Source organism: Dermochelys coriacea, chromosome 7 (assembly GCF_009764565.3).
Source record: "Dermochelys coriacea isolate rDerCor1 chromosome 7, rDerCor1.pri.v4, whole genome shotgun sequence".
NCBI lineage: Eukaryota > Metazoa > Chordata > Testudines > Dermochelyidae > Dermochelys > Dermochelys coriacea.
The window spans coordinates 116,273,069-116,417,247 of record NC_050074.1 but is presented as its reverse complement, the minus strand read 5'-3'; the positions used below and the strand labels follow the sequence as shown (position 1 = coordinate 116,417,247).

Genomic DNA, 144,179 nt, shown 5'->3' with positions numbered 1-144,179 from the left:
ATACAGAATCAGATCCAATGTCTCCCTTTTGGTCCCTGCTGGAGCTCGTTTGTGATTCTGGGGGGACTGCATGGTAACCTGTGCTGCTGAGTTTGCCATGCTGACCAAACAGGAAATGAAATTCAAAAGTTCCCGGGGCTTTTCCTGTGTACCTGGCTAGTGCATCTGAGTTCAAAGTGCTGTCCAGAGCGGTCACAATGGAGCACTCTGGGATAGCTCCCAGAGGCCAAGACCGTCAATCTGCATCCGCACTATTCCAAATTCAACCCAGCAAGGTCGATTTTAGCTCTACTCCCCTCACCAGGGAGGAGTACAGAAGTTGATTTTAAGAGCCCTTTAAGTTGACGGAACAGGTTGGTTGTGCGGACGCAGTCATTTTAAAATTGACCTAACGTGGCTAAATTCAATCTAACCCCAGTATAGACCAGGCCTCAGTCTACACTATGGACTTCTGCCAGCATAGCTATGGTGGTTAGGCAGTGAAGAGGTGTAAGCCTTGACCAACATGTCTGTGCCAGCAGAAGCCCATACTGAAGAGGCAGTTACATTGGCAAAACTGAGCTTTTAGGGGTATAGCTTGTTTTGTTCATGGGGCAAGGGGTGGCTTTACTATACTGGTAGAAATCACAGCTTTGCTGCTATAGGTGTGTACACATTAGGAGTGCTTTGCTGGTATAGTATACTGGTATAGCATTCCTAGTGTAGACATAGCCAAAGGATCAGTGATATTAGGCAAGTTTGTGTTGGAATCTTTATTTAATATTTCCTGACATTCTGATGGTTGGGTTTTGAGTTACATCTGTTAACTGAACTGTTTGTTGCACTAAGGTTTTACCTGAGTAGGTTGAAAACCTACCTGAAGAACCCTCCTCTTTTATCCAGGTTTGGGACCTGCACTGTTGCTAGCATTGGTAGAATATCCTTAGACATTATTAGTTTAAAGCAACATTATTAGCACATGGTAGCAATAGTTCAAAAAACTTAAGTCTGACATATCTCATTGAAAGCTGAAAGGAAGCTAAGATCTCAAGACATCAAATCCTAATGACCAAACCTGTAACAAGCATCAGCAGGAGGAATGTACATACGGGAAAGCTGGCACAAGTTACATGAGAAATTTTTTTAAAAATCCATCTGAACATACTTGGCATCAGTGAGATGAGATGAGAAGGGAGTGGCAAAATGTTGTCTGATGGTGCTACAATCTGATAAACAAGAGGAAGAATGCATGAAAGAGGTGTTAGAATTAGGTTGCATAACATTACAGCAAAGACCCTGCTGGCTCAGGAGCTGGTGAACAACAGCAGCCAGGCTGCAAACAAGACATGTCAAATGGACAATAATCCGCACCAACAAACACAGCAGGTGACAGTGAAAAGGATACATTCTATGAGCAGGTGCAACAAATATTAAGGGGCCTCAATTCCTGTGAAAATTAAGGGGAACTTTGAGTCTGGTCCTGGTCCACTCTACCTCCTAAAAGGTTACTTTTTTTTTCTCCTGGGTCTTGGACCTGCACCACTAATATCAACAGGAGTTTAAAAAACTGACTTCTGGGAGAGCAGGATCAAGTCTCTAGACCAGGGGCGGGCAAACTTTTTGGCCTGAGGGCCACATCGGGGAATACAAATTGTATGGCGGGCCATGAATGCTCACAAAAGTGGGGTTGGGATGTGGGAAGGAGTGAGGGCTCTGGCTGGGGGTATGGGCTCTGGGATGGGGCTGAGGATGAGGAGCTTAGGGTGTAGGAGGGTGCTCTGGGCAGGAACCAAGGGGTTTGGAGGGCGGAAGGGGATCATGGCTGGGGCCGGGGGTTGGGGCATGGGGAGAGGCTCAGGGATGCAGGCTCCAAGCGGCGCTTACCTCAAGCATCTCCCGGAAGCAGTAGCACGTCCCTTCTCTGGCTCCTACGCAGAGGCACGGCCAGGGGGCTCTGCACACTGCCCCTTCTGGAGGCACTGCCCCTGCAGCTCCCATTGGAGTGCCAGAGGGGGCCATTGGATCACAGAGGAGCTGGAGCAGGGCCATGCCACGGCTTCCATGTGGTGCAGCCCTCAACCCTGTGCCCCGGCTGGAGTGCTGGAGCAGCACCGAGCTGTGTGGTGTGGCCCCCCGCCCAGTGCCTCAGCTGGAGTGCCAAAACAGGGCAAGCTCCAGACCCCTCCCCCTAGTGGGAGCTTGGGGGCCAGCTTAAAATGGCTCGCAGGCCGGATCTGGCCTACGGGCCATAGTTTGCTCACCCCTGCTCTAGGCCCTTCATGTGTGTATGGGCCTTGGTACAGCAGAGATGCCACAGTGATGGTCGTGGTAGCTGCCATAGTAATGGGTGAAGATCAGGTGTCCACGATGATATTCAGATCAAAAGTACTATTGAATTGCCTGTAGACTGTAGCCAGAGTGAATGAGGCTGGTCGTGGTTGGTATTACTCTTAACTTGTGAGAATTATTGTGGGTAAATTGCACATGATCTCTAATGAGTTCCTCAGTGTTCCATCTCATGCTGAACATGTATATGATGCCACAGGAAGAATGAGTGAGAAGGCAGGGTTGCAGTGCCTTCAATACATCAGTTATAGGTAGCTGTGTACTAATAGACAGTCCTATGTGACTAGATTTTAATTCATGGGAAAGGTGTGGAAAGCACTAGATGGGCACCTATATCGCTGTATTTTAGCAACGTGAAGAAATAAATGTATGCATGTCTCATCAGATCCAGCTAATGCTATTGAATGCCTGATCCAGGCTCTGGGCAAGATTAGTGCATGGATAAGAGATAACTGGCTGAAGCTCAATCCATATAAAACAAAGGTGATGTTAGTGTTCGGGGAAAGAAACCTGAAGATGTGGCATGGATTTTCTCTGCCCGTCTTAGTCTATGTAAGGTATTTTTATGGCCTCCATTACCTCAGTATCTGAGGACCTCACAATCTTTAGTGTATTTTTGCTCACAACACTCAAGGAAGGTAGGGCAATGCTATTATCTCCATTTTACAGATGTGAATGGAGGCACCACAAGACTAATGGTATGTCTCCATTGTGGAACCTATGTCGGCATAGCTACGTTGGCATAACCCCTTCGTGTAGACGCAGCATACACTGACAAGGAGTTTTTTCCTGTCAAGACAGGAACACCACTGTCCCAAATAATATTAGCTACATCAACTGAAGCCCTCTTCCATCAACACAGTTGCGTCCACACTGGGGGTAGCGTTGGCATAGCTATGTCAGTCAGCGGAATGGTTTCTTAACATCCCTAGCTGACATAGCTATGTCACCATAACTTTTAAGTATAGACTTAAAGCTACCAAGGGAGATCATGGGGCCTCTATTTTGACCTGCTGGACGTCCTTGCCAGTGAAATGTAACTGTTTGAAGAAAACTACATTTGCAATGCTTTCAGCATTTGGATCCACATACCTGTGTGAACAGGTATTTTCACACATGAAATCTGTCTTCTGTCCCTCTCAGAGCCAGTTAACAACTGATCACTCAGGAGCCTCCGTGCAGCTTAAAGTATCCAAATACTTGCCAGACATTGGAAAACTCAACAAGGAAAAGGATCACACTAAACAGATAAGATCTGCATTTTAATTTAGTTTTAAGTGAAGCTTCTTAAACATTTTAAAAACCTTATTTGCTTTACATACAACAATAGTTTAGTTATATATTATAGACTTATAGAAAGAGACCTTCTAAAAATATTAAAATGTATTACTGGCATGCGAAACCTTAAATTAGAGTGAATAAATGAAGACTTGGCACACCACTTCTGAAAGGTTGCCAACCCCTGCTTTAGTGCATTCCAAACAGTTTACTGATGCCAACATGTGTTCATTACTTCATGGATACAGTAGGCTATAATTTGGTTTAGTTTTGGACAAAATTTTAAAAAACCACACACACACCCGCTCTCTTCTATAGCCTTTTAATGAGAAAGCCAGCACTAGTTTTGGGATTCATAACCTATAACAATGGCTATTGATACCCAGACATTTTCCTTTCACAGGACACATTACCAGTAAAGATACTGAAGGAAAAAGGAAATATGCTGTATGTAAACTCTAATGCTAAAGGCATTGTAAAAAGAATGAACATACCAGCTCCAAGTCCATTATTACCAAGGACTTTTCTGCCTTTATCTGTTTGATTTAATTAAGCATGGCAATATCACACTGCGTTTTGCTGTTCTATGCCAAATAGCCTGTCCTCTCTGCATATCCCCCTGACCTGGCGTTCTGTTGTTTTCTTTGTTGGGCCTGTCCTGTAGTAGGTGACTTCTGGGTACTCTTCTGGCTCTGTCAATCTGTTTCTTCACTTCAGCAGGTGGGTATTGTAGTTGTAGGAATGCATGATAGAGATCTTGTAGGTGTTTGTCTCTGTCTGAGGGGTTGGAGCAAATGCGGTTATATCGTAGCGCTTGGCTGTAGACAATGGATCGAGTGTTATGATCTGGATGAAAGCTAGAGGCATGTAGGTAGGAATAGCGGTCAGTAGGTTTCCGATATAGGGTGGTGTTTATGTGACCATCGCTTATTAGCACCGTAGTGTCCAGGAAGTGGATCTCTTGTGTGGACTGGTCCAGGCTGAGGTTGATGGTGGGATGGAAATTGTTGAAATCATGGTGGAACAGAACGCCACTAGCCATCACCTTCAGCCCCCAACTAAAATCTCTCCAACGCATCATCAAGGATCTACAACCTATCCTGAAGGACGACCCATCACTCTCACAGATCTTGGGAGACAGACCAGTCCTTGCTTACAGACAGCCCCCCAATCTGAAGCAAATACTCACCAGCAACCACACACCACACAACAGAACCACTAACCCAGGAACCTATCCTTGCAACAAAGCCCATTGCCAACTCTGCCCACATATCTATTCAGGGGACACCATCATAGGGCCTAATCACATCAGCCACACTATCAGAGGCTTGTTCACCTGCGCATCTACCAATGTGATATATGCCATCATGTGCCAGCAATGCCCCTCTGCCATGTACATTGGCCAAACTGGACAGTCTCTACGTAAAAGAATGAATGGACACAAATCAGACGTCAAGAATTATAACATTCAAAAACCAGTTGGAGAACACTTCAATCTCTCTGGTCACTCGATCACAGACCTAAGAGTGGCTATCCTTCAACAAAAAAGCTTCAAAAACAGACTCCAACGAGAGACTGCTGAATTGGAATTAATTTGCAAACTGGATACAATTAACTTAGGCTTGAATAGAGACTGGGAATGGATGAGTCATTACACAAAGTAAAACTATTTCCCCATGGTATTTCTCCACCCCACCCCACCCCGCATTGTTCCTCTTATATTCTTGTTAACTGCTGGAATTAGCCTACCTTGCTTGTCACCATGAAAGGTTTTCCTCCTTTCCCCCCCCTGCTGCTGGTGATGGCTTATCTTAAGTGATCACTCTCCTTACAGTGTGTATGATAAACCCATTGTTTCATGTTCTCTGTGTGTGTGTATATAAATCTCTCCTCTGTTTTTTCCACCAAATGCATCCGATGAAGTGAGCTGTAGCTCACGAAAGCTTATGCTCTAATAAATTTGTTAGTCTCTAAGGTGCCACAAGTACTCCTTTTCTTTTTGCGAATACAGACTAACACGGCTGCTACTCTGAAACATAACTAAGGTTGTCTCACTGTGTCGAAGATACTATTTGAAGTGATTTAGACTTTCCAGTGTACATAAGGTCACAAGATTTGGACTGGCGCTGACTGAAAACATTTTTAGAAAAGTTCACACAGAATTGTTGACCAATGGGGACCTCAGAGTCTAATGATTTTTTCCAGCATTCAAAATTTCACACTGAAATACCACAGCAGCCATTACCACACTGGTGAATTCTGAAACATCATCATATCACCATCACAGTCTAATCGGGACTGAGGCTATGTCTAAACCTGGAGCTGGAGGTGTAATGGCATATGCTAGCTCTCATCAATATAGTGTGATAAAATAGTGTAGCTGTGGTAGCAGTGAGCAGCAGCACAGAGCATCTGACCTGAGTATGTACTCATGGGGTCTGGATGAGTTTGTGCTCGAGGTAGCTAGCCTATACGGCTGCTCACCACTGCCCATGCTACCTCAGCGACACTACTATTTTTATCACACTAGCTCTCATCTAGCTAGTGTGAGGACCTCACTCAAGCTGGGAGTCAGACTCTGAGCACCAGGTGTAGACATAGCCTAAGTGTCAAGCAGTCCCAGGCTGTATGCCCATAACATTACTGCTTTGGTTCAGTTTTCTTAATACTTTTCCTGGCCCGTTTATAGGGAAGAACATTGTCTGCCAACTTATTTCTGTCACTTATGAGGAACACACTTCTTCATAGCTATGTATGATTTATGACTCATCAGGGTCACATATTACGTGAACAATAAATGATAGCGTCTTTCCTAAACGTGCTACACATATGAGGTTGTTTAAAGTGAAGGGGTTGTTTACTAAAATATCTGGGTGTAACCCAGAAGGAACTGCAATGCTCTTGCAAGCAAATGATATGAATCTGGTTCCTTTGGAAAACAGCAGACCAGCTGTATGAATTCCGTGCCTCTCCGGCCTGGTGATGGCCCATAGACCTGTAGGGATATCTCATGGACCACAAAGCATCTGCCGAAGATTGAGGCCGAAGACCAGGAAGGCCGAACCCTCTAACATACCGTGGGTAGAGCGTCCCACCTGAAAACATGGCTTCCTCAAGTCCACACTACCAGTGCATCCTTGTCTGCAGCTTACTCCAAACTCTCCTCCGAGGCAGTGTGAATGCATAGAAATGAATGCCAAAAACTACTGATTTGCCCACTTCTCTTCTACAGTTCTGCACCCTTTACACCAACTATATCTCCATGCCCTGAGGAGCTCCAGCCATGCATAGTTTATATGGGAGATTTTCCAAGGGGTTGGAGAAAAGATGGATATAACTCTGCTTAAGAAGGCCTCTTTTTCCATGGATAGATTTGTGAACTGTAGGTTTTCCTACTCATGCTATAAGCCTTTGGCAAAAAAAGTCAGCATTTCACATGTGCAGTACAATATTTCCACTAAATTCAGTTACTGTGCAGGACTGCTTACTGCAGAATAATATAATTTACTCAGAGTAGTGAGAGAAGTCTCACTGCCACTAAAAGGACTTGCTGCATGAGAAGAATTATTCATGTAAGCAATGGTGCAGGACTGGGAATTAGTTACATAAGTGTAGTTTCACAATGCTGGAGTTTTAATACTGGAGCTAAGTAACTATGTCTGTTTTGACTACACAGCTGTAGAAGTAGAGTGTTCAAGCATTTATAACTTTTTAATTTGTAAATGTTAATTTTCCAAACTTAGAGCACACAAAAAAACAAAGAAATAAAAACCCAGCGCTCATTAAGGCTTACTTACATACTGTAGTGAATAGGATACCCTTTTAAATAATTTGGGAGTCCACAGTTGGCCTCCTGGTTTTTTGTATGTTTACAAACAGATAATAAACATGGTTATTTGGAAGCCAGCTGTGTCCATGAGGTTTCCTCACTCAATGTTGTGTAGAGAGCAAAGACCAAACACAACCATTTTTAAAGTTATCAGAGTTAAAGTTAACCCAACAGAACCTAAATATTATTCATATGATGATGTAATTTCTACTAACCAATGGAAATCTAACTCTATAACCTCAAAAGCCAAGCTACAAACAATCTATGGCCTCAATTTAGGCAGGCAGAGCACTTAAGCATATTACCATGGGTAAGTGCTTAGCTGAATAAGGATGGATTTAAGCACATGCCTGAAAGTAAATGTATGCTTATATTCATTGCTGAATTGGGGCCTAGAAGGGGGATAGTATCTTGCTACACTGACACATTTTATAGGACATACAACCAGGACACACTGAGTAAGCAGAAAATGAAACAACAAATGGGCCCCAACAATACTCTCTGCAGTACTCATCTAAGCATAATTGTGCTTTCCCTTGTTTTACAATTTTTAGTCTGTTATAATATTATCACTGGGAGGTACTTGTTATTTGGGACAGTTACTGGCTGGTGCAGCAGGAGAGGAAAAAGTTAATGGATTTTCAAGGAGAACTAGTAGAGCAATTGATAACTGCCTGGATACCAGGCTATGGGCACAGACACGACGGTAGTTCTGTTCAGTTCAACAAATGATGGACTTACGATGAACTGTGAATTCATAATGATCGATGAGTTAGGAGGTGGTGTTAGAAATATACCTGTGGAATTCCATAGTGTGGAGTTCTATAAAAGGTTTTAAATAACATGAGACTGGGATGGACTCCTGGCTCCAAAACAAGTTTCGTTAAAACCTTTACACTGTATCACAGCATATTCCAACATGCCTCATATATAATAGAGATAGTCCAACAAGTACTGAGAGATCAAGTAAAAGCTGAACTGAACTGATTGGTAAATTGGATATTATTGGGTGAATTCAGGTATCATCATGGAATAGCTACCACAATAAAAGCAAATGAGTTAAGGGTTTGTATAGACCCAAGAGATTTGAATGAAGTCCTCAAATATTTGCCTACCCCATGAGAACAGCTGAGGAGATGATGTCTAAACCTCGAGATACCAAAGTATTTGCACCTCTGGATTCAAGCCAAGGATTGTGTCAGCTCTGACTCAATACAGAGAGTGTGAAGCTCTACAGGAGAAATCCTGGCCTTATTGAAATCAGTGGCAGAACTCCCATTGACTTCAAGCAGGCCAGGTCTCCACCCTACCCAACCCCCCTTTTGTCATTTTAGACTTAAGTATCTTCCTTTCAGGATGGCCTCAGCACTTGAAGTGGACCTAAGCATCAAATCCTGGATCTTTGGAGACTTGGCTGGGGTGGATATAATTATAGATGATCTGCTGATTTGTGATGAAAATGATCAACAAACAGCACAATTAGGAGTTGCATTGTGTTCTGTAAAAAGAAAAGGAGTACTTGTGGCACCTTAGAGACTAACAAATTTATTTGAGCATAAGCTTACAGCTCACGAAAGCTTATGCTCAAATAAATTTGTTAGTCTCTAAGGTGCCACAAGTACTCCTTTTCTTTTTGCGAATACAGACTAACACGGCTGCTACTCTGAAACCTGTCACTGTGTTCTGTGACACCAAATGAAAGGACCTGACACTGAATGGAATCAAAATACCAGATGGACCTGAATGAAATCATTTATGTGGGGACACACTTAGAGTATGTCTACACTTAGCGTGAGGATTGACGCTGCTGCGACTGATCCACCAGGGGTCAATTTAGCGGGTCTCGTGAAGACCCACTAAATCGACCGCAGATCGCTCTCCCGTCAATTCCAGTTCTCCACCAGAACGAGAAGCATAACACTGTTAGGATATAAATATTCAGGCCTGTCTGTAAAGGCCTATCATTTAGCTAGCTATAGAGGTGTAAAAGAAAGAATCAAAATCATCGTCTGCCTGTGTAAGGGCCTTCTCTCACTGTGACAGTCTGAGGACCTGTTCCTAAGCTAAGGCCTTTGGCTGAGCAGAGGGAGCAGCAATAAGCTGGGAAGCAACCGGTCACAACCTCACATTCCAAACTAGTCACATTGAAATAAGGGGCTGTTAGAAAGGTGATCCGATCTATCACCTCCAGAGAAAGGGAAGAGCCTAGAAGATGTAAAAGGAAACTTAGTTTGATGTTTGGTAAGATCTCACTTATCAATAGACACAGCTGGGAAACCCTTATGTCTTTACAGATGTGGTTGTGAAATCCTCACTTCTGTATTGTTTTGTCATTATAGTTCTCACTTTGCTATTGTTTATTTGCATGGTCTCTGTCTGGTTCTGTGGTTGTTTCTGTCTGCTGTACAATTAATTTTGCTGAGTGTAAACTAAGGTGGCGGGATATAATTGGTTAGCTAATCATGTTACATATGTTAGGATTGGTTAGGTAAATTTCAGTAGAATGATTGGTTAAGGTATAACTGAGAATATTACTATATAAATTAGGGGAAAACAAGAAGTAAGTTGGGATTCAAAAATAAGGAAAAGGGAACTGGGATTTAAGCTTGCTGGAAGTCCACCCAAATAAACATCAAATTGTTTGCACCTTTGGACTTTGGGTATTGTTGCTCTCCGTTCATGCGAGAAGGAATAGGGAAGTGAGAGGGTGAAGGAATAAGCCATCTAACAAAGATAAATTGACGGGAGATTTTCTCCCATTGACCCTGCGCAGCGTAGACACCGCAATAAGCAAATAACGTAAGCTATGTCAACTCCAGCTACGTGAATAATGTAGCTGGAAGTGCGTAACTTAGGTCGACTTAACTCCGTAGCGTAGACCTGTCCTCAGTGATAACAGAGTTCAAGTGAACACACCAAGAAACAAAAACAAAACAAGCTCATAAGCAAATGTACAAATGGAAAAGCCTTGAAATAAGGAAGCTTTACTAACACATCTCAGCCAATTCATTCCTAATTTATCCCAAGTGCACCACTTTGAGTATTATTTATTGTTTTATTACAGTAATGCCTAAGGACTCAACTGAGCTCAAGTCTCATAGTGTTAGGAGCTGCACAAATACGTAGTAAAGACCTCCCAATCTAAACAGGCAAGACAGACACAGGGTGAGAAAGAAAATTGAGGCTCAGAATGCTGAAGTGACTTTTCTGTGGTTGCACAGCTGGTGATCAGCACAGCTAGGAATAAAACCTGAATCTCATTACTCCCAGGCCAGGGCTATCACTCATTACCCTATGCTCCCTGTCCTAGAAGAGGGAAAAGAAAAGTCTTGGAGACTTAAAAAAAAGTTTTGTTACAGCACCACCTCTACTAAAACATTTTTAAGATCTCAGCTGATGCAAGATCACAGGAGTTGCTGGCTGCCCTTCTGCAAAATGATCTGATGGTGGCATAAGATTCTACTTCACTGACTGAATCACAGCAGAACAGGATGATAAAGAAAAGCTAGTAATGGGATCTGATTGAAAATGGTTTCATAAATGATTTTATGGGCAGAAAACACTAGAAGCAGAGTTCATAAAACTTTGGAAGCTACATTAATAGAAACCTTTATGCAAATCACTGGGTAAATTTCATAAAACAACATTGACATTGCAAAAGCACTTGTTAAACACAATCAACAGGCCTGGAAATAAGTTAATTATAGCAGGGATGCTTTCAAAGGTGCCTATAAATAGCGAATGCAAGATGCTGCAAGAACAGGAGGATGCTGTCAGTTGGTACACCTGGCCTACAGCGCCCCTTCTGCCTTAGTGTTGCTTTATAGCACTCTGCTTCGGTTCCCTTCTTTGTGCTCCTTTAATAAACTCCAGGCAGGCTTTATTTTTGTCCAATAATGCCCCTCCACTTTCTCCCAGAGTCTATTTTCCTGGAATAAAACACAAAAAAACCCTCAGTCTTCTCCCACCTCAAGTCTGCTCTCTGCAGCTCTTCTCGCCACCCTCAGGAAGTTTTTCCTACTTCCCTGGAGTCTACTCTTCCTGGCCCTCAGCCTTCTTCAGCCCTCTCTCTTTCACACCCAAACACCTTCCCTTACCTGGCTGAGCTGAGAGAGAAGTCCACAGGTAGCAACTTTTTGCTGCCTGCAGGGATCTTTCTCAGTGTCTGCACCTTTCTGCCATATTCCCTCTTTCATAAGGCCCAGGTGCCTCCCCTTAAGCCTCAATTGGACAGCATGTAATCAGTCTGGTATATTCTTCTTCTTAAAGGAGCTAGTCATCCTGTGATAGATGCATATACAACACAAAGATTACCCAATTCCCAAAACAATGTTGGCCCAAACTCAGAATGACAATCTTACAAGAGCTTGAGAGAGCAGCTCAAGATGAAATTAATGTAAAAGCACAAATACCTCCACAAATACCTCTAACCACCAAATCCTGTTAAGATTAGCAAGATGAAATTGCTGCATGTGATGGAATTATGTCATATTACCTACCACACAGCCTGAGCTCAGAAATGCAACGCATAATCCATTGTGGGTGTTGGGATGTGTAAAAACAGATCCCAAGATGTCCTGTTCTACCCAGTTTTCAATGTTGTCATCAAATATAATGCAGCCAAGGGTGATAATCTGCAATAAATACTGGAAACAGAATGTTCGAGAACCAGTGAAATCATGTGAGATTCCTGATCACCCTTGGAAGGAATGAGGGGCTCCAGGAGCAGGATGACTTTCTACCCTGTAACACATTGCCCTGCAGACCCACTATGTTCTCATCCTGCAGAGAGTTAATGCAATTTAGCATTACTAAACAGCTGTAGGGGAAACCCAACTATGGCAGCATGACTCTGGAAGCAATGGAATTATGGAGCAATGCTACTACGGTAAGGGGTCTAGGCAAGCAGCCTGTTTCAGCAAAGAGTGGAAAGCCTCCCTGCTTCCCCCCTACCGAATGCTACAGAGCAGATAAGCTGGTAAGCAGAACACTCAGAGAAGGGAATCAGCGTGGGTAAAACTGAGACTACACACTTGTCGGTAGATGCATTGTGCAGCTGTGTACAACTCTGAAATGACACCCAGTTAAATGGTGTGGATCAAATGGAGGTGTTGCCTTTCATGTTTTGTTTGGTTTTGAATTGCCTGTAACAATATTATAATTACACTGTTAGTTTTGTAAGTGATTATAAAATGAGTTTCATAGAAATGACTTACACTTCAAACTTGAAACAAGGGCACCGGTACCTCCTAATGAGGACACATCACTGGGTAAGTTTGTAAACAAGAAGAAAAAAAAAGAGGACGGGGGATAATAACCAATTAAATATTTCATTTATAGTATGCACAGTATTAAATGTCTATTACTTGTTGAGGTGCCTAGTCTCTGATGGGGACCTACGGTGATATATTTGTGATGGTTCTTGGGGTACCCAGCACTGTGAGTCACCTTCTAACCCCTGCCTTCACTGTGAGGGAGAATTGTTTGCTTAGTTGGGTTTGCTAGCCTGGTTAGCCACTCAAGCACTCCCCTCTGGGCAATGGGCTTACTTTGCTTTGCAGGTTAACCATAGGTGCACCCCAGTCGCTTTCCCTGTGATATCCACTCCTGACACTGACTACTCACAGAACTACTAGGTCTGCTGTTCTCAAAGGAACAGTATACACACCAGCTTGTACAATTCATCTCAGGACCAGCACTTTGCTTAGCAACAGCACAGCTATATTTATAGTGAAAGCAAGAACAAGTTTATTATCAAAGGCTAGAGATTCAGGAGACAGTGAGTAAGGATATTGAAAACAAATGGTTACCCACGAAACAAGTATAATACGCTTTCTAGAGACTAACTTTAACTATCAGGTTAGCCCCCTGTCTAAATAAGTTTATCTCACCCGAAATCCTCTGAAGCATTTTCAGCCAAGGTTGGCTGAGAACCTGTTTCAATACTCAGGTTTCAGAGTAACAGCCGTGTTACTCTGTATTCGCAAAAAGAAAAGGAGGACTTGTGGCACCTTAGAGACTAACAAATTTATTTGAGCATAAGCTTTTTTGAGCTACAGCTCACTTCATCGGATGCATTCAGTGGAAAATACAGTGGGGAGATTTATATACACAGAGAACACGAAACAATGGGTGTTATCATGCACACTGTAAGGAGAGTGATCACTTAAGATGAGCTATTACCAGCAGAAGGGGCGGGGGGGGAGGAAGAAAACCTTTAGTCGTGATAATCAAGGTGGGCTATTTCCAGCAGCTGACAAGAACGTCTGAGGAACATTGGGGGGTGGGGAGGGGGAAAATAACATGGGGAAATAGTTTTACTTTGTGTAATGACCCATCCACTCCCAGTCTCTATTCAAGCAGAAGTTAATTGTATCCAGTTTGTAAATTAATTCCAATTCAGCAGTCTCTCGCTGGAGTCTGTTTTTGAAGTTTTTTTGTTGAAGAACAGCCACTCTTAGGTTTGTAATCGAGTGACCAGAGAGATTGAAGTGTTCTCCGACTGGTTTTTGAATGTTATAATTCTTGACGTCTGATTTGTGTCCATTTATTCTTTTACTTAGGGACTGTCCAGTTTGACCAATGTACATGGCAGAGGGGCATTGCTGGCACATGGCGGCATATATCACATTGGTAGATGAGTAGGTGAACGAGCCTCTGATAGTGTGACTGATGTGATTAGGCCCTTTGATGATGTCCCCTGAATAGATATGTGGACACAGTTGGCAATGGGCTTTGTTGCAAGGTTAGGTTCCTGGGTTAGTAGTTCCTAGGTTCCTAGGTTCTGTTGTGGGGTGTGTGGTTGCTGGTGAGTATTTGCTTCAGGTTGGGGGGCTGTCTGTAAGCAAGGACTGGCCTGACTCCCAAGATCTGTGAGAGTGATGGGTCATCCTTCAGGATAGGTTGTAGATCCTTGATGATGCGTTGGAGAGGTTTTAGTTGTGGGCTGAAGGTGATGGCTAGTGGTGTTCTGTTATTTTCTTTGTTGGGCCTGTCCTGTAGTAGGTGACTTCTGGGTACTCTTCTGGCTCTGTCAGTTTGTTTCTTCACTTCAGCAGGTGGGTATTGTAGTTGTAGGAATGCTTGATAGAGATCTTGTAGTGTTTGTCTCTGTCTGAGGGGTTGGAGCAAATGTGGTTATATCGTAGAGCTTGGCTGTAGACAATGGATCGTGTGGTGTGATCTGGGTGAAAGCTGGAGGCATGTAGGTAGGAACAGTGGTCAGTAGGTTTCTGGTATAGGGTGGTGTTTATGTGACCATCGCTTATTAGCACCATAGTGTCCAGGAAGTGGATCTCTTGTGTGGATTGGTCCAGGCTGAGGTTGATGGTGGGATGGAAATTGTTGAAATCATGGTGGAATTCCTCAAGGGCTTCTTTTTCATGGGTCCAGATGATGAAGATGCCATCAATGTAGCGCAAGTAGAGTAGGGGCGTTAGGGGACGAGAGCTGAGGAAACGTTCTAAGTCAGCCATAAAAATGTTGGTATACTGTGGAGCCATGCGGGTACCCATCGCAGTGCCGCTGATTTGAAGGTATACATTGTCCCCAAATGTGAAATAGTTATGGGTGAGGACAAAGTCACAAAGTTTAGCCACCAGGTTTAGCCGTGACATTATCGGGGATACTGTTCCTGACGGCTTGTAGTCCATGTTTGTGTGGAATGTTGGTGTAGAGGCTTCTACATCCATAGTGGCCAGGATGGTGTTTTCAGGAAGATCACCGATGGATTTCCTCAGGAAGTCAGTGGTGTCTCGAAGATAGCTGGGAGTGCTGGTAGAGTAGGGCCTGAGGAGGGAGTCCACATAGCCAGACAATCCTGCTGTCAGGGTGCCAATGCCTGAGATGATGGGGCGTCCAGGATTTCCAGGTTTATGGATCTGTGCATCTCTGTAGAAATGCAACATGATTAGACCATCCCCAGAGATAGAGTTCATGCATAAATACCCCCTCACTAACATTGCAATGTTAATTCACCCGCTCTATTACTAGAAGCTCAAATAAGAGATGTTCTCATATCGAAATACAAACTACACGCACACGTTTATTCTCGTTTGTACATGCACGCATACAAGACTTTTAATGAGGGCCCACATCCCTATATAATTTGTTCTTTGGGCCCAATTTTACCACTCTTTCAAATGAAACAACTCCACTGACGTTTGACAGCAGTCAGTTGGGCTTCCCATATTATTTCTTTTTTTCCTATTCGTATGTACCCTTTCATTTCCTTCTCCTTTCACATTTCTGAAAAATGGAGAAAACTCCATGCAAAGAACTATATCAATTATCTCAAAGTTAAGGTTGCCCTTGTCAACAAGTCAGGAAGATGACAGAAAGATTTCTGTCATACAAGACTAGCAGAGTAGTGACATTTGATGCAGCCAGCACCTGATGGTTGTAGAATTGCTGCATAGCAAAATATATGGCAAAAACTCCCCAAACAGAGAAAATTAGTCAGAAGTGCTTGTACTGCCTCTCCTCATCACACTGGTTAGGTGCTGCCAAACAGGAAACCAGTGTGTGACTTGTGCAACTTGCGACTTATTACTGTGAGACTTGTGTGACCAATCTCAAGTTTGAAAAATTTCCTTCTAGATTCTGAAAAATTTTGCAACATTGAAAACAAACCTTTTCTTCTAGAAATTTTTTGCCCAGCTCTGATAAGGATACCCATCATGGTGGGAGAGTAAGTTAAAGCAGGGAGCTGAGGCTGCTTTATTTTTCACTCCCCCATTAGTCACTTAGTGACTATTTATGCCACCACTAGATTGCTTTAGCAGATTTTACCCTTTGACAAGCTCCAGGATTGGCCACCCTGCCTTTTCCAGCTATGCCTCCCCCCTTTCTTACCAACCCTGCAGAGTGATTATAGGACATAGACTCCTGCTCAAGTTTCAGATTGGCACATCTTGAACTACTTTGGCACAGAGGTATTTTTTCTAACTCACACTCAAAATGCACTTGACACAATGATTTGTATCACCAATCAATTTAGGTTAGAGACCTTGTGCCATCTTCTGCTCTGAATTTCACTGCTGCACTGCAGATTTACATAAGCAGAATTTGGTTCCCTAATTCTACATTTCCTGCATTTGGACTGCTTGATTTCTCAATTCTAAGCTTTTATGAAAGCTCGCTTTTTTGCATGCAATAGAAATAAATAATATGTCAGGTAAGAATTAAACAGGAAATATTTTAGAAACCTCACCTCACAACTCAAACCAAATCTGAACTAAATTTGGCTTTGAGATTAAACAAAGTTTTTTTAAAAAGTTTGATTAACTCCTTTTTTTCCCTTCCTCTTCCCACCCCTCCCTCACACACTTTTTTTTCAAAAAGAAAAGGAGTACTTGTGGCACCTTAGAGACTAACAAATTTATTAGAGCATAAGCTTTCGTGAGCTACAGCTCACTTCATCGATGAAGTGAGCTGTAGCTCACGAAAGCTTATGCTCTAATAAATTTGTTAGTCTCTAAGGTGCCACAAGTACTCCTTTTCTTTTTGCGAATACAGACTAACACGGCTGCTACTCTGAAACTTTTTTTTCACTGTAACATAATTTTGATCCTATGATTCCAGCTGAAATGCTGCAAGAAGAGCTTGTCTTGTGGATTTCTGGCCAAGACCAGAAGCAGGAAGAACCAGAAAAACTCACAAGAAAGCTTGTTTTCAGAAGATTTCCAGCTCCTTTCTGTAGATCCAAGAAGTTCAGATAGTTCAGCTAACCATCTGGGCTAATTAATTCCTAGTATATCTTCAACATCAATGGGTTACAGAAGGAATGAATCTTGGCAAATAAAGTTCTTGAGTGCTTTTCTGAATGAAGTTCCAAATCTTTATCCAGTTTCACACATCATTAATTACAAGCCTTCCAAACAACAGAACCACCAGCATTTTTTGTGATTAAAGCACCAACAACACTTCTAATGTAATGTTAAGTCCAATCTTGCATATCTTGTGCATCTAAAACATTCATTAATTTTAGCTGGAGTTTTGAATGAGCATAGAATTGGGCTAATTGTTTATTAAAAAATTCAACATATGTACATATAACACATACACACACAATGACAAGAAGAAAAAGCAAAAACACAATGGAAAAATTTCCTACAAATCAAATGAACTCCTTGCAATCCAAAGAATTGGAGTCTGGAATCTATAGTCTTACTTCTGCAATTACACGTTAATTTAAATATCTCCCTTTTTAAATTGTTCTTTATTTCTAGCATTTTCTTCCATTTCTCTCAAACATATATTATTCAATCTACCAAAAGAAACTAATTCTCCCATGCACTGAAAGTGATCTTTCCAAAGAGGTGGATTTGGATTCCACCATGTACACAGCTGCAAATGCATATTCATACGTAGAACAGCTCATGCAATTCACTTTTCGTTTGATTGGGATCATTCTTTTCCCCAGTTGAAATCAAGCGAGATATTTTCATTGCACATGTAATACCAAAGTATTACATCTCTGGACGTAAATAATACTATTACTTCAATACCTTTATAATTATAATGACTGAAAATAATTCCTATACACCTGATACTACCATGGCTATGCACCAAAACCAGCCACTGACACTACGGGAAGGTTGGATGATAATTATATAATTAGCCTGGATTTTTTTTTCTAAAACATTTCCATGCACATGCACTCTCCAGAGTTCCCCTCCCACCTATCCTCCACCATCACCCTATCACACACCAGCTCATCCCGGTCCTGCCCTCCACTTTCCCCTCCATGCACATATGCAGTTTCCCCCACCTTCCTGCTCTCCCTGTTGAGCTGATGATGAAAGAGAGAATTTTTGAAAGGAAACATTTAGGATTAATGAAACTGAAAGTTTATCTGTCAGCACTGGCCAAGAAAACACTTTTGTTCCAGAGAATTCCATGAAAAAATGCATTTTTAAAATTCAGATATTTTTAAATTTGTTTCCATCCTGAAATGGACTTCTGCCTGCATTATCTTTTATTCCTGAAGCTTGTTCCTTTGTTGAGGATTTGTTTTTATCAGGGGTTTTTTTGGCTTTAAGTTTAAAGAAGTTTAAGGAATGGTAAATACACTCCCCCTGTAAACACCCTTGCAAAACTCCTCTGTTAGCCTTTCCTGTTTGTTAACTCCTCTGGTTGCTTAGGAGCAGGATTTTTAAAGCCCTGGTCTTCCTGACAGGTTTCAGAGTAGCAGCCGTGTTAGTCTGTATTCGCAAAAAGAAAAGGAGTACCCGTGGCACCTTAGAGACTAACAAATTTATTAGAGCATAAGTGAGCTGTAGCTCACGAAAGCTTATGCTCTAATAAATTTGTTAGTCTCTAAGGTGCCACGGGTACTCCTTTTCTTTCTGGTCTTCCTGAGTAGCCCTGCCCCCTGGTTAAGGGTTGATGAGTGCTAAAGAGTTTAGTGATCAAAGCCTCATTAAGAAGCTCTCAGCCTTGCCTACCAGGCCTCTAGGCTTAGCACCCATATGGTCAGCACATGGTCCTTCAAATAAACAGACCACATGGTCTATTTCAGTCCAGCAGTAACCACACCACAAGAAACGCAAACACACACACAACAGAGAACAAACTTACCCCAAGGGGTCACGTAATCGCTCCTCCTTCACCTGGAAGGGCTTCCTCAACGAGGGGAAGTATGTAACCCACACACCTCCTGGGTGTGGTGTTCTGTCCCATCTACTGGCACCAAGACCACTTAGAGAGAGAGAGAGATTAATGAGTCTGCTCTACAGCCTTAGCTAATAGCCATATGCCATTTAGCTCCAGAGATCCCAGGTTCGATCCTGCCTGCCAACAACTGAGGTCTGTTGGTGTTACACAAGCACTGTAGTTCCCAAAATCTCCAGTTGTTTTTTTCCAGGCAGCTTTAAGTAGGAGGCATTAGAAAGCTGAAACTGTCTTAAATTCTCAAAACTGATTAGTGATTTTCGATGCCTCTATTTTTTGGGTGGTCAGACTGAGACAACTTAATGGGCCTGAGCACTTCTGAAAATCAGACCCCTTTACTGATTTCTCAAGTTGGGCACCCTAAATCACTAATCACTTTTGAAAATTTAGCTCAATTGATTTTACTCACCTAACACTATCACTTGCTGCAATCAAAGGATCATGTGGAAAATGCAGTGGTGGTACTGTATTCAAAAGTATATGCCACTCTCACAGCCCCAGAAATCCCCCATCACCCCCACAATTTAAAACTCATGCTCCCTGCTCCTTCTACAGTTACAGTCTTTGCCCTTGGGCCTTGAGACTAATCAGAGACAGAAGGAGAAGTAAAGCACTCCTTGGATGGTTGCCTCACTCCATTCCTTTTCTTTGCTGAAATTAAAAAGCAAGCATCTGGAATCAGCAGTTTGCAGTGTTGCTGTAGCCTTGTTGGTCCCAGGATATTGGAGAGACAAGATGGGTGAAGTAATATCTTTTATTGGACCAACTTCTGTCGGTAAAAGAGACTATCTTTCAAGCTTACATAGACAAAGAGCTGTTCTGCAAACTAAACTTGGTTTCTCCTCCATACAACTCAATTGGAATGGGGTGTTTGCCGGGAAAGTGTTCTACATAGCAAGGGTCTTAGAAAATGTAGTATTGACAAATCTCACTTTTCCCTCCGAAGCTGAAATATTAAGCTGCAAGTGTTAAGGCTGGAAATTATTTTCCCATCCCAAAATATTTTTTGGGGAGGAGTTTTAACTTCAGCTCCCAGTTCCTGCAGACTGCCATTTTAGCTGTAGCAGGTGAAGCTCTTCTGTGAGGCTCTCCCAGTCACCAGACACAGTGAGAGTATCTGGTCTTAGAGGAATCGACTCCTTGCAGGAGAGGCACCTCTTGGAGCAGGGAGAGCCAGGTATGCCCCTGGGTGGGGGGCTATCATCCTCCAGCAGTGAGGAATGCAGAAAAAGGTCTTCTTTACTCCTCTTCTTCTCCCCCCCCCTTTATTAAACTGAAAAAACTTTGAGCAGGGGTGGCCAACCAGTGACTCCGGAGCCACATGCGGCTCTTCAGAGGTTAATATGCTGCTCCTTGTATAGGCACCGACTCCAGGGCTGGAGCTACTGGTGCCAACTTTCCAGTGTGCCGGGGGGTGCTCACCGCTCAACCCCTCGCTCCCCGCCAGGCCCTGCCCCTACTCCACTCCTTCCTGCCCCCTCCCCTGAACTTGCCATGCCCTTGCTCCCTCATCCCCTGAGCCTCCTGCACCACACGAAACAACTGATCAGGAGGTGCGGGGAGGGATGGGGAGGTGCTGATCAGCGGGGCAGCCAGTGGGTGGGAAGCGCTGGGAGCCGGAGGTGGGGGCGGCGTGCGGGAGTGGATGCGGGGCTGCTGACGTATTATTGTGGCTCTTTGGAAATGTACATTGATAAATTCTGGCTCCTTCTCAAGTTCAGGTTGGCCACCCCTGACTTAGAGTCTACTAAATGCTTACATAGACAAAGAGCTGTTCTGCAAACTAAACTTGGTTTCTCCTCCATACAACTCAATTGGAATGGGGTGTTTGCCGGGAAAGTGTTCTACATAGCAAGGGTCTTAGAAAATGTAGTATTGACAAATCTCACTTTTCCCTCCGAAGCTGAAATATTAAGCTGCAAGTGTTAAGGCTGGAAATTATTTTCCCATCCCAAAATATTTTTTGGGGAGGAGTTTTAACTTCAGCTCCCAGTTCCTGCAGACTGCCATTTTAGCTGTAGCAGGTGAAGCTCTTCTGTGAGGCTCTCCCAGTCACCAGACACAGTGAGAGTATCTGGTCTTAGAGGAATCGACTCCTTGCAGGAGAGGCACCTCTTGGAGCAGGGAGAGCCAGGTATGCCCCTGGGTGGGGGGCTATCATCCTCCAGCAGTGAGGAATGCAGAAAAAGGTCTTCTTTACTCCTCTTCTTCTCCCCCCCCCTTTATTAAACTGAAAAAACTTTGAGCAGGGGTGGCCAACCAGTGACTCCGGAGCCACATGCGGCTCTTCAGAGGTTAATATGCTGCTCCTTGTATAGGCACCGACTCCAGGGCTGGAGCTACTGGTGCCAACTTTCCAGTGTGCCGGGGGGTGCTCACCGCTCAACCCCTCGCTCCCCGCCAGGCCCTGCCCCTACTCCACTCCTTCCTGCCCCCTCCCCTGAACTTGCCATGCCCTTGCTCCCTCATCCCCTGAGCCTCCTGCACCACACGAAACAACTGATCAGGAGGTGCGGGGAGGGATGGGGAGGTGCTGATCAGCGGGGCAGCCAGTGGGTGGGAAGCGCTGGGAGCCGGAGGTGGGGGCGGCGTGCGGGAGTGGATGCGGGGCTGCTGACGTATTATTGTGGCTCTTTGGAAATGTACATTGATAAATTCTGGCTCCTTCTCAAGTTCAGGTTGGCCACCCCTGACTTAGAGTCTACTAAATGCCCAGGGGAAGGGAGGGAATGCCCCCAGACATGACAGGAAACTAACATTCTTTTTCTCTTCTTTTTTATTTCTTTAATCCCAACAGAGTAAAAAAAAGGAAACACTACCTACTAAGGAGAACAAAAGAAACAAAACCAACTACTACTTATGTAACTGACCGCAGGTAAGGAAAGGATGACTGCTCACTCCATGAGGCCAAAGGCAGTTGAGAAGGAAGAGAGGGGGGTTCACCCCCCCATTGTTAGATAGCTTCAGGCAGACCACAATGGAGGGAGAGCACATGTGGGGACTCAGCGGACACTGCTGCCGAAACTCTCCAATTAGAAGTGCAGAGGAGCACAGACACCTACAGTGAAGCACCCACAGGGACACTCTCAAAGAAGCAGCCAGGGCTCCATGCTGAGAGGCCTATGTTTTTCATGTTGCAGGCTGTCTCCGCATCATAGGCACAAGGATTAGGTGTGCAGGGGGTGCTGCAGCACCCCCTGGTTTTGTGTCTGGGGTCCCGGCCCCTGACCCCACGCCCAGGCACTCCGCTGCCAGCCTGGTCCCAGCCGCCAGCCCCACACCCGGGGGCTCCGCTGCTGGCCTGGGGTCCCAGCTGCTGGGCCCAAATCCCGGCCACTGGCCCTGCATCCAGGGCTCCGCTTCTGGCCCCGATCTGGAGCTCTGCACCCTCCCCCAGCTGTGGCCCCAGCCTCGTCCGCTTTACTCCTGTCCGCATTCCCCCCCCCCCCGGCTCCCGGAGCCACAGCCCTGCTGGTGGTGAGTGCCACAGACAGGGGTAAGGGAGGGCACAACTCAGCACCCCCATGCTAAAAAATGTTCTAGAGCCACTGGCCCACATTTGTATTCCTGAGCCCCTGGTTTCTCACCTGACTACATCCTCTCTTGACACCTGAACCTCTCTTACTCCAGCACTACTCGTCATTCTACACAGGGCTCTCAGGCCATTGCAGTTGTGCTCTCTGCCTTCCACAGAGGCAGGAGCCAGCAGTAAAACCAGGCGGCTAGTGAGTGGAACTTTTTTTCCTTAGGGACAGGCACAGATCTGAGAGAACAAGAGGGAGAGCTCTGAGCTTGGCCTAGATCTTCTCCCTGCCCACACCAGCATTCCTCACAATGACATGACTTTTGTTCACGCTCCTGTGCCATTAGTGTGGTGAATGACAGTCATCCACTCACAACCCTCTGCAGCACAGAAAAGCCCGGGAAGAGGAATCTCTTCTGCACAGAGCAGCAGTTCGTTAGGCTGGTTTTTGCACTAGAGAGGATGATGTCCATTAGGAGTAACTCTTCACCTTACTTCTCCCCGGATTCCCAAGCCATGCAGAGTTCAGCTCCAACACAGCCGCAGCAGCCCTAGAGGGCTTGTCTGCAGTCACCTGGCAGACTTAGACATGGGCAGTAGACATGGCAGAAGCTGTAGTGCAGACAGGGCTCATGCTTCTTCACATCAAAACCTCAGCTCTGCCTACAATACAGCTTCAGCTGTTACCACCATTAATGCAGCTGCATGAGCTGTGAGTTACGACTATGAAGTTTGCCGGCATAGAAGCTGGCAGAGGGGGGAAAGGTGGCTTTGCAGGTGGGTGGGGGATGTTTTGCGTGTCACCACCACTTGTCTCCATATGGTATGCAGTCTGTAAACCTTCATACCAGGCAATAGAGGGCATCATGGACTCTTTAAGAAACTGAGATGTTTTAGTCATAGATTGCAGTAGCTCAAGCACAGAGTCCAATTAACTGTAATAATGAAACATTTCTAAAGTTTGCTTCGGGGCAGATTTTAACAGGAACCCTGGGGCAAAAATAAGAGTGTCTAATCCCCTGAATTGACGCAGTGCTCAAATCCATCACTACAAGCATTTCAGATTCAGTTAAGCTTTATAATGTTCCTACACTGTTCAAATCTTCACTGCTGACTCAATTCAAAGATACATGTCTAGCTTTCCCTTTAGCTATTATTTTTCACAGTGCTACCAGCTACACTGAATTCTATGTTCCTGTGTTAATTATTTCAGATACCTGGGTCCAGATTCTAAACTGATGGCAGTGGAGTTACTCTGGATCTACAACAATGTAATTGAGGTTAGAATCTGATCTGTTACACTCTGTTACACTCTGTTACACACCTTAAACTCCATGTATCCCTTGGAAATTGATCAGATTCTGTACCACTTAAAGAAAAGGAGTACTTGTGGCACCTTAGAGACTAACAAATTTATTAGAGCATAAGCTTTCGTGAGCTACAGCTCACTTCATCGGATGCATTTGGTGGAAAAAACAGAGGAGAGATTTATATACACACACAGAGAACATGAAACAATGGGTTTATCATACACACTGTAAGGAGAGTGATCACTTAAGATAAGCCATCACCAGCAGCAGGGGGGGGAAAGGAGGAAAACCTTTCATGGTGACAAGCAAGGTAGGCTAATTCCAGCAGTTAACAAGAATATCAGAGGAACAGTGGGGGGTGGGGTGGGAGGGAGAAATACCATGGGGAAATAGTTTTACTTTGTGTAATGACTCATCCATTCCCAGTCTCTAGTCAAGCCTAAGTTAATTGTATCCAGTTTGCAAATTAATTCCAATTCAGCAGTCTCTCATTGGAGTCTGTTTTTGAAGCTTTTTTGTTGAAGGATAGCCACTCTTAGGTCTGTAATCGAGTGACCAGAGAGATTGAAGTGTTCTCCGACTGGTTTTTGAATGTTATAATTCTTGACATCTGATTTGTGTCCATTCATTCTTTTACGTAGAGACTGTCCAGTTTGGCCAATGTACATGGCAGAGGGGCATTGCTGGCACATGATGGCATATATCACATCGGTAGATGCGCAGGTGAACGAGCCTCTGATAGTGTGGCTGATGTGATTAGGCCCCTAATGCCCCTACTCTACTTGCGCTACATTGATGACATCTTCTTCATCTGGACCCATGGAAAAGAAGCTTTTAAGGAATTCCACCATGATTTCAACAATTTCCATCCCACCATCAACCTCAGCCTGGACCAGTCCACACAAGAGATCCACTTCCTGGACATTACGGTGCTAATAAGCGATGGTCACATAAACACCACCCTATATCGGAAACCTACTGACCGCTATTCCTACCTACATGCTCTAGCTTTCATCCAGATCATACCACTCGATCCATTGTCTACAGCCAAACTCTACGCTATAACCGCATTTGCTCCAACCCCTCAGACAGAGACAAACACCTACAAGATCTCTATCATGCGTTCCTACAACTACAATACCCACCTGCTGAAGTGAAGAAACAGATTGACAGAGCCAGAAGAGTACCCAGAAGTCACCTACTACAGGACAGGCCCAACAAAGAAAATAACAGAACGCCACTAGCCATCATCTTCAGCCCCCAACTAAAACCTCTCCAACGCTTCATCAAGGATCTACAACCTATCCTGAAGGATGACCCATCACTCTCACAGATCTTGGGAGACAGGCCAGTCCTTGCTTACAGACAGCCCCCCAATCTGAAGCAAATACTCACCAGCAACCACACACCACACAACAGAACCACTAACCCAGGAACCTATCCTTGCAACAAAGCCCGTTGCCAACTCTGTCCACATATCTATTCAGGGGATACCATCATAGGGCCTAATCACATCAGCCACACTATCAGAGGCTCGTTCACCTGCGCATCTACCAATGTGATATATGCCATCATGTGCCAGCAATGCCCCTCCGCCATGTACATTGGCCAAACTGGACAGTCTCTACGTAAAAGAATGAATGGACACAAATCAGACGTCAAGAATTATAACATTCAAAAACCAGTTGGAGAACACTTCAATCTCTCTGGTCACTCGATTACAGACCTAAGAGTGGCTATCCTTCAACAAAAAAGCTTCAAAAACAGACTCCAACGAGAGACTGCTGAATTGGAATTAATTTGCAAACTGGATACAATTAACTTAGGCTTGAATAGAGACTGGGAATGGATGAGTCATTACACAAAGTAAAACTATTTCCCCATGGTATTTCTCCCCCCCACCCCCACCCCCCCCACTGTTCCTCTGATATTCTTGTTAACTGCTGGAATTAGCCTACCTTGCTTGTCACCATGAAAGGTTTTCCTCCTTTCCCCCCCCTGCTGCTGGTGATGGCTTATCTTAAGTGATCACTCTCCTTACAGTGTGTATGATAAACCCATTGTTTCATGTTCTCTGTGTGTGTGTATATAAATCTCTCCTCTGTTTTTTCCACCAAATGCATCCGATGAAGTGAGCTGTAGCTCACGAAAGCTTATGATCTAATAAATTTGTTAGTCTCTAAGGTGCCACAAGTACTCCTTTTCTTTTTGCGAATACAGACTAACACGGCTGCTACTCTGAAACCTGTACCACTTAGGAATTCTAATTGAAGAAAAGAACTTTGATAAATGTCAGAGACGGTAAAACATTAGCTCCTTGAGGCAGGGAGCGATAAGGAATGGCTTTGATGTGCAATAATTGAAAAAAAAAATACCGCTTAGATGACCACAGTGTTCCCTTGCTCACTTGGATTAAAATTACATTTTTTCTGCCACTAAAATGCCAGATCACATACTCTCTGCAGTTACATCTCTGCCACTGTGAAACAAAGCAAAAAGAGAGTAAGTTCTTACCTTCAAATATAATACATATACATTTTTTTTAATATAACCTGGCTATACACGTGGGGTGACATTCTGTGCTGGTCTTGCAGGAGGAAGAGCACTAATTGCAGTTGAGATGAGGAAGGGGCAAAGGAGGCTATAAACTAAACTTAGGTCCCTCAAGGAGTGGGGGGAAAAACCAACACATGCCTGAGCGACGTAAGTTTCACAAGTGTAAGTGGTAGTGTAAGCAGCACTATACTGGTGGGAGAGCTTTGCTGAGATGACAGAGATGGTCATTGTCAATTCAAGATTCTTTCAGGGCAGATCCAGGGGAAATCCCTGGGGATCTCTGCCTCACTTTATTTCAGGTTTCAGAGTAGCAGCCGTGTTAGTCTGTATTCGCAAAAAGAAAAGGAGTACTTGTGGCACCTTAGAGACTAACAAATTTATTAGAGCATAAGCTTTCATGAGCTACAGCTCACTTCATCGGATGCATTTGGTGGAAAAAACAGAGGAGAGATTTATATACACACGCACAGAGAACATGAAACAATGGGTTTATCATACATACTGTAAGGAGAGTGATCACTTAAGATAAGCCATCACCAACAGCAGGGGGGGGAAGGAGGAAAACCTTTCATGGTGACAAGCAGGTAGGCTAATTCCAGCAGTTAACAAGAATATCAGAGGAACAGTGGGGGGTGGGGTGGGAGGGAGAAATACCATGGGGAAATAGTTTTACTTTGTGTAATGACTCATCCATTCCCAGTCTCTATTCAAGCCTAAGTTAATTGTATCCAGTTTGCAAATTAATTCCAATTCAGCAGTCTCTCGTTGGAGTCTGTTTTTGAAGCTTTTTTGTTGAAGTATAGCCACTCTAAGATCTGTGATCGAGTGACCAGAGAGATTGAAGTGTTCTCCAACTGGTTTTTGAATGTTATAATTCTTGACGTCTGATTTGTGTCCATTCATTCTTTTACGTAGAGACTGTCCAGTTTGGCCAATGTACATGGCAGAGGGGCATTGCTGGCACATGATGGCATATATCACATTGGTAGATGCGCAGGTGAACGAGCCTCTGATAGTGTGGCTGATGTGATTAGGCCCTATGATGGTATCCCCTGAATAGATATGTGGACAGAGTTGGCAACGGGCTTTGTTGCAAGGATAGGTTCCTGGGTTAGTGGTTCTGTTGTGTGGTGTGTGGTTGCTGGTGAGTATTTGCTTCAGATTGGGGGGCTGTCTGTAAGCAAGGACTGGTCTGTCTCCCAAGATCTGAGAGAGCGATGGCTCGTCCTTCAGGATAGGTTGTAGATCCTTGATGATGCGTTGGAGAGGTTTTAGTTGGGGGCTGAAGGTGATGGCTAGTGGCGTTCTGTTGTTTTCTTTGTTGGGCCTGTCCTGTAGTAGGTGACTTCTGGGTACTCTTCTGGCTCTGTCAATCTGTTTCTTCACTTCAGCAGGTGGGTATTGTAGTTGTAGGAATGCATGATAGAGATCTTGTAGGTGTTTGTCTCTGTCTGAGGGGTTGGAGCAAATGCGGTTATATCGTAGCGCTTGGCTGTAGACAATGGATAGAGTGGTATGATCTGGATGAAAGCTAGAGGCATGTAGGTAGGAATAGCGGTCAGTAGGTTTCCGATATAGGGTGGTGTTTATGTGACCATTGCTTATTAGCACCGTAGTGTCCAGAAAGTGGATCTCTTGTGTGGACTGGTCCAGGCTGAGGTTGATGGTGGGATGGAAATTGTTGAAATCATGGTGGAATTCCTCAAGAGCTTCTTTTCCATGGGTCCAGATGATGAAGATGTCATCAATGTAGCGCAAGTAGAGTACGGGCATTAGGGGACGAGAGCTGAGGAAGCGTTGTTCTAAGTCAGCCATAAAAATGTTGGCATACTGTGGGGCCATGCGGGTACCCATCGCAGTGCCGCTGATTTGAAGGTATACATTGTCACCAAATGTGAAATAGTTATGGGTCAGGACAAAGTGACAAAGTTCTGCCACCAGGTTAGCCGTGACAGTATCGGGGATACTGTTCCTGACGGCTTGTAGTCCATCTTTGTGTGGAATGTTGGTGTAGAGGGCTTCTACATCCATAGTGGCGAGGATGGTGTTTTTAGGAAGATCACCAATGGACTGTAGTTTCCTCAGGAAATCGGTGGTGTCTCGAAGATAGCTGGGAGTGCTGGTAACGAAGGGCCTGAGGAGGGAGTCTACATAGCCAGACAATCCTGCTGTCAGGGTGCCAATGCCTGAGATGATGGGGCGTCCAGGATTTCCAGGTTTATGGATCTTGGGTAGTAGATAGAATACCCCAGGTCGGGGATCCAGGGGTGTGTCTGTGCGGATTTGTTCTTGTGCTTTTTCAGGGAGTTTCTTGAGCAAATGCTCTACGTAAAAGAATGAATGGACACAAATCAGACGTCAAGAATTATAACATTCAAAAGCCAGTTGGAGAACACTTCAATCTCTCTGGTCACTCGATCACAGACCTAAGAGTGGCTATACTTCAACAAAAAAGCTTCAAAAACAGACTCCAATGAGAGACTGCTGAATTGGAATTAATTTGCAAACTGGATACAATTAACTTAGGCTTGACTAGAGACTGGGAATGGATGAGTCATTACACAAAGTAAAACTATTTCCCCATGGTATTTCTCCCTCCCACCCCACCCCCCCACTGTTCCTCTGATATTCTTGTTAACTGCTGGAATTAGCCTACCTGCTTGTCACCATGAAAGGTTTTCCTCCTTTCCCCCCCCTGCTGTTGGTGATGGCTTATCTTAAGTGATCACTCTCCTTACAGTGTGTATGATAAACCCATTGTTTCATGTTCTCTGTGTGTGTGTATATAAATCTCTCCTCTGTTTTTTCCACCAAATGCATCCGATGAAGTGAGCTGTAGCTCACGAAAGCTTATGCTCTAATAAATTTGTTAGTCTCTAAGGTGCCACAAGTACTCCTTTTCTTTTTGCCTCACTTTAGAATCTCTAGCCCTGTGAGAATTCAAACAGCAAAGATTTGTGACCTGGACCACAGCCCCTGCACACAAAAAAAGAGCCTGAATTACCTTTTGCAAGTTTAGAGCCAATCCAGTGCCAACTGAAGTCGATAGGAGTTCATTGACCATTGGATCAGTCCCAACATGATCTCAACTCAATTTCATACAAAGCCATTTCTTGTTTGCATTGGTGTTGAACAAACATATACTGGAGAAAGACAGTCCTTGCCCCCCACAAGAGCATACAGTCTAAAGGAGAAGCAAGGGATACAGCATACAAGCAAAGCAAAAGCTATTTATATTTCTAATTACCACCATTAAGTATGATGCATGATCTCAAAAGAAAGGGCACCAGCACTCAAAAGCCATTTAACAACTCTTCATAATGCATTTATCAGACCCTTGACAATAAGAGACTGTATCCATTTGGGATGTTATCGACCTGCTGGAAATCACAAACGTTTAAAAATTAGGACACTCGAAGGCTAACGGTTACAGTGTATTAACAAAAGTAGGTCTAAGAATGAACTGGTGGGATTATGTGGCTTGGAAAACAAGAACACTGATTCTAATCAGCAATGGCTATTGATAAGAGTGCAAAGGTTCGAGTTTACATTTTATACGAGCGGTGATTTGAGAGGATAGCACTATAGATACTGATAGAAGATTGTTTGATAACAGTGAGTAACTGGATTTTAATTGGAGGTATTAGAGAGAGTAAACTAAGGTCTGAGTGTAATAGGGAGACTTTACACTTCTATAGCACAGCATGGCCAAACCCAAACTTTCAAAAAATCATGATTTTTGGAGCCTAACTTGTGAGTGGCTAAAAATCATGAGATTTTTAAAAGAATGCATTTGGAGTCCTGTTATTTACCTTCCAGCTTTTGAATCTTTAGGGTTCGTGTTTTCATGCGCAAGGGCTAGAAACTTACTTTTTAGAAACAAAAATTAAAGCTGAGATTCTGTTGTAGTCACAGGATGCTGAGGCCTACAGGCTATAAGGAAAAACATCAAATTTTGCAAAACTCAAATAAATTGGTGAGAGTTTGCAACATTGGCTAGTAGAGACTTTCACTGAATCATCTTAGAGCAGGGGTAGCCAACATGTGGCTCTGGAGCCCCACGCAGCTCTTCAGAAGTTAATATGTGGCTCCTTGTATAGGCACCGACTCCGGGGCTGGAGCTACAGGAGCCAACTTTCCAATGTGCTGGGGGGTGCTCACTGCTCAATCCCTGGCTTTGCCACAGGCCCTGCCCCACTCCACCCCTTCGTGCCCCCTCCACTGAGCCTACCGTGCCCTCGCTCCTCCCCTTCCCCCCTCTCCCCCGAAGTCTCCTGCACTCCATGAAACAGCTGATCAGGAGACGCAGGAAGGGAGAGGGAGGTGCTGATTGGCGGGGCTGCCGGTGGGTGGGAGGCGCTGGGAGTGGGGTGGGGGGAGCTGATACGGGGCTTCTGATGTATTACTGTGGCTCTTTGGCAATGTACATTGGTAAATTCTGACTCCTTCTCTGGCTCAGATTGGCCACCCCTGTTTTAGAGCACTGTGCATTAACTGGATTAGGCCTTGAGTTACCTCTTCAGCAGCAAGGCTCAACTACTGAAAGACAACTTTGTTTAATCCTGGAATTCAGACTGTTTTGTGAGAGTCTCCTTCAGCACCCAGCGACGAGTCCAAGTTCTCAAACAGCAGCACATACTGGTCAAAGGCTCCTGTGAGGGCCCATTCCAAGCACCCCCACACTACTTTGAAACAGGCAGCTCCCAGCTAACATAGTTTACATAGCTAATCACACACACACACACATACAGAGCAATAAAATATTCAAACAAACTCAGTACTAAGAATCAGCAATATGGAACCATTTCTAAGACTCTCGCAAGGGCCCTCAGGCTTGCGGTTCAACCTCCAGCTCCACACACGTACAGAGCAGGTGTGCATGGTTATACCCACAGCATCATACCAGAGGGTCAACCTGAGGCACAAAAAGCTCAAAGGCGACATTTTCATACTTGGGTGGCAAAAGTTCAGCATCTAAATCTAGATAGAGGCACTGAAATAGATGTGCCCTGGCTGTCAGAGATGCTAAATAGGCATAGCTCTCACTCAAGTCACCAAGTCCAGTTCTATATCACCATATCCAAGATCGGAGGCTAGCCATCACTGGATAACATATGGGAGTGGGGAAGGTGGCTGTCTCCAGAGTGCCCCCCTTGCAGCAGGGTTGGCCGTGCCAGCATTCCTGCCTCAGTTTCCCTTTAGTCAGTCTTCAGCCTATTCTTGTTTTAGTGGCAATTTGCTGCCATAGACATGACTTGGCCTTCCTGCCAAGCTGCTAACAAAAGACCACCCATTCCAGGGGTCCAAGTCCAAACCATACCCAGTGCAAAGTCTTCGCTCTACTCTCCAACTGGGCCTAGCGCCACCTTCCCAAGGAGTCTGTCTTTTCTGTTCTTGGGGCTCAGCTTTCACCATTCCCAGGCTCCTTTTCACCTCTCCCCTCAGTCCTGCCTGGGCTCCTTTGGGTTGCCCCCGCTCTTTCCTGAACAGCCACTCCTCAGCCTTCCTGCCTGGAATCTTCTACAGGCCTCTGTCTGCCTTGTACTCTCCTCTGGCTCCTCAGAGTCTTCTGCGCTCCTCTCCAGCCAGCTCCCCACTACTGGGCTTCTTTCCTTTTAAGTCTGACCCTGTCCAAGTGTAGCCAGCAGAGCTAATTGAATAGAGCTGACTGGCCCCAAGGCCTCCTGGCCCTTAATGGCACAGGCCACCCTGTTACAGCATCCAAAGGAACAGCATGCACTGTGGTTTTCTCCTCTCTGCCCACTCAGATCAAAGCAGCGCTGTTGTATGCCCATATTCCCAACATCAATAGTCCTGCTGACAGCTGCCTGCCTACATTATACCTGCTAGGAGAACAAAATCTTCAGGAGAGAAAGCATAATTCTCCGCCAGATCAGGGTGTACATCCCCAAAAGCACAGATCAAGCCCAGCTATATTCTACCCCAGAATGTTCCTCCCTATATTCCCTCATGGGCTTTTCTGGGAGCCTGAATCAGAGCAGACATATCTGTGCCTTGCCCCCCTTACACCTGCGAGTTTTTGAGCCTGCGTCAAGCAGAACATGGCAACCAGGGTTCATCCACTTATCTGTTAGGCTCCACTTGCTTTACAAATCTAATACAATCTCTGAGTTATGGAATATTCAAAGATAATCTATGGCTTACACAAGTGCCTCCAGGAAACTGGTGAGGGAGCAGGACAGCAGAAGGAGAGTGAGGTTTCTATTATGTATTCATATTTCAATAGCACCCAGAGGCCCTGGCTGAGATCAGGGCTCAGTTGTGCTAGGGCGCTGTACACACAGAGAGAGTCTCTGCCCTGAAATGAAGACACAGGGTGGGAGGGGAAACGGAGGCAATGAGGTAAAGTGACTTGCCCAAATTCACAAAGCAATTTAGGATCAGAGCAGACAATAGAACCAAGTTCTCCGAATACATACACTCCAGTATCCCATCCACTAGATCACACCCCTTTCCTGGTATCTGTAGTAAGAGGGAAGAATGGGGCAGGGGAATGGACACAAATTACAGCTATAGTGAGCCAAAGGGGAAGTCAGTAAGAGTTTTTGGTGCAGAAGGGATTCAAGCTCACAGCATTGACATGACTATAACAAACTGATAAATCTAGCTTTAACAAAATCACACTAATTTGCTACAGTTCCAGCACCGATATGCTCTTGTCATGATAAAAAAAAGTAGGGCTGTCGATTAATCGCAATTAACTCACACGATTAACTCAAAAAAATTAATCACAATTAAGAAAATTAATCGCACTGTTAAACAATAGAATACTACTTGAAATGTAGTAAATATTTTTGGATGTTTTTCCACATTTTCAAATGTATTGATTTCTATTACAACACAGAATACAACGTGTACAGTGCTCACTTTATATTATTATTTTGGATTATGACTATTTGCACTGTAAAAACAATAAACAAACAAAATTGTATTTTTCAATTCACATCATATAAGTACCATAATGCAATCTCCTTATCGTGAAAGTGTAACTTACAAATGTAGACTTTTTTTTGTTACATAACTGCACTCAAAAACAAAACAATGTACAACTTTAGAGCCTACAAGTCCACTCAGTCCTACTTCTTGTTCAGCCAATTGCTAAGACAAACAGGTTTGTTTAGATTTATAGGACATAATGTTGCCCGCTTCTTATTTATGCAGTCACCTGAAAGTGAGAACATGGCACTTTTGTAGCCAGCATTGCAAGGTATTTATGTGCATATATGCTAAACATTCATATGCCCCTTCATGCTTCGGCCACCGTTCCAGAGGACATGCTTCCATGCTGATGATGCTCGTTAAAAAAAGAATGTATTAATTAAATTTGTGACTGAACTCCTTCGGGGAGAACTGTATGCCTCCTCTTCGGTTTTACCTGCATTCTACCATATATGCCATGTTATAGCAGTCTTGGATGAAGACCCAGCACACATTCATTTTAAGAACACTTTCACAGCAGATTTGACAAAATGCAAAGAAGATACCAATGTGAGATTTTTAAAAATAATAGCTACGGTATTCGACCCAAGGTTTAAGAATCTGGAGTGCCTTCTAAAATCTGAGAGAGACTAGGTGTGGAGCATGCTTTCAGACATCTTGAAAGAGCAACACTCAGATGCAGAAACTACAGAACCCAAACCACCGAAAAAGAAAATCAACCTTCTGCTGGTGACATCTGCCTCAGATGATGAAAACGAACATACGTCGGCCTCCACTGCTTTGGATCGTTATTGAGCAGAACCCATCATTAGCATGGAGGAATATCCTTTGGAATGGTGGTTGAAGCATGAAGGTACATATGAATCTTTAGCACATCTGGCACATAAATATCTTGTGATGCCGGCTACAACAGTCGCCATGTGAACGTCTGTTCTCACTTTCAGGTGACATTGTAAACAAGAAGTTGGCAGCAGTATCTCCTGCAAATTGTAACCAAACTTGTTTGTCTGAGCAATTGGCTGAAGTAGGACTGAGAGGACTTGTAGGCTCTAAAGTTTAAATTGTTTTATTTTTGAATGCAGTTTTTTTGTACCTAATTCTACATTTGTAAGTTCAATTTTCATGATAAAGAGATTGCACTACATTCTACATTCTACTACATCCATGTCTAGTTGGCAGCCGGTGTCAAGTGGAGTGCCCCAGGGGTCGGTCCTGGGGCCCGTTTTGTTCAATATCTTCATAAATGATCTGGAGGATGGTGTGGATTGCACTCTCAGCAAATTTGCGGATGATACTAAACTGGGAGGAGTGGTAGATACGCTGGAGGGGAGGGATAGGATACAGAAGGACCTAGACAAATTGGAAGATTGGGCCAAAAGAAATCTAATGAGGTTCAATAAGGATAAGTGCAGGGTCCTGCACTTAGGATGGAAGAATCCAATGCACCGCTACAGACTAGGGACCGAATGGCTCGGCAGCAGTTCTGCGGAAAAGGACCTAGGGGTGACAGTGGACGAGAAGCTGGATATGAGTCAGCAGTGTGCCCTTGTTGCCAAGAAGGCCAATGGCATTTTGGGATGTATAAGTAGGGGCATAGCGAGCAGATCGAGGGACGTGATCGTTCCCCTCTATTCGACACTGGTGAGGCCTCATCTGGAGTACTGTGTCCAGTTTTGAGCCCCACACTACAAGAAGGATGTGGATAAATTGGAAAGAGTACAGCGAAGGGCAACAAAAATGATTAGGGGTCTAGAGCACATGACTTACGAGGAGAGGCTGAGGGAGCTGGGATTGTTTAGTCTGCAGAAGAGAAGAATGAGGGGGGATTTGATAGCTGCTTTCAACTACCTGAAAGGGGGTTTCAAAGAGGATGGCTCTAGACTGTTCTCAATGGTAGCAGATGACAGAACGAGGAGTAATGGTCTCAAGTTGCAATGGGGGAGGTTTAGATTGGATATTAGGAAAAACTTTTTCACTAAGAGGGTGGTGAAACACTGGAATGCGTTACCTAGGGAGGTGGTAGAATCTCCTTCCTTAGAGGTTTTTAAGGTCAGGCTTGACAAAGCCCTGGCTAGGATGATTTAACTGGGACTTGGTCCTGCTTTGAGCAGGGGGTTGGACTAGATGACCTTCTGGGGTCCCTTCCAACCCTGATATTCTATGATTCTATGATTATCTGAATTAGGTGAATTGAAAAATACTATTTCTTTCATTTTTTAAAGTGCAAATATTTGTAATAAAAAATAAATATAAAGTGAGCACTGTACACTTTGTATTCTGTGTTGTAATTGAAATCAATGTATTTGAAAATGTAGAAAACATCCAAAAATATTTAAATAAATGGTATTCTATTATTGTTTAACAGCGCGATTAATTGCAACTAATTTTTTTAGTTGCTTGACAGCCCTAAAAAATGGAAGTAAACAAGAAGTCCTGAAATAATTTAATAACAGCCATATACCTATTTTTCACAGCAAGATAAAATAATAGCTGTGGAAAGACTGATTTCTAAACCCCAAATCAATATCTGGATCATGATAATTTATTTAAGAACAGTTTGTGTTCCATGCTCCATCTGTTTCCTGTCATGATCAGTGGCTAGTGTAGCTACCTCCTGTTCTATTTCTTATTCTATAACATGGGTATTTTGGTAGATTAGGATGATGTACAGATTGTATAATAAACTAGGATGTTGTCTTCAGCAGCTCTAAAAATAAATTCAGCTCATAAACTGGGAATACATGCAAGAGTTCTTGTTTAGACCTGCTGGAAGATGTATGTTCACATGCGTTAGCCCACGCCCTGTGAAAGCTTTAGTTCCACATTGGTTGGTGGTTTTGACATGAAGCCCTGCATGTCTGGAAAACCTGACTCTCCAGATACTAAAGAATTAAAAATATAGGCCAAGACCTTCAAGAGAGAATAGATATTTTAACCACTTCAATTTTTGGGGTGACAGACTTGTGACATTAAAAAGGGGCTTGAATTTCAGTCAGTGCTGAGCATTTGTGCTCTGAAGGTCAGCTTCCTTTTCACACTCAGGTTAGGCACTCACAATCACTAGTCACATTTTTGGATCTATACATTTTTTGCACATGTAAAACACATTTCTGAAATAGCTAAGCATATGCTGGTTTCTTTTTTTGAAGACCTGGAGTTGTCTTTGTTCATTGTCTTCAGCCGTATATCAAATCAAATGCCATGTTTTAAGTCAGCTGGAATGATCAGACATTACAGTAAGGCCAAATGCTGTATTTCAGCACCTTTCCAAAAGAACTAAGCAGAATCAGCTACAAAGTTACACTAGTTGGTACATTTGGTTTTTCCATTGGTGCGAACAGAAAAGAACTGTAGATTGGATGCTTTTGCAGCCCCCTCCCCCACCCCGATGACTCTCATAGTGCTAATTTAGGCCACCAAATATGGGACACTATGGGGAGTGGGTTCTGTGGAAAATGTGTCTGTCTCATGTTTCTATCCTCCACAATTAATCAAGGATGTGGCCACTTTAAGAAGCATCCTCTTTCACTAGGCTGAAAATTCCCCAGCCCGTACACCTGACTCTGAGCTACTCTGAGTTTTTACTGGGTACCCAGTTCTCTGTATTAGAATGGTGGATTTGGCATGCAGGCATTTTAAGCAATGGGGCACGAGGTAACAGCACTTTCATGTAAGCCTTTTAGTTTCTTTTATTGCTACCACAGGTCTTGATCTTTTTGCAATGCAGAAGAATTTTTAGTAGAAGGGGAGGAAGGAGAGAGAATGGGTCATTTGTGTCGTTCATTACTTTAACTGATTTTCTCAGGTTGGCAGCCAGCACTGGCACCATAGCTATTGCTCCAGTAATGTTCTTTTTCTGGACAGTGTCCCAGTAGCACTGGAATGTTGCAGCAGATATGGCAACAACACTGTAATGCCCCTAACTCGGCATGTGATAGTATAAGACAATCCATCAAGCCTTTCAGAGGGAAATCTGTAGCAGTTGTCTTAGCCCATCTCTGTTCATTACATTTCGGAAGAGAATGAGGCTGCATTCCCCAACTTCTTGCTCTACAGCAACACAGCTGGAGAAACAGTGAGATTGCAGTACAGCAAATTAAAAAAAATATGAAAAGCCAGGTCCTTACCTGGTGTAACTCAATGATAGCTTCCCTGGCATCAGAGGATCTGGACCTAAATGTGCCTTTTAAAAAAAATTAATGGGAAACTTGCATTGAAACTTATAGTTTAATGAAATGAAATCACTACCCAATGTGACAAGTTAGTAGAGCTGAGCAAATACTGGATTTTTCAGTTCAGGGACCAAGTCAACAAAAAATTCAGTTCAGTTTGAACCAAAACCAATTTTTTCCAATATTTGTCATTGAGTCAAAACCTTTTTTTGAATCAACCAAAATAGTTTCAGTCAACTCAAAATGAGGAGTTGGGTTTTTTTAGTTTTTCATTTCAATTTAGTCATTTGGGGTGTGTGTTTGTGTGTGTGTGTGTTTTTAAACTGGACAAATTTGGACATGAAATGACGTTTCAAAATGAAGGGTCAAAATGAAGCATTTCAAAACAAAAAAACCCAAAACATTTCCAAATGGTCCAAACAAAACATTTTGTCTATTTTGAGAAAATATTTTTAGGGGTTTTTTTCTTTTTGGCCAAAACTGATTTGCAAATATGGGTTGAATTTGACAAATATTTTGAAGTCCCCAAAAATGCATATTTTGACAAAAATTCTATTCGCTGAAAAAAATATCACCCAGCTCTACCTGTTAGAATTGAAAGGGTATGTCTACAGTGTAACTAAAAACCCACGACTGGCCTGTACCACCTGACTTGGCCCTCAGGACTCGGCCTGAGGGACTTTTAATTGTGGTGCAGACATTTGGGCTCAGGCTGGAGCCTAGGCTCTACGACCCTGTGAGATGGGAGAATCCCAGAACTCAGGCTGCAGCCCGAACCTGAATATCTCCACCACAATTAAACAGCCCCATATCTCAAGCCTGCAAGCCTGAGTCAGCTGGCATGGGCCAGCTCCAGGTGTCCAATTGCAGTGTAGACATATCTGAAGAGTCCCAATGGAAACAAATTCCCAGGCAAAAACTTTGTAAGAGAAATTTTAAAAGAATATTCATTTAAATTAGATGATAAAACTGGATATATACTACAAAAAAATCACATTTGTGAGCAGTCATTCTTGTTACCAATAGATGTTTATTTCTAGCATGTTCACACCACTTTTAATGGGCCATCATGAACATTCAGGTGAATGCCTGGTTGATATAAATGTCTGGGTATTGTTATTCTTCTCCTGTATTCACACACACGAAACATCAAGGAATACCTGCATGAATTAGAGTAAATGCTTTCCATTATCCACCTGTTTAATTAGCTCAGCCATCCAATCAGGAAACAGAAACACCATCATGAGCTCAGGTGATCGACCAATCACTCACCATGACTAACATTATGAAGAGCTGAAGCACTCAGTTCCCAAATACTCCATGAACTGAAATGTATTTATAGTACCTGTTACTGAACAATCACTAATAACAAATACATTCATACAAATCAGGGCTTGTCGCTGGATAATTCACAAGAAAAGAAAAGGTCTAACTTTCTGGGTAAACTAATGCATAATTGGATCGTTGCTTTTAGAGGTTAATATACTTTGTACTTATGTAGATCTCCTGTCATCCAAGATCTCAAAGCAACATACAAAGTATGAAAATAAGCCTCACAACATCTCTACAGACTAACTACTCTCCTAAATAAGGACTACTAGGGTGAATAAAGATGGCATGATCAGGCTGTCAGGCCCAGAACCTGCAAGGAATTAGCTCCCAACTCCTGTTGAAATCAATGGAAGTTAGGAGCTTAGATACCTTTGAGAATCTGGGCCTTAGTTTTTAATCAGTCATCTCTCTCGTAGGCAAAACCCCATGGAAATGAATAAGTACTTCAGTATTTGGCCCAATTTCTATAATGTGCTTCGAAACATAGTGCTCAAAACAACATCAATATGAAGTGGAATCTAAGGTTCAGGGTTATAGGCCAGATCTAATTCCCACTGAAATCAGATAGACCCTTTCCATTGACTCCAGTTAGAGTTAAATTAGGCCCCATAAGATCATTGCTTATAGATCTGAGCACCCATCAGCTTTATTCTCTTATCCAGTATAATAAAAATCAGATGTCATAATATTCATCCCAGCATAGACTAGTTTCCATCATGTAACAGCTGGACAGTAAATGTTTGCTCAGCTCTCTGTCGAAGGAGGGGACCAAAGCAAAAGAGACAAGCTGCCCTTTTAGGTTAGGTTCACAACAAAGCTTTCATTTACTCTTTGTTGAGATTTTTACTGATACGTACACTGTTAAAATGTTGCTTAAATTAAGGGGAGGGGCTGGGCAATGAGTCTCAGTGGTGTACTTTGCTATTTAATGAGCTTTTATTTTTTTTTAAATTACTCGGAGAAATACAAACCTCCCCCAGGTCTTAACCTTTTATCAGCCCAGGTATCAAACACCGGTTGGCCTAAGTACATTTTGTGCAGTTCTTGTTTCTTATGCAAATGGAAACATCTATAGACCAGTCTGCACTGTAGTCGAATTTGTTTCATGGACTTCATTCTGTTTTGTACTTTTCACCTAAAAGGAGTGTCAGGTAGCTGGAGGCTTCCCCCCCCCGCCCCCCCCGCATGAGGAGATTGTGGGAGATTTATTTTCTTCCTAAAATTATTGAGATAAATCCATCTGAGAGCAATTCCATTGAAGTCAGTTGGGTTACCCAAGGGGTGAATATTTTTCATCTCCCTGCTTCAAAGAAAAAGCACTACTATGTAGGCAATCTTCATGTATTTTAAGTGTTTCTACTAATGCTATAGGATGATCAACCAAAAATATAGATGCTACTGTCTTTGTCAGTCAGGGTGTTTGTATTATGTCCATACTTACATAGCTCTTGATCAAATCTCAGTTAAACCCCTTGAGCCCAAATCCAACTCTACTGAAGTCAATGGAGTCGCACTTTGTCTACCACAGGGCTGAATTTGGTTCCTTGAGTCTGAAGAATTGGGATGGGCAAACTTGCAAGGACAAGCTTTCTCATGAGATCCTTCCTCTTGTGTTTGCGCTGCACTTATCCTGTCTCATGATGTTTTGACACTTATGTTTCCAGTCCCAGGCAAAACTAGGAAGTAGAGAATCACAAAAGCAATGACAACAATAAGTTAACCACTCTATCTCAATCTCTCTCTCTCTCTCTCTTTTTTTTTTGTGTGTTAAAACACACACCACAAATGTTCCATTTAATTTTGGATCAAGAAATCAGTAAATGTTTGAATTTGGGCTTTATAAAGTGACATATAGATCTGGATTTTCAATATCACTAATTCCAGGATTTCTGGTCAGGGCCCAGGCTCATCTGTAGTTGGATTAAACCAGCTGACTCATGCTCTCTAGTTCTTGTATAATGAACTATTCTTTAACTCAGTTGCAATCACAGTGGACTAGGGTCAAGTGGCCTGATCTTGCATGTCAATACATGTGTAAGTAATTTCATTTAAATCAATGGATAATTATTTACAGAATTGGGCCCATGAGAGCAAAAGGAACAGCCAATATACTGTGGTCTAGTCTTGCAATTGTTATGTGACTAAAGGTTGCAGAGTCAGGCTTGTGGCTTATTGTTTGAAATAGGGAATTGTTAGGTCCAGTATTCCACTATTTTTACTTGAAATATCATGGGCTATATTGTACCATCACATTGTACTGAAATCAATGGGGAGTTCTGCTTAAAAATTCATAGCCTGAGATGACCCCAACATTTTTACTATTAAGAAAATAGTGTTTATATTGCTATAATTCCACATTAGAGAGACAAGGTGGGTGAGGTAGTATCTTTTATTGGACCTATTTCTGTTGACAAGGGAGACAATGTTTCGAGGTTACACAGAGCTGAAAATTAGGACTCAAACTCATCTCTCTCATCAACAGAAGTTGAGCCAATAAAAGATATTACCTCATCCAACTTGTTCCTCTAATATCCTGGAACCAACACAGCTACAATGCTGCATACTAGACTTCCACATAACTTATTGCTTATTTTTAGACCAAGTTCCTCTCCAGTACACCCCAAGGACAAACTGTTTGTGATATTGGTGACTAACTCATCTCCTTAGGAATGAGAAGGAGAAAAAAATGGCAGGAATAAAGAGTATTTATCAAAAAGAGAAGAGGCAGTTGCACATCGCATTAGAAATGTTAATACACATTAAAAACTTCCCTAATACTAACTCACCATGTAAGGAATCACTTTAGTTGTATACATTTTATTGGGAAAATCTAGTCTGGGTTTTTGTGGGTTTTTTTTGGTAAGTTTTATGAAAAATTCAAAATGTGGAAGTTGTTTACATTTTGCAGAATTCAAAACAGAGCAATTTTTCCCCATTTTTACAAAATTGTTAATTGACTTTTTTATTGATACCATTATCAAAACATGTAGCTTGCTGAAAATTAGATTTTCAGACAGCTTAAATATTTCAATCAACGTTTTGATAGCAGTTTCCAGTGGTTTCTGATACAAATCCTTGACAAAAATTTGTAATTAAAAAAAGGCAGCAAGAGTTTTGCAAACAAATAAAAGGGATGGGGGTTATTTTTTGAATAATTTTCATTTTGAATGAAAGGCTGTTTTTTTTATTTAGCTATTTTGCTTTTGCAAACTGTCAACCTGCTCTAGGCAAATCCTCACTGGACATCTGCACCCTCTGAAGTCCCCAAACACAATGAAAATGCCAACTTCCTACTGTTTATCAAGCTAAGTTCCCTGTAAGCTGCGCGACTACGCAGCAGGCTATCAAGGACTGTGCAGGTGGGGAGAGGTGCCAATCCCCAGGCCCAATCCAGCCCCACAGGAGCTGCTGGGGAGAGGAGCCTCTCCCCTGACCCAAGCCCAGCCCTATTGGAGCTGCCACAGCCTGGGAGAGGCACCTCTCTGTCGGAACTGCCACAGCCCAGCCAGTCCAGCCTAGCCCCACCAGAGCTGCCATGGCCGTGGAGAGGCACCTCTCACCTGGCCCCAAGCTGCTGCAGTGAGAGAGGGCTGGGGGGAGTCCTCTCTCCACATCGCAGCCCCGGGGCAGCCTGGACCCCAAACCCCTCATCCCCAGCCCCACCCCCACCCCCAGCGCACGCACCCAACCGCACCCCAACCCACTGCCCCAGCTCTGAGCTCCTTCCACACTCTGAACCCCTAGGCCCCACCCCTACCACACATCACCTCCATATTGGTTCACATAACAAAATTAATTCCGCATACAGACATAAGAAATTAGAAGGAACACTGGTAGCAGGGATAGGTGGTGGGCTCTGCACCTCCTAGCATACAGCCTGGTGAAGGACAGAATGTGGATGAGCTACAATCATGATTTTTGGGTCTCTGTATGATCTACTGTCTCAAAACACCGTGTCGTGGGGAAGCCATGGGTTACATGTACCGCTACCCACATACATTTGCAACCACAGCTGGCCATAATGCATGGTGAATATAGCCCTTTTGATCTGGCTCTCCACACAAGGGTGACTTTACCCATTATGGATGCTTTTCTGGGATTAGGTGCAAAAGGCAAGTCCCACCTAAGGAAATATATTCCATCTTAGATTCATGTGAGCCTCTGCAAAAGGATAATAAAATCTACTGAAATATGAAAGAGCCCCAATGCTGGAAAATAATCTATTGAATACTATCTCCTGTGTCTATCCGAGTGACATCAGAGGGTGGGATTTTCAAAAACACCCAAGCGAGCTTGGCCCTAACTCCTATAGATATTCAATGAGAGTTGGGCACACAGTGTCCGTGACGGGGATGTAGGCAGTCAGGCCTATTGGTCAGAGCAGAGAGGTGCCCAAGCCAAGGATCACAGACAGAGGCAAAGCCAGGGTCAGAACTGAATTCAGCAACCAGATGTGAGAGCCAAGGGTTAGACCCAAAGTCACAGGTCAGCAATCAGAGCCAAGGGTTAGGCCTGGTCTACACTGCGGCGGGGGAGGAGAATAGATCTAAGTTATGCAACTTCAGCTACGTGAATAACGTAGCTGAAGTCAACGTACTTATATCTACTCACCACGGTGTCTTCACTGCGGTAAGTCAACAGCTGACACTCCCCCATCGACTCTGCCTGCACCCTCTTCGTTCCGGTGGAGTACCAGAGTCAACGGGAGAGCGCTTGGTGGTTGATTTATCGCATCTTCACTAGACGTGATAAATCGACCCCTGCTGGATCGATCATTCCGGAGGTAAGTGTAGACATGCCCTTAGACTGGGTTACCTGGAGTGAGGTAAGGCAAGAGCAGGGCTGGACCAAGCAGGCACAGGACCTATCATAACTGTGGGCAAATGCTTTGAGCAGCTAGTGAACTGCTGCTGCAACTGGTCTTAAGAGCCAGTCTGCTGATCCTTCCAGGTGATGGAGCGAATCATGCAGCCTGCTAAACACTAGCTGCACTTATTAGATTGTCTGGAGAGTAGGTCTGCTGCAGGCCCTGCTTCCTGACACATAGTACCCTTGTGCTTGTTTGAAATTCCCACCTAATGGGCATTCAGTGACTTTTAAGCAAGCAGATTTCAGCCAGCAGGCAACTAGCTTCGTGCCAATAAAAAAATCCACATGCTATCTTCCAAGTTAAGATGTAAAACAAATTTGGTGCAACTTTCATGCTGTTAGCAGAATTCTGTTTGAAGACCATAATAAATAGGTCTAAACCTCATTCAGATAGCATGAATAATGTCTACTTTAGAGCAGGGGAACTGAACTTTCCATTCAGTTACTTTGTACAATTCTTTTTGGCCATCCTACCCTATTGGATACTACTGGTTGATTGAGATTTAACCAAAGATGGGTCCCTTTCACAAGATGGCCTATATAAAGTGACGATAACTCCAGCTGGATTCATTTGAAAGAAGCACATCTTGGGAAGAGCAGATACACAGCTAACAGAATAAAACAGGGAGAATGAACACCTGAATCCTTTACCTGTTCTTGTCTTGTAGGTATTATATTCTTTAAACTTCTTATGGGTGCATGTGATTTTTTTAAAGGAATTGTCACTTAGATATACGGTATAAACATTTAATATATTATTAGAAAAACAGGCTGATTGATTGAAAATGTTTTTGTGTTGAAAATACTAATTCCAAGGAAAAAATTGTTTTTCTATCTGGGCATATTACTGGCTAAATTATACTTGTTATTTCTGTCAGCTGAGTGATCTGTGTAAGCTAGAGGAATTACCTAAAAAGTATCTAGTATAGAAAAATACAAGTATTATGGCCCTGCAAACTGTTCTGTGTTGGGACCATGCCTGCATCGGTGCAGAGCAGCTTGAAGGTTTGAGGTCTGTGACTGAACTCTTAATATTATTCATTCATATTGCTATTTTGCAAACTCAAAGGCTAATATTAAAGGAGAAATCACATCATTCCACTCAACAGCTTTGCATGAGAGAGTGAGATATATATTGCAGGATAACAACCATCTGGAATGAAAATTGGAATAGTTTCTCTGTTTGGCTAATAAGTAAAGTGTATTTTTACTCACCTCTACACTTCTTCCTCTTTCCAATTAACTCTTCTCTCTCTTCTTCTGATTTTCTTTCTTGATTTTGTTTTTCCTGCTTCTCTTTTTTTCTTCACATTCATTGTCTAATTTTGATTCATTCATGTTTGTAGCTCTTTTGTTCTGTGACTTTTATAGGAACAAAAAAGAAATCCTTAGCAGTGATACAGATCCATTACTAGACTCAGATGCTGAAATTATCAATAATGATGCCAAAGAGGCAGAAGTGCTCAGTAAATATTTCCGAGCGGCAATTGCAATCAAGCTGGATGACGTATCAATATCACAGAATGATTTTTCCAGGAGTGACTAAGGAACATGTTAAACCACATCTACAATTCTATAATTGCACTTAATGGAATTTCATAGACATTTTCTCTTTTTTAAAAAAATTAACATTTTAAAAAAATGCGTTAAGACCCAACAGCATTTTAAAAGGCAAACTCTGCTTTTGTTATCAGTGTATTCTTGGCCCTTTGGAAGACATGGTGATTGTTGCTATTTATCTGCTGGACATCTTGGTTCAAGCCTTTGCAGTCCCCTGCAATCCAAATAAAGCAGGTAAAATCACTTCAATTTATTTTTCTAAATAAAATCTTCTCTCACAGTTAAAGGAAGCCAAAGGGTTTCTGGTTAGGTAGCAATGAAACATCTATCTTGAGGGATTTAAACTATAGGCTTTAAAGTTTTTAATTCTGGCACAGTTTTTATTGGTCTGACTTTAGTCTCAGCTAACATAGAAAACAAACAAAGGCCAAACTAAGGAGCGGTCACAGTGCATAAAGTTAAACATGTGTGAATCTCTGCAGGATCAGGGCCTAAAACAGCCCTGAAAATAGAAATGAATCTAAAGCATTCTAATATATCAAGGGCTACATCCTGCAAATCCTTGCCACATGAGCAGGCATTACTCATGTGAGTAGTTCCATTGACTCCAGTTGGACTACTGATGTGCATAAGGGTTTGTAGGGCTGAAACCTAACATATATAACCAGGGTACTGTATTAGGGGGGTGAAAATAACTTTCTGATCCTCCACTGAATTCTGCCTGGGAGCCCAATTTATTTAGTGCAGGACTGGGACCTTGGCTTGCAACTTTCAAAAATTAGAGAACATGTATTAGAAATTTATCCAGGATCCCTTAAAATATGAAGTATCACTTTATCTGCATATCCATTGTGCTTGTGTCAACAAAATGGATCAGCAGGAATCATTTCCATGAGCTATTGATGAATTTTAACAGTTGCTCATGAGTAAGGTGCTTTACTCATGTGAGTAGTCTGACTGAATTCAGTAGGCATACTAATGCATGCAAAGTTTCTTGTGGGTGGTTGCAGGATCAGAGCGCAGTTACAAGGAGGATCAGGCTGGGAGTTTTGAAAGTTCATTGATTTTAAAAAAGTGGAAATTATTAATGTCTCCACAACTATATTCTCAATCCTGTCTTCCTTGAGCACCCACAACTCAAAGCAAAGCCTGTGGATATGCCGTGAATTCAAGATCAAGCCCTATGTATCCCATAAGCAGCAGTGTGCTTTGGGTTTGGGGGGATTTTTTTAAACAATATTTTGTTTCTGTAGCTAGTAGTCTAATTTCAATTTTCAGCCCACTAATGTTTAGGCTGCTTTTATTTTTTATATATTCAAATTCATGCAACCTGCTTCCATGTAAATAAGAAGCACTATCCCTGCAAGACCAAGTAAGCAATCCTATGCTGTGTTGTGTAATATCTGTACTTCATGTCTGGGTCCAGCCTCTGTACTGACCATTATTAAAAATTTTGGTCTGTTTGTTTCATCTTTTGCAAGCTGCATTTTGGCTTGTAAATTGTGACAATTATGTTTACATTGGCCCTGTATCAACAGCAATGGATATTAATATAAGAACCCTTAGTAATAGTATGGCCTGGATATAAAGCTGCTATGAATAGATGTAGGTCTACTGAAGACAACAAACCCACTTGCCCAGGTTATTTTCAATGAAGTCAATAGTGGTATGCTAATTGACACCAGCTAAGGATCTGGGCCCATAATATTAACGTACGGTAATACGACAATTTTCCTTGTAGTACGATTTCACTTCATTTTTTCTTTGTTCTTTGATCAGCTGTTCTAATTTTAATAAAATGTACACAAAGGGTGAAATTCTGGCCCCTCTGAAGTCAAAGGAAAAACTCCCCCAGACTCCAATGGGGACAGACTTTCATGAAAAGAATTTTGATTATTATGGTTTGCTCTATAGATTTAGGCTGGTGGATTGGATTTTCAAAGAGACCTAAAGGGGTTTAGTCAGGCAAATCCCAATAGATATCAAATTTAAATCCAATGGAATTCAAATGCCAAACTCCCATAGTCCCCAAACCTGCTTTCTTTAAAGTTAGTAGATAAACTTCCACTGACATCAGATCCTTAATCCAGTTTGAGGTAAAGGTAGATCCAAATGTAAACTCCAGATGCAAACACTACTCACAAAATTCAGATCTAGATCAGTCTTAGCAGGAGAATGCAACTAAAAATACCTGTATTTTTTCCTTTTAGACATCATTTTGGTGTATTGCTATCCTAAAACCATCATTACAAAAATTCCCGAATGTCCCTATGGATGGGAGGTTAATCAATTGGCTCTTGGAGGCGTTTGCTACAATGGGGTTCATGATTCAGGATACTACCAATTCACGATTCCAGATTTATCGCCCCAAAACAAGTCCTACTGTGGAACTCAATCAGAAGTAAGTACATCATGGGCAAAAATTCATTTCCCAAGCATTGGCAGCTACTTTGTACAGCATGGGCCCGTTCCAAAGCCCGTTCCAAAATCAGTGGAAAGATTCCCATGACCATTAATGTTCTTTGGGTCAGGCTATACCTGCTGTAACTGAGGCAGGCAGGATGTAAACTCTGATGATTTGTCAAAGGCTCTAGGGCTTTTCAATATCATGGATCACTGACACTTATGTTGGAAGTCAGATGGTCCTGCATCCCTGGCGCAGCCAAAACATGGGATTAGGTCCACATTGAATTCATCTACATGTGCATGTACTAACATTACCGTCTTTTCATTACTTGTGTGCCCAGCTCTCGGCAACTGGGGCCTCAAAGCTCTACTGTAACAGAAATGCATAAAGAACCAGAACAGATTGTTTTGCTGATCATTTATGTCACAAGAACGACCTTTTCCTGTTTCAAACGTCAGGCAGAGATCCCTGTTTGCATCCAATTTTCACTGCCGGCATTTCTCTCATTGTCCCCCCCAACTGCAGTTTAAAAACCCTATCTATCACTTCTACAACTCCATCGTCTCCAACGACAGCTCGGTAATTGTGAAGAGCCAGCCTGTGAATTACTCATTCACCTGTACTTACCATGCAAACTACTTGGTCAACCAGGCTGCCTTCGACCAAAGGTAACTCCCCCAGGAGGAACAGACTCCCCCGTTTTCAGCACAGGGCTGGCTCCATTATCAATAACATACGTTTCAGTCATACAAAATGTTCTCAATTTTCTAGAGTGGCGACAGTCCATGTGAAGAATGGGAGCTCCGGTTCATTTGAGAGTCAATTATCCCTCAACTTCTACTCTGTAAGTACTCCTTCTCAGCCGGTATTTAGTCTGTCAGAGCTTGCACAATGGGGTGAGTCCACTCACTTCATGGGAGCCGTTCCATATTTCCACCAGCGTCCATGAGAAGGGAATCCAGCCATAAGAGTGCCTCTGTTTTGTATGATTCTGAGCACACTGTCACCACGCAGCAGATAATGAACATGGGATTTATGGGGGGGGGGTCCTTATATCTAACAAATTAATAAGGATCAATCTAGATGGAACAGAGTAGCTCATATACCATTTTTAAAACACATAATGTCCCTTTGTGGCACAGATTTCGCTGACTAGAGGTGTGTTTCTCTCTTGTGCATGGTTACAGATTTGATTGGTGTCAGAAGAAACAGCCAAACTTTGCTTCTAGCCTAAACAAAGAACTGTGTGAATCCACAGACACTGCTTCTATCCTCCAGTCTCACAAAATATAGAAGCCCCTTTCATTCCTCCTGAAATTTGCTTAGCTGTTCTCTGATGAGCTGGCTGCTTAGTGTTCCCCTGAGATCTTTAGTTCACACTGGATTTGATTTCCAATGTTTTCCCCATGCCAGCAAGATTTCCTTTTAAAGTTCTACCACCTTTTCGGGGGGGGGGGGGGGGTTGGGGGGGGTGTCTGTCTGCATTGGCAGAGCAGCAAACCAACCCCTGAATCTATTTCCATCAAATCACAGGGTAAGTGGAGGGTAGCCCAGTAGCCTAGATTTTACATGAATAAAACACAACACTAGTAATGATATGGAGCCAAATCCTGAGGCCAGGCTATGGGGAGGCTTTGCATATGGATCCTCTACAGGGCTTGGATGGATGGAATCTTCCCCTATACCTACTGGATTTAGGGTACTAGTGGAATCTTCCCCATCCCCGCTGGTTTTAGGGAACCAACAACCAAAGGCTTTGGTCCCTGCTTATGTTTGTTATTTGTGATGTGTTACTGATCTGTTAAATACCACAATACTGTTGGCTGAATGATGGGAGAATAACAAATGATGGAGAATGAACAAGCTATTTCCAGTCTGTTCTTTAGCCAAGTTAATTATTTGAACTAAAATTCTTGAGGCTCCAAGGAGTCACAAACAGCCAATAGTACTCCTTGAGTACTCACAGACTACAAATAATGACCACTATGAATAAGTGTGGCGCTAACTCATGTCATGTATGGGCAAAACATGAGTGAATCACTACTTTGTTAGGGCTGCTCAAAATGTTCTGAACAAAACATTTGCTCTTTAGAAAATGGGAAAAAGCTCAGTTTTGGTGGAATTTTCCATCAGCAAAATAGCTGCCATGGTGCCTCAGGGAATTATAGTTCTGGGTCGCTCATGCCCCCATTTGCCCAAGTGGGCCCAGCTTCCAAGCCAGACTCACTCTCTCATGAGACAGTGCAGTTTCTTTTCTCCCCATTGCTGAGCTACTGTCACAAGCAGAGTGGTCAGACTTAGTGGTCAAAGCGGGAGTCAGGCCAGGTTGGGTCCCAGAAAGCCAGAGTCCAAGACAGGCCAGAGGGCAAACCAAGAGTCAGGTACCAGGAGACAGGCAGAGTCAGAAGCCGGAGTCTCGGGTCTCTTACATGCAGGGTCTGAAGCTTCCTGGCTTAAGTACAGGTGCCAGCCAATCAATGGGCTGTGAGGAGCTGCCACTCAAGCCCTTCTGGGCAGTACCTCCTACAGAGCCCAGCATCACAGGATCCTCCCACAGTCACCTAGCCTCAGCCTCCTGTGGTGATGTGATGGCATCAGTGACCCAAAACCCCCAGGGTCTAGCATGGCAGGTTCTTACAGCTATTGTAGTGCATCATAGAGCAGGGTTAGACCAGATTGTAGTTTGAGGGGGGGTGGACATACTCTGTAGGGAGCACGAGGGCCCATAGGGAAGAACAATGGAATGAGGGACCCAGAACTACAATCGCCATGGGGGCACTGGAGCAGTTTATTGATTAACATTGAGCAGAAAGGAAATGAAACATTATGTTTTGATTGAAACAGAACATTTCCAAATATATATATATATATATATATATATAAATGAAAAGCTTTGATATTTCATTTTCACCCCAATTCAAGATGAAAAGAAAAGGTCAAAATATCAAAATTTCCTGCAGGATGAAAATTGTTTTGCAATCAGCTCCATTCTTTGTACTATTCAAACAGCTCTGGTTTGGGGCGTAATATTGCTTTGTCACTAAATGGATCCTTCCACCTCGGCTAATCGCTCTCATGGTGACGCCAAATGGCTCAGAATGAAACTAAAAAGCATAAGGGGCTTGGGCTTTATAGCCATTTGCATGCAGCTACTTTGATTGCCCAAATGGCCATTTGTGCGCCCAGACTCAGTAACCACAAGTCCACATAAACATTTTCACCTGCACAGTTTGGTATCATAATGAAATAAACAAACTGGGGGGAAGAAACTAATAGAAAAATCAATGTCAAGTGGTACAGGTCAGGAAAACCAGCTTCAAAAGCGCAGCTCATTGCAGGGTAAGGATTAATGACGCTCAAACCACTTATGGCTTCAGCATGACTTAGAGGTTCCTTTGGTTTCTTGACAGAGAGTGTCATAGTATCTATTGTGGCATCTTAAAAAAACATGTTGAGTTAGGCTTGTGGCTGTCTCATGCCTTCAAATATGTTAATCACCTCAGGCCAAAGATAACAAATACCTTCCCAATGTTTTCAGGATGGTTAACATTACCTTGTGTTGTAAAAAAGGCTGTAGAAAATTCTGCTTTCTCCCATCAGAGGGCAGCATGGAGCCTTACCTTTTCCCTTCCAAGTCTTAAACCCGGAGGTTTCAGAGTAGCAGCCGTGTTAGTCTGTATTCGCAAAAAGAAAAGGAGTACCCGTGGCACCTTAGAGACTAACAAATTTATTAGAGCATAAGCTTTCGTGAGCTACAGCTCACTTCATCGGATGAAGTGAGCTGTAGCTCACGAAAGCTTATGCTCTAATAAATTTGTTAGTCTCTAAGGTGCCACGGGTACTCCTTTTCTTTAAACCCGGAGGAATGTGCCAGGGCCCTCCAAACCGAAGGCACCTGCTGTTTTACAAAAAAAACATGTCAATAGGTTGCTACTGGGACGAGGCCAATGCAGCAGATGTGGAGCAAGTGTACTTGACACGAGGGGCAGTGGTGCGCACTTCAGCAGTTCACTGCAGGAGGGATTTTGCCTGACTCAGAATTCTTTCGGACGCTCCTGGGCCGCTCACACTGGAGTAGGAGTTCCCCCGTCCTTTCAACGGATGCAAAGTACATGTCTGCTTCCACCAAGACGCTATGAGCACTTTCAAGGGACTAGGTAGCAGCAGGAACTTTGTACCATGATGCGTTTCCTCAGCCACAGAGTCAGGCAGGATTAATTCCATCCCAGCCATAAGTATGGTGCTCTTATCCTTCGTCCCTCGCCTCCTTCTCTTGGCCATCTCTGCAGGTAGTGAATGTTATAGACCCTGTGAGGATTGGTACATCCAGTTTCTGCATTCCCCGTCATCCATTCTTCCTTCTGCAACAAGGCTAAGCAATTATAAACCAGTGTAAAGTTCTTAATGTCACAGACATCCCATGGTTGTTAGCCTAGGTACAGTCTTTAGGTTTAAGTTCAATACAGGCAGCCTATTGGATATTTCAAAGCTATGGCTACAAGAGACTGCAGTAATGTCTCTAGGCTTTTGTTGTCCAGAGGAATGTGAGAAAAACAGTGCTAGAGAATGAGAAAGTTAGGAAAGAAAGCAAGGGAAGAAACAGATGAAAGATGGTTCTATGGAGCTTTGGGGCTGTGTATCTTTCTATCTAGATAGATAACGCTTTGAACTGTACACCACACTTTCGTTTACACAGTTTCAGTCTCTTACTAGCTTTGTTTTGCTATAGTGCAATGAGAAACTGCAAGGCTCAGGGTCCCATGGAGACGTGCTTTGTCTGGACATCAGCACGCAATCCTTGTCAGTTCAGCAAAACACATTTTGCAACTCAGACTGTCTTTTGCAGAAGCCTCTTCTTTCTTGCTGGACATAAACATAAGGTAGCCGGCTAGCCCCTTTCCTGACAAAAGGAAGATGGTTTCTTGAGCCCTCCTGCAACTCGACTTCACAATTTAAGCCTTAATCATGTCAGTGACTGTTGAGATCTGACATTATGGGGGAAATGCTGTTAGCAAAGATGGATGGATATAGTGATATGTAAAGCTAATCGTGTCTGACCCCATATCAGAGCAACCTGATCAAGGGAATCCAGACTTCTGAACTCCATTTTTCTGTGCTTGGCTTTATTAAGTAATCACATGTCTTTGCTTTGGTGGTGTTATTAATGCATGCTGCCTCTTTCTCTCAAAGAATGCCAAGTTTTCAAGTAAAAAAGAAGCCCCCTTTGTCATTGAAACCTCAGAAATTGGTTCAGATGTATTTGCTGGAGTAGAAGCCAAGGGGTTAAGTAACAGGTATGAAAGGTATTGATTTACAACTGGGAACTGTCGCTGACAGATAGTTTGTTGCTGATGTCAGTGTATTGGTTGGTTTCCTCACAGGTTTAAAGTAGTTCTGAACAACTGCTGGGCAACACCTTCATCCGAGTATTTCTACCAAATTCAGTGGCCACTGATCACAAAAGGGTAGGTAATTATATGAGTGAGGCCAAACGATGCATTACATGGATGGGTTACGTGAATATCAAGTTGGGTGTTTTTAGGTCATGTTTGTACTGGTTGGCAAAGCATGATATTAGTGTCTACAGTCATACAAAGTGTGCACAAGAGGGATTGGTCTTGCGGTTTGTGTAGCAGCCTAGGAGTTATGGTACTGAGGCACACAGTCCAGGACAGATTAACAGGTAATAGTTTGTTACCTAGAGGACTCTCTTGTGCCTCCAATGTTTGTAAAATCATCCAAGGATGCCAAAAGTAAGAGAGTTGCATGAAGAAGCTGTATCACATTCTGCTTTCACTGACACCCAAGCAGACTGACACTGTATTCGGTGCAGCTGAAAGCAAAATGACTATCAAGATGGCCTCAAGAAGAGCATTATGAATGCCTGTCTCACTTCAGTCTCAGTCAAAGGGATGCTGCTTTTCGGAGGAGGCTAAAGAAAGCAGAGCATCAGAAATCTAGGGCCATTAGGCCTTGAAGCTGTGTCTGTTCTCATGACACTTTTCAATGTGCAATTTAGGTGCGCAACGGACAACTCTATCTTAGTGCACGAAAATGGGAAAAACAGCCGGGCCACCTTCCAGTTCAATGCTTTCCGGTTCCAAAACATCCCCAAACTGTCCAAAGTCTGGCTGCACTGTGAGACACATGTCTGTGACAGTGAAAAGTTTTCCTGCCCTGTGGTAAGTCCTTCCGCTAAGGATAAGAGATGGGCCCAAACTACAAAATTCAGATCCAGGGTCATCAGCCCCCAGTCAAGTGTTTGAAATCTGGGGGTCTGGTCTGTTTCTTTGCTCTCAAGAGAAGTTTCTTCATTGTGTAGTTATGTTCTGTCCTCTAGAGGGAGCCAAAGCAATGCACTTGTAAGAGGGAGTCAGCACATACTGTCCCTATATTCGCAAAAAGAAAAGGAGTACTTGTGGCACCTTAGAGACTAACAAATTTATTAGAGCATAAGCTTTCGTGAGCTACAGCTCACTTCATCGGATGCATTTGGTGGAAAAAACAGAGGGGAGATTGATATACACACACAGAGAACATGAAACTCTGTATGTTCTCCGTGTGTGTATATCAATCTCCTCTCTGTTTTTTCCACCAAATGCATCCAATGAAGTGAGCTGTAGCTCACGAAAGCTTATGCTCTATTAAATTTGTCCGTCTCTAAGGTGCCACAAGTACTCCTTTTCTTTTTGTGAATACAGACTAACATGGCTGCTACTCTGAAACCTGTCCCTATATTGAGTAGGCTGATGTCTGCATTTCAAGTTTGATTAAATGTTTTGGGGCAAATTCAGTTTTGTTTTGTTTTTTTAAATGGAAAAAGTTCAGTGAAAGATTTGTATAGAATTTTTTTCAGTATTTTCCACCAGCAATAGAGCTGAGTGAAAAAATTATCACAATTTTGAAAGAAACGGTAAAAGAAAACAAAAATCACAAGTGTTTTTCAAAAAATGTTCACTGTTTTTTCCAGCCAGCTCTATGAAACTTTTGTCCCCCTGACCCATGACACGCAACTAAGGCCAGGAAACAGTCTCCTACCAGTCCTCCTGGATGTCCCAGTTATCATCACATGGAGCCAGGAGTGAACAAAATTATTTATAAAAATAAAGCAAACAAAGCCCCCTGAAGCCCTGGGCCTGGAATGGAACCTGACAGAGAGCCAAGCTGGCGGTTGCAGTACTTCCAAGTATTCCCATTATCACGGTTCAGCTGCCACAAATCTTCTGCAGCCAGCCTGAGGGTATAGGATGGGGATTGTCTCATTGGCATGCACAAAGAGCTCCAGGAGTCTAACAGCCAGTGGAGCCCATTCTGACCAGGAAGGCCCGCAGCCTGTCTGTTGCAGATAAGCTTGAACCAAGGTGGTGGCTCTGGGGTTACAAGCAATGTATTTTTCTGGAAACCAAAGTTACCATGTGCAGCTTGTGTAAAAATAAACAAGTTATGTGATCTTGAAGGGCCAAGGAACAGGCAAGATCACTCAGGCTGTAGTGCACTGGTTCCAAGACCAATAGTGACAGAAGGCATTATGCTATGTATCTGGCAATCTATGAGGAACGAATTTGGTGGTCTCAGGCCACACCCCAGTGGACAGGAATTTCAGCTGGCAATAACCATAGCAGTATCCTCAGTGACTACCTTGTAGAGCAGCCAAGGATTGAACAAATGGGGATCAATCCTGCTTTCCCCTCTAGAGGGGGTTTCTCCAAGCTATTGTAGAGAGGACAGGTTGGCCAAGTCTGTGATTAGATACAAGACATGGGTTTTGATGGCAGCTGTCATTTCAGCACCTTAAAGTAGCAGCAAATTAATTTGAAGGTCATTTTTTAAGGACTGCTGCCTATGGCCCATTTGAATCCACTCTGTGATTCTCAGAAAATAGGTAACAGGGATAGTCTTTGAAACAGGTTTCAGAGTAGCAGCCGTGTTAGTCTGTATTCGCAAAAAGAAAAGGAGTACTTGTGGCACCTTAGAGACTAACAAATTTATTAGAGCATAAGCTTTCGTGAGCTACAGCTCACTTCATTGGATGCATCCAATGAAGTGAGCTGTAGCTCACGAAAGCTTATGCTCTAATAAATTTGTTAGTCTCTAAGGTGCCACAAGTACTCCTAGTCTTTGAAACGTGAGAGTTGGTCCTGATCTACCCCTCCCAGGAGTGACGCAAGGAGCTAGTAATTGGAGTCTATCAGGTTTCATTTTAAAATGCAAAATACAGGGACTGACCGAGATTTCATTTTCTAACAAAGGAAAACTTCAGGGTTTCTTTTTTTTTAAATAAATGACTCTGTCTGTTCTTTTGAGCCATGTGAAAAACAAAAACGACGCACCGAACAAACCGGAGGCGTTCTAGCAGCGGAATTTGCACTACACAGTAAGTGTTGAATGTTTTCTATTTGGAAAAGAGTTTCTCTCTCTTACCAAGTGTCACATAGGGGAATAGTCAGTCATTCTCCGAGCAGGGATGACTGTAAGAAGGAGAGGTACTGCTTCCATAGACATTTGTCCCTAGTCAGAGAATGGAGAAGATTAGCAGCAATTAAATAACATCTTTAGACTTTGGTGGTTACTTGGAAGGGTTGAATTTTGCTACAAATGCTGTAGAAGGACCAATTCCAAAGTCCCTCCATAGATAAAGCGACCATGGAGTTCAACGACTATAATCCTGGAATACCCATGCAGCCTGGGTTAAGTGGCTGCAAGCAGGGATGTTCCACTGTGTGGGGGAGAGGGGTTGGGGGGGGGGGAGAATCTCCCCTAAGTATGCTGTATGCCAGTGAATCTGTGCTGCAGGTGTTTCTATGGATAAGCTTCTTTGGCCGGTGGATCTGCACAACTGTGGATCCACTTGCCACTCCGTCTAGCGATATCCCCCCTCCCCAACACACACACACACACACACACACACACACACACACACACACACATACACACAGAGAAATGTAGCTCAAACCCATCATGTCCACCTATGCCTACTTCTCCCCAGAGGAGGGTCCAGAAGTTAGCACTCTTAGGACTGTAGGATCCAGCCCTCACGTGCAAGTCTTTTCCTGTGGATTCTTTGAACACTATGGGCCTAATTCTCATTTACACTAGGGACCCTTTACACCAGGGTGACAATTAAATCAACACCAACTTTACAGCCCCTTTATGCTACCTAAGCAGTATAAAGAAGCCTTTAGTGTAAATGAGAATTCTCCTCTCACTTACCCTGGTGTAACTTCACTGACTTCAGTGCTCTTGTTCCTATATGCACACTTACATCAATGTAAGCAAGGGGAGAATTAGGCCCTGGAGATGGGAGGAGGATTAGTCCTGTTCAGCATGAAGTTCACAGAGATGTTAAAGCCATGAGAGAAAATACTTAGCAAAATGTGACATACATACCTGCATGTTATCTGTTCTGTTCCCCTAATCACACTGCTGGATTTTGCCTTCCTTTAATCAATGCCATCCAATTGTTCTCTTTTTTAATATTATACAGATGGAGGTTTATCCGGTTACTACAACTTCTCAGGTAAAGAGCAAAATAAGATGCCAAAAATGCCCATCCCAGAAAGCAACTGTCCATATCAATCCCATATGCTTTTTTAAAAACTTGTAAATCTACTCAGAGCAAATGGAGTTCCTACAGAAGAAAGAATTTTCAATATTGATTTTTATTTTGCAACATTTATGTGGTTTGTTTCTTTTTTTGGCACTTGGGGTATCTTGGACAGTGAAACTAGACCTGTCAATTGCACTTTCTTCTAGTGTCAGTTTCACTCTTATTTTCATGCACTAGCCCTGTGCTGCTGTGTATGGGGATTTCCATCACTGCAGAAGAATGTTCAAATGCAGAAACAAACCCACATTTTCATTAACTTAGAAAAAATGCCATGAAAACATTTCTATTCCTGTTCGAATGTTTCAGCTGAGAACTTACCTTACTCTCTGTGATTTCCTTGCAGCTATTCTCAGTCATGTAATCATCATGCTTGGAATTTGTGCTGTTTTACTGTGAGACACTACCCAGCTGCAGTTCTTAAATCATTCCCTTGCTCGCCCGCCAGCCCAAACACACTTTGTAACTGTACTTTACTACTTAAAACAATGTTTATTTTACTCACGGGGAGTGGCGGGGGAACTGTATTGATTTACAGGAAAAATAAATAAAACATGGCTGGATTTTTGTTTCTATAATAATGGGAAATAATGACACTGATCTGTCTTTTCCCAACCTCTGCAGTTATTTTATAAAAGTGAACAGCAAGGACTTACATGTGCTGTTCACTTCTCCCCTTTGAACTGGTGTGGTGTGAAACAGTGCTTGTTTCTAGTATGTAAGAAACACAGGGACATGCTAACTCAGCACTTTCCAAAGCTGAGCCCCCTTCAGAAAAAAACGAACAAACAAAAAGCCCACCAGTTGTAGCCCCCTTCCACTGGGTCTTGCTAAAGACTTCCCCAGCTCAGTTAAGGACTCGATCCTGCAAGGTGCTGAGCTGTCAGCCATGATCCAGTGAAGCACTTGAAGCACAAGAGCTGTCCCATTAAAGTCAATAGGATTATTCATGTGCATAAGTCTTAGGATCAGGCCCAAATGCCCAGCACCATACAGGACTGAGCTCTCACACATCTCGTGCACCTCACCTCTCCCTACCCCTGTGTGTCCAGCAGGGGTCTGAGCACCACACAACGGGAAATGTTGCATTAACTTTTACCTAGACCTATGTTAGCTGTAAAAACTGACTCGGTGGAGAAGCAGATCCATATAATCTAGCATGGCTCCATACGAACAGACAGCACTGTTGTCAGCAAGGGTCACATGCGTGATCAGCAGCATAAAAGGCACAAATCCTCACCCCTTGAACTAGAGAAGTATTTAAAGTGCAGGCCTCTTGGGGCAGGGACTCTCTTTCACTATGGATAGACAATCAGAAGGCAGCACGTGTAGGCATACCCAAGTTAGACATGATCAAGCTAGCTCACTAGAAATATCAGTGGAGGGGCAGCATGGGACCAGCCACTCCTACATATGAAGGGTTCCAGTTAGACTTATAACTGGGGGGCTATACTGCTATGTTGCTTTTTTTGAGTGAGCTAGCGCAAGCAAATCTAACTCCGGTTTGTTCAACTCCTGCTGTAAAAGCACCTCATGACTACAGTGTTCAACAGCATCTCGTACACAATGGGGCCCTGATCTCCGTTGGCGCCCCAAGATACTATCACAATACAAATTATAATAGTAACAACAATTCTGAGAGGTTTCAGAGTAGCAGCCGTGTTAGTCTGTATTCGCAAAAAGAAAAGGAGTACTTGTGACACCTTAGAGACTAACAAATTTATTAGAGCATAAGCTTTTGTGAGCTACAGCTCACTTCATCAAATGCATTTGATGAAGTGAGCTGTAGCTCACGAAAGCTTATGCTCTAATAAATTTGTTAGTCTCTAAGGTGCCACAAGTACTCCTTTTCTTTTAACAATTCTGAGCTGTCAGTAGGTGGCAGGTAATTATCACCTCTGGGGATTCCCACTGGTGGGAGACGAGACCATTTCCCGGGAGCGAGATGTGTTGGGCTGTAGAATGGTGTCTTATGGGAAGTGATGGAAGGTCCATTGGTTGACACATTTGAAACCAGATTGGACAAAACACTTGAAAATGTCCAGAAAGGAACATTCTTCCAGTGGGCAAGGAGATGGATGGAGGATCTAATAGGTCTTTCCATCAAACTTTTATGTATCTATGATAAAAGAGACTAAAATGAATACACTAGGTATAATTAGTTTTTATTTGCCCCCATTAATCCCAGTGCCGGCAGTACACATATCTATACATACAGTACAGTACAGAACATAGAACATAACTAAAACAAGAACATAGACAATACCAGACTGGATCAGATCTGAGATCCACCTAGTCCAGTATTCTGTCTCCAACAGTGGCTAGCACCAGATACTTCACACAAAAGTGCAAAAAGCCTTGTGGCAGAGAGATGGGGTAATCTGCCTCACATGTCAGTTTTATCCTAACCCCTAATCAAGTTTGGTTTAAAGCCTGAGGCATCTTGTTCTATCTCCTTTCCAATGCACTTTGTTTGCATTAACTATGCATCCGATGAAGTGAGCTGTAGCTCACGAAAGCTTATGCTCTAATAAATTTGTTAGTCTCTAAGGTGCCACAAGTACTCCTTTTCTTTTTGCGAATACAGACTAACACGGCTGCTACTCTGTATCCTAACTCTGTCTGTTCTTTGTTAGCTATGCTGCCCCTCTTTGAACCCTGCTAAATTCGTGTAATAGCTGCATTCTTTTCAAGCTACCATTTTAATGTGCTTGCCTTTTTTCCATTTCATTTATTGGGATCATTGCTACTGATGCTATAATATCCTGTTATGGTTCCTCCATTCTTCCTTCCCACTCCCTCCCAGCTGCACCGGTTTGATACGTCTTGTCTGACTCTAGGCTCTTTGGGGCAGGGGCAGTCATGAACTATGTAATCATACACAGCACTACCACAATGAGGCCCATGCCCTGGTTGAGGCCTCTAGGTGCTACCAGAATTATATAATTAATAACAATAGTTGTTAATAATTCATTTGACATTGCACATATAGTACTTAACCACTGTAAAAAAAATAACATACAATTTCAGTGTTAATCTATTACATAAACTATGGCAGCACATGAAAGTCAACACCGCTAAAGCTAATGCTGCGGGAAAACCCTGAAGTAATTCCAGTAAAATACCTTTCAAACTTACTGTCCTTCTTATTCCTTGCTAGAGTATTCAGAGATGATACTGTATGTCCACAATTCTCAAATTCTGAATAGATTCTCTCTCACTCTGGGTACTATTTGCATAAGTAGGTGTAAGGCATCTAATGTAGGTAGTTTAATTTATAAGTAGCTTAAAGAAAGGATTCCTATTAGCTAAAATAAGTGACAAGAAGAATCCACCATGATGACCTCTGAGATAATAGTATCAGATCTGACTGTATTTAAGCCTTTTGAGCCTACAGTGCAGTGTCTCCAGAAAAATTGTTCTAGCTAGGTTGGATTTACATTAGGTGGATGGATTTCCTCATTTAGGCCTGTTCCTATCAGTAAAACTGCCCATGAGAAGACTTTTCAATGAGATTTTACTGCTTTCAGATATATCCTAGGCCACAGCAGATCCTGTTGAATGTTTCAGAGATTTACAGAGCATCTTGACTCAAAAAAAGTTTCAAGTGGCTTTTTTCATTCTTTATTTGCTCACCTCCCCTAACACTAGCAACTCCTCCCAGCTGCTTTCTTGCCTAAAGCTTTCCACCTGTCCATGCCAGAAGAGATTAACATGCTCATGTCATGAAATGTGAAGGTTAGACAGTATTGGCTCTGGGTCTACCCTGCACCTTCACCAAAGGCAGGTTCTTATGTCCATGTTGGTTATCTATCCCTGTATCAGATTGTCTAGTACCACAACTCTTGTGTAGGAAGCCTGAACTGAGCTCCCTTGATAGGTTCATTAATGCTGCTACTGACGATACAGCAGCTATTATTTTGCACCAAGATGAGTCTCACACGCATGTGTTCCCAGGAGCTGAGTGTGTCACAGAATTCCCACAGTCCCTACCAGTTGTGGAACCAAGCGTCTAAGTGCCATACCTCCCAGCTGATATTACACCGCTCCCGATTTAGCCCATGCAACCAGCTGCATGTGGTCATCACACAAGCTATGAAGTTTGGATCCTGATCCAAATTTGGATCGGTCATTCCCCAAAGTTCAGAAGTGATTTGGGTTTGGGCTTGTGACTGGGTATACAGATCATTAGGGGGTTTCAGCCAAGGCAGTCCCTATCCCAAAGGGGGCAACTCAACCAGTCTGGAGCAGCATGTACAGGCTGCAGTGGTGACCCAGAGGCTATTCCCAGGGAATCCAGGAGCGTTCTGACCTACAAGGGAAAGACCTGTAACATTATTTAATGGGGCCTGTAATGCAGAGAAGTGAAACTGCATTTAACCTTCATTTTGCTCATCTCCATATTGTTCATGGTTGTTAATTTGCCCATGTAATGGCCAACTTATTGCTATTTACATTGCTAGTATCTGAGAGTTCATTCTGGAATGTGGCTGGTTGCAAGAGATTTTAGCCCATTTTGTTCACAATAATCTATTTAGCTTTTACGAGAGATCACCTTCCAAGACAAGAGAAGACGGGGAGGTCTGCTGTGGTTGGCGGGGAAGAAAGACATTTGTCTAGTTCTGAAGATCTCCGCATTCATCAGTGCAATGTTTGAACTATGATATTAGTCTTCCATTCATTCCATGTTGCAGTCAAATGGCCTCAGTGTTCAATAGTCCCAGCAACGAGTTCCTCCTACTGCAACAAGAAGGTAATGGTCATCCAAAGTGTCAAGAACCTCAGGGAGAAGTGGCACAATACAATTCAATTTTCAGTGCAGAGGAGATGAGGACTTCCTTTATATGGGTGACTGTAACAGGGTCAGGCCTGATCAGGCATGGGATCCTGTTGCTGACTCAGTTTCCCCTTCTTGGGTTTCTCAAAAACTGTGCCCAGTGCGTCTAATACTACCCCTTCTTGGGGTCTGGGTTTATTAAGACATCACCACAATTATAAAAAAGCAACAAGTATAGTAGCAGCTAAAACAAGTTTTTCTCCTGTCTCCCCACTCTAGTTTCTTAAGCCCCTCACAGGGCTTCTTTCCAAAAACCCACCTTCTCCTGCCTAGTGTTTCTTCAAGCCTCTTCCTTTTATAGCTGTTACATCTCTTAGGATTTCTGCTCCTGCTGCTAACTGCAGGTTGCTCCAGTCAGGCCTTTTCCTTTCAGTGATGAGGGAAACCCTTTTCCTTGGTATCTCCCCCTAGATCCCTGTAGGCCTCTCTCCCCAGATTCCTTTACATCAGAGGTTCGGACCTCAGCTCTCTCGCTCTCAGCTCCCCGCATCCCTTTGAGCAGGGCACCTCTGCCAGGTTCCCTCTGGGTTTGTCTGGAGAGCCCTCTCCCAGGTCTGTCCTTGCTCCTGCCCTCCCTTCCTCTGAGGGAGCAGGCTCTCTCTTATCAGAAGCCCTGCCAATGGTCTACCTACCTACCCTGCCTACCATCACATGATGCCTGGTCACCAGACCCAACCATTGGCTGAAGCCCAAACTCATCACCAGGATCCTGACGACAAGACACAGGTGGGGCTGAGTCCAAATCCCTTACAGGGCCAGCCCATCTTGTGACAGTGACTTTCTTTCAGAAGGATCCCAAAATGTTTTACAAATGGACTCAAAACCTGTAGCCCCAATTCTGCAGTCCAGATATGAGAGTTTTGCTCATTGAGTTAAGAAAGGTTTGGCCACATGAACATGTCAGGACTGGGCTCTTAACACATTATAATAATTATTTCACCTCATTGCGCTCTTAGTTTGAATGTGGCATATCAGTGCATAGCCACCTAGCCTAGGAATTTAGGGTGGTCCTAATTCTTCATTCCCTGAGCTGTACGCAGCCATCATGGAGATTAACAGCTGCAATGGCTCCCTCATTTCAGGGCTGCCTGTACTTGGTATAATGGGCCTACAGCAGAAGAGGATTCGGTGTAGCAGAGCTCTTCCCTGCCCCATCTCACCCACATTCTCTCATTCCCCTTACTCTAGGTAGGAGGGGGATGCTGGTGTACACCAGTAGAGAATTCTCCCGAACAGGGTGGATTCTCCACTAGCACTCTCTAGTTTTACAGTCACTTGCAGCCATCAGCGCAACACAAAAGGGCCTTTGCAGACCAGAAAATCTGACCCTTTGGGTTTTACATCTCAACCAAAAGGCAAAAATATCTTGAGAAGAAAAATGCCAGTCTCCAAATTCTTGATGTGCCACAGCACAGTGGTGCAAATGCTTCCTAATTATATAAAGCTTTCAAAATGCATAACATGCTTTCTGTTTCCAGGACGTTTTTGGTGGGCTATGCATACGAATGCATCACCAACTTACAAATGGTGAAGATGTTTCTCTCCCCTCTTAAACTGCATAGGATTGCAACACACTCTCTGTCTTGTCTTCTAATCAACTAGTAAAGGAACATAAATAGGAAGATACAAAACTGCATCTCCTGTGGGTAGAGATAGGATTTGCCCAGGTTTTAATGCAACAAGCCAAATAGTCCTCATATTGGGAAAGATTGTAGGCCAAATGAATTGCTTATATAGATCTTACTTATGTCATCTGTTTATAACAGAATTGAATTTTACCCCAGTAAATATGCTATAACGTGGTGCAAAGACTAGTTTAATTCCCTCTATTTCTTACGTACCAAAGGTCATATCCTACCATTGTTTTTAGAGGAGAACATCCCATTGGCATGAATGGAGAGTTCTTCATGTGCATCTATGACAACTGCCATTTTGGAGATGACCAGGGATTGAGCCAGGGAGCTCCAAAACCTTTACATCTTGAGTTTAAGTACTGTCTTGTAATTGGGAGCTTTAAGAGACTCAGATGCTGTGTGGTTTGGCCATGTGGTGGTGGGCTGCGTAACCACATAAACAGTTGGTTACACTTCTATGCCAGCATAGATCCCAAGTGGATTGAGTTTCAATTGAGTCTAGGAGTTAGTGGGCAAGGAATAATCTGCTGTTTTCAGATTTAACAACCAAAACAGTGTGGCTTGAAAATGTTATTGTAAGTGATAATCCCATCTCCTAGCCCAGGAATTGTTATTCACAGTCCTCATGAACCACGATGCCATTACCCCGCCGGGCCTCTGTTAAACTCAGACTGTCATGCCGGAACTAGAATATTTGGATAACACATAATAGGGTCAGATCCTGAGGTGATGCAGAATAGCATAATTCCACTGCAGTCAATGGTGCAACACTGATTTAAACCACCCGAGGAGTCAGGTTAATCACTCCAAAATCTCATATATTTCAATAAGGATACGTCTGCACTGCATGTCTCCCTAAGCAGACAGACAAACACTTGCTTTGCTCAAGGTAGTATGCTAAAACTAGCAGTGTGGACAGTGTAGCATGGGCTAGCCACCCGAGTTTGGACCTAGAGGGTCAGGTGGGCTTGTACTCTGGTGCTGGTATTCTTAGCTTGCTAGCTCAAGCAGAACTAGTGCACGCCTGTCTACCTGGACTGAGAGGCACACTCCCAACTGCAGCACAAACATACCTCCTAAGAGGCAATGCCACACCTAGTAGCTTCAATAGACCCACATGTTAGATCACTCCTCCAGTTCTTGAACTGTATAACTGCATTATCAGCATATGGATTTAACACCCTTCCCTACAGAAATCTTATCACTGTCTTACCTGCAATGTTTCCTTCAAACGGCCTCACAAATTGTCACTGAACTCTGGGAGAGACAAGTCAAAGCCAGCTTTTCCTTTTAACCAAAACGTTCTTTGGTCTCCTTTGCCCTGACAACAGAAAGAAGTGAAAGTGGAGTTGTACAAAGGAATCGGGGATGGGAGGGAGGGGAAGAAATGCATTGCTTGTAAGTAGAGCTGACCCAAACTAGAAATGTCTGGATTGTGGGATAATTTGGTATTTCAGAATTTGGTTTTGTTCCAAATTTTTCAAAGTTTCCCCCAAACTGGAAATCTTGAGGAAAAAATCATTTTGGAAACATCAACACGTTGCATTTTCAAAATGAAATAGGCTCCCTGGAACCATGGCCACCCCTAGGTGTTCTGTCACCCAGGACGGAAAATATTTTCGGTGTCCCCCATACTTAAAAGGTGCAATAAAAAAAACAAAACCAAAAAACAAAACAAAAACAAAAACAAACCAACTCCCTCCCTGCCTCCAGGAATTTGGCACCTCCAAGTGCAATGATACAGTGCCCCTCATTGTCGGTGCTCAGGGCCGACATCCTGACTTCCCACCTCTAAGACCAGCCCTGCCTGAAACCATGACTGCTACTGACTGAAATTGCTTCTGCGCTCATGAAATTGACACGAATGTCAATTTCAGTCAGCAGCTGCCTGGACTGCTCTGGGGCAGGAGACTCCAGGCCTTCCAGACTCCCTGACCAGCTGGGTCCTACGGTTGCCCACTTGGAAGCCCAGGGTCCCTGGCCCCAAGGCAGTCTGCATAGCAGAGCTGACCCACAGCCATGGACGCTGGAACTCAAACCATTTTTCTCAAACATTTCAGGTTTGAGAAATGGATATTTTCCAATGAAACTGTTCCATCAGAAAACTTCTGGCAAGCTCTAACTGTAAGGTCTTTGGAGCAGGAACCATCTCTTGGTTATACCTTGGTTCAGTGGCTAGCATGATGAAGCCACGGTCCCTTATTGGGGCCTCAGGGCACTCCAACAACATAAGCAATAAAGAATAGTAATATCAACATAGAGCATGACAAGGTAAAAACCATGCACAGGATCCAAGGATGTGAGATGCTGAAAGGGCTGTGGAAGCACAAAGACTTCACAGCATTGAGTCCTGTTTTTCTGGAATGCTTAATTCTAGCTTGCAAAGCACTGTTCTGTGTTAGGCAGATGGTTATCATATACAAAATGATGGAAGAGCTGATTTCAGTCACACCATAGTACTGAACCCTTAGGGTGACCAGATGTTCTGATTTTATAGGGACAGTCCCGATTTTTGGGCCTTTTTCTTATATAGGTTCCTGTTAGCCCCACCCCCATCCCGATTTTTCACATTTGCTGTCTGGTTACCCTATAAACACATCTACATGTTTGTTGTTTTGTTTTTACACTGATGCATTAACATCAGTTCATATCCAGGAAAGCATATGTTCTGCATACATTGTACGTGTTCGAAAATTCCTCCATATGCTGTCTGATATATTAGACCTACCTACTTGGCAATAATAGGCTCCCATTCTGCACTCTTAATGTTCATACCTTTACTGTTATGGTCCCTCTTTCTTGCAGGTCATACCCGCCGATGGATTGCAAGGCATTAGCAGTGGTTGTGGAGACATGGATTCGGAGAGCTACAGCAAAATAAATCTATTTACTTATTTTATAAATGTATATGACTGGCTGGCTGGGGAGGATTAACTAGTTAAAGGGGCAGGATCAATCTGTTTAGAACCTAACGTTTATTTTCCTAAAGGTTGTGTTTCATTTTTGGTCCAAATCTTTCCTCCTGTTCAGAAGGGTTTGTAATTAAGATTTAGGCTTTAGTCTGACTCCATTTAAAATGAAGTCACTTGACAGAAATGGTCCCCAAGGCAAAAGCATGGTATTTATTATATAAACCTCAAACTTTCTCTTTTAATATTTGGTATTGTAACATCCATGGCTATCTAGATCTTCACAGTTGTCACTACGCTGCACAATATGGTCATTCAGAGCTTCATGGCATCAGCAGGGAAATAAATGAGCAAGCAAAGACCGCTCCATGTAGCAGTATAGGGTCTATAATGCACAGTCATGTGTGTCTGAGGGCAGTAACAAACACACAAAACACCATGTTCATTTTAAGTTCTTCAAAGATTGGATATCCCAGCTGGTTGTGAAACATGAAACATTGTCACTGTGGATAATAATGGACAGAGTAATGAACTGGGACTCAGGAGACCTGGGTTCTATTCCTGGCTCTGGCACAGGCCAGTTGAGTGAGCTTGGGCAAGTCACTTCACCTCTCTGTCCCTCACTTCCCCCCACAATAAAATAAGGATAATGTCCTTTGTAAAGTGCTCTGAGATCTGCTGATGAAAAGCGCTATGTAAGAACTAGTTGTTGTTATCTGACAACAATGATCTCAGATGTAAGAAACCCTCAGGATTCATCAAACTGGGTTATCAGAGCACTGCATGGCAAATGTTTGACCCAAAAAATGTCAATTAACAATGGGTTAAGTGTAACACTGCATCTGTCGGTGGTTAAAAAAAATTTCATGCAGGATGACTGCAAACTCGTCATAAATGGTACCTACGCAAACTGGTACTTTCCATCCTTGATGCCATATTAACAGTGTCTCCAAACAGGCAGTACCGTGGCATTGTGATTCCCACCACTCCTGCAACAACAGGTCCTAAAGTACAAAAAAGAAAGCACAAACCATGAAGCTATCAAGACAGAAGGTGTTATGCAAAGCAACTTTGCCCCACACTGGGACTCCTAACTAGGCACTGGAGAAGCAGTTTAAATGAAAGAGTGTCACTGTCTCCTATCTGGAGCCCAAGCATGGATATGTGCAACTCCTAAATTCTAATCCCAGTTTTGATACCAACTTCCATTCTTGACTTGTGCAACTCATGACTTATTGTCTCCGTTTCTGTAACTGCGAACATGGCAATAATCCCTAGCTAATCTGACTGTTGCTGTAAAAACTAATATGCGTACAATTTCTAGCTCTCCCAAGCGCCTGCTGGGTGACCTTAGACTAATCACTTAATCTTGCTACGCATCTTCAAAATTGGGATAATAATGACCTCTTTTCTAAGGCTCTTTATGATCAATGGAGGGAAAAGAGCTAGGGATTATTAAAACAGCATAGAACTGCTTAGTTGTGTTATTAGAACTGAGACATGTATGAAGATCAAAACATTCAGACAATTATTTCCCCAACATTTGCAGTTGTCACTGAAACACCCTGAGAAAGGAACATAGATATTGTCATACTAGAGATCAGTGGTCCATCTACAACAACATCCTGACTCCAACCGTACCAGATGCTTCAGAGTAAGTTTCAAAACGTTCTATAGCAGCAGGCAGTTGTGTAATAATCTGCCCATAAGGGAGATTTCTTCCTGCTCTCTGTCAATTTGAGAACCTAAGCCACCCACAGCTCCGGTGACTGCCCTACACACACTGGGCTAAAAAGTTATAGGGGACGTGGCCTCCTCTTCCATTTTTGCATATGAAACTATTCCGCAAATTTGTGTCAAATTTTTGAATAAGTTTCATGTTGTCTGAAACTGCATTTTTCAGCAAATAAACTATTCATCTGAAAATTTTTGCCCAGCTGTAGAAATTAGATCCCATTCACTCCAATGGCAGGTAAAGTTATATTTTTAGGCCAGTATTTGTGAGATGACCTTGGATACATGCATTATCTTTTCAGGAAGAGTCCGACCACTGAAATGCACGTCTAAATGATCTTGCTGGTATATGCTGCATTGAGCTTCCCCACAAACTCTTCTGTCAGCATAGACTCCAAGCTGAGCCAGTATTGCTTGGATAGGAAATGGAAAGCACCAATTGAGAATGGAGGTGTCATGCCTTAGATGAGTACTAAAGCAGAACCCTAACATGACTACAGTATAATCATTGTAAAATGTTTACATAGCACTGTACATTTACACAGTGATTTACAAACACAGGAAAGGGCACTGTAAGCACTTCTGAATGTCTGATATTAATGTTCTGCACCTTTATAGAACCTTTCAACCAAGGATCTCAAAGCACTTAAAAATAGAAACTAATTAATCTCCCCAGCACCCCGTGAGGACACTGAATGTTAATATTGCCAGCTTGCTGATGGGGAAACTGAGGTACAGAGCAGTTCCGTAAGTAGCCACGGTCAGACAGCAAGTCACGGCTGAGGTATAAGGAGAATCCAGAATTCCTAACTCCTTATCTCATGCTGTAACTGTTCAATATGTGCCACAGTGAATTAAGGATGAACCCCATACCCAAGATTAAAACAAACATTTGGCCACCAGTTCTCTAGTCTTTACTAAGGCAAAAATCCAAATTAAGGTCGAGGGGAATTTTGGCTGATTTAGTACCGGAGAATAAGCCCCCTTAAAAAACACCCTCTAGTCTCATTTTAGCCTGATGCTTGACTCATCCTGAGGTGAATTACGAATTCATGCAAACATGTGAATTATGTACTTGTGGCTCAATTTGTATAGACCAAGAACAAATCTCAGTATCGGAAGCAGGTGAGACTCATGCTACTTACCTGTGTTAATGCCAATCCGCAGCTTCAGCTTCTCATTGGGCATGTGCCCTATCTTGAAAGGGATCATTGCACTGAGGAAGTGCAAAGACATTATAGCAATTTCCTCAACGTGCTTCATTCCATTGCGGATGGGAAGGCCACTGGCAACCATGTAGGCATCTCCAATTGTTTCAACCTGTAGCAAGGAAAACAAAACACTTAGGCAGCATGTAACGTGTCTGGGGCACAGGGCAAATAGCAGCCAATATTAGAGACAGTGCAAACTAGTGAATTAAGCTTAAAACCGGGAGTTAAGATCTTCTACATTCTAGTCATGTTTCTGCCACTGACTGCACTCAACATCAACAATTGGAACAACAGCAAGTCAGTGATATTACTGGTTTCGGATGCAAGTGACTACAGAGAGGGAGCCTGACTCTGAGAGTGTTCTCTCTCCAGGAAACTTCCCTTGACTTTAATAGAAGTTCTGCAAACACACTGCTTGTAGCACTGGGCCCAGCAATTGTGTTGCCCGAGAACCAGGAAGCCGCATGTCTCACCTTGTATACATCGTACATTTTAATGATGTTATCGAACAGGCTGTATAGGTCATTCAGGAGATTAACCACATGCAGGGGGTTGCTGAGAGAACACAAATCGGTGAACCCAACAATATCTGAGAATAAGATGGTCACGGAATCAAAACTCTCAGGTTCCACGGATTTCCCAGCGATGAGCTGCTCTCTGACGAAGCTGGGACAGAAGAAAGCAATCATTTCCTTCATGTTTGTTTGCTTGCTTGCTCTCTCCCTCCACCTCAGAATAAATCCATTTGGCCTTAACGTCCTGCGTGTTTGGGAAATACACCAAATGGCCTATTTAAAGCACTTTTAAGGCTGCCTTAAAGATCCCCAAACCAGATTCAATCTGGATTTACACCAGCTTCCACTTTGGCAAAAGGTCCCCACATTAAAGCGTCTACTGGAGGGGAAGAGGGTGCAACAGAGAAAAGTGGCCACTTGCCAGAGAGGTGTGGCAGAGTGAAAGTCAGTGGAGCAAAAGAAGTAGACGGCATTAAATGCATTTTAAAATGATGCTGGCTAGCATGGATTCAGGCTATACCTACAAAATATTTGTCAAGGATTAAGAAAGCTGGTGCACTGAGACCGCAACTTCTGTTGAACAGTTCAGTCTGATTGTTTCCTTCTGCTCCTCATGACTGGTGTACCCAGCGGTAGTTCTTTGTCTTAGACTGTCAGCTCTTTGGGGGAACAGTCTTTTTGTTCTATGTTTGTACAGCACCTAACACAATGGGCTCCTGGTTCCTGACTGGAGCTTCTAGGCACTATCACAATCTAATGAATAATAATAATTAATTGCTTAATTACCATTCATTAGATAGAACCCAAGGCAACAATCCACCTGTATTTCAATAGAATGAGACTTTTTGCCAAAGCTGTGAGCGTGTGCACTGCTGTTGAGCATATGATTGCTACATTCAGCTTCAGGAGACACTGTACTACCAGTGATTAAGCGACTCTAGTACTTTGCAAAGCATTCTGAGACACACTGAGTATGAAAGGCTCTGTCTTGCACCAAATTCTATTGTCGACAAACTTATGAAAATACAAAAGTTGTCTGATTACCTGGGCAACATTGCTGATAAAAGTTTATCTGTCTTTTTCTTCTCTGCCACCAACTGTGCTGTCCTTTCTTCCACCACATCCTCCAAGTGATTGGCATACTTTTCCAGTTTGTTTACCATGTTATCCAAGATGCTGATGTGGCTAATTGAATTGTTCAAACAAATATTGCTTTTAATTTACATAATAGCACTAAGTAATATAAAACATTGATGGAAACTGTATTTCATTTCCATGAAAGATCCCCTCTAGCATCTAGAGTCCATGGGGGAGAAATGACTTCTGATACTTGGCTTCTCCCCACTATGGGCCTTTCATCAGATCTCATCATTTAACTTGGCTAAGAGCGATCCATGGAGACTATACAACCTGCAGATAGTGTTAGTACCGACCCAATGTCCCCTCATAGTCTTTGGGAGCACTGTGCTGCCAGAAGGGACAACATCAAACCAAAGTCTTTTACAAGACTCAGAGTGGTAGCCTGGCATCCCGGCCACATTCTGCTGTGGATAATTACATGCTAACTACTTAAAGATATGATCAATTTAAATATATTTTTGTCTGATTGTTTTTAAATACTTATTACTGGTAACACTTAAGATACTGTAAGTGAAAAGATTAGAGCATAAAATGCCTGTTTATTCAGTCTACTTTGGCAGCACTCTGCCTATCATTAGTTTAATGATTCCCCCTGTGTAGCCCACAGTTTCCACCATGTGGGTCTTTCACTCTAGAGAGGAAAGAAAAACATTTCACCATTAGGAAAAATGTCATTGCAAAAATGCAAATATTGACAGGGAGGAGCTATAGTACTTGGAAATAACTTTAAACTCTCTTCTAAAAACTGATTAGATTTCAAGTTAACTACATCCATTTAACCCCCCACCCCACCCAACCCCACCCCTCAACTGTGGTTTCAGCTGGACATTTTTCATACCGACAGGTTTCAGAGCAGCAGCCGTGTTAGCTTGTATTCGCAAAAAGAAAAGGAGTACTTGTGTCACCTTAGAGACTAACAAATTTATTTGAGCATAAGCTTTCGTGAGCTACAGCTCACTTCATCGGATGCATCCGATGAAGTGAGCTGTAGCTCACGAAAGCTTATGCTCAGATAAATTTGTTAGTCTCTAAGGTGCCACAAGTACTCCTTTTCATTATTCATACCATCACAGAAATGTAGGGCTGGAAGGGCTTTGAGAGGTCATCTAGACCAGCCCTTTGTGATGAGAAATGACCAAGTAATCGAAACTGTCCCTGACAGGTGTTTGTCCAACCTCCAGTGCGGGATTCCAAGCCTCTCTTGGAAGCCTATGCCAGACCTTTACTATCCTTATAGTCAGAAAGGTGAGATATTGGGAAAATCTAACTCTTTATCTTCCTGTTCTAAACTATCCTGCAGGGGTGCTGTGGGCTGTTAAACAGCTGCTACATCCCATCTCTGATGCAGTTGCATTTCAGCAGCGTGTGAATAATCCCTACATAATGGATGCCATCTATAAAACTCTTTGGGAGCTGGCTGGATGAAAAGCACAATGTATATCTGGTATCATTCTCAGACAGGTAAGAGAGACTCACCCTTCGGGACTTGCATCTCTTAACCCTCTCTTCACAGAGGAGAACGTTGGCCTTCTCCCTGGATCTTCATCCCAACAAGTTCTAAGCATTGCAATGATCCTTTCATTGCATTTCTCTGTTGACAGGGATGGCCGCAGTGGGATGGGCACAGTTGGGTCCCTGAGTTGGTTTATTATCTCTGTATTTAGCAAATGTGATCAATCAGGATTTGAGTCTATTCATTATTTTAGTGTCCCTAACTTTGGAGCAAATTGTCCTGGTCCTTAATGCAGAAGTCAGAGAGAAGGAAACACAGAGCATGCATGGAGCTTCCTTTTCTCTTATGCACCTAACATAATGGTCAGAGCAAATCAGTCTTTCACCTGGACAAGCTTAGGATCTGCTTCTTCTATGCAACCCATGCAGCTGGCCAGTTTCAAAGAAGGAAGCCGTTCGTACCATCCCACAGGTGCAGTGTTCAGATGCCCTGGAGCTCTGCAGGAAATTGTTCCCCCAAAGCTACAGACTAAATCTGTCTCTATATATGAATGCTTTCTCCTCTTAGAGACAGGGATTTCAGAGTAACTTGGTACATGTCATATTACTGCAGACTGCTGGGTAGCTCCAACATGTGCATGGTGTGGTGTTTTCATTGATACTATGTTCAGCTGATCAATTACTATACTTCACTTTGCTGTGATGCATTTAATTTGCACATAAAGTCAGATAAAAAAGGAACATAGAGCCCTATTATCAGAACAGAATAGACAACATGGAATTTATTCGGATCAATAGAAGTCAAATAAGAGAGAGAGGTTTTCCTATGAGCAATGCACCTCAAGGAGATACTATATGTGGACTATAGGAGTTTGTGGGAGAAGACAGCTGCTGCTGTATTTGAAACAACACTAAACATAAAGCCACTGTTGTTGTTGTTGTTGTTGTTTTTCTTATAAAGTGGGAAGCAATGAGAAATAGTGACAGGAAATCAATACAGGGTTAGGAAACCAGCATGGAGCATTTGCTCAGATTAAGTTCTAAATTCTTATGATTTATTAGGCAAAATTGCAAAATCATTTAAAACATATACAGTTAAGCCTGTGTGACTCTCCAAAGACCAAAGGTGTCTATCCTTAGCAAGCAGATAGTTAAGTAATACAATTATCTGCCTATACTCATTCATAATGTTCAGCATACAAAAAGTCTCTTGCTTCCAAAGGGTTCATCTAGTCTGCAAATTAAAGGTGTATTCCTAACTCAGAGTAGCTAACCCGCTCTGGCTAGTCTGGGTTAAAATAACACTAAAGAGATGGCAGTGCAGGTTAAAGCCTATACAGGAGTCAGGGGTTGAATGCTACCTGCTACCCTGAGTTAGCTGTGTCTTCACTGCTTTAACCACAGTTAGCTAACACGGGTTACAGCAAATCTGAATTTTAAAACACCTTTTATTTGCAGTGAAGACATGCTACATTTAGGGTAACTCCAGGATACAAAAAGGTGCTCACAGAGGGAAGATTATCTGGAAATGTGAGGAACAAAGTTCTACCTTCTGCTTCCTTGTTCAGGTCTTGGAACGGGCCATCCTCATTGTTATAAATCAGCTCCCACATTATTATAGCAAAACTGTAGACATCCCCCTTTTGGGTCCCATGGAATGGAAATTCCCCCATCCTGAGCAGTTCTGGGGCTGTCCAATAGAGATCTACAAGGCAAAATAGGAAACAGCAAAGAAGTCTGTGCTCCAGCTGGGTCAAACTCATCATTGGCAAAGAAGAGGCTAGACAGCCTTTTAAAATCCTGTTCATGCTATGGGATGGTTTGTGCTTTTATAGTGTCGTCCAACTGAGGATTTCTCTGCTGCTTACAGGCACTCATTCATCCACACAACACCACTGCCTTGTAGTAAGCAGCAAGGGCACTCCTTCCTCCCCACCCCAGAAGTGGCAGCAAGATCCCCTTTGGGAGAATAGAGATAAAAAGCAGAGTGGGCTCCCAGCAGCTGGGAGGGATAGGCCCACATGTGGAGTCATCTGTCAGGGTCACAGCGTGGCATAAATGAAGCAGACCTAGCTCCCCTGTGCTAGGACAGGGTCTCCCAGTTCAGCCAATTAGGAGGGGAGAGCAGCACCTGCGGCCATAAAGAGCCAGGCTGTCTGGAAGCAGGGGGCAGGAGCAGTAGGAAGTTCCCTGGGAAAGGCTGCCAGAGTCCCCCCCCAGGAGGCAGGGCAGTGGGAACACGCTGGGAGGTGGGAGGCTCCAGGGAGAAAGCCTGGGGAGGAAGAGCTCTGTTAAAAGAGCACAGAAGGATCCTGCAACAGGCCCTGGAGCCCCGCAGTATGAGTAAGGCAAAGGTGGAAATCCCCTGGGAGCTGTAGCCCAGAGTGGGCTGAGGAACTGTTTTGGGATTTGTTAGCCTACATCTGTGAAATAAAACTATGCCTTGAAAGATACTCTGAGCATGGTAGTGAGGCCTTTTTGAGCTGGGGAGAAGCCAGCACCTTAGAGGGTGGTATTGGCATGGCACCTCACAGCTGTGGCCCTTGGAGTAAGCACCCTATTCGGATGCATGGGACTGTTAGCACATCTCAGAGTGATTGTTTCAGCCACCTGCAGACTCTGGCAGACTTCACTACATCAGTTGCATTTGAGTCACATTTTCAAGCTTTTCTTTGCAACTATAAAGGCTAGAATTGGGGGTTTTTTTGTTTTTTTTTTTTATAAATAAAGGCAGAGATTCTCCTGTAATCAAATGATTCCAGTACCTGGGGCTCTAGGCACAGGTCTAGAAAAACATAAGAACGGCCATACTGGTTCAGACCAAACGTCCATCTAGCCCAGTATCCTGTCTTCTCTCAGTGGCCAATGCCAGGTGCCCAGAGGGAATGAATAGAACAGGGCATCATCAAGTGATCCATCCCCTGTCACCCATTCCCAACTTCTGGCAAACAGAGGCTAGGGATACCATCCCCACCCATCCTATCTAATAGCCATTGTGGACCTATCCTCTATGAATTTGTCTAGTTCTTTTGTGAACCCTGTTATAGTCTTGGCCTTCACAACATCCTCTGGCAAGGAGTTCCACAGGTTGACCATGCATTGTGTGAAGAAATACTTCCTTTTGTTTGTTTTAAGCCTGCTGCCTATTAATTTCATTAATTACCCCTAGTTTTCATGTTATGAGGAGTAAAACAACACTTCCTTATTTACTTTCTCCACACCAGTTATGATTTTATAGACCTCAATCATATCCCCCCTTAATTGTCTTTTTTTTCCAACCTGAAAAGTCCCAGTCTTATTAATCTCTCCTTATACGGAAGCCTTTCCATACCCCTAATCATTTTGCCCTTTTCTGATCCTTTTCCAATTCCAATATATCTTTTTTTTTTTTTTGAGATGGCCACATCTGCACACAGTATTCAAGATGTGGGCATACCACAGTTTTATATAGAGACAATATGATATTTTCTGTCTTATCTATCCCTTTCTTAATGGTTCCCAACATTCTGTTAGCTTTTTTGACTGCCACTGCATATTGAGTGGACGTTTTCAGAGAACTATGCACAATGACTCCAAAATCTCTTTCTTGAATGGTAACAGCTAATTTAGACCCCATCTTTTTATATGTATAGTTGGATTATGTTTTCCAATGTGCATTACTTTGCATTTATCAACATTGACAAATGTCTGTAGCATTTATGCCTTAACTCATCCCCAGCTACAGACCAAGAATTATTCACCAAAATTATTCAGCAAACATTTTCAAACAACAAATAAATTGGAGAAAATCATAAGCTGCTCAGAGACAATTATTGAGCAAAATAGAGGCAAAAACTGATCTATGCATTATTTGCTGCTATTTCCTCATCCATATGCAGCATTACTGGAATAAAAAAAACCCTCTGTAATTTCCAAAAGCTGTGTTCCAATCACCAATATTCAAAGAGGTGTTGTAGATAAAATCCGTGTGAAGACCATTATGAAGAAAAGCATCCACTAGAGGAATCCACGAATCGTTGTTTTGTTGCATCCCTTGTGCTTGTAATTCTTGAATAATCCTCTTACCTGCATAGTTGGTATTTTTCTCAGTAATTACTCTGTATTTCTTTCCATACTTAAACTCCCATAGCCCAAATCCACACAGTTTCACTTGCATGCGACTATCCACCAAACAGTTAGTAGGTTTCAGATTTCCATGGGAGTTCAATGGGCTTCTGTGAAGAAACAACATCCCCTACAAAAACAGGAACAGGGTGACTATAAAATGGTGGCTACAGAAGCACCAGGCAGAATAAAATATCACCAATGGAATGGCGGGATCTAGTTTTGGCTGTCAATGCAACAAACAGCAAGTGTAACCAGCTTTTGGCTCAGCTGGTTCTGATCAGAAACACCAGGGCTTTCATCCCTAAATCTCATTGTATCTATGCAAGTCTTTTTTCCATTACATTGTCGAAGCTATCTGTAGCAATGGTCTGCTTTGGTCAAACCCATCCAGAAACCTACTAGTTATGCCCACACTTTGTCTAGAGAGCCACATTCTCCTATCACTGCTGCTATTGTCCTCATTCCCTCCATTCATCTAGGGCATCTGGTCTTACGTTAGGCCCCGATCCTGGATATTATTTCCATATGGTCAAATCCCTTTGCTCACATGTACTCTCTGACCTGTCTACCTAGATAGCTTGGGTACTTAATATGGTCCCTGTGACAGACTGACAATATCATGCAATACCCTGGACAAACCTGATGGAATGAAGATAAACTTTCCTGAATTAAGTTAAACCTTATGGAGTTTTGTTTGATATTTTTGGGCCCATTGTATTAAAAATGCAATGGTGTTACTGTGGAATTGTATGTAACTCCTCTAGGAATATGGGGATGGTAATGTAGTTCCTCTGGTTATTGAAACCATCTGATGGGGTCCACATATATTAGTTCAAACTGGATCCGCCAGGGACCAACAGACAAAGAAAAGATTTTTGGTCAAATAGCCTGTTTTCATACAGGCTCAGGACACCATTTCTGATCCAGCAAATAGACAGGACCCCTGCTCTAAGAAGAGCCCCAATTCTTAGGGAAGGATTGGAGAAACTTGGCTTGCTGAGGGCTCAGCCCCAAAAGAACGCATGCTTGTTCTGAGCTGAAGCTGTGATGAACTTGGTACCAAAAGGAAACCCCTTGGGTGCAGAGGTGCTGGAACTAGTGGTGCTGCCACACCCCCTTCTGGAAGTGGTTTCCATCATATATCACAATTTGGTGCAATGGCTCTCAGCACGCCCACTATCAAAATTGTTCCAGCCTCCCTGCTTGGACAGAGTAGTGAAGGATTGTTCTTACCAGAGCCCATGTTAGGGCTGGGGTGATCTCTGGTAAGCTTGTTAGCATGCGTGTAGGATCTCGTATTGGTTTTAATATGTTTTCTCTGTAATACTTTTTACCTTGAGGCTCAAACAGGCTTGCCTAGAAAGAGCTATGTAGTAACAGATAACTGTAGGCAGTCGTACTGCTAACCGTTTCTGAAGACAAAGCAAGCAGCCCTGCTTGGGCAGTCTGTCTCTGCTGGGAATAACACCGTATAGTCATGGGGACTGTGCAGGCTGGAAACACCCCAGTCAGGCAAGAGTGAGACTCCTCTCTCTGACCAAGAGAGGTCACGAGCATGGGAGCTGGAAGCCTGACAGTGGGTGCCCTTGCTGGACCACTGCAGAGAAATACAGATGTGATTGCTTTGAAGTGTGACACTCCTCATCACAATAGTATGTGAGCACCTCACATTCTTTAGCGTATTTATCCTAACACCCTTGTGAGGTAAGGAAGTACTATTATCCCTATATGGATGGGGCACTGAGAAACAGAGACTTAATGCCTAAATACCTGTAAAAATCTGGGCCTGTGGCACTCAGCATTGCAATGCCCAGCTGATTTAGGAACCTGTCTTGTTTTCAAAAGGGGTTTAGGTGCTTAGAGCCTAAATACCATTGTAGGACTCTTAAGTGCCTAAATCACTTTTGAAAACAAGACAGACTCCTAATCAGTTAGACATTGTTACACTGAGCACCACAACACCTTTAAAAATCTAGGTCTAGGTGTCTTGCCCAAAATCATATAGGAGAGTCTGTGACAGAGATAGGAAATGAACCTGTCTCTCCTACCTCCTGGACTTATTCCCTAATCATTGGACCAAAACTTTAGATTACAAATTCTTCAGGGCAGGCACTTATTCCTACTGTGTGTTTATACAGCACCTAACACAATGGAGCCCCAATTCAGAGAGGCCTTTTTACACTGCTGTCACACAGACAAATCATTTTACTTAGCTTTTTCATTCATTCCTTATTGAAGAAGAAAATTCATGACTAGAATGGTGTGCCTATTCCTTTGGATGTGGCAGCATGGCCATATTCCTTGCTGCCCACCTTGGGATCATGAGCACCCAAGCAAGGGGACAGTCCCCTCACTTCCACAAACCAGACAAAGGATTGTAGCTAAATATTTGCCAGGGCCAGGTGAATAAAGCCAGCTTACAAAATGGCTACTTGAGTCACGGGCCACGCACTACAGGTCTTCAATTAAATGACCAACAAGCATCCAAAACAGAAGCAACCTTTTGTATCATTTGGTAATCTTTCCCCCTTTCTCCTCACTCCCATCTTGTGTCTTAATAACACACACAAGCCAGAATCAGACTTTAACAACAAAATCAGAATGGTAAGAGCTGCAACTCAACATTGAAATCCCTCCCACCCCTCATTTAGTAGCATCTATAAATTTTCAAGCAAGAATTTTTACTTTTGGAAAACAATTCTGTACAAATGAGAAGAGAAACATGTTAAAATAATGGTTTTGTGTATTATTTATTACTATTGTTCATATTGCAGTACTGTCTAGAAGCCTCAACCAGGTTAGGCTTCCTTTGTGCTCAGTGTTGTATATAGTGAATACATAAGACCGGCCATATTGGGTCAGACGAAAGGTCCATCTAGCCCGGTATCCTGTTGTCTGCCAGTGGCCAGTGCCAGGTGCCCGAGAGGGAATGAACAGAACAGGTAATTATCAAGTGATCCATTCCATCACCCATTCCCAGCTTCTGGCAAACAGAGGCTAGGGACACCATCCCTGTCCATCCTGGCTAGTAACCATTGATGTACCTATCCTCCATGAACTTATCTAGTTCTTTTTGAATGGCTGGTCCTGAAGAGCTTACAACATCAAACAATTTTCTCAAAACTTGAAAACTTTTTATGTTTTATTTTTAATTGTCTCCCCCCCCCCTTTTTTTTTCCCTTGTGTAACAAATGTTTAATTTTGGGTTTGTTTAATGGTTCAAGCATAGATCACTGCAACAGAACTCCCAAATTAAAGAAATAAATACATGCAATAAAATAAGGGTAATTTGCAATAACAACTTCCTCAACCTCCTATCAAATGCAAACCCAGCACTTCCATCTGGCTCCAGCGGGATAGCGTATTATTCTCATTTTTGTCTCTGACATGTTCAAAGTCCAGAGCAATAAGCATTTCTCAGCTCCGTAACTTTTTTAATAAGGTTCTCTATTAGAAAACAACTCAATGTCATACTCACATTGACTATATCATAGGCAAAAGAGAGTTTGAATATCCAATCCAATTCAATATCAGAGTTCCTTAAAATGTCCTGAAAAACAAAAACGTTCATAATGACATTGGACTGAATCTCATCAGACGGAGATGCAGTGAGCACATGGAACTGAACTCAGTCTATTTGCTCTGTGAACGTTTATTGGAAATGAAAATTATTTTGCAATACATGTGTACGGGTCTCCATATCAGCAGTTGCTGAGAATAGTCTGTACATATCACTATTGGGCAAGTGGTAATTACAAACTTGATTCCATATTTACATACAAATTCTGTAGAGCTTTATTACACAATAAGCTGAGTAAATGAGATGTTTCTTGGAAAATAAGATGTCCTAATACTCACTGCCTCTGTGGCGTAATGTCTCTGGTTTTTTATTGTTCTCCAGGGTGCTACTCTGCTTCTCATACCTGGTATTCACAAAATAGTTGCACAAAAGAACTGAGCACTAAAGCAATGAAGACTTATAGGAGTAGGAAGGGACACATGCACTTGAAGTCATAGCTATTAGATGCCAGGAAAGTCCTGATATCAACAGAGCAAGAGTAGATAGCAAAAACAGCTAACAAACAAAAAGGGGGAAAAATCAGTCCTTGCTGACCTGGCAAGAGCTCAGAACAGCTCCGTTGCAAGCTCTCTTACAAGTCAACCCTAAGGCTATTGATGTAAATGATGCTGGTATTCTCACCTTTAGGCTTCCTTTCTTGCAGTACTCTGTAATAATACAGATATTTGGAATTTCAGTGCATATACCAAAGACAGCCACCAGATTCTCATGCCTCAACTCGCGCATCTGAAAGCAAAGAGGCCTTGTTAAACACATTTGTTTACATTACAGCCCCACTCCTGAGTTGTTCCTTAGCCATTGTTTATTACAAGAATCCTACAAGTTAGAAATGAAAAGGTCATTAGCTCATCCTTGTCCAAGCCTGGATAGTTCAGGAATGTCTCTGCAATATATTTTCTATTCCTGAGACTAGTCTTGCTTCAGATGATTCAAGCATTTGAGCTTCCACCATTTCCGGGAGTCTATTCCAGTCCCCGGGAGTCTATTCTAGCCTGACAGATCACCACTATTAGGACAATCCCCATTATTTCAACTTAATATCTTCTTCACAACCCCTGAAAATACTCCATTGGATCACCCTAGACAATTCCTCTCCCTGCTTAATGTTTATACCTTTAAGATGGAGAAGGCAGTTATTTCCCTGGTTTATCTTCACAGTATAAATATTTAGTCATTTGGGGCCAGATTCTGACACTCTTATTCACATTGAATAGAACCTTGAACCATGATTAGACCCACTGAAATCAATAGGATTACTTCTGGAGCAAGATTAACACTCAACATGAGAAAAGGTATCACAATCTGGCCCAGGATCTCTCCTAAAAAGTCAGTCACTCCTGTCACTCAGTGAAGTCCTATTTGTTATTGCTCTTCTCCAGCTTGTCAATATCTTTTTCATGTAAAGGTGCCCAAAACCAAAATGCATGACACTGATGAAGCCTAAGTAGAATCCAATCTTCTCCCAGATTCAACACCAACAAAATATTGTAGGCTCTGGATGTGAATTTCAACTTGCTAAAGACAGACGGACCAGTTGCCCAATTCAGCAGTACCTACAGTATGTTTGTAACATAATTTGCATTTCATTTCAGTTGGGCATAGGAGGATCATGTTGAGGTTGAACCTTACCATCTGAACTTCAAGAAGGACTGACTGTTTCCGAATCCAGGCATCTATTTGGTTATCAATGTACCTGAGTGCAACAAGAGTTCCCTGAAACAAATATTCAGAAAGGTGGAATCCAACATACAGTACTTTAACACAGAAACTGTTTGGAAGAGATCTGCACAAAAAGGTTCTGAAGGGACCTATGAGAAAACATAGCACGTGCTTAGAAGTTTAGAACTCCCATATGTTAAAATGGTTAAAAGTATTCTTCCCTGTACAGACACGCAGCCATAAGAGATGACCAATATGAGCTTCACTGTACAAGGTACTGGATTACTAACTTGCCCAGTGACAGACAAAGTTGAAATTGCCTTTTAAATCAATTTTTAAGGGTTCTGAAGGGAAAGATGCCAAATTTATATTGGGAAGCCAGTTGACTGTAACAAAGCATGGTAGTCAAGTGAAGACCTGCACTAATAGTCAAATTAACAATGGTGTCACAGATGATACAGTCCAGAAGTGATTTTAATTTAGGTTGTCTTATATAACATGCAGCCCAATTATGTTAATCGATATAGCATATATTTTCAGAAAAACTTTCTGCAGATGAAATAATGTACTCGTGGAGGAATTACCAAGAACTGCAATGCTGTCATAGCAAAAATACTATATTATATAGCCAGTAAGTTAAGACTGATAAGATATGTCATGCTTTTTGGAATACCAATTATACTACCCAAAAACTCTGACTCCATCTCTGTCAGAATTTCATATAGGACATTTCTGCAATCTGCCATTTTTGGCAAAGCAGAGCTGGACATTTATCAGCAACCTTAGTAAATTAGCACCATCAGTTTCACAGTCCTACCTGTGAATCCTGAGAAATACTGTGGCTTTTATTCTTTCGGCCATCTTGTGCCCTATTTACCTGTAGAGAGCATCCAAAGCCACACAAAGGAAACCAAAAAGGACACAGTTAACATAACAGAGCAGAAAGTACACCTACTGAAGCTCACCTAATCTCCCTTTGTAGTCATACCTGGTAAAGACCTATTGTGGTATAAAACATGTCTTTTCCCTGCTTGTCCTTCAGCCCAGACCATCTATTGCTTGAAAATATCAAACTGGACACAACACTTCCTTGTCCTTTAGACACTGGTGTGCTTGTTTCTGATAGCTCAAAATGATCCTTTAGGAGAAAACACAAGAGACGTGATACTGTTAAAAATTCATAAATAACCTAGGCAAATTTTGGCAAACCTAAGACTTGCCCATATTGACATATTGACAAAGACAAACTGATGAGGAAGAAACCCAGTAATGGGTTTTCCTACAGTGCCTACCATAAATGATAAAGACAAAATACAGATAATGAAAAGCAAGATGCCATCCAAACTTGATGTAGAAGGAAATCACACATGCTTGGGCTTCACTTCTATACAGAGGACCAGCACAAAGTATAGGACCCACATAAATAGAACTGGGCACAAAAATTTCATGAGAAAGCGTGTGGTTTTTTCACACACAAAAATGCAGATTTGGGTGGACCAACGCAATTCACAAATTCAGATCAATTTTGGCCAATTGTTCCAGTCGAAAAAAAATTCTGAAATGTCAAAACAGTTCAGTTTGGGAGTTTCTGAAACGAAACGTTTTGACTTTTCGTTTTGGAAAAATGTTTCATTTTGGTATTTCCCTCAATTTTACTTTTAATAAAACTGTGAAAACATTTTTAAAACTGATTTTTTTTTATTTTTTCAGTTCTCTGAAAAAGATTGAAAACAATCATTTCCGATTAACCTGAAATGTTTTAAAATGTTTCTGTTCAGCCAGTGAACTGAAAAAAAATCGGTATTCACAAAGCTCTATGTTTAAACCCTGCGGGTTATGTCCACCCTCAGGGTTGACATAGGACTAATATGAGCCCTTTCCAAACTATCCTCAACTAAGGTGCAAGCAGAACTGTTGTGCTGAATATACCTTGTGCTCCTCTGGATCGCAGTGAATTTCACCCATTAGTGAATAATAGGCTGAGAAAATGTTTTAGAAATCATTGGGGAAAAGCATTCCTGACCCAACACTGCCAGGCAAGGAGCAACAACTGGTCAGGTCAACATAGTATAAGGGCCCAGTCCTGTACTAAGCATCTACTACTGTAAAGGAATCACTCCAGATCCCATCATTGTGACCTACATTGTGACCACAGGCATGGTTTGACCCATTAACTCCTTAGGCCCTGATACTGCAAAGTACTCAGGTGCATGCCTAACTTCAAGCACAAGGCTTATTGATTTAAATAAGACTGCTTAAGTGCTTAAAGTAAGGACATGCTTATGTATGTAAATTTCTACAACTTCATGATAAAAGCATGGTTAATTGCTGACATGAGCACAAATTTATGGATTCCTTCTTGCTTAGAGTATAATTTATAACTAGCTGGTATTTTCCACCGAATGCATCCGATGAAGTGAGCGGTAGCTCACAAAAGCTTATGCTCAAATAAATTTGTTAATCTCTAATAATGACAGGTTTCAGAGTAGCAGCCGTGTTAGTCTGTATTCGCAAAAAGAAAAGGAGTACTTGTGGCACCTTAGAGACTAACAAATTTATTTGAGCATAAGCTTTCGTGAGCTACAGCTCAGTTCCGATGCATCCGATGAAATGAACTGTAGCTCACGAAAGCTTACGCTCAAATAAATTTGTTAGTCTCTAAGATGCCACAAGTACTCCTTTTCTTTTTTATAACTAGTGTGATTCCTGGTATTCCAAGGTCTTGCTTTACCTTATGATCTTGAAGCATACTAATATCATTGTAGTTTATTTTCCACCAGATGTCATCCATTTGCTTTTGCAGCTTCCTTTCCTGGATCTTTAAAAACACCATTATGCTGGCAGCTCCTGAGGCTGTTAACAACAGGACGACAATCAGAACGGTCACTGGTGTACCTGTTAAAGACATGATTCAGATCATCCCCAGCTATATGGAGGTAGAGAAAAATCTTGATGGCACAACCAAAAGTGATTTTTTCAAGAGTGAGTGGTCATCTTGCTTCATATTGATATCATATGCTTGGTTGATCCTTGGCTCCAATCCAGGGGCTTTGCACCACTCAGGCAGCAGAAAACAGCTGGAACACCAGTTTAATTGGCTCCTAGTCAAGAATCTAGTGGAATAATGCCCTCCTAACATTTCCTACATAGCCACCCTCCTTCTGACTTTCAGAGATGCGGATTACTCACTGTTCATACTGGCTTCAACTGGAGATGTCCATGCTCACCACCTGTGAAAATCAGCCCTAAGTATCACTAGTTGTGAACCCAAAAAATGGAAATCACCAATGATTAGCAGACACCTTTGAAAATATTAGCCTAAATGTTCAAAAAATGCTTAAATATGGATGTAATACTGACACCTAAATAATAGCCTGTTTGTCAGAAGTCCTGAGCACACAGTAGCTCTACTTATTTAAGTGCATAAATATGGATTTAAGTATGTAAATTTAAGCATCCATTTTTGAAAATCTTGGCCTTAAGTCTTAGGCTCTCTTTGCCTCAATTTCCCTATAAAATGAGGATGGTATACTGCCGACACACTCACAAAGTTTCTCCTTTTCTGAGGTATCATGAGATTTCATTAATCAATGTTTGTAAAAAGCTTCTTTGATCTTTGAATGAAAGATGGTAAATAGCAGCAAAGTATTTCCTTTGTCTCTTTCTCCTTCCCATGTGCCCAAGAGCGCTGATCTCATTAAGTATGACCATACTCACTTATAACTGAAGTTTCACACTGTTCATTATAAAACCCACAGTACGGTCTGTCTTTGGGAGGAAAGCCAGCCAGCCAGCTGATATAGGCAGTTTCCATGGTTGGGCTATAGATGGAGATAGATAAATGTAAGTGCCCATTTCTACTGCCTGTCCTCCTTTCCTAAAGTTATTTTCCAAGGGGAACACAAAATTGGCATCATTTCTAAAAGCTCATAAATATTAGAGCTGATCGGAAAATGTGATTTCCCCCCCCCCACACACACAAATTTCTACCAGAAAAAAAAATCCTTTTAAAATGTTTTGATCAAAAATTTCTGATTTTCTGCAGGGGTTTTTTAAATGAAATGGAACACAGTTTTTGTTATATAATTATAGAAATGTAGGGCTGGAAGGGACCTCAAGAGGTCCTCTAGTCCAGCTCCCTGTGGTGAGGCAGGGTGAAGTATACCTAGACCATCCCTAACAGATGTTTGTCTAGAAACCTCCAATGACAGGGATTCCACAATCTCCCTTAGAAGCCTATTCCAGAGCTTAACTATCCATATATAGTCATTAGAAAGTTTTTCCTAGTATCTAAACTAAAGCTCCCTTGCTGTAGAATAAGCCCTTTACTTCTTGTCCTACCTTCAGTGGACATGGAGAACAATTGATCACTGTCCTCTTTATAAAAGGCTCCTCTCAGTCTTCTTTTGTCAAGACAAAACATGTCCTGGTTTTTTACCTTTCCTTATAGGTCAGGTTTTCTAAACCTTTTATCACTTTTGTTGCTCTTCTCTGACTCTCTCCAATTTGTCTACAACCTTCATAAAGTGCAGCACCCAGATCTCAACACAGCACTCCAGCTGAGGCCTCACCAGTGTCAAGTAGAGCAGGACAATTACCTCCTGTGTCTTACATTCAACACTACTGTTAATACACCCCAGAACATAATAGCCTTTTCCACAACTGCATCACATTGTTGACTCTCATTCAACTTGTGATTCACTGTAATCCCCAGACCCATGTCAGCAGTACTACCACTTCACTAGTTATTTTCCATTTTGTAGTTACGTCTGATTTTTTTCTTCCTGAGTGAAGTACTTTGCACTTGTCTTTATTGAATTTCATCTTGCTGATTTCAGACCAATTCTCCAATTTGTCAAGGTCATTTTGAATTTTAATCCTGTTGTCCAAAGTGGTAGCAACCCCTTCCAGCTTGGTGTCACCCACAAATTTTATAAGTGTACTTTCCACACCATTATCCAAGTCATTAATCAAAATATTGAATAGCACTGGACCCAGAGCAAACCCATGCAGGACCCCACCATACATGTCCTCCCAGTTTGACAGCAAATAACTGATAATTACTCACTGAGTACAGTCTTTCAACCAGTTTTGCACCAACCTTATAATAATTTATCCAGATCATATTTCACTAGTTTATAAAAATGTCATGTGGGACAGTGTCAAAATGCTTACTAAAATCAAGGTATATCATGTCTACAGATTCCCCCCCATCCACTAGGCCAGTAACTGCACCAAAGAAGGAATTAGATTGATATGGCATGATTTCTTCTGGACAAATCCATGTTGGTTATTACTTACAACCTTATTATCCTCTAAGTGCTTACAAACTGATTGTTTGATAGTTTATTCCAGTATCTTTTCAGGAATCGAAGTTCAGCTGACTGGTCTATAATTCCCTGGGTCCTCTTTGTTCCCCTTTTCAAAGACAGGTTCCATGTTTGCTCTTCTCCAGGGCTCAAGGACTTCACCCATCCTCCTTGAGTTCTGAAGGATAAACACTAAGGGTTTTGAGATTGATTCACCTAGTTTCTTAAGTACCCTAGGATGAATTTCATCAGGCCATGCTGACATGAATAATCTAAACTTATCTAAATAGTCTTTAACCTGTTCTTTTCTTATATTGATTTGCGTTCCTTCCTTCTTGTTAATATTAATTGTGTTAAGTATCTGGTCACAATTTACCTTTTTAGTGATGATCAAAGCAGAATAGGCATTAAACGCCTTAGCCTTCTTGATGTTGTCCGTTATTAGCTCTCCTTCCCCACTAAATAACCTACATTTTCCATCATCTTTCTCTTGCTCCTATATATTTATAGAACCTCTTCTCACTGACTTTTATTTCCCTTGCTAGGCTCATTTAGCCTTTCTGATTTTGTCCCTACATATTAGTGCTATTCTTTTGTACTCATCCTTAGCAATGTTTCCACTTATTGTATTATTCCTTTTTGATTTTCAGGTCCTTAAAGAGCTCCTGATGGAGCCATATTGGCCTCTTATGATTCTTCCCATCTCGCCTTCCTATCAGGATAGTTTGCACTTGCCTTTTTAACGTTGTTTCTTTGACAAACTGCCAACTCTCCTGAACTCCTTTTCCCCTTAGAATCATAGAATATCAGGGTTGGAAGGTCAGGAGGTCATCTAGTCCAAGCCCCTGCTCAAAGCAGGACCAATCCCCAACTAAATCATCCCAGTCAGGGCTTTCTCAAGACTGACTTTCAAAACTTCAAAGGAAGGAGATTCCACCACCTCCCTAGGTAACACATTCAAGTGTTTCACCACCCTCCCAGTGAAAAAGTTTTTCCTAATATCCAACCTAAACTTCCCCACTGCAACTTGAGATCATTACTCCTCGTTCTGTCATCTGCTACCACTGAGAACAGTCTAGATCCAATCTCTTTGGAACCCCCTTTCAGGTAGTTGAAAGCAGATATCAAATCCCCCCTCATTCTTCTCTTCCGCAGATTAGACAATCCCAGGTCCCTCAGCCTCTCCTCATAAGTCATGTGTTCCAGTCTCCTAATAATTTTGGTTGCCCTCCACTGAACGTTTTTCAATTTTTCCACATTCTTCTTGTAGTATGGGGCCTAAAACTGGACACAATATTCCAGATGAGGCCTCACCAATATCAAATAGAGGGGAACGATCACATCCCTCGATCTGCTGGCGATGCCCCTACTTATACATCCCAAAATGCCATTGGCCTACTTGGTAACAAGGGCACACTGTTGACTCATATCCAGTTTCTTATCCACTGTAACCTCTAGGTCCTTTTCTGCATAACTGCTGCCTAGCCATTTGGTCCCTAGTCTGTAGCGGTGCATGGGATTCTTCCATCCTAAGTGTAGGACTCTGCACTTGTCCTTGTTGAACCTCATCAGATTTCTTTTGGCCCAATCCTTTAATTTGTCTAGGGCCCTCTGTATCCTATCCCTACCCTCCAGCGTATCTACCTCTCCTCCCAGTTTAGTGTCCTCCAGATCATTAATGAAGATATTGAACAAAACCGGCCCGAGGACCGACCCTTGGGGCACTCCACTTGATACCAGCTGCCAACTAGACATGGAGCCATTGATCACTACCCGTTGAGCCCGACAATCTAGCCAGCTTTCTATCCACCTTATTGTCCATTCATCCAGCCCATACTACTTTAACTTACTGGCAAGAATACTGTGGGAGACCGTGTCAAAATCTTTGCTAAATTCAAGGAACAACAAGTCCACTGCTTTCCCCCCATCCACAGAGCTAGTTATCTCGTCATAGAAGGCAATTAGATTAGTCAGGCATGACTTGCCCTTGGTGAATCCATGCTAACTGTTCCTGATCACTTTCCTCTCCTCTAGTGCTTCAGAATTGATTGCTTGAGGACCTGCTCCATGATTTTTCCAGGGACTGAGGTGAGGCTGACTGGCCTGTAGTTCCCAGGATCCTCCTTCTTCCCTTTTTTAAAGATGGGCACTACATTAGCCTTTTTCCAGTCGTCCGGGACCTCCCCCAATCGCCATGAGTTTTGAAAGATAATGGCCAATGGCTCTGCAATCACATCCGCCAACTCCTTTAGCACTCTCAGATGCAGCACATCCGGCCCCATGGACTTGTGCTCGTCCAGCTTTTCTAAATAGTCCCGAACCACTTCTCTCTCCACAGAGGGCTGCTCACCTCCTCCCCATGCTGTGCTGCCCAGTGCAGCAGTCTGGGAGCTGACCTTGTTCATGAAGACAGAGGCAAAAAAAGCATTGAGTACATTAGCTTTTTCCACATCCTCTGTCACTAGGTTGCCTCCCTCATTCAGTAAGGGGCCCACACTTTCTTTGACTTCCTTCTTGTTGCTAATATACCTGAAGAAACCCTTCTTGTTACTCTTAACATCTCTTGCTAGCTGCACCTCCAGGTGTGATTTGGCTTTCCTGATTTCACTCCTGCATGCCCGAGCAATATTTTTATACTCTTCCCTGGTCATTTGTCCAATCTTCCACTTCTTGTAAGCTTCTTTTTTGTGTTTGAGATCAGCAAGGATTTCACTGTTAAGCCAAGCTGGTCGCCTGCCATATTTACTATTCTTTCTACACATCAGGATGGTTTGTCCCTGTAACCTCAATAAGAGTTCTTTAAAATACAGCCAGCTCTCCCAGACTCCTTTCCCCCTCATGTTATTCTCCCAGGGGATCTTGCCCATCAGATCCCTGAGGTTGTCAAAGTCTGCTTTTCTGAAGTCCAGGATCTGTATTCTGCTGCTCTCCTTTCTTCCCTGTGTCAGGATCCTGAACTCGACCATCTCATGGTCACTGCCTCCCAGGTTCCCATCCACTTTTGCTTCCCCTACGAATTCTTCCTGGTTTGTGAGCAGCAGGTCAAGAAGAGCTCTGCCCCTAGATGGTTCCTCCAGCACTTGCACCAGGAAATTATCCCCTACACTTTCCAAAAACTTCTTGGATTGTCTGTGCACTGCTGTATTGCTCTCCCAGCAGATATCAGGGTGATTGAAGTCTCCCATGAGAACCAGAGCCTGCGATCTAGTAACTTCCGTTAGTTGCCGGAAGAAAGCCTCGTCCACCTCATCCCCCTGATCCGGTGGTTTATAGCAGACTCCACCATGACATCATCCTTGTGCTCACGCTTCTAAACTTAATCCAGAGACACTCAGGTTTTTCTGTAGTTTCATACCGGAGCTCTGAGCAGTCATACTGCTCTCTTACATACAATGCAACTCCCCCACCTTTTCTGCCCTGCCTGTCCTTCCTGAACAGTTTATATCCATCCATGACAGTACTCCAGTCATGTGAGTTATCCCACCAAGTTTCTGTTATTCCAATCACATCATAATTCCTTGACTGTGCCAGGACTTCCAGTTCTCCCTGCTCCCTTAGATGAATGTTTCTTTCAAATCTATATTTAGAAACACAGTGAATTTTTTTTTGCTTCATTTCAAATTCAAACATATTTCATTTTAGTTTTTTAAAGCTGAAAAATTTTAGGGTTGGTAAATTTGGGGCAATTTCCCCTTTTTTCTTTCCCCTTTTTTTGTCCATTGACAACAAGGTAGAACATGGGGGGGAAGCCTACTTCTGAGACCTTTCTACTATTTAAAACCAGTGTAACACACAGTCTTAAACAGCAAAATGGTGCCAAAAATAGGATTTTTCACCACTTTCCAACACTTCCTTAACATTTCCCAACCTTTGTCTGTTAGAAAACTGTCAAAGTGTTGAAAATAACACATTCAAAGAGAAACACTTTCAGCACATAACAGTGACCCTTATACTTTGTTGCTCTTATTCAGCTGCCAAAGGTTGGAAAAAAGGCAGAAAGTGTGGGGGGGGGGGGGCAGGGCAGTGCAACTACCAGTGAAATGAAAATTTAAAAAAAACAACAAAATATTTTGTAAAAATTAAAAATTTTCATTGAAACCCTTTTTTCCAATGGAAAAGTGTTTCACTGGAAATTATCCACCTGCCTGTAATCAATACCCTTTAAAAGAAAAAAACCTGCTAATTATCAACATGTGCCAATCTGGAACCTGCTAAGGGACTCTCAGATACATTCAGTTAAAGTTGGCAATTGATTGCCTTTCAGCAGAACCATTACTTTCAGGTGATACTGTTTGCTTGTGTAAGACATTTTCATGTTGACAAAGTTTGCCCTAATAGAAAAGGCAAGTGGAAACAAAGATGCATGTAACTTATGTGTGTGACCTGTACTAAAGAAAAGAGGCCACTGTCATATGAGTTCAATATCAGAGCATATACTGGTCATATACAATAAGACTAAAACACAAAAGATATTCTGCTTATATAAGGCTATCTCATTTGCTCTAATAAGCTCTGCGAAGTTATATCTGAGAACAGGGGTTCTCAAACTGGGGGTTGTGACCCCTCAGGGGATCACAAGGTTACTACATGGGGGGTCGTGACCTGTTAGCTTCCACCCCCAAATCCCACTTTGCCTCCAGCATTTATAATAGCATTAAATACAAAAAAAGTGTTTTTAATTTATAAGGGGGGGTTGCACTCATAGGTTTGCTGTGTGAAAGGGGTCACCAATACAAAAGTTTGAGAAACACTGTCCTAGAAGAATTAACTCTGTAAGGCAGTACTCTCAGAAAATAAATTTGTTAGTCTCTAAGGTGCCACAAGTACTCCTTTTCTTTTTGCGAATACAGACTAACACGGCTGCTACTCTGAAAGAAAATCTTGTGTTAGCGTCAGCCATTGGGCAGACATGTTCACAACCAGTGAATTTCACCCCCATGCAGAGGATCTGACAAAGCCTATGTAACACTTAAGCCCAATATTGAACAATATTCAAGGCCTTGTGCTTGCTCTCTGAACAGGGGTGACTTTTATCACCCATAAGTACTTTCAATATTGTAGTTTCACTTAAAAATTACCCACAGTACCTGATTGTTTTTCGCTTGACATCATAATTAAGAATAGGAACAAACTGTGATGAATTCCCAGCTTTCTGCAGACCATATACAGAGTAATCCATCCACCTCTCACCTGATTCATCAATATACACCAGGCCAGTAACCCCTAGAAAGATAAAAGAGTACATAGCATACTAACTCAACACTGCTGGGCTTTTTCTGATTCAAGGTTAATTCCATGTTCCTTCTTTAGCACTAGTAGCTAACAGGCTGGAGCTGACACCCAGCTAAGCACAAGCCAGGCACCCTCCAAGTGAGCTTGCCTGAACCATAGCATAGCCCTAAGAAGGTCGTCTGTGGGGCCCTGAAACCAAAGGGAAGAAGTGTAGGAGTTCAAGAACCTGGGGATTGGTGGGCCGGAGAAGCCTGCTTGAATTGCAGCACTGCCCCATGAAGGAGGACTATGGAACCCTTTAAACCAAGGGGGAAGGAGTTGTCAGTTCAGGAGAAGGGCAGGACTTGTCTCTGGAAAGTCCTTCTGTAAGAAAGCCTTTCCAGAGAAGCCAGGGGCTGCAGTGAGACTGGGAGAGTTGCCCAGCTCAGAGGGAACTGGAGGGGAACCAGGAACCTGATTTGCAACAAGAGTGAACTGGAGCTGAAGTTGTCTGGTGCCCAAGTAAGCTTCAGAGACACATTTTCAATAGAAGACAACACCCTGCTAACTATGGAGCTTGTCAATATTTTTCAAAGTTAAAAATTTCAAAGCAATTTTGAAAACAAACAGTTTATAAAGACAAGAAACAGTTCCAACTAAAGCAGCTCTGGGTTTGTAGTGCCCACCTACACCCCTTCCTTACTGTCTTGGTATATGGGTTCTATAAACCCCAACATAATAATGCTTTGTTACCATTTCTGCAAAAAGGGGAACATGGGAAGTACACCTTGGCCAGCACTAAAACTCTTTTTTTGTTTGTTTGTTTGTTTGTTTTTCAATAACAGACGTGGGGGTTGCTAAGAGCTGGTGTTTTGCTAAGGCATAAAAAGAAAAGAAAAATGAATGGTCACAAGCAAGCCACCATTTTAGCAAAAAAAAAAATAAAAGTAGGATAATATTTCTAGTTCTCTGGATTGAGTTCCTCTGGATTTATACTCCAATAACTGAGAGCAGAATCCAATCGTACATACCTTTGCAGAACTTTGACAATTCATCAGTATTTAAAAATGTTGTTTTGTTTTTTTAAAAAAAAAGGATTAATTTGAATTAAGATGTTACTTTGCACACTGCCCAGAGCAAATCAAGAATATCTTCCCTCTAAGACAATAAAAAGTGTGCTAACTCATGAGAGGTTTAGTTTAAGTCAGTTACATATGATTGATAAAATCTCCCCGTCAGCAGCTTACCATACAAACGGGTTTTGTTGTAGCCTTTCAAAGTGTTGACAAGTGCTCGTCCATCACCGATATCTTTCCCTTCTTTTAACATTTCCCTGATAGACAGGGCATAAAGCAGGACTGCATCATGCAGGTAGGCAGAGTAAGAACTCACCTGAAAAATGCAAAATGGAAAAGCAATGTTTCAGCTTCAGAGATAAAGGACTTGGACAGAAGGGCTTTCTCCTGAGAGAATGAGTATAGGGTTTGCTTACAAAATTTCCATATAAACCTTATAGCACTGATACTAAACCTTGGGACAAAGTCAACAATGAATTTCTGAGCCAAATTCAGCCCTGGAGTAAGCAGGTGCAATTTTCCATTGACTGCAATTGGAGCTGTCTCTACATACATACAAATTTGATCCTCTGTATAGAAAAGCAACCGGGATCACTGTCCAAATAGGATGGCATGAGAGTGAAAGAAAACCTCTATAAAAATGGTTCAAGTCACCCTTCTACTTAACTGGCAATATCATCACCACCCACTGAAAATCAATAAATGGGTGACCCACATACGTTTCTGATCTCAGGCCACCTCATTCAAGTAAGTACTCCTGATGGAATCAACAGAACTACATCCACGAGTTGCACAAGAGGGAGATGGCCCTTGGTATGAATTGAATCCAGTGGCTGCACGTGCAGCAATTAGAGAGGATCATATCAAACCTCTTCTTCTGAAGAAAGTGAGCTGTAAAATGGCTGTCCCTTCAATTTTTCATGGACCTGCTTCAGAAAATCTGCATATATAGTGTATCCTCTATAAGGGCTGAGGGAAATCAGAAACACTGGCTGGTAGGCTTCAAGCACACTGCTGTTCTTCTCGCTGCTTAATGCCTCTTTCAAAAAATTGTCCTGAAAGAGAAAGATGAGGGTAGAGTAAGTGGCTTAAAGTGATGATGCTCTTAGTTCAAAGTGCATGTTATTGAGCTTGGGCTTGAACTGTGATCTGCTAGCATAAACTGTGGTGCAGAGTCAGGGCCATCTTTACTGTACGTTGGTTGATAAAATTTTCTTGCTACAACATTTTTAGTGTCAATTCTCTGCTGATGACTGGTTCCAGATTGACAAAAACAAGTGCTAATAAACCAACTTGGAGCTATACTCGCCAGGTTGCCACTGACCTCCAACTGCTGCAAAATGAAGAACACAAATTTCCCATTCACCAGCCCTAGATGTTTGACCTCCAGCATAATAGACCTGGCATCCGAAGAGCTGCAGATTAAAACAATAACTGCAAGAGAAAAAGGTGTGTTTAGTCATTTGCTCCCCATCCATCCACCAAATTAAAAAAAAATGGACAAGACAATCAGAGTTGCCAATCAACACTGGGATGATTTTTAAAAAGAAGAGTTAAATTACATGGCTCATGATTACACATTGATCATATTTATTGCTTTAACCAGCATGGACCAATGTCAATCAAAACTCTTTGTCATGGTCTTGTGAAAATAGATTGATAGATTCATAGATACTAAGGTCAAAAGGGACCATTCTGATCATCTAGTCCGACCTCCTGCACAGCGCAGACCACAGAATCTCACCCACCCACTCCTATGAAAAACCTCACCCATGTCTGAGCTATTGAAGTCCTTAAATCATAGTTTAAAGACTTCAAGGAGCAGAGAAGCCTCCCTCAAGTCAACCATGCCCCATGCTACAGAGGAAGGCGAAAAGCCTCCAGGGTCTCTCCAATCTGCCCTGGAGGAAAATTCCTTCCCGACCCCAAATATGGCAATCAGCTAAACCCTGAGCATATGGGCAAGATTCACCAGCCAGATACTACAGAAAATTCTTTCCTGGGTAACTCAGATCCCATCCATCTAATATCCCATCTCAGGGGATTTGGCCTATTTACCCTGAATATTTAAAGATCAATTACTTACCAAAATCCCATTATCCCATCATACCATCTCCTCCATAAACTTATCGAGTAGAATCTTAAAGCCAGATAGATCTTTTGCCCCCACTGCTTCCCTTGGAAGGCTATTCCAAAACTTCACTCCTCTGATGGTTAAAAACCTTTGTCTGATTTCAAGTCTAAACTTCCTGGTGGCCAGTTTATACCCATTTGTTCTTGTGTCCACATTGGTGCTGAGCTGAAATAATTCCTTTCCCTCTCCTGTATTTATCCCTCTGATATATTTATAGAGAGCAATCATATCTCCCCTCAACCTTCTTTTAGTTAGGCTAAACAAGCCACGCTCCTTAAGTCTCCTTTCATAAGACAAGTTTTCCATTCCTCGGATCATCCTAGTAGCCCTTCTCTGTACCTGCTCCAGCTTGAATTCATCCTTTTTAAACATGGGAGACCAGAACTGCACACAGTATTCTAGGTGAGGTCTCACCAGTGCCTTGTATAATGGTACTAAAACCTCCTTATCCCTACTGGAAATGCCTCTCCTGATGCATCCCAAAACCGCATTAGCTTTTTTCACAGCCATATCACATTGGCAGCTCATAGTCATCCTATGATCAACCAATACTCCAAGGTTCTTCTCCTCTTCCGTTACTTCTAATTGATGCGTCCCCAATTTATAACTAAAATTCTTGTTATTAATCCCTAAATGCATAACCTTACACTTCTCACTATTAAATTTCATCCTATTACTATTACTCCAGTTTACAAGGTCATCCAGATCCTCCTGAATAATATCCCGATCCTTCTCCGAATTGGCAATACCTCCCAGCTTTCTATCATCTGCAAACTTTATTAGCACACTCCCACTTTTTGTGCCAACGTCAGTAATAAAAAGATTAAATAAGATTGGTCCCAAAACCGATCCCTGAGGAACTCCACTGGTAACCTCCCTCCAACTTGACAGTTCGCCTTTCAGTAGGACCCGTTGCAGTCTCCCCTTTAACCAATTCCTTATCCACCTTTTGATGTTCATATTGATCCCCATCTTCTCCAATTTAACTAATAATTCCCCATGTGGCACGGTATCAAATGCCTTACTGAAATCTAGGTAAATTAGATCCACTGCATTTCCTTTATCTAAAAAATCTGTTACCTTTTCAAAAAAGGAGATTAGGTTGGTTTGGCACGATCTACCTTTTGTAAAACCATGTTGTATTTTGTCCCATTTACCATTGACTTCAATGTCCTTAACTAATTTCTCCTTCAAAATTTTTTCCAGGACCTTGCATACTACAGATGTCAAACTAACTGGCCTGTAGTTACCCGGATCACTTTTTTTTCCTTTCTTAAAAATAGGAACTATATTAGCAATTCTCCAATCATTCGGTACTACTCCTGATTCATTAAAAATTCTTGCTAATGGGCTTGCAATTTCAGGTGCCAATTCCTTTAATATTCTTGGATGAAGATTATCTGGGCCCCCCGATTTAGTCCCATTAAGCTGTTTCAGTTTCGCTTCTACCTCAGATATGGTAATATCTACCTCTATATCCTCATTCCCATTTGTCATGCTACCATTATCCCTAAGATCCTCTTTAGCCTTATTAAAGACTGAGGCAAAGTATTTGTTTAGATATTGGGCCATGCCTAGATTATCTTTAACCTCCACTCCATCCTCAGTATTAAGCGGCCCCACTTCTTCTTTCTTAGTTTTCTTTTTATTTATATGGCTATAGAACCTTTTACTATTGGTTTTAATTCCCTTTGCAAGGTCCAACTCTACTCAACTTTTAGCCTGTCTCACTTTATCCCTACATGTTCTGACTTCAATTGAGGCAAAATGAAACATGCATGGCTCACTGAGGCTTTCAGTGGTAGCTAGAAAGTAAGGAATGAGGATCCTACACACTTTACCCACTACTTACTCATGTGAGTAGTCCCATTGAAGTCAATGTGATTTGTCATGTGAGAAGGGGTAACTGTTATGAATAAGGGTTGCCAGGGTCATAGGCTTCTCTATGCTTCACAGTAGAGAGGTAGAAATATCTGTAGTAATTTACTCCAGGAAAAAAAAGCAAATCTATGGGGTAGCTCAAAACATACTGAGTGGTACATTCCCATCAACAGACACACGGCAGCAACCAAAGACAGCCAGGAAACATCTGCAGACGTAGGTCACTGGCAAGTGGCAACTTGAGATGGTCAATACATTTCCTCACACAAAGTGTTTTTTGGGTTTGTTTGGGTATTTTTGTCAAGGGGGGTTTCAATAAAAAAAATTAAAAAATTGTGGAAAAAATTATGACAGACTTTTTTTTTATTTGAACTATTTTAAAACAAAAATCCCTGAGAAGAAAAAAAGAGTGATTTTTTTGTTCTGATTCTGGATTCCTGTCTCCACCACTATCTCCCCTCCCTTGCGCCCCCCCATGACTTTCTGACCTTTAACTAACTTATGTCTGTTGGAAAATAGTAAAAAATGTTCTCTCTGGCAGTAAAAGAAAGTAACAATTTCACTTTTAAGTGGTAACTGTAGTAGTGTTACTTTTAAACATGAAAAGCTATCCACCCCCACCCAGCAACTCTCCCATAATTTCTTACTGTTTACCAGTTGGAAAAAAGTGGGAAACAGCAAGAAAGTGTATGTTGGGGGAACCCTTACTGACAAAAACAGAATTTCCCAAGAGGGAAATTTCAAAAAGATATTGTTCTTGTGCACATATTTTGTGCATGGGGGGGTCAGTTTTCCAGCCACTCTAGCAAGGATATGTATAGAAGTCCAGCGAGCAGATGCTAATAAGGAATACTCCCCATGTAAGAATATATACTTTCCAGACGGAGTTATTTGTATCACTGTGGCGCCCAATGGAAACAAACAGGTTGGGGTCAGATTATACTAACCCTTATAGTTCCACTGCATGCAAGCATTCGCTAATGCTGATAGCCATCTACAACCTGAGTCCTACATATACACACAAATCACATCCCACTGTTGTCTGTGGGACTGGATGTCCTAGAGAAGCTAGAGGGCCTGACAATTCGAGCATCACACGAAGAGTCCTTTTCTCCTGAGTAGGTGAAAGTCAGCAGGTTGGGGCTTGCGCCCTCCACAGGTTTCCTGTTTCCCTTCGCATTGCTGACCCTCATTTCTATGAGTTGTCTGATCACGACCCCAATTCCTCCCGCTCTTTATGATGTACACATTATCTCTTCCCCCTCTGCACTGATTTGTATTGGCATGGCCCTAAACAGTCAGATGCACCTCTGTAATGGATCAGAGGAATTCTGCCCCCTTCTGATCCTTTGCTCTTCAGAATAGTTCCTCCCACTTATGCCACATATCTCCTATGCAGCTCAAAAAGGGGCAGTAGCTTCTAGTCTGCCTTGTATTCTTCTCTTCTGAAGTGCTAACTTCAGTGTCATAGAATGGCATTTGTAGGAGGGATTTAGGTCATAGCCTATTGTATTGTCAGTTTCACATTTGGATATTTTCTATGTAGTAAGAGCAAAGTACTAATCTTCAGTACGGAGAGCAAAATCCTTATGTTGCATCTTATCATTGTCATCTAGTTACAAAGGGAAAATCAGAACACTTTCAAGATGCTGTTGGTGCCAAAGAGAAAGTCAGCAGGAACCCTGTCAAAGATCAGCTTCTCATGAGCCTAAGAGTGAATGGAAATGACCCAGCTGGGGTCTGTCGCCAGCATTACAATTGTGCACAGCAATTATATTCAGCTTCGAAGGTTTTCTGATGTAACATGTTTATTTGCATTAGTATCTTTCTTCATTTCTCCTTAAAGATGATGTGCTAATAAGGGAAAGGTGTGGAGGCTAAATATGAGGAAAGCTTTCTGTAATCATGCCTTTCAAAACACAAGCAGAAAAAAATTCTTACTGTAGATGAAAGCAATAGGCAAAACTTGCAGCTTGCTGCAGAGCTAAACCATGTGCTGTTGTGAAATCATTCTGATCTACCCAAGCATTTGGATACTGACATTCCAATGAGCACACAAGCATTTTGCTTCAGAATTCTGCACTGCCACAGCAAATAGCTTTTAAACCAATGAGGTTTCTGTATAATATGGATCAAGAACCACCTTGATCACATACTTCCAGGAATAAAACAAAGGTCTTCCACTGTTTTAGAGGAAATTTTTAAAACATTCTTTTTTTCCCCAAACATTATAATGTTTTTCAACCAAAAAAATAAAAAATTATGTGATTTCAAAACCTGGTTTTAGTAAAATTTAGTTTTGAAAAAAAAACATTTATCAAAACCCAATATTCTTAATGAAAACCAAATTTTGTTTTGCTTTTTAACAGAACATGTTGGGGGTTTCTTGTTGCTGTGGTTGTTGAAAATTTAGGAACATGTTCACCAAAATTAAAATTGTTCACAAAAATATTTGAAAAAAATTGGTTGATGAAATATTTTTGACCAGCTCTAGTTAACAGGTCAATTAATTTGTTTTGGACAGGTTGTCTTCTCCTCTCACCAATGACCAGATTTGGAAAAGTTGTGTCCATAGGCAGAGTTTTCGTGAATACAGAAAGCTGACCTGTGTAACTGTGCCACCAGGGAATACTGACGCACACTGTCAGCAGCATGGTGGGAAGGACATGTTGTCCATTGAATGGTAGGGAAAGAGCTCTCTCTATTTCTATGAGCAATTGGAGTTCCTTGCGGGATTCAAGTGCTTTATGTAATCCTATGGGCAAGTCCCTGCATGTGTACAGCCCAAACAATCAGGCTGAGCCCTGTGGAGAAGGATGCCCTAAGACCATGGAGTGGGAGAGTGTTCTGTGCACAACGGACAGCATGGAAGAACGTATGTGTGGAAGATGCAGACAAGCGGGTGAATGGGGTTGCTATCTGTCATGGATCCACAGGATCAGTGCTAAGACCCCAGATTTGGGACAGTCTCTCGAATGTGGACACAAGAACAAATGGCCACCAGGAAGTTTAGACTTGAAATTAGATGAAGGTTTCTAACCACCAGAGGACTGAAGTTTTGGAATAGCCTTCCAAGGGAAGCAGTGGGGGCAAAAGATCTATCTGGCTTTAAGATTAAACTCGATAAGTTTATGGAAGAGATGGTATGATGGGATAACATGATTTTGGTAATTAAATATTCATGGTAAATAGGCCTAATGGCCTGTGATGGGATGTTAGATGGGGTGGGATCTGAGTTACCCAGGAAAGAATTTTCTGTAGTATCTGGCAGGTGAATCTTGCCCATATACTCAGGGTTTAGCTGATTGCCATATTTGGGGTCGGGAAGGAATTTTCCTCCAGGGAAGATTGGAAGAGGCCCTGGGGGTTTTTCGCCTTCCTCTGTAGCATGGGGCACAGGTCACTTGCTGGAGGATTCTCTGCTCCTTGAAGTCTTTAAACCACAATTTGAGGATTTCAATAGCTCAGACATAGGTGAGGTTTTTCGTAGGAGTGGGTGGGTGAGATTCTGTGGTCTGCGTTGTGCAGGAGGTCAGACTAGATGATCATAATGGTCCCTTCTGACCTTAGTATCTATCTATGAAGGAACTCTTTCAGTAAGCCAGCCCCCCACACATCCTCCACGGTAAGCTACACGGCTTCACCGCCTCCTTAAACTGGACCTCTAGGCCTGCAGCACTCCTGCTTCACACCCCCCGCTCTGTCCAGCGAGTCCAACTGAAACATATCCACATGGAGACTTTTATATTTTTCGGGGACTAATGTGCCTCTCCAAGCATGTGCTGTGATCCTCCCACAGCATTGTCAAAAGAGTAGGGTTTATTAGTCATCTGGAACACAGCAAAGGAAGCCCTTAGGTTAGCCTAGAGGAATGAAGGTTAAAGCACAGTCCATTCTGGTTAGCCCAAAGCCCAGCCAAGCCATAGAGAAACCCATTGTTCAAGCTCCATCTCTCCAACCTCCTTGATCAGAACCCCAAGTGTGCCCCCGATTGCCTCTCTCAGCCCACACTTGAGCCCCACCCAGTCCTTTGTTTTCAAGCTGGGAAAATGCCATTCAGCCACCCTGCTGAGAGGCGGGGAAGTTCATATCCCCCTCCGGGGTAGCTTGCTAGATGTCAATGACCAGGCAACTGGATCTGCTATTGTATTCTCAAGAGCTCCACTGATATGGAACCTAAACCCCAGACAATTAGGCACAATTCACACCTGTGTCTTAGCCTGCCCCAAGAGCAAACAGTCTCTTTCCACCCACCAGGTAACAATGCAACATACCGGGGAAACTGAGGCACAAACAAAAGTCATAAAAATATTACAAAAAATTCCCACTTTGTCACTGGTGAAGCAAAGGGGTGGGGGAGGAGAGGGACCCAAACAATGAGCTAAGAGATTGGCTAAGTAGGGTGGAATTCAGGAAATTCTGATATTTTGCCATTTGCTTTTATTCCAAATTGGGACAAAATTTGAAATCTCAAAACTTTCTGTAGAACAAAAAGTTCCAAATGAACATTTCAATCACTGCTCCTGAATTTAAACATTTCATTTCACTTTGTCAACTTGAAACAAACCCATTACATTTCCATTTGGGCCTACACTAATCTCTGTGTCTGCCTGAGCTGTTGTGGTTCCTTATGAGTGTAGTAGTTCTAGATCTCTAATGACCCCAGTGATTCCCTGTCCTTGATGTGCCACAAGGGTACAACAACAGGGAGGGACCATAATGTTATGGCAAATGTAGTCCAGCCAGGCAGCTGGGCCGATAGAGGACAACGGGGGCATGAGAGACCTGGAAATACAACTCCCTGGAGGCACTGGATTGGATTAGGACACAGATCAATGCTGACCCAGAATAAAATGTTTCTGTTGTTCATTTAGATGGAAAAATTTCATTTCAATAAAACCCAGCTTTCTTATGGGAAAATATTTTGTTTCAAATTTTTCAACCAGTTCTAGTCATTCCCCGTTCGCAAGTCACGTTTAACCCTTTGATTGCTGGAGAGAAATCTGTAGCTAAACCCTTTAGAAGTCTGTTTTAAAGGGGACATACCAGCTGCCAAAGGGCTATTTTAGAAAAAGAAGTCTCTAAAGCCATTTAATGAACTAACGAGTTTATCTAACAAGTCTAGCTAACCAGACTTGCAAATTATTGTTGGTCCATTTTCATGTTATACATGGCTTTTAGATCCTTTTTCCTGCAGTAGTTGACAGTCACAGCAGTGCTATGCACTTCAAACTGAAATGAGATCAGTTTTGCATATGGGGAGTTCTTTTGTTTGCTGCTATTATGTAGTTATGATTGCATTTATTTGAATGAACAAGGTTGCTGAAATAAAGAATAAAAAGAGTTCTCCAGTTACATTAAAAACAAGTCAACATTTGAATCACTCTTCATATCCCTCTGGGGCATGTCGCCCGTTTGGGAGTGTCGCCTGTTCATAGACTGTATGGTGCCTAGCACAATGATCTCTATGCAAATCACAATGAACCCATTTAAGTCAGTGGTTTCCAGGTTCCACCCACACTAACACAATCTTTCTGCTGTATTCTCATTCAGAGGGGAATGTTTCCTATTTATAAAGCCTTGCGTGCTTTACTCCACAGCTTGTAAGAACATATCAACCGCCTCTAAGTCACTCACAGTTGACCTTTTGAATATAATAATTCTAAAATAATAATGCAGCATATACACCAAGAAGTAGTCAATTCAAGCTTCCTGCTAGTTTCTTTCCTTAAGCATGAATGAATTCCTTAAAAATGAATAAGCCCCATGCAACGCTGTGCATCTCATTTCCTCTAAGGGCAAAATTCTGGTTTAGCCAGGTTGATTTGACAATCACATTTCACTCCCATAGTCTATTGCCACTGATATGTTATTACACAAATACGAGTCAAGATATACTCTGTGAGGGAGGAGGGAGAGGGGTATGAGCATATTTTTGCTTTAATATGGTGGGCCATATTTTGCTCTCCAATTGAAGTCCACAGGTAACTAAGGGTATGTCTACATTGCACACTAAACCTGGGTCTTTGGGACCTAGACTTCTGGCTTTGATATTTCCAAGCCTGTGCTTGAGCATCCACACTGGATTGCAAACCTGGGTTTAAAATGGCTGGAGTCAGGTCTCACAGTCATGTTAATAAAAAGAAAAGGAGTACTTGTGGCACCTTAGAGACTAACAAATTTAATATCTGTTTGCATTTGGAGAGGACGATGATGTCTGTCTGTACGAGTTTTTTCATGAAGTTGACAGATTTCCACTCTATACGGCTAAATTCAGTGCCTTGCATAATGACAGGTTTCAGAGTAGCAGACTAACACGGCTGCTACTCTGAAGTCATGTTAATGAATCTATACTGCGCAACAAAGACTTTCTGTCCTGGATCTGCAGCTTGACATGCATTCACACTGCAAAATTACTGGACTTGGAGCTAAGTCTCAGAGGGAATCAGGATCTGAGCCACCCCCACCCTCGGCAGGGTCTTAGGACCTAGGTGTTGAGTGCTTGATAACCCAAGTCAGACAGTTTGTTTGTTAAAGGAAGGGAGGCTTGGACTCAACCCTGAGTCAGAGCCTGGGCTTAGTATGCAATGTAGACATATCCTAATAGCCCACTATGTTTAATAAAATTATACCAGATAAACTTCCAGATTGATACAAGTAATGTGTTGTAGTAATTTTTCATTCATCTGTATTTGGCAAACTTCTACATGTAGTCCCTTTAAAGCCAGACAGTATAAAACACTTTTAAACTAGAACTTACTTCTGGCAACAGACAATATGTACTTGAGGTTTTCCCGGTGGAGACTTGGATCTTTTGTGTTGTATCTGACTTTAGCAGTGATAGTGATATTGACTTTGAGTTGGTTTTCGACAGACGTCCAGAGTTCATCCATTTTCTCCCAGGTGGAAGCATCAGATGAACCTCCAAATAATCCAACATATTTCCACCCAAAATACTGCAGACTTTTATGCAGAACTTCCCCTATCCTTTGCAGAGGAGAGACAAGTTTGACATAGGTGTCATATAGATCTGCATTGTCCAGCTTTGCACTCTGGCCAACAAATCCAAACCAGGGGATATTCCAATGAGAAGCCAACAAACCAGTAACCTAGATGGAACAAAAATGGTTTTTCAGACATCATGTTATTTAATGCCAGTATTTAAAATGCAAAGGTTAGCTTGATAAGTAGCAGTGAATTGTTTTGATTAATAAGGTTTATTGGCATCTGCTTCTCCTCTCCCATCAGTTTTACACAGTCACTCCATTAATTTTAAATGAGTTATTCCTAATTTACACCAGTGTGAAATCAGAAATAGCCTCCATATTGTTATAGAACAATGATGCTGTACAGCTGAAGAACTATCTTATCCTGTGTAAAGCCTAAGAATTGGGGTTTAATATTGCATGGACCAAATTAATCCCTGGTTCACTCCATTGACTTCAACATTCCAAATTCTTCCCTTACTCCTCAAATTAAGGGCTAAGAGCTCGACTCATGCCACAAAATGAGGATTCAGATCAAGATTTTGGACATCCCCATGTCTGAGGTTGTTTCAATACGGAGACTTAGTTTGATCTGTTACAAAGGTAGGAATTATTTTCAAAATTCAGAACAACAAAAGATCAGTAATGACTATGCAAGTTACACAAATTCACACTGTGCTGGTTACTTACATAAACCATGTTGCATTTTTTCTGTTCAAAACAGGCTATTTGAAATTAGCGCATAGTCAGGATTGAAATTCACTTTTCTTGAGAATTCATAGTATTAAACCTCAAGTACTTGGAAGTTCTTAGAATGAAAACATGGAAGTATCAAAAACATGGTCAAATCAAAGTTCACTTTCAAATTCAAATGAGGACACAGAAATATTTCATGCTGCAGGCTCTGTTCTGTGACAAGAATAATGTGAAAGAGAAAAGTTAGTGGTGCCAATTTGACATTTCATTAATGAAGTCTACTAAAGGAGTCCTGATGATATAGGGATCCCTGTAAAAGTCCAGATAGGTTTCTCTATTGCTAAGAAAAGGAGTACTTGTGGCACCTTAGAGACTAACAAATTTATTAGAGCATAAGCTTATGCTCTAATAAATTTGTTAGTCTCTAAGGTGCCACAAGTACTCCTTTTCTTTTTGCGAATACAGACTAACACGGCTGCTACTCTGAAATCTATTGCTAAGGTAATCCATACCACTGATAATCAGGGATAATTTCTCTAGTGAGCATCTCATATGATTCTGGCTGACAGCAAAAGTCAGCCTGAAAGTTTTTCTGCTCTTCTCTCTGCCCACAAAGTCAAACACAGCTAACAACAAATAACATAAACACACATCCACAAGTGTAGCCTCCTTGTAGGCTTTATGAGTCACTTCTCAAACAGCATTTAGCATCACCTCATTGCTGAGCAGCTACTGTGGGTCTGTGATTAAAATTTTTGGGCAACTGAAATTGTGCAGACACTCCGGTAGGGCAGGGATTCACTGCTGTTATATTTGAACTGGTTACATGGGATGAAATTCACCAGTGAACAGAGGAAAAGAAAAAGACCACCATGCCATACAAGTCCCACAGGCACAGGCTTTCCATTGGCCCTCTGCAAAAAAGCACAAGCTTATTCAGTAGTTTACACTGAGTCATATGACAGGTTTCAGAATAGCAGCCATGTTAGTCTGTATTCACAAAAAGAACAGGAGGACTTGTGGCTTTGTTAGTCGCTAAGGTGCCACAAGTACTCCTGTTCTTTTTTTGAGTCAATAGCCATACCTTTACTGAGCAGTGCTTATTTCCCATATCTTATCCCATGCATTCATGGCCATGTATCTCTTTAAATATTTTCCCCATTGACAAAAGGCATTTACATATTTGAAAGAGCTGGGAATCACATAGAGCTGAGCACAATAAAAGAGAGATTTTTTTTTCTCCCACTGCTCCTGACAGGATATTCACTCTGCATCTATTAAGACTCTATGTAAATATCACTATAGTCGCTTTGGTTAACGCTATGACAGAGTTCCCGCCAGAATTTCTTTGTAACCCACTTTCACACACTCCTAATTGGTTCTGAAATCTACTTTTACTACTGAAACATTTATTTATTATTTGTATTTGTACAGCACCCTAGTGACCCCAGTGAAGATCAGGACCTCACTGTGCTAGGCACGGTACATACACACAAAAAGAAAAGGAGTACTTGTGGCACTTTAGAGACGAACACATTTATTTGAGCATAAGCTTTCATGAGCTACAGCTCACTTCATCGGATGCATTTGGTGGAAAATACAGTGGGGAGATTTATATACACACACAGAGAACATGAAACAATGGGTTTTATCATACACACTGTAAGGAGAGTGATCACTTAAGATGAGCCATCACCAGTAGCGGGGAGGGGGAGGAGGAAAACTTTTCATGGTGACAAGCAAGGTAGGCTATTTCCAGCAGTTAACAAGAACATCTGAGGAACAGTGGGGGGTGGGGAAGGGGGGGAGAAATAACATGGGGAAATAGTTTTACTTTGTGTAGGTTTCAGAGTAGCAGCCGTGTTAGTCTGTATTCGCAAAAAGAAAAGGAGGACTTGTGGCACCTTAGAGACTAACAAATTTATTTGAGCATAAGCTTTCGTGAGCTACAGCTCACTTCATCGGATGCATCAGAAGCTCACAAAAGCTTATGCTCAAATAAATGTGTTAGTCTCTAAGGTGCCACAAGTACTCCTTTTATTTTTACTTTGTGTAATGACTCATCCATTCCCAGTCTCTATTCAAGCCTAAGTTAATTGTATCCAGTTTGCAAATTAATTCCAATTCCGCAGTCTCTCGTTGGAGTCTGTTTTTGAAGTTTTTTTGTTGAAGGATAACCACCCTCAGGTCTGTAATCGAGTGACCAGAGAGATTGAAGTGTTCTCTGACTGGTTTTTTAATGTTATAATTCCTGACGTCTGATTTGTGTCCATTTATTCTTTTACATAGAGATTGTCCAGTTTGACCAATGTACATGGCAGAGGGGCATTGCTGGCACATGATGGCATATATCACATTAGTAGATGCGCAGGTGAACGAGTCTCTGATAGTGTGGCTGATGTGATTAGGCCCTATGATGGTGTCCCCTGAATAGATATGTGGACAGAGTTGGCAATGGGCTTTGTTGCAAGGATAGGTTCCTGGGTTAGTGGTTCTGTTGTGTGGTGTGTGGTTGCTGGTGAGTATTTGCTTCACGTTGGGGGGCTGTCCGTAAGCAAGGACTGGCCTGTCTCCCAAGATCTGTGAGAGTGATGGGTCGTCCTTCAGGATAGGTTGTAGATCCTTGATGATGCGTTGGAGAGGTTTTAGTTGGGGGCTGAAGGTGATGGCTAGTGGCGTTCTGTTATTTTCTTTGTTGGGCCCGTCCTGTAGTAGGTGACTTCTGGATACTCTTCTGGCTCTGTCAATCTGTTTCTTCACTTCAGCAGGTGGGTATTGTAGTTGTAAGAATGCATGATAGAGATCTTGTAGGTGTTTGTCTCTGTCTGAGGGGTTGGAGCAAATGCGGTTATATCGTAGAGCTTGGCTGTAGACAATGGATCGTGTGGTATGATCTGGATGAAAGCTAGAGGCATGTAGGTAGGAATAGCGGTCAGTAGGTTTCCGATATAGGGTGGTGTTTATGTGACTATCAAGTATTAGCACCGCAGTGTCCAGGAAGTGGATCTCTTGTGTGGACTGGTCCAGGCTGAGGTTGATGGTGGGATGGAAATTGTTGAAATCATGGTGGAATTCCTCAAGGGCTTCTTTTTCATGGATCCAGATGATGAAGATGTCATCAATGTAGCACAAGTAGAGTAGGGGCATTAGGGGATGAGAGATGAGGAAGCGTTGTTCTAAGTCAGCCATAAAAATGTTGGCATACTGTGGGGCCATGCGGGTACCCATCGCAGTTCCGCTGATTTGAAGGTATAAATTGTCCCAAATGTGAAATAGTTATGGGTGAGGACAAAGTCACAAAGTTCAGCCACCAGGTTAGCCGTGACATTATCGGGGATACTGTTCCTGACGGCTTGTAGTCCATCTTTGTGTGGAATGTTGGTGTAGAGGCTTCTACATCCATAGTGGCTAGGATGGTGTTTTTAGGAAGATCACCAATGGATTGTAGTTTCCTCACAAAGTCAGTGGTGTCTCGAAGATAGCTGGGAATGCTGGGAATGTAGGGCCTGAGGAGGGAGTCTACATAGCCAGACAATCCTGCTGTCAGGGTGCCAATGCCTGAGATGATGGGGCATCCAGGATTTCCAGGTTTATGGATCTTGGGTAGCAGATAGAATACCCCAGGTCGGGGTTCTAGGGGTGTGTCTGTGCGGATTTGTTCTTGTGCTTTTTCAGGGAGTTTCTTGAGCAAATGCTGTAGTTTCTTTTGGTAACTCTCAGTGGGATCAGAGGGTTATGGCTTGTAGAAAGTGGTGTTGGAGAGCTGCCTAGCAGCCTCTTGTTCATATTCCGACCTATTCATGATGACGACAGCACCTCCTTTGTCAGCCTTTTTGATTATGATGTCAGAGTTGTTTCTGAGGCTTTGGATGGCATTGTGTTCTGCACAGCTGAGGTTATGGGGCAAGTGATGCTGCTTTTCCACAATTTCAGCCCGTGCACGTCGGCGGAAGCACTCTATGCAGAAGTCCAGTCTGCTGTTTCAACCTTCAGGAGGAGTCCACCCAGAATCCTTCTTTTTGTAGTGTTGGTAGGAAGGTCTCTGTGGGTTAATATGTTGGTCAGAGGTGTGTTGGAAATATTCCTTGAGTCGGAGACGTCGAAAATAGGATTCCAGGTCACCACAGAACTGTATCATGTTCGTGGGGGTGGAAGGGCAAAAGGAGAGGCCCCGAGATAGGACAGATTCTTCTGCTGGGCTAAGAGTATAGTTGGATAGATTAACAATATTGCTGGGTGGGTTACGGGAACCACTGTTGTGGCCCCTTGTGGCATGTAGTAGTTTAGATAGCTTAGTGTCCTTTTTCTTTTGTAGAGAAGCAAAGTGTGTGTTGTAAATGGCTTGTCTAGTTTTCGTAAAGTACACACAGTAAAGTACATACACACAGTAAGAGACAGTTCCTACCCTGAAGAGTTCACCGTGTAATTGGATACAAGATGCAACAAGTGAGTGTGACAAACAGGAGGAAAATAAGGGAGAAGGAAAGACAAAGGTAATAAAATTGGAGCAGATGGTTCCATAGGTAGCTATTACACCATTTAGTGGCCCCAGATGGACCAGCTTTTCATACTTCGTCTTAGCAAGGAGATGTATGTTCCAGTAACTCAGAAATGGCTGAACAAAAATACTCCAAGCTTAGAAAGCAGCTAGTCTTCTGTGAGGAATTTGTTTTAGGTTTGGGAATGGTTAGGCATGGAGAAATGAAAAATAAAACAATTATAAATGATTAAGCAAAAGAATTGTTATAAGCAATTGCAAAATCACCTCTAAGCATGCTTAATGGGCGTCTATGATGAGGCTGATTGCACTGACACCATGCCCTCTGTGATATGATGCAAAGGAGAGAGACGGCTGTACATCCTCTTTTCATGGCTAACATTTTCTTATCCCACTGACAATCTTCCCTAGAAATCAGGTTACATTTGGCCACATCTAGACAAGGAAAACAGGCTATTTAAAAAAACGTGTTAGCTAATACAAAGGCTCCCCTCTAGGGTTTGCCACATCCAACACATACAACAATTAACACAACTTGTCCTGCCTACCTTGGGTGCAAAGTCCTGTTTAAAATGATGTTAATTAACACGTTTGAACTAATTTTCTAATCAAGACATGGCCTTTGAAGTCTCTCTCTGCAAGGAAAAGGTATAGAGCTGAGGGGAGGGGGGGCGGAAAGAGATTTTAAATGGAAGCCCATCATCTTATGCATGATACAAAGATCACTGTGGCTGAAAATCCCCAGTGAGATTGCCAATTAAAAGATTATTAACTGTTTGCATGGGCTTTAAACAACATTTTAGACCTGGACTGGTGTGTCTCTCTAATTTTAGGGTGCTGTCATTCAAAAAAAATCCCTTGTTTACATCATTTCGAGTTTCATAGGAAAATTCCATGAACCAAAATCTAATCTTGGACCCAAAATCTAATCCACCAGTTTCAATGCCAATACAACTTTTTTTTTACAAGGAGGCATGAAACGTATAGTGGAAATTAGGTTGCAAACATAACTACACACACACTACTCAGAGTAGCAAGTGACTGAAGGTACAGAACTGGTTGGCGGACTGTTCCCCATAACGGCTGTATTTCTTTGTTTGAAAGCTCTGTGTGTAAGCTGGGTAAACAGCAAAGAGGAAGGCAGTATATAACAGCAAACTATTCTTAGTATCACAGGTATAACAGGTGTGTGAGTAAGCACACTGAGTAGTGAAGTGGAAGAGTGACGCTAACAACAGAGTTTCAGGGAGATTACACGAACAAACAACTAGGGATACTCTACTGAAAGTGGTCAATGACTGAAGATAAGAATTTTTGTGGTGAGCTTGTGTCTTGTATTGCTGTGTTTTACAAACGGAAATCTATGTGCTGAGGGCTGCAGAGGTGAACATCAGGTAAAGGAACTCCTGGAAAGGGAGAATGTATATGAATCAGCTGGCCTGGGTGAATCAGCTTTTAGAGTATAAAGGGAATTTACATTTGGATTTAATTTTGAAACTCTATTGAGACACCAGAAGATTGGGGAAAAGCAAACATACCAGCATTCAGCCAAAGTAAGAAGGGTGATCCTAGCAATGATAGTGTCATTAGATCTAATTTCTAAGCATAGTAAAATATTGAAACAAATATGAAGAGAGAAAAATAATCACTAAATATCTAAAAGCAAAAGTGCCAGAAACTATAAAGAGCCTACATTCATAAGAAACTAATCTTGCCAGACAAACTTGATTGGTTTTTCTCTATTTTTTTAAACATAGAATTGCAAAACTAGTAGCTAAAAGAAGCACAGTAGAGATGTTATATATCTGGATGTTAGTAAAATGTTTGCTAAAGAATCTTGAAAGAGTGTACTCTGAAAAATTGTTTAAATTGGTTTGCGTATCAGCACTGTTTTGGGATCACAGCTGGACGAAGTAAAAGACACATGGTCCAGTAGTTAAGGCATAGGATTTAGGAGAGCTGGGTTCTATTCCCAGCTCTGTTGTGGGACAATGGAAAAACCATTTCACATTTCTGGGACTCTATTTCCCCTTCCATTTCTGGGCTGTTTAAACTTGTTGGGATAGGGACTATCTCACACTGCATTTGTACAGCAGTTAGCAAAATAGGGTCCTGATCTCACTAATTAATATAAGTAATAAAGTCAAGGTAATTACAGACAGCAGTGTAGGAAAGAATATGACTGGGTGCCATGGACAAGTCCTTTGCTCACTCGCATTCTATCCCTGCGAGCCTGGGGCTGGAACCTCCATTATCTAATCCCGGAGGATGGCAGTTGCAAGAGATGCTGCCTTGAGCTGAATCCCCCAGGCCTGCCACGATGCCATCCCTGGAGCATGCTGCTATAAAGGAGTGGTAGGAATAGTGAGAAGGTCCAGTGTGCTTCTGCACCAGGAGCATGAATGTGACTAGAGTGTGAACACTAGAGTTCAACTGGCTGGCATGGATATTCTGTTATTAGAATTCACACTGATCACGAGCAGATCACAACTTTCATGAATGTTTCTGTTACTTGAAATTATCTGCTGGATACTTTTTCACCACCATATTTCAGCCTGCAAGCTTCATCCTGGCAGGGCTGCTTTGACCATCAAGCTATCTGGATTGGACATGCAGGTCATATTGTATGGTTCTGGTCCCTGAGTAGATGGGTATGATTCCCTCGAGTCAGGTTTCCAGTGTGGATCCTTGCAATTGCAAATGTAACACTGACAGACCCCGGTTGTCGGCAGGCGGGATCGAACCTAGGACCTCTGTAGCTAAATGCATGAGCCTCTATTTCATGAGCTAAAAGCCACATGGCCTTTAGCTAAGTTGGTAGCAGACTCATTAATTTCTCTCTAAGTGATCTCGGTGCCACTAAATGGGACAGACTACCAAACCCAGGAGGTGTGTGGGTTACACAAACACCCAATATGTGTTCCAACATTCCTGCCAAGAAATTCATTCCCTAGCTCACACATGGCAAGCAAATGTGAAACTGCCGGAATCACAGCCACAGAAAATCCATTTAAGCATTCAAAGGCGCATTCATGAATAACCATGTTCACCATCCGTTGGCTACCTGAGGAGTGGTCACAGACAGTGAGGAAGGCAGGGAGATAGAGGAATGGGGGTGGGGGGGGCAGGCAGGAGAGAGAAGCCTGTCTACACTAGTAGTAGACTACTGCTGACAGTGGTGTCAGTGACAGGTAGAGCTGAAGCAGTGATGAGCAGAGCTTGCCTGTAAGTGTAGGCCACGACAAGCCAGGCTCAACAGTGTTAGCCATGATTAATACGTGCTTAGAGCAGGGCTATGGTGTGTTATGGGGAGCTCTTGAGGACTTCTCAGGGCATTGGCGCAGAGGCTCCAGTATTATTTCCATCTAGGATATCAACCCCACTAAGGCCTGCCTGGAGAGAGAGTATGAACAGCACAGATCCAGAAAAGGGGGTGGGAGTGAGGGTGTAATTAAGCTCTGACTCCCCTTTTATTAAAGAGAATTTTCACTGTATCTCCTTGCCTACCCTTGGGGTCAATGTGCTACAGTGGAGAAACCAAGAGTTACTTGCTCCTCGACATCTCAAGCCTTTGATGTCACAGAACTGCTGAGAAGGAAGCTCTTTCCCTGTGGACACCGTGCTCCTCCCACGCCCCAATTCTCCAGCTTTGGCTCCCTCCCAGATGTATTATTATTCGTTATTATAAGGGTGCCTAAGGGCGCCTGTCCAGGATCAAAAAGAAAAGGAGTACTTGTGGCACCTTAGAGACTAACAAATTTATTAGAGCATAAGCTTTCGTGAGCTACAGCTCACTTCATCGGATGCATTTGGTGGAAAAAACAGAGGAGAGATTTATATACACACACACAGAGAACATGAAACAATGGGTTTATCATACACACTGTAAGGAGAGTGATCACTTAAGATAAGCCATCACCAACAGCAGGGGGGGGAAGGAGGAAAACCTTTCATGGTGACAAGCAGGTAGGCTAATTCCAGCAGTTAACAAGAATATCAGAGGGACAGTGGGGGGTGGGGTGGGAGGGAGAAATACCATGGGGAAATAGTTTTACTTTGTGTAATGACTCATCCATTCCCAGTCTCTATTCAAGCCTAAATTAATTGTATCCAGTTTGCAAATTAATTCCAATTCAGCAGTCTCTCGTTGGAGTCTGTTTTTGAAGCTTTTTTGTTGAAGTATAGCCACTCTTAGGTCTGTGATCGAGTGACCAGAGAGATTGAAGTGTTCTCCAACTGGTTTTTGAATGTCCAGGATCAGATCCACTTGTTGTACAGTCAGTCCATGAGGAGACCCGTCTCTGCCCCAAAGAGCTCCCAGAGTACATTAAGGCAGGATGCAGGGGATGGATGAGATGACAAACAGAGAGTAGGGGAAGTGAGAGACAAGCAAGCAAGTTTTTGTACATTAAGCATAGATCTCTGCTCACCATCCACCTAGCCAGCTCCTCATCTCCCTCTCCACCTGCCTCTTTCCCTTGGCTCTTGGTAGGGGCCACCTGCTCACTCACTACCCCTAACTGTGTGGGCCCTTTGCCCTGCACAAACCCCTGCCCTCCAATTGTCTTTACAGCTCTCCCTGGGAAAGCCACCTCTCCTTTACATCCCCTAGCTCCTTCCCCATGGTGCTGCTCCTCGCAACCCTCCCTTGTACTCTAGCTCCTCTCCCACTGCACAGGAGCAAAACCCATCCCACTCACATTTCCCCATACACCTCCTCTCCCTCCATATCCAGGCCTGATTATTTGAAATATTTTGCAATGAGGGCATTGATAGAGGCTGAAAATCACTTTCCCATGTAAACAAGCCCTAGATTTGTCACAGAACGAGAGCAGGAATAAGCTTGAGAATGAGAAGCAGAAAAGGAAGGGTCAGGAAGGAAGGGGTGCTGGGTCAGGAAGGATCAGGGAATCGGGATCAGAAGGGAAGGGGTGAGATCAGGGACTGGGAATGGGTGGCTGGATAGGGACTAGCAAAGTTAGGGAAGCTCTGATATGACCCTGGATCCAACTTCAATACAAACATGCCCCAAGCAGGTGGTGCCCCCTTGGAAACTGGCTGCTCCCTCAGTGGCCTCTAAGGCAGCTGGCCCTAGAAGCATCTTTCTGAGACACCTGGCTGCTGTCTCAAAGTCTGATTTCTGACCACTGCCTATGTAGCTGAGCCTTGGGAGCACACGCTGTGGCCTCAGAGACAACAGGGGATCTCCCAGGCCAAGAGACATGAAGTTAACTGGTGTGAATGGGGAACTGGGGACAGCGAGTTACAGAAGAAGAAAAAAAGAGAGAAAAGAAGACAGGAAAGAGAGAGAAATTACAGAATAAAGTAGATCTGGTGGTATCTGTACCAGGGTATAGCATGAGGGGCAGACGGCCTCAATTAATTATCAATCACCAGCACAGGGAAATTACCCTGTTACATTGATGAATAGTCCCAAGTAGAGGAGCAGAAATGCAATCAGTTGGTATATTTAAACTAGATGGGACAATGCACCAAATGGACAGGACTAGGGAACATTCCTGCAGCAATGGCATGGAAAGTTGAACAAGAAAGACTATTCCAAGCCCAATTCTATAATTAGAAGCAGAAACTGTGAGGGGTGGGGGGGTAATCCCACAGTATAACAGATCCTGCTTATTGTGAATTTTGATATGGCAAAGCTCTATTTGTAGTCAAAGTCCCATTGTTTCATTGCCACGCAATGAAATATGCAAACTGTAGCTCTGATTATAGTGCAAACAAACCTGAACTATCGCAGGAGATAATGAATATCTCAAAAGAAAGCTAGTTCTGATGGGATTGGCAGGCCAAAGAGATTCAGATGAACCTTTGACTGTTTGGATTCCAATCCAAATAGAACAAAAACTCTGGGCCTTTTGCCTATCACTGCTTACAAGTAAGCCACCTTCTTAACATTCTTACTAAAAGGTCTTCATTTGTTTCCAGCAGATTTTAAAAGAGCAATTTTCACAACAACAACAATCAATCCTGTTTAATGTCACTGAGGTTTGGCTTTTGACCCATGAAACTTACTGGTGTAAAACAAGAAGATTTGACTTACAGAAAGAATTCTATTAACTAGACAGTTATATTTAAGTTTCAGAGTAGCAGCCGTGTTAGTCTGTATTCGCAAAAAGAAAAGGAGTACTTGTGGCACCTTACTCACAGGTTTCAGAGTAGCAGCCGTGTTAGTCTGTATTCGCAAAAAGAAAAGGAGTACTTGTGGCACCTTAGAGACTAACAAATTTATTAGAGCATAAGCTTTCGTGAGCTACAGCTCACTTCATCGGATGCGGAGAGTGATCACTTAAGATAAGCCATCACCAACAGCAGGGGGGGGAAGGAGGAAAACCTTTCATGGTGACAAGCAGGTAGGCTAATTCCAGCAGTTAACAAGAATATCAGAGGAACAGTGGGGGGTGGGGTGGGAGGGAGAAATACCATGGGGAAATAGTAACCACTAACCCAGGAACCTATCCTTGCAACAAAGCCCGTTGCCAACTCTGTCCACATATCTATTCAGGGGATACCATCATAGGGCCTAATCACATCAGCCACACTATCAGAGGCTCGTTCACCTGCGCATCTACTAATGTGATATATGCCATCATGTGCCAGCAATGCCCCTCTGCCATGTACATTGGCCAAACTGGACAGTCTCTACGTAAAAGAATGAATGGACACAAATCAGACGTCAAGAATTATAACATTCAAAAACCAGTTGGAGAACACTTCAATCTCTCTGGTCACTCGATCACAGACCTAAGAGTGGCTATACTTCAACAAAAAAGCTTCAAAAACAGACTCCAACGAGAGACTGCTGAATTGGAATTAATTTGCAAACTGGATACAATTAACTTAGGCTTGAATAGAGACTGGGAATGGATGAGTCATTACACAAAGTAAAACTATTTCCCCATGGTATTTCTCCACCCCACCCCACCCCCCACTGTTCCTCTGATATTCTTGTTAACTGCTGGAATTAGCCTACCTGCTTGTCACCATGAAAGGTTTTCCTCCTTCCCCCCCCTGCTGCTGGTGATGGCTTATCTTAAGTGATCACTCTCCTTACAGTGTGTATGATAAACCCATTGTTTCATGTTCTCTGTGTGTGTGTATATAAATCTCTCCTCTGTTTTTTCCACCAAATGCATCCGATGAAGTGAGCTGTAGCTCACGAAAGCTTATGCTCTAATAAATTTGTTAGTCTCTAAGGTGCCACAAGTACTCCTTTTCTTTTTATATTTAAGTAGCTTCGTAAGCAGAACAGCTGAGATTTAAAAAGCTGCCTGTAGAAACTGTCCAAGAACTCCAGCAGGCAACTTTTAAAATAGCCTATGGGAATAATTTAATATGGGCATTTTAACAATAGACAGTAACGTATCATTATTCTATCCTGAGATAAGTTGGTGGGGGGCAAAAACTGAGTATAATAGCCTGGATATATCTGATAGACACAATGTCCTAGACTTAGAATAAGTGTTAGTTATTAGGAAGTATCACTTTTATCCTTTCCATGATTTTCATTAACTTTCAGAACTGATAGTTCCCCCTGTCCTCCCCCTCCCCCCCGGAGCAAATATCTTAATTTTATTTGCAAAAAGAAAAGGAGTACTTGTGGCACCTTAGAGACTAACAAATTTATTTGAGCATAAGCTTTTATGAGCTACAGCTCACTTCATCACAAAAGCTTATGCTCAAATAAATTTGTTAGTCTCTAAGGTGACACAAGTCCTCCTTTTCTTTTTGCAGATGCAGACTAACACGGCTGCTACTCTGAAACCTGTCATTAATTTTATTTTTTCCCTTGATTTGTACACTGCCCTAAGAACTAAGCACACTTGCAAACCAAAATACATTTGGGACTGACAGCACAACTAAAATGCTCCCTGCCCATCAGAACTAATGACATTCTCCCCCTTAATTCATCCTTCCACAAAAGCCTGTGAAAGGAGATCAGCTTTGCAGAATGCTCTGAAAGCCAGCAATCTCAGGCTGTATCAGACCAAGGATGAGGAAAGCAAGTTCCAGAGTTGAGAAGAATTCAGGGGAAACATCTTCCCAGGAGCTACTTTCCACAAGCAGCTGTTAACTCAAGCACCAGCGATAAATTCACATCTTTAAAGTAGCCCATTTAGAGATTTATAGGTGACACACAACTCCCTGAATTAGTCAACTCATAAGGAAAGCAGAAATACACAGTACAAAGAGTGGCAAGGCCGGGAGAGAGAAAGTGGTGGGAAGTCATACCTACCTCAGCGGCTTCTGAGCAGACAGGTCCGAACAGGGCCAAAACGTTCTCCTTCTGAACCTGATTGATGAAAGCATTGATGGACTTCTTGGCATCACAGCCGCAATCAGCATAAACAAAATCCAAGGTGTAGTTACCCAGATAAGATGGGTCTGTATTGACTTTATCAATGGCAATCTGGATAGCTGAGCCCAGCTTTCGGGCACTAAGTGGGTGGGAAGCATTCCAAGGAGCTTGAAATGCCACAATAAGCTGAGAAGTTTCTAGTCCACGATCTAAAGCATTAGCAAAGACCACAGCAATAAGTGTGATTATGGTAGAGTTGTGGAGAGGAATCAAATTCAGAATGAGCCTGCATATGTAACAAGGACCCATGCTGAGATCCATGCTGTCCCTTAACTAGCAGTACATCAGCAGTTTGGAAGACTTCACTTTCCTCCTACTCTTAGTGCTACTTATACTATTGGCACTAATGACAGCACCAGCTCTTTTGCCTGTGACATGATTTTAATTAAACAATGCTAATTAACTGAACCCTTGCTCTCCAGAGCATTTTGCAATCTATCCTTTCAGTAGGATCCTTACTTTGGACTTGGTGCTGCAAGTCAAGTCTGCTCAAATATTTTACAGCTTTCCGTTTCATTGCATTTAGGAACATAACATAAAAACGGCCATCCTGGGTCAGACCAATGGTCCATCTAGCCCAGTATCCTGTCTTCCAGTGCCAAGTGATTCAGAGGGAATGAACAGAACAGGCAATCATCAAGTGATCCATCCTGTCATATACTCCAAGCTTCTGGCAAACAGAGGCTAGGGACACTCAGAGCATGGGGTTGCATCCTTGACCATCCTGGCAAATAGCCAGTGATGGGCCTATCCTCCATGAACTTATCTAGTTCTTTTTAGAATCCTGTTATAGTTTTGGTTTCAGAGTAGCAGCCGTGTTAGTCTGTATTCGCAAAAAGAAAAGGAGTACTTGTGGCACCTTAGAGACTAACAAATTTATTAGAGCATAAGCTTTCGTGCATCCGATGAAGTGAGCTGTAGCTCACGAAAGCTTATGCTCTAATAAATTTGTTAGTCTCTAAGGTGCCACAAGTACTCCTTTTCTTTTTGTTATAGTTTTGTCCTTTGCAATATCCCCTAGCAATGAGTTCCACCGGTTAACTCTGCATGTTTGTTTTAAAAGGGAAAGCATGGATCTCAAACTCAGTCCTTGTTATCCACTCAGGCTTATTCTGAATTTGATTCCTATCACAACACTACAGTAAAAACACATATTGCTTTCTTTCACACGCTGGCCTAGTTAGAAAGCAAACAAATGTGTATGCCTCACATAATGTAATACTGTATGTGAAAGAGATGGGACAGTATGTAACGCTACCATCAAGGTGTACACACGCTTACTGAGTAACTGTGTATCATTACCCTTGTTCTTCGTCACCTTAGTTTGTTGTGACAGCTGTTGTGTCATGTCAAATGCAGATTGTACCTTCTTTGAGGAGGAACTCTCTCTGGTTTGTGGAACACCTACCACCTCTTTGGGCACTCAATAAGTAATGATGAAATTTTCAAGCAAATTGAGTTGGCTGGGGGCAAGAATGGGGAGGAGGGGAAATTCTCACAAATTTCCCTCCCTGCCTTCATTTTATGGTCAAAATTTCAACATACATACACTTTTTCAAGCCACTCTAGGAATGAATGAACATGCACCATTGGAGAAACCATTTATCCCTAAAATGGAAGAGTTTCCATACAACACAGGTGAGACACCTGTGTAATTTGGGCACCCTTGTTTGCTAACAAGAAAATACTTTGTGTGTGTGTATTCTGTGCTAAGAGAGGATGACAATCGATTTGATAAGTCTGAAAAGTAAAGTTCTCTACCTGGAACAGCTCAGGTGGTTGTGAACTGCAAGCTTTCCCGCCTGCCCCAGCAGTGAACTAGAAGGCCCATTTCCAAGCATGAAAGGCTATGCCAGATGAAGCTGTAGACAGCACCGTTTCTTCTCTATGCCCATCACAGTGTGAGGCTGGAGGCTACATTTTTAGGAAGAGATACAAAATTAACATCCCCAAGGCCCGGTGGCAATTTTGCCATTCAGCCCTGTCCGTTCACTTTGACCATGAAAACTTGAAGTGATCAAGAGCCCATGGATAATCGGATATTATGCTGATAGGGGTCACACAAATACCTAGACAGAATGAGTTGCTTCTTTGCTTTCATAAGTGCATTCTGCCTTCCGGACTCTCACATTCTGCATTTCCTGCATACTACAGGACAGGCTCAACAAAGAAAATAACAGAACACCACTAGCCATCACCTTCAGCCCCCAACTAAAATCTCTCCAACGCATCATCAAGGATCTACAACCTATCCTGAAGGACGACCCATCACTCTCACAGATCTTGGGAGACAGGCCAGTCCTTGCTTACAGACAGCCCCCCAACCTGAAGCAAATACTCACCAGCAACCACACACCCCACAACAGAACCACTAACCTAGGAACCTATCCTTGCAACAAAGCCCGTTGCCAACTCTGTCCACATATCTATTCAGGGGACACCATCATAGGGCCTAATCACATCAGCCACACTATCAGAGGCTCGTTCACCTCCGCATCTACCAATGTGATATATGCCATCATGTGCCAGCAATGCCCCTCTGCCATGTACATTGGTCAAACTGGACAGTCTCTACGTAAAAGAATAAAGGGACACAGACCAGACATCAAGAATTATAACATTCAAAAACCAGTTGGAGAACACTTCAATCTCTCTGGTCACTCGATTACAGACTTAAGAGTGTTTCAGAGTAGCAGCCGTGTTAGTCTGTATTCGCAAAAAGAAAAGGAGTACTTGTGGCACCTTAAAGACTAACAAATTTATTAGAGCATAAGCTTTCGTGAGCTACAGCTCACTTCATCGGATGCATTTGGTGGAAAAAACAGAGGAGAGATTTATATACACACACACAGAGAACATGAAACAATGGGTTTATCATACACACTGTAAGGAGAGTGATCACTTAAGATAAGCCATCACCAACAGCAGGGGGGGGAAGGAGGAAAACCTTTCATGGTGACAAGCAGGTAGGCTAATTCCAGCAGTTAACAAGAATATCAGAGGAACAGTGGGGGGTGGGGTGGGAGGGAGAAATACCATGGGGAAATAGTTTTACTTTGTGTAATGACTCATCCATTCCCAGTCTCTATTCAAGCCTAAGTTAATTGTATCCAGTTTGCAAATTAATTCCAATTCAGCAGTCTCTCGTTGGAGTCTGTTTTTGAAGCTTTTTTGTTGAAGTATAGCCACTCTTAGGTCTGTGATCGAGTGACCAGAGAGATTGAAGTGTTCTCCAACTGGTTTTTGAATGTTATAATTCTTGACGTCTGATTTGTGTCCATTCATTCTTTTACGTAGAGACTGTCCAGTTTGGCCAATGTACATGGCAGAGGGGCATTGCTGGCACATGATGGCATATATCACATTGGTAGATGCGCAGGTGAACGAGCCTTTGATAGTGTGGCTGATGTGATTAGGCCCTATGATGGTATCCCCTGAATAGATATGTGGACAGAGTTGGCAACGGGCTTTGTTGCAAGGATAGGTTCCTGGGTTAGTGGTTCTGTTGTGTGGTGTGTGGTTGCTGGTGAGTATTTGCTTCAGATTGGGGGGCTGTCTGTAAGCAAGGACTGGTCTGTCTCCCAAGATCTGAGAGAGCGATGGCTCGTCCTTCAGGATAGGTTGTAGATCCTTGATGATGCGTTGGAGGGGTTTTAGTTGGGGGCTGAAGGTGATGGCTAGTGGCGTTCTGTTGTTTTCTTTGTTGGGCCTGTCCTGTAGTAGGTGACTTCTGGGTACTCTTCTGGCTCTGTCAATCTGTTTCTTCACTTCAGCAGGTGGGTACTGTAGTTGTAGGAATGCATGATAGAGATCTTGTAGGTGTTTGTCTCTGTCTGAGGGGTTGGAGCAAATGCGGTTATATCGTAGCGCTTGGCTGTAGACAATGGATCGAGTGGTATGATCTGGATGAAAGCTAGAGGCATGTAGGTAGGAATAGCGGTCAGTAGGTTTCCGATATAGGGTGGTGTTAATGTGACCATCGCTTATTAGCACCGTAGTGTCCAGGAAGTGGATCTCTTGTGTGGACTGGTCCAGGCTGAGGTTGATGGTGGGATGGAAATTGTTGAAATCATGGTGGAATTCCTCAAGAGCTTCTTTTCCATGGGTCCAGATGATGAAGATGTCATCAATGTAGCGCAAGTAGAGTAGGGGCATTAGGGAACGAGAGCTGAGGAAGCGTTGTTCTAAGTCAGCCATAAAAATGTTGGCATACTGTGGGGCCATGCGGGTACCCATCGCAGTGCCGCTGATTTGAAGGTATACATTGTCACCAAATGTGAAATAGTTATGGGTCAGGACAAAGTCACAAAGTTCTGCCACCAGGTTAGCCGTGACAGTATCGGGGATACTGTTCCTGACGGCTTGTAGTCCATCTTTGTGTGGAATGTTGGTGTAGAGGGCTTCTACATCCATAGTGGCTAGGATGGTGTTTTTAGGAAGATCACCAATGGACTGTAGTTTCCTCAGGAAATCGGTGGTGTCTCGAAGATAGCTGGGAGTGCTGGTAACGAAGGGCCTGAGGAGGGAGTCTACATAGCCAGACAATCCTGCTGTCAGGGTGCCAATGCCTGAGATGATGGGGCGTCCAGGATTTCCAGGTTTATGGATCTTGGGTAGCAGATAGAATACCCCAGGTCCTGGCTCCAGGGGTGTGTCTGTGCGGATTTGTTCTTGTGCTTTTTCAGGGAGTTTCTTGAGCAAATGTTGTAGTTTCTTTTGGTAACTCTCAGTGGGATCAGAGGGTAATGGCTTGTAGAAAGTGGTGTTGGAGAGCTGCCTATTAGCCTCTTGTTCATACTCTGACCTATTCATGATGACGACAGCACCTCCTTTGTCAGCCTTTTTGATTATGATGTCAGAGTTGTTTCTGAGGCTGTGGATGGCACTGTGTTCTGCATGGCTGAGGTTATGGGGTAAGCGATGCTGCTTTTCCACAATTTCAGCTCGTGCACGTCGGCGGAAGCAGTCTATGTAGAAATCCAGGCTGCTGTTTCGACCTTCAGGAGGAGTCCACCTAGAATCCTTCTTTTTGTAGTGTTGGCAGGAAGGTCTCTGTGGGTTAATATGTTGGTCAGAGGTGTGTTGGAAATATTCCTTGAGTCTGAGACGTCGAAAATAGGATTCTAGGTCACCACAGAACTGTATCATGTTCGTGGGGGTGGAGGGGCAAAAGGAGAGGCCCCGAGATAGGACAGATTCTTCCGCTGGGCTAAGAGTATAGTTGGATAGATTAACAATATTGCTGGGTGGGTTACGGGAACCATTGTTGTGGCCCCTTGTGGCATATAGTAGTTTAGATAGCTTAGTGTCCTTTTTCTTTTGTAGAGAATCAAAGTGTGTTTTGTAAATGGCTTGTCTAGTTTTTGTAAAGTCCAGCCACGAGGAAGTTTGTGTGGAAGGTTGGTTCTTTATGAGAGTATCCAGTTTTGAGAGCTCATTCTTAATCTTTCCCTGTTTGCTGTAGAGGATGTTGATCAGGTGGTTCCGCAGTTTCCTTGAGAGTGTGTGGCATAAGCTGTCAGCATAGTCTGTGTGGTATGTAGATTGTAATGGATTTTTTACCTTCAGTCCTTTCGGTATGATGTCCATCTGTTTGCATTTGGAGAGGAAGATGATGTCTGTCTGTATCTGTGCGAGTTTTTTCATGAAGTTGACAGATTTCCACTCTATACGGCTAAATTCAGTGCCTTGCATAATCACAGGTTTCAGAGTAGCAGCCGTGTTAGTCTGTATTCGCAAAAAGAAAAGGAGTACTTGTGGCACCTTAAAGACTAACAAATTTATTAGAGCATAAGCTTTCGTGAGATACAGCTCACTTCATCGGATGCATTTGGTGGAAAAAACAGAGGAGAGATTTATATACACACACACAGAGAACATGAAACAATGGGTTTATCATAGCTTATGCTCTAATAAATTTGTTAGTCTTTAAGGTGCCACAAGTACTCCTTTTCTTTTTGCGAATACAGACTAACACGGCTGCTACTCTGAAACCTGTGATTATGCAAGGCACTGAATTTAGCCGTATAGAGTGGAAATCTGTCAACTTCATGAAAAAACTCGCACAGATACAGACAGACATCATCTTCCTCTCCAAATGCAAACAGATGGACATCATACCGAAAGGACTGAAGGTAAAAAATCCATTACAATCTACATACCACACAGACTATGCTGACAGCTTATGCCACACACTCTCAAGGAAACTGCGGAACCACCTGATCAACATCCTCTACAGCAAACAGGGAAAGATTAAGAATGAGCTCTCAAAACTGGATACTCTCATAAAGAACCAACCTTCCACACAAACTTCCTCGTGGCTGGACTTTACAAAAACTAGACAAGCCATTTACAAAACACACTTTGATTCTCTACAAAAGAAAAAGGACACTAAGCTATCTAAACTACTATATGCCACAAGGGGCCACAACAATGGTTCCCGTAACCCACCCAGCAATATTGTTAATCTATCCAACTATACTCTTAGCCCAGCGGAAGAATCTGTCCTATCTCGGGGCCTCTCCTTTTGCCCCTCCACCCCCACGAACATGATACAGTTCTGTGGTGACCTAGAATCCTATTTTCGACGTCTCAGACTCAAGGAATATTTCCAACACACCTCTGACCAACATATTAACCCACAGAGACCTTCCTGCCAACACTACAAAAAGAAGGATTCTAGGTGGACTCCTCCTGAAGGTCGAAACAGCAGCCTGGATTTCTACATAGACTGCTTCCGCCGACGTGCACGAGCTGAAATTGTGGAAAAGCAGCATCGCTTACCCCATAACCTCAGCCATGCAGAACACAGTGCCATCCACAGCCTCAGAAACAACTCTGACATCATAATCAAAAAGGCTGACAAAGGAGGTGCTGTCGTCATCATGAATAGGTCAGAGTATGAACAAGAGGCTAATAGGCAGCTCTCCAACACCACTTTCTACAAGCCATTACCCTCTGATCCCACTGAGAGTTACCAAAAGAAACTACAACATTTGCTCAAGAAACTCCCTGAAAAAGCACAAGAACAAATCCGCACAGACACACCCCTGGAGCCAGGACCTGGGGTATTCTATCTGCTACCCAAGATCCATAAACCTGGAAATCCTGGACGCCCCATCATCTCAGGCATTGGCACCCTGACAGCAGGATTGTCTGGCTATGTAGACTCCCTCCTCAGGCCCTTCGTTACCAGCACTCCCAGCTATCTTCGAGACACCACCGATTTCCTGAGGAAACTACAGTCCATTGGTGATCTTCCTAAAAACACCATCCTAGCCACTATGGATGTAGAAGCCCTCTACACCAACATTCCACACAAAGATGGACTACAAGCCGTCAGGAACAGTATCCCCGATACTGTCACGGCTAACCTGGTGGCAGAACTTTGTGACTTTGTCCTGACCCATAACTATTTCACATTTGGTGACAATGTATACCTTCAAATCAGCGGCACTGCGATGGGTACCCGCATGGCCCCACAGTATGCCAACATTTTTATGGCTGACTTAGAACAACGCTTCCTCAGCTCTCGTTCCCTAATGCCCCTACTCTACTTGCGCTACATTGATGACATCTTCATCATCTGGACCCATGGAAAAGAAGCTCTTGAGGAATTCCACCATGATTTCAACAATTTCCATCCCACCATCAACCTCAGCCTGGACCAGTCCACACAAGAGATCCACTTCCTGGACACTACGGTGCTAATAAGCGATGGTCACATTAACACCACCCTATATCGGAAACCTACTGACCGCTATTCCTACCTACATGCCTCTAGCTTTCATCCAGATCATACCACTCGATCCATTGTCTACAGCCAAGCGCTACGATATAACCGCATTTGCTCCAACCCCTCAGACAGAGACAAACACCTACAAGATCTCTATCATGCATTCCTACAACTACAGTACCCACCTGCTGAAGTGAAGAAACAGATTGACAGAGCCAGAAGAGTACCCAGAAGTCACCTACTACAGGACAGGCCCAACAAAGAAAACAACAGAACGCCACTAGCCATCACCTTCAGCCCCCAACTAAAACCCCTCCAACGCATCATCAAGGATCTACAACCTATCCTGAAGGACGAGCCATCGCTCTCTCAGATCTTGGGAGACAGACCAGTCCTTGCTTACAGACAGCCCCCCAATCTGAAGCAAATACTCACCAGCAACCACACACCACACAACAGAACCACTAACCCAGGAACCTATCCTTGCAACAAAGCCCGTTGCCAACTCTGTCCACATATCTATTCAGGGGATACCATCATAGGGCCTAATCACATCAGCCACACTATCAAAGGCTCGTTCACCTGCGCATCTACCAATGTGATATATGCCATCATGTGCCAGCAATGCCCCTCTGCCATGTACATTGGCCAAACTGGACAGTCTCTACGTAAAAGAATGAATGGACACAAATCAGACGTCAAGAATTATAACATTCAAAAACCAGTTGGAGAACACTTCAATCTCTCTGGTCACTCGATCACAGACCTAAGAGTGGCTATACTTCAACAAAAAAGCTTCAAAAACAGACTCCAACGAGAGACTGCTGAATTGGAATTAATTTGCAAACTGGATACAATTAACTTAGGCTTGAATAGAGACTGGGAATGGATGAGTCATTACACAAAGTAAAACTATTTCCCCATGGTATTTCTCCCTCCCACCCCACCTCCCACTGTTCCTCTGATATTCTTGTTAACTGCTGGAATTAGCCTACCTGCTTGTCACCATGAAAGGTTTTCCTCCTTCCCCCCCCTGCTGTTGGTGATGGCTTATCTTAAGTGATCACTCTCCTTACAGTGTGTATGATAAACCCATTGTTTCATGTTCTCTGTGTGTGTGTATATAAATCTCTCCTCTGTTTTTTCCACCAAATGCATCCGATGAAGTGAGCTGTAGCTCACGAAAGCTTATGCTCTAATAAATTTGTTAGTCTTTAAGGTGCCACAAGTACTCCTTTTCTTTAGACTTAAGAGTGGCAATTCTTCAACAAAAAACTTCAAAAACAGACTCCAACAAGAGACTGCTTGAACTGGAATTAATTTGCAAACTGGATACAATTAACTTAGGCTTGAATAAAGACTGGGAGTGGATGTGTCATTACACAAAATAAAACTATTTCCCCTGTTTATTCCGCTCCCCCAACCCCCCCCACACACACATACTGTTCCTCACACGTTCTTGTAACTGCTAGAAATGGTCCACCTTGATTATAACTACAAAAGGTCTTTCCCTCCCCCTCCCCATTCTCCTGCTGGTAATAGCTCACCTCACCTGATCACTCTTGTTACAGTGTGTACAGTAACACCCATTGTTTCATGTTCTCGGTGTATATAAAATGTCCCCACTGTATTTTCCACTGAATGCATCCAATGAAGTGAGCTGTAGCTCACAAAAGCTTATGCTCAAATAAATTTGTTAGTCTCTAAGGTGCCACAAGTACTCCTTTTCTTTTTGCAATTCCTTGGCTTTTCACTTTTAACGTCTTTTGGAGTTCTCGCCACTGCAGTCACAAACTCTGGAATGGATTTTTAGGTCACTGGACTGGAGTGTTGTTATAGCTTTACTTGCTTCAGTGCATGAGACACACTTTTCACAAAGCAGCAGATCCTTGTGTAGCAGCTCAAGTGGTCATATATGCTTGCACATAATAAGGCTCTCCTATGCTTGTTTAAGCAACTGACACCATACAGAGACCCAAAACAGATTAGAACTGAAAAAGAAAATCTCTTAATCCAGGATAGGTTCACACAGAAAAGTAATCAGGCTCGATCTTGGGAAAACTTCCTCACATACATCCCCAGTGCCCTGCAGCAAGCTCAGTACAGCCTTAGGGCTTCTAACAGTAAATCACTATTCTCACATTGGCCACCAGATAGCAATAAGCATAACAAAAATACCTACATCATTACAACAACAAACTACGCGTACAGATATCTGTTCTAGATGTGGCCATAAAACTTCTCAGGAAATATACAAGGTTGGTTTTGAACTTTGCTAATCCCATTTAAAACCATTCCATTTATTCACTACCCTTTCCCCCCTTCCACTCTATTGTTTTGAACATTGTCCCTTGCACTGCACAAATTTGTCAGCCATGCAGTTTGCAAATATGGGCTTTACCCACTGCTGTTAGAAAGCGATAAACAGATGAGTTCCATTCAAAACTATAAGGTACAACACACCAAGGATTCTTTTAACAGGTGGATCAGCGAGAGTAAAGCAATGTGTTTCTGTCTTTTTATTCCTTTGATAATAAAATCTATCTGGCTTCCCAAAAATCACTGCTCTTGTAAGAAAAACAAATTCTCCCTCAGTCAAACTTCAAAAAAGGGCCAATTTCATCCATGAAATCAATGGAGTTACACCAGCCATGAATTTGGGTCCAACGTCTGTTCTTCGGTTGGTGGCAACTAGATTAATGGGAACCCAGCTCGAAGAAACAGAAATTGCAGAATTTCCAGGGTATTGGAAAGTCTTTGAAAGCTATTTTGGTGGCAACAATTGCATCCCTACAGAGTATGATATTGCACATAATAAGTTCAGAAATCTCATAGATCGTTTTCCGGATGAATCAGGCAGGTGGGAATTGTTTAAATCATGTTCGTAGGAATAACTGCCTTTTCAAATACTTTATAAAATTAACTCCTAATAAACATGACTTACAGCTTACCAGCCATGGGAAACATTAATTCCTCGAGTTAGAAATCAATCAATCGATCTCCTTTTTCTTGTCATATGTTTCCCTAGACTGCAGAATATGCCTCGTCTAGCTGAATACAGATTTTTCTATCCAAGAAAATTGTTTGTTTAAAGAAAGTCAGGTAATTTGAGCCGAGGAAGCCTTATTTGACTGCTCCTTTGCTTCACAATCAGTGAACATGAGCAAAGCCTGCATAATTCATGACTCTTAATGAAATAATTTTAAGGCATCTAAGTCTGGGGCTTAGGTTTCTTAAGTACCTTTGTAAATCCCTCCCTATGTGCCTAAAGATAAGCTTCTAAATCCACATATAGGCACCTAAATACAAGTGACATCAAGGAGATTTGCTGCCAGCACCCCTGAAAGGAGGGTCAGTTTTATTTCAGCGCTTAAGTGTAGATTTAAAAGCCTGATTTTAGGCCTAAGGAATTAACTTCTTCATTTCATGATTGCATGCCAAAGTAACCTCAAAAAAAAAAAATCTTTTGAAAGCAATCCCCAGTGGTTACAGATTGGAGACAGTTTTGTGAGGATATAAGGAGTGTTCCAAAGCTCTCTGAAATCAGTGGGCTCTGAATAAGTTCCCTCGATCTAAATCCCAAGAAGTGCTGGGCACTTGCAACTCTCGTTAGGCCAAATCTTGAACCTCATAGATTCTGTCCAGTCCTTACCCAGGCAAAACCCCGAATGATTCAATGTCAAGAGCTTAGCCTAGGACTGAGAAAATATTACTTAAGTGGCAGTTATAAGCAGTTCTCAGGTTTTGGGTTCTGGCGAATACTGTAAATACCCTCTGTGTTTATAATGTATACACATTTGGGTAGTTATGGCAGGTTTCTCTGCTCACATCAGTTTTACCATGTTGTAATTTTACTGACATCAGTGGAGCTATTTATCTGGTCCTTAAATCAGAGATGGACCCAAACCAAAGCCTCAGATCTAAACATCCCAGAAATTTGGATCCAGATTTGGATCTTAACTTCAAGACTAGGCTTGCTTTAGATGGGCCAAGCCTTGATGTCGATGTGTATTATAATGGAGTTTCAGAGGCTCGTTCACCTGCACATCTACCAATGTGATATATGCCATCATGTGCCAGCAATGCCCCTCTGCCATGTACATTGGTCAAACTGGACAGTCTCTACGTAAAAGAATAAATGGACACAAATCAGACATCAAGAATTATAACATTCAAAAACCAGTTGGAAAACACTTCAATCTCTCTGGTCACTCGATTACAGACCTAAAAGTGACAATACTTCAATAAAAAAACTTCAAAAACAGACTCCAATGAGAGACTGCTGAATTGGAATTAATTTGCAAACTGGAAACAATTAACTTAGGCTTGAATAGAGAATGGGAGTGAATGTGTCATTACACAAAATAAAACTATTTCCCCATGTTTATCCTCCCCCCCCACCACTGTTCCTCAGAAGTTCTTGTTAACTGCAGGAAATGGCCCACCTTGATTATCACTACAAAAGGTTCCCCTCCCCCGCTCTCCTGCTGATAATTACTCATCATTCTGGTTACAGTGTGTATGGTAACACCCATTGTTTCATGTTCTCTGTGTATATAAATCTCCCCACTGTATTTTCCACTGAATGCGTCCGATGAAGTGAGCTGTAGCTCACGAAAGCTTATGCTCAAATAAATTTGTTAGTCTCTAAGGTGCCACAAGTCCTCCTTTTCTTTTTGCGAATACAGACTAACATGGCTGCTACTCTGAAACCTGTCATAGTGGAGTTTGTTGCAGGTTACTTGGACATTTGTGCAAAAGTTAATGTCCTAGACAATTTATAGAGCTAAGACTTAGAATATTCCAAATGGTCTTTAATCTTGCCTCATCGAAATATTAAACGTCAGATATTGCTCTCTTTGAATGCTAGCTTTTTTATTAGTGAATAGTCCCAAAGTCCAAAGCCACCCCTTGCTTCTACTTTAATTTTCAGTTGAGTGGTCAATAACCAAAGTCCCTTTCAAAAATTGTTAGGCCTGCCCATGCTGGCCATGTCAGATTTCTTTCGCATGCTTTATGCTTACAGCAGGGAAAGTTAAATATGCTAAAATATCCAGAACAGTGTGGGGTCAAATTCTAAGCAGCACCTAACATGTAAAATGAGAGTTTTAGGTGCTCAGCACCTTTTAGGATTTGGTACTTCATTAGTGAGAGTCAAAAGGATCAAGGCACGATCAAGCCATATGTGAATACTCAACAAAAAGTAGAGATCAGTTAGCTTCAGAGGAATGGCCGAGACTTCTCAGGGTAAGCAGTGTTCATTCTCATTTGGAAAATGGGCTCACTGCAATCTTTACTAACTGCTGTAAAACAGCACTCGAGCACAGCTTTTTGGAGCAGCTTTGCCCGTTCACTTTCACCTGCCTCCATTACAGCATTAAGCTCTCCAGGAGGAGATGCCTGCACAACGTTTCTTTGCAATGACCATCAGTGGATCAAACGGTATCAGTTCACTGGACTCCAGAGTGCACATTCTGCATGGTAGCATTGCTGTTTTTGCGGGTCGCATGGAATACTGGAACTCATGTTACAGTTGCTAGTGTGTGATATGAACTACATTCATTTGATGGAGATTAAGCAGAGTCCAAAATCTTTCATTCTTGGGATTCCCATTAGGGCCACAGAGAAACACAATACGTTTTTCCTTGGGAAAAAGCTAGACAAATTCTGACCTTGGTTATACCAGGATAAGTCCAGGGAAACACCATCTATTTCCTGAAATGAAATCAATAGTGTTACTCAGTCACACTGGTGTAACTAATGCTACGTCTACGCGACAAGCCAAGAGTGTGATTCAAACATGCTTTCAAACACATACTTGCACTAGCTTGAGGAGAGCTAGCATAACTATGAATAGTACTGCAGCTGCAGTAATACAGGCAGCAGCCATAGCAGCAAGTACAATCCCACCGGACCCCCTGCCCTGAGTACATACTCAGCTCAGCTAAATTGCGCCTCCACTACCCATGCTACCGTGGCTACCCCACTATTTATGCTTGTGTTACACTGATAGACCCCGGGCAGCAGCCGCAGCTGGGATCAAACCTGCGACCTCCGAAGCATAATTAAGGCTAAGATTTAGTCAAGGGTGTTTTTAGCAAAAGTCATGGATAGGTCGTGGGCAATAAACAAAAATTCACATCCCAGCGACCTGTCCATGACTTTTACTATAAATACCCTGGCAAAAACTTAGCAGCTTCTGGGGCTCCGGGGTGATGCTGCTCTGAGGGTCCCCGGAACACGGCTGGTCTGGGGTGCCCCAGGTGCCGACAGCTAGCCCCTGCGCTGGTGGCAGGGGCTGACGGCCCCCAACTACCTGCTGCTTCAAAGTCCCAGGGACTGCTGCTCCGAAGGCCCTGGGGTCAGCCACACCAGCCACTGCAGGTACAGAATTCACAGAGGTTGAGGAAAGTCAGGGAATCCGGGACTTCTGCTAAGCATAGTGCATGAGCCTCCACTGCCTGAGCTAAAAGCAAGCTCATCAATCGCTAGCTGCCAGTAGAGGGGGACAGAGAGCCACACCAAGCAGGCATGGCTTACACTTGCACTAGCTCTCATTGAGCTAGCATGACTGTGTGAGTATGTAAGAATTACACACCTAGCTTGCAATGTAGTTGTAGCCTAAGATCAGACTCTTCCTGGCAAGGTTTACATTAAAGACTTTTCCATTCCTGCATAACGTCTCAGTCCTATGCCCTGTTCTGAAGCCTTCATTAGCCTCTAATGCTGCCCGGTAGAGCTATTTGCTGTGGTTCAAGCCATTGAGCCTACTTTACTGACACTTTTGATAGAAAACCTGCAGTATAACTCCACCGGAACATAGCAGAGGGAGAGAATGGAAGACTCTCAATAGCACAGGGTCAATCCAGTGAATTCAGAAGTGGCATCTCCAGTCATATACACTAGCATTGCTAGTCGACAGCCAGATCAGAGCAGCACATCCAGGAAGCGTACAAAGTGACTGTAAATATTCGAACATGTGTGCAGTCTAAATGACCTGGGCCGTTTAACGATATGTCTATCTTTTTATGAGGCAGCTTTGATGTAGCAACAATATTATTGGTTATAAACTATTGGCACTGAATTTATGTTACTATCAATCAGGCAATTATCGCTTATTTAAGTTGATTATGGACTAGTCGTTTATTGTTTAATAGCCAATTGCATTTTAACAGATTTCACAAGACTAATAAAGAAAAGGCTAAAGCAATGTGCTTTCTTGCCTATTAATCATATATATAGGAGTGAGGGATTAAACTTCAGCCCTATGCACCAAGTAGAGATCTAAAGGTCATTACATCCTACCATCTTGGGCTGATTGCACAAGCTCATCAATACAGCTGGTCAGGAAATTTTTGAAAAACATGTTTTTCATCAAAATATGCTGTTTCATCGAAGCCAAAATGTTTTACGGAGACCTACTGATTGCAACACCGTTTGCGATGCGAAGGTTTCTGTGGTCAAGGGTGGACTCTTCCGTAACTTCCAGAGACACAGACGCAATTTGAAAGCTTGACGTTTTTGATCTGACACCAGTCATTCCACACAATTCCATTTTGCAAAATATTTTGAAAGATTTTTTTTCCATTCCAATGTGAAAGTTAAAAAAAAAATAGTCAAAATCTCAAAAATCAAAACCAGAGGATTTGTCTACTCAGCAAGGATGGGACTGGGTCTGGAAGTACTTTCTTTCATAATACACATTTACAGTAAGAGCTCTACAGATGGATACATAGCCCATCATCTGTACTACAGATGGATGAATGCTGGAGGACATTCAGTTGGCTTTTTAGATGCAGTTCCTCAGTAGTGCTCTGGCCCCTAGGTTCATGCTCCTCTGTCAATCAAGCTATCACATTTTACAGGCAGAAATTTCAGAGAGGGCAAGTTTTAAAGTTGCTTCCACAAGTCTTGGACAAATTTTGAATTCTTATGCTCATTTAAATATTCAAGGTGGAATTGGTTCCAGTCAGGAAACATAAATAAAACTATGTGATTTATATCACCAATCATAACTAGCTGCCATAGGCTAAGTCACCTAGGCAACAAGATTACCACTGGTCCGCATTCACAAAGCTGCCTAAATCCTCACCCCTACCCACAGCTAAAGAGCAGCTCAGAGACCTAGCTCAGCCTAAGACCTTGCACGTATCAGAGCCTGCAGCAAGAGGGTCAGATGAGGCCATCGATAGATGTGGTGGCTGCCCCACACCGGCACAGAAGACAGTTGTGGGAAACATAGAACAAGTGTGAGAGAGGTATCAGGGGTGCGAGCAGGAGACAGAGGACGGTTTCAGCTGCTAGTGCACAGGCTAGCTAAGCACTGACTTGGCTTAGTGACCTAACTCCAGGAGAGGGTTTGCACCTGACAAACCAGAGCAGAGGGAGTCTCCCATGCCCCTCTCCTTTCCCTGCCATTTCACGCCTGGCTACAGGGCTGAATTAAAGAATTTTGGAGCCTTCTGTACTATGGGAATTGGGGGCCCTCCTACCTTCCCTGCCCTTGGGGTTGGGATCAGATCCTGCCTCAGGGGGCTGGGAGACCCCCAGGGAGATTGGGTCAGGTAATAGCTTAAGGGAGGTGGGAGGCAGTGGAGTGGTCCAATTCCCAGGGGACTGGGTCCTGCCTGTAACATTGGGAGGTCCCGGAGGGTGGGATGGAGAGTGTTAGAGAGTGAACCCACTCCGCATGCAACCAACAACGGCTCCAATCCTGCATGGCTAACCCAGTTCCAGCCCTTTGGTTCTCACTGCAGCATGCAGGTGGAGCTCTGGCCCCATGACATCCCCACCCCCCCTTCCTGGCCTCTGGCTTTCCCCCACCACAGTCATTAGGGGTCCCCCTGAGATAGGGGCCCTGTGCAAGTGCACATTGGTTAATCCAGGCCTGCCTGGCTTCCCCCTCAGATAGCTAGTTTTGAGGGTCCCTTACTTAAGTGTCTGTCTGTCCCAATGCATTGTATAGGGAGCTTGGGTGCTTAACTTGGGGCTGAGGATTTCTCCTAGGGGATAGGCATTGCAATGCTGACTGGAGTAATACTTAAATACCTCTGAGGATCTGGGACTAAGTGCCTAAATCGCATTTAAAAATAGAACTTAGAAACCTTAGGCACTTCTGAAAATGTTAGAGATAGTGCGTCTTAAGTCACTTGTTGAGTGCTTTAGGGTTCAGCTGTTGACCGGACACACAAGCACAAGCTGTAAGGCAACATTCAATCAGGAGCAATGGTGCAGTACGCTTAATAACTCTGTAATGCAGAGTCTCAACATAGATGTATCCGATGAAGTGAGCTGTAGCTCACGAAAGCTTACGCTTAAATAAATTTGTTAGTCTCTAAGGTGCCACAAGTACTCCTTTTATTTCAACATAGAAGCATTTCAGTGTTTGCAGATATATCTATTTAAAGCTGCTTTCAAAAGGGAAACTGGCTGGATAATTGGTAACTGTTGAATCAGTAATTCAACAAAAGTCTTGCTCCATAGAAGGCCCAATCTGCGTGATTAAGGGATGACAATTCCATAGTTCAGAAATGCTTCGACTTTCTGGGCCATGTTAGTAGCGAACTTATCAATGGTGTAGGTTGATCATAAAACAAGTCTGAGCAGGTGTAAGGTCATAGCAGAGGAATGTAACTTGCATTGATTTGATCTTCAATGGCTGTACCAAGACCAAAGGAAAGAGGGTGCTGAAGGAAAAGTAATTATCAAGAAAGTGCAAGATCAAGTGTGTGTATGTATATATGTATATATATATATGGGGGGGGAGGCATGGGTAGACTACTTTATTTTACATCTTTTTGTTAGTACTTTTTCTGCTATGCTCTTCCCCTATACCTCACACCTGCATGTAAGATACTCTCAGTCCAGCTCCTTCGTGTAAATCAGTATACAGTAGCTCTAATGAAGTTGATGGAGCTACGCCAATTTATGCTGGCTGAAGATCCAGCCAGTGAATGGTTGTGCACCCCCATGAAATACCATATAACTCTGTCAATTGCACATTCAGATATAAGAGGCAAAGTAATGTTAAGTTATGCTATTATGCCACCACTGAATTTGGCCATAGACTGCCATGAGAGTTGTACCTGCTTACATCAGGCTTGAATTTGACCCATATTTATTTCCTTTCTGCTCAAAAACTCCTATCTATCATTTTCTCAATAGATTAACATACTACAGTGAGTGCAATTACATGAGAGAACTACCCTCATGCTGGGCAACAGCCGCTCAACTTTTAGGAGAAGCCTCTCTAAGGTCTATCGTGGTATTTTGGATTAAGACTACCCAAGGCCTTCATGAAAAGGGTCAATATTGGTTCACTGATTCACATTAAAAATAAAAGACACAGACAGATGCACAAGACTGCAGCCAGGCCTGAATCAATATGAAAACTGTATTATTATAATTTGCAATGCTTCAAAAAACTCTGCTGCAATAATGGTTTAACAACTTACACACAACATTGTTGTTTCTGGAGCCAGCCCCAAAATCACTGACTGAATGGGACACCTGCTTGAGTAAGGACTCGGGATTTGGTCTGTAGTGTTTCAGACTATTAGAGGTAAATCCTGAACCAGTTCTTGCCTCGAGTAACCAAATTAGGCTCTGACAAACGCATGGACATGGTGTTAGGCCCTTTCCCCAGGCTCTGAAGCAGTTACACAGAGGATCTATCTATCTAAAGTACGTAATGACCACCCATCACCATAATATCTGAGCACCTTAGCATCACAGCACTCCTGGGAGGTAGGGCAGTGCTATTATCACATTTTACAGCACTAAAGGTAAACCAGGGAATTGAACCCAGGTGTCACTAGACCATGCTAGCACTCTAAGCACTGAACTGTGCTTCCTATCTACAATCTAAGACTGACGTGACCCACTTACATAGCACCCCATGCTCGTGGGGAAAGATAAGGAACTCCACAAATCAGCAAGTCCTTGGACCCTACCATGGCCATGGCGTCTCCATTCCTTGTGCACTGCTGCAGTGGGAGTCCCTAGGGACCGAACTCCCTGCCAAAGAAGTGCACTACCCCATTGATTAGAAAAACTGCACAGGTTCCACCGCAAAGGGAATCTACACCTCTGCTCAGGCAGGGGCAGGATTTGCCCCTCCCTGTAATGTCTTAGAAAGACTCTTCTCTAATGAGGTTGTAAAGGAGTAGGGTATTATAATCTGGTTGCCCATCAGAAGCGTGTAAGAGGGTCCTATTCTGAATCAAGCCTCTTATTACATATCCCAAGCACTCAGAACAAATGAAAACCCTATTAAAGCACGAAGCTTTCTCTGGGCTGGTGTTAGCTTTTCAGGGTGTGCTGTTCCTTTGTAAAGCCATTGTGTAAGAATTGTATGTCTAACCTTTTGTATAAATTGACATTTCTAACTGGCTGAAATTACTGCTTATATTTAATCAGGGACAATTACTGCCTTTGAACCTGTTGCAATGCCGGTTCAAAGGTTACTGCGGAGCACTGTCACCTGTTTATTAAAGCAGCACTGTTGATGATTTCAGATACAGTCCTGCCCCAGGAACAGTCTGAAAAGAACAAGCCTTATGCATCCACTTGGAGCTGTACAGCAACCTGAGTAGGACATAAATCCCGCCCAATATATCGTGTCCCTCTCTTGGGAAAACAAGGTAAGCTCTGTAACATTCTTTCTCCTGATTGGAAATGGTGATTTTAAAATCCTTTATGGAAGAATTTTAAAAGGGATATTAAAATAGTAACAGCCCCCTCCGTTTTCCCATGCAAATACGGGTTTATGAGATGAGTAGTGCTGAGGTCAGAAGCAGCATGCAAGCCAATCCCAGGAATACTAAATGCCGGAGGGAGAGCTATCAAATAAGCTTCCCCTTACTGTTGCAGTCTTGAATGTGAAACCTGACTCTAGTCTGGGCTATAGCCACATTTTCATATGTTTGATGCTGTCAAGGTTCCTTCCCACTCTGAACTCTAGGGTACAGATGTGGGGACCTGCATGAAAACCTCCTAAGCTTACTTTTACCAGCTTAGGTTAAAACTTCCCCAAGGTACAAACTATTTTACCTTTTGCCCTTGGACTTCCACTGCCACCACTAAACATCTGGGTTTATTTTTGAGAAAGCGTTGTTTGGAAACGTCTTTCCCCCCAAAATCCTCACCAAAACCTTGCACCCCCCTGCCTGGGGAAGGCTTGATAAAAATCCTCACCAATTTTCATAGGTGACCACAGACCCAAACCCTTGGATCTTAAGAACAATGAAAAAAAACATTCAATTTCTTACAGGAAGAATTTTAATATAAGAAAAGGTAAAAAGAATCACCTCTGTAAAATCAGGATGGTAAATACCTTACAGGGTAATTAGATTCAAAACATAGAGAATCCTTCTAGGCAAAACCTTAAGTTACAAGAAAGACACAAAGACAAGAATATTCATTCTATTCAGCACAGTCTAATTTCTCAGCCATTTAAAGAAATCATAATCTAACGCATATCTAGCTAGATTACTTACTAAATTCTAAGACTCCATTCCTGTTCTGTCCCCGGCAAAAGCATCACACAGACAGACAGACCCTTTGTTTCTCCCTCCCTCCAGCTTTGAAAGTATCTTGTCTCCTCATTGGTCATTGTGGTCAGGCGCCAGTGAGGTTATCCTAGCTTCTTAACCCTTTACAGGTAAAAGGATTTTTTCTCTGGCAAGGAGGGATTTTAAAGGTGTTTACCCTTCCCTTTATATTTATGACAGATACCTTTATCTGTTCAAAGGCACAGCGCATACCTTGCCACCATCCCACCATTCAGATCGAAGGTTACCCGACCTCCATGCAAACAAATTGGCATTCTTCCACTTCTGTTACTTAAGTGATCAGAAATGACAGATTTTGAAGTTAAGTGACTGACAAATCCATGGACTAGATTATCTGAAAAGATGTGTAGCATCTAGTCCAAAGGGACCTTGATCTTTGACTGGGGTTCAGAGGTGCTATAATAGAAATAATCCCTCATTCAAAAAAAAATTTTTTTTTTTAAAGTATGTTACAGTGTAAGGTGCCTTTCCAAACTGAAGGTGGCACCAAGATGGTATGGAAACATAGCTTCCTGCAATAAATACTTAGCTTTTGCAGAGCACTGTGAATATGAAGATCTCAAAGAGTTTGACAAAGTATCATTATCCCCAGTGAGCGAGGGGAAAACTGAGGGACAAAATGAAGTGTTTTGCCAAAAATCAACTAGCAAATGAGAGGAGAACTTGGGTCTCCTGAGTCTGAGCCCACTGTATCACACTGCCACCTTTGAGCAATGGAATAACTGATTTCAATAGCAAAACAAAGTCCTTGTTCCTATCTCTTTGTATACATACAGAGCCCTGATAGGCACCATATAGGAGACCACTTCTGATCTATTTTCTTAAATAGACACACCAGAATGGATTTACTCAACATGTGGTTGTTCCACCACATTGGAAACACAAATGATTGGGAATCATTGGGGAATGATTGGGGAATTATTTATTTCCAAGAGATGAGACAGGACTAAATCAAACACACATATGTGCACACACCTCAGAACACTCACTAAAACTTAGGAAAGTCCTACTCCAGATCTGGAACCACCCCCAAACCACTGGTGTGGCAACAGTACAGAGGGAACTGTGGACTAAGCAAGTATTTCTTGTTTATTTGCACACTCTATTTGCTTTAGGTAAGTAGGTAACTTTGCCACCTTTGGACAATTGCCCTGTTTCCTTGTGTAAAAGCTCATCCTAACCACTCCTCCATCACAAACACTTCCAATGGGGGAAGGCAGTCAATTGCACAGTTGTTCTCAGAACATACATAGTCTGCACCACTGATTTGAATTACTTACAGGTGGGTGTAAGTACAGATGGTATTTTTTTTCATTTTAAGCACATTAAGACAGCAAGAGACTGAGATTTGTGTACTTGTGCTTCTGGTCCACTTTGTTCCTTTGAAAAAAGCTGTTAACTGGAGTCAGTGAAGCTTGTCCCTCCTTTTCTGAGAGCTGGATTTGGCTCAAACCATGTTTGTATTTTAAGCTGGAAGGTTTTTTAAGCTGAAAAAAATTAATATGAAGTCCCGCAACATTCATATCACTTTCTTACTCATTTGCTTTTAATAAACACTCCATTTTCTGAACATAAATGCACCTGAAGTGGCATCCAGGAAACATCTAACATAGAAGGGTTGCTTTTCCTATTCGAGCATATATATCTGTGCACTAACTGAATTCGAGGGAGCAGCTAATGCTAGGCAAAACTGAACATGGCCAAATTTCATACACAAAACAAGCTACATTTCTGAGATATGCAACTATTCTTACACTAGAAATGGGGAAACAGAGGGGTTAAATTACTTGCTCAGTCACACAGCAAGTCCATGACAGAGCCAATTCCCTGTTATGTGCATTATCATAGAATCATAGAATGCTTTAATCACAAAACCTCCTCTTCCACTCCCCCAACAAAAAGATTAATAATGGCCCACATCTGCACTGATTCATATCTAGTTTAGCCCCATTGAAGTCAGCTCTGAGTTCAAGATCTGATCTCTGGGCTCAAAGAAAGAGCACTAGGTGAAGTATAGCCACCAAACCTACAGCAAACAGCTGTGCTGTTCCCTTACCTTTGGGAGGGGAAGGAATGTCAGAAGTGTCTACAGGCCTTTAAGAAAAGAGATACAACCCCAAGGATTTCTCACATGCAGAAAGGTACTGATGGGAAGAAACCCAACTTCACTATTTAAAATCTTAGGGTCTGATTAGCTACCTTATACCTTGCAAAGTTATTTATACTTGTGGGGAACAGGTAGAAATGATCACCAGATCAGAATATTAGCACCCTACACAGATGTAAGCAACTAAAAAAAACCCCAGATAGCAATAAGGAAAAATAATAGCACTGAGTAAAGGATATTCCAATAGAAAGGATTTTGTTTTTTAACCTCACAAACAGTAGAGCAACCCTATTGTATCAGCATACAACAGTAGAAATACAGAAAATCCCTAATACTAAAAATACAACTGGGCTTTTGTTAGCAAAAAAAAATCTCAGAAAGTAACAACTGCATCAAACTCTCAAGTTTTGACCTTTAAAGGCTTTCTTATCTTTCATCTAGTCCTTCAGAAAGGTACAAACTCAATCTCTTCCCTGTAATTATCTAGGAACCACTACATTCTCCAGCCTAGGTTCACTCTTTTATAAGATCCTTTCCCAGCATGCTCTTCTGATTACTGGTTATTTAAACCTGGCAGAGACAAACAGTAGCTAGTCTTGAAGAATGTGTTGTGGTGTTCTATAGGTGACTGTAACAAGTAGTAGTGCTTTTCTTCCAGAGGTAAGTTTTAAAGTTTCTTTTGTTTTTTTACTTTCAGTTCTTGAGTTATCAGTACTTTTTTCATTAGTAGTGTTTTCTTTGTATCTATATTAAAGAGTTTAACTTATAAGTAAATATAAAATTTACTGTTTACTATTAAAGGGTTAACTTCTACTTGTGGCTATGTGTAACTGTAAAAATATACATTAAAGGGCAAACTTGACTCTAAAGAGCTACTATTCCTACTGATAAACTTAAGGGTGCTTAAAAAATCAATAGATCCTGTGTCCTGACAAATACACAGAATAGGTAAAAAGACTTTAGTAACTCCTGAGTCTGAATAACTGATTACTGCTACTACTCTATTCCTTGTGTAACTATAAGCAAGATGTTTAACTACTCTAATTTGGTTTCCTCACTAATAACACTACTTTGTTTTCTCTCTCCTTTGATTTAAGGACCTCAAATCAAAGGATGAGTCACTAGTATATAAAAGGCCCTTTAATGTATTTGGAGTACTAAATATTAACTACATATTGAATCTATTTCCTTAAGTTAAGTATCCTTATACCTTCTTGTCTAAATGGGGCATCTTGATTATCACTATAGCTTTTTTCCTGCTGATAATAGCTCATCTTAACTAATTAGCCTCTCAGTTTGTATAGTAACTTCCAACTTATCTCTGTGTGTGTGTGTGTGTATATATCTATCTCTATCTTACTATATGTCCCATTCTATGCATCTGATGAAGTGGACTGTAGCACATGAAAGCTTCTACTCAAATTTGTTAGTCTCCAAAGTGCCACAAGTACTCCTGTTTTGTGGATACAGACTAACATAGCTGCTACTGTGATACCTTAAGAAGCTTGACTATCTAAAATGACTAAACAAGGCCTAATTAGTATATAAGTGTCAACCAAGAAAGATGGTAAACTCCTTCTGCCTAGGAACTTAAAGGGAGATTACAGAATAGGACTGATGATCAGAAGACCTAGGTTTTGTTCCTGACTTGCTTATATAATATCAAGCAAAACATATCTGTCTAGCCCCCTCAGGTTTCTCTGTCTACATTATAACCATGTGAGTAAAGCACTTGTCATTGGTATAACCCTGAGTCAAAACGCTTTAGGACATCCAATTAAAAAGGACCCTTAGCCTGTATTTGGTGAGCAACATTGCTTGGAGTTGTCTCAATTAGTCAAGGCCCAGAAATCATTGCCATCTAAAAGGAACGGTGTTCATAAACTTCAGAAAGGGAATATTCTCCTGAAGCTTTGATCTCTGCAGTAGAGAAGACAAATGACCTTTAAAGAAAACAAGTTATAGCTGAGAGCTGGCCATAAGGAGGGAGTGTTGTACCAAACTCTCCATTTTGAGAGTAAAATGATGTCTGAGAATAACTCATGGATTTCTGAATGCCTTAAATGTTTGTTTTCCTGGTTGTAAGTTTACTAAACTGCTAGACAGGACCCTCGGGAAAGCAATTCACGTTAAACATGATGATTCCTTCCCCTGCAGCCACCCACCCCACTACTCTTCTGCTAGTGCAACTCCAAAAATGTCAGCTGTACTCTTCCTGACCCTCACCTGTGTGAGGAGAGTTGGGCCCCTCATCCTTGAAAAATATTTAATACATGTGTAGTGTGTTGTGTTTCATGTGTCCAAAATGCCAAAGTAATTTTCATATGTCTAGGAGGATGACTGTATTTACCCTATTTCACAGTTGGGAAAACTGAGCCAGTAGGCAAAATTATCTGCCTTTGATAGCAGATACAACTAGCAATTGTTCAATCACAGCCTTGTGTTCCTTCAACCAAGCCACTCTGCTTGTAGATTTCCTCTCTTCTATGTGACTGGCTGGATATTGAAAACCTTACAGGTCCAGTCCTTCAGCAGCTGAAGGAAAGCCTAATTTTCTGAAGCAGGACTGAGCCCTAAAAGGGCTTAAGGAAATCAGTCAATTGGCAGTAGGGCTCATTCCAAAGTAAGTTCGCTGCCATCACTTGTGGGTGCAAATAATGGTGATGGGTACCCATGTAGGGCCACAATCCTTCTGTTCCCCCTTTTCTCAAAAGAACCCTAGGCATGCCAAATGGCCACCATGAGTGAAACTCTATGGTGATAGAATCATAGACCTGGAAGAGACCTTGAGAGGTCATCTAGTCTATTCCCTTGTGCTCATGGCAGGACTGAGTATTATCTAAACATCCCTGACAGGTGTTTGTCTAACCTGCTCTTAAAAGTCTCCAATGATGGAGATTCCACAACCTCACTAGGCAATTTATTCTAGTGCTTAACCACCCTGACACATCAGAAGATTTTTCTAATGTCCAACCTAAACCTCCCTTGCTGCAATTTAAGCCCATTGCTTCTTGTCCTATCTTCAGAGGTTAAGAAGAACAATTTTTCTTCCTCCTGAAAATATATCCTGTCCCCTCTCAGTCTTTTCTCCAAAACCCAATTTTTTTTTCAATCTTCCCCCATGGGTCATGTTTTCTAGAGCTTTCATCATTTTTGTTGTGCATGCTCTCTCTCTCTGGACTCTCTCCAACTTGTCCACATACTTCCTGAAATGACACCCAGAACTGGACACAATACTCCAGTTGGGGCCTGAGTAGAATAGAAGAATTGAGTCTTGCTTGTGATACTCCTGCTAATACATCCCAGAATGGTGTGTGTGGTGGGTGGTTTTTTTTATTTTTTGTGGGTTTTTTGAACCAGCGTTACACTGACTTATATTTAGCTTGTGATCCATGATGACCCCCAGATCACTTTCTGCAGT

General features: G+C 42.5%; 3 protein-coding genes across 3 annotated transcripts in view; 2 read left to right on the top strand and 1 right to left on the bottom strand.

The window, feature by feature from the left end:
- Window positions 1-45,545: 45,545 nt before the first annotated feature.
- Window positions 45,546-57,858, top strand: TECTB (tectorin beta). Its single transcript, XM_038410306.2, has 10 exons — window positions 45,546-45,621; window positions 47,598-47,788; window positions 48,320-48,462; window positions 48,566-48,638; window positions 52,985-53,088; window positions 53,176-53,259; window positions 53,814-53,976; window positions 56,099-56,168; window positions 57,279-57,311; window positions 57,745-57,858. Exons 1-10 carry the CDS (start codon window positions 45,546-45,548, stop codon window positions 57,795-57,797), a joined length of 990 nt encoding a protein of 329 aa, XP_038266234.1. The 3' UTR covers window positions 57,798-57,858.
- Window positions 57,859-59,565: 1,707 nt separating this feature from the next.
- LOC119858842 (guanylate cyclase 2G-like) lies at window positions 59,566-118,605 on the bottom strand. Its single transcript, XM_038410304.2, has 22 exons — window positions 118,222-118,605; window positions 104,548-104,896; window positions 95,097-95,206; window positions 94,642-94,827; window positions 93,944-94,088; window positions 92,573-92,708; window positions 85,894-85,997; window positions 84,908-85,071; window positions 83,165-83,314; window positions 82,147-82,230; window positions 81,139-81,243; window positions 80,416-80,487; window positions 76,896-77,064; window positions 74,380-74,535; window positions 72,855-73,032; window positions 71,283-71,423; window positions 70,197-70,389; window positions 69,658-69,832; window positions 67,684-67,782; window positions 66,645-66,736; window positions 65,083-65,190; window positions 59,566-62,138 (listed from the first exon to the last, which is right to left on the bottom strand). Exons 1-21 carry the CDS (start codon window positions 118,603-118,605, stop codon window positions 65,107-65,109), a joined length of 3,276 nt encoding a protein of 1,091 aa, XP_038266232.1. The 3' UTR covers window positions 59,566-62,138; window positions 65,083-65,106.
- A 22,214-nt stretch (window positions 118,606-140,819) lies between these two features.
- Window positions 140,820-144,179, top strand: part of ACSL5 (acyl-CoA synthetase long chain family member 5) — a 36,176-nt gene continuing 32,816 nt past the window's right edge. The window contains exon 1 of the mRNA XM_038411271.2: window positions 140,820-141,418. The gene's annotated coding sequence lies outside the window, so the exon portion shown is untranslated. The remainder of the gene's footprint in view (window positions 141,419-144,179) is intronic.

Bases quoted from the DNA above. Each gene is read 5' to 3' on its own strand.
- TECTB (XM_038410306.2), top strand. From the start codon at position 45,546: ATGGTGATTGTTGCTATTTATCTGCTGGACATCTTGGTTCAAGCCTTT. The intron at 48,639-52,984 runs GTAAGTACTCCT...TTTCTCTCAAAG, and splicing joins TATCCCTCAACTTCTACTCT to AATGCCAAGTTTTCAAGTAA. The intron at 53,089-53,175 runs GTATGAAAGGTA...GTTTCCTCACAG, and splicing joins GCCAAGGGGTTAAGTAACAG to GTTTAAAGTAGTTCTGAACA.
- LOC119858842 (XM_038410304.2), bottom strand. From the start codon at position 118,605: ATGGATCTCAGCATGGGTCCTTGTTACATATGCAGGCTCATTCTGAAT. The intron at 67,783-69,657 runs GTAAGTAGCATG...TTTGTACTTTAG, and splicing joins GCGGATTGGCATTAACACAG to GACCTGTTGTTGCAGGAGTG. The intron at 65,191-66,644 runs GTATGAACATTA...TTCTGTTGTCAG, and splicing joins GAGGGACCATAACAGTAAAG to GGCAAAGGAGACCAAAGAAC.